Consider the following 144,179-nt stretch of genomic DNA (forward strand, 5'->3'; position numbering starts at 1 on the left):
GCCGTGCGCATTGTGTAACCTGCATATCGGTTTGAAATAAACATCAATTATTCTTCCGTGCCGACTCTGTTTTCTCCCCAACTTTCATCCCTTTCGAACCACTCCTCCTTGGTGTTGCATTTGCTCTGTCAGTCAGTGTATAACTGTATTTAGTGAGTGAGTGAGTGAGTGAGTGAGTGAGTGAGTGAGTGTCCGAGCGCATGTTCGCCTCATTTGGTGCAGATCCTATTTGACGCGTCTCAGTGTGATATGATGATACAAATCAGGTAGGAAGAGGATAAAATCCGGAGTCAGTACGTAGTCTACTGATGTCCAATAACACCAAACGTTCTGTAAAGGCTTAACGTCTCCATCCGACGGATTGACAGCGTAATATACCCTCGCTCCATCTAAAGACTGCACAGAAGTCTGGAATTGAAACCAGGATTCTGGCACGCAATCTAGTGGTTAGAAATTGTATAGCACCACCTCTCCTACCCTGCCATTCAACCTTCATATGGTGACATTTTTTACGGTAACTGTACTCGAACCGGTGAACCACGGTATCAGACCACAAAGACTCGACGCCTTAACGATCATGATCTCCAGATGGGCGTACAATGTTTTGTAAAATCATTTTACAAAAATAACTCGTTTTTCATCGTCACGGAGCCGTAATTCGCGTACGATAGTCATTCCATAAGAAGTTTAGCCTCTGTATGGACCGACAGTTCTGAAATACTGTATAATCTCCTGGGCAACACGTCGTAGATATTAATTTGGAGATCGCACAAACGATGTCCCGATTTCAACAAATTTCCCTCCATTCAATCGTGAAATTCTCCATTGGCATTGCAGTAGATTGATTATTCGCCGCACTGATTAACTGATAATTAACACACTCGCTGAATTTTAAGACACTCGTAAAATAACTCGCACTGTTCGATGAAATGTAACTGAATTTTAAGAACCTTACGCTGCACGATGAAGGGAATAACTGAAAGGGACACCTTTACAGGACTGCGTATTTCACGGGGAGTTTGAACATGCTTATTCGTCGCAGGCAACTCCAACAGCTCTCGCATCACATTATGTGTTGCTTCGACCCAAGGCAGAGTTAACCACTCTTGTGTACACGACGTTGAGAATTGGGCCATCCATGGGAACGTGAGCAAATTACTTTGGATACGAATTTTGTCATACTGAAATCTTGTATCAAATAGCTTTTACAAATAGACCGAGAACATCTATGGATTTTCATTCATGGAGAAAAGATTCGTATTTCATCAGAGTTCAGGAATAATCGTTTACTTTTAATAAATGGAATTTCGAGCCACTATGGCTGTTATAAATATTCGTATGATGGCGAAAGTCATGTTTCTCGAGTGTGTCAAGCTCGGTGATTATGGGATTTTAGATGGCTTGGAACAATTCTAGAACCATAAGCCGTGTCATAATATTGACACGTCAAATCTGCCAAACCATCTCCACGGTGTAGATTTTGCGGTCATTTCTGCTCTGATTATCTCGTTCGTTTCTACGCAATTTTTTATTGGATTCTTGCTTCCGTTGCTATTTTTCGAAATGATTTTAACTCTCGTGGAAAATTCGTAGTTATTTCACCTGATCGGAAGGTACAATCTACCCGTTGGCGATGATAATTAGGCATTTATTTTTATGAGACTTCAGAAAGCTCTTATGGAGTCTCCGTGGCTCAGGCGGTAACGCGTCGGCCTCTCACCGCTGGGTTCCGTGGTTCAAATCCCGGTCACTCCATGTGAGGTTTGTGCTGGACAAAGAGGAGGCGGGATAGGGTTTTCTCCGGGCACTCCGGCTTTGCCTGTCATCTTTCATTATTGCAACACTCTCCACTATCATTTCATTTCATCTGTCAGTCATTAATCATTGCTCCAGAAGAGTCCGACAGGCCTCGTCAGCCGACATAATTCCTGTCCTCGCTTCAAGATGGGGGCTTCATTCATTCCATCCCTGACCTGGTCAATGACTGGAAAACCGGTTGTAGTTTTTCATTCATTAAATCCCTTTTATCTCTTTTGTAATCCTTCCAGATTGTGCTGCCCATCCTTCAGTTCAGAGTATCACATTGCAAGGCGTGTGTTATCTATGCGGCTGACGAGACTGGCCCTACGAAGGTATAGTCTCAATGGTAGTGGTGTTGGTCTCGTCGAAGATACCTATGTTAGCTGGAGTCAGGCTGTATTTGTGAGACACTATAATGGAGAAATGAAGTTCGCACATAACAAAATTTTAAGTGCATAAGCCATGTGCAATATTCACAATTTCGAACGAGCGATGCAGAATACCGAATGACGTCTCCTCTCCCATGGCACGTTCGTCTAGGAACCTGTCTAACTTACTAATACCCGGACTGGATGGATGTTGGCAATTATTTTCGGTGATTCCCTCCCATTTCTGCTTGATTATCCCTCAGAATTTGTGACCAGTCTTTCGGTCACCGTGTGTTCCTTGCGTAGGAAAACTACTTTGAAGAACATAGTAAAACATCGTAGTTGAGGAGATAAATTGGCCACATTCATTTCAAAGTCCGTCGCATTTGCAGTACATGCTATAAATGAAGTAATGAAATTTTAGTCCAGAACACTAGATAAAGAGATTTTAAATTACCATGCGAGATATTTATGGTTCCCACAAGTAAATCCTCTCAAGATTTTACGATAATCTTAACAAAGAATGGGATAAGCTCGCTTAATCCTATCATAAAGTATACTAAGAAGACATGTCAAGCATATTTAGTTCTGAATTAATGCGTGAGTATAAAAAAGACAAAAATAAAAGGCGAGAGTTAAGATTAAACGCAACAAAACACTCTGTTTATTACATAAAAACCTTACATATTATACTCACCATGTCCTTATATTTTACGCGTATAAATATTTGCTGTGGTTGTAAGTATATTTATATTACTGACCTTATTTGTACACTGAATATACTTTCTATTACCCACTAAGTAAGTCAGCTTTGTCTGTCATCTTAGCATGACTCAAGTTTCACCTTTCATTCTTTTTTTCCTTATATCTTTTACAATTTGCTTAATCATCTGTCACCGGGCAGGTTGGCCGTGCGCGTAGAGGCGCGCGGCTGTGAGCTTGCATCCGGGAGATAGGGGGTTCGAATCCCACTGTCGGCAGCCCTGAAGATGGTTTTCCGTGGTTTCCCATTTTCACACCAGGCAAATGCTGGGGCTGTACATTAATTAAGGCCACGGCCGCTTCCTTCCAACTCCTAGGCCATTCCCATCCCATCGTCGCCATAAGACCTATCTGTGTCGGTGCGACGTAAAGCCCCTAGCAAAAAAGAAATAATCATCTGTCGGCCACAAGAGGTGATTTGACCAAGCTCGATAGTTGCAGTCGCTTAAGTGCAACCAGTAATTAGTAATCGGGAGATAGTGAGTTCGAACCCCACTGTCGGCAGCCCTGAAGATGGTTTTCCGTGGTTTCCCATTTTCACACCAGGCAAATGCTGGGGCTGTACCTTAATTAAGGCCACGGCCGCTTCCTTCCCATTCCTAGGCCGTTCCTATCCCATCGTCGCCATAAGACCTATCTGTGTCGGTGCGACGTAAAGCAAAAAGGAAAAAAAAGGTCAGTTGTGCTGTGTTTTGGTTGGTAATACCTTCACTTTACCGTCTATTAGACAAAAAAATGAATGAGGAAAGTAATATTCTGATGTGTACGTATTTCTTATCTAAAGAAAGTAATGGACTATGTGAATTAATGTAGTAATGGACTCAACATACAACTCAATTGCCGTGAAAGAATTGATTGATTGATTGGTTGGTTGGTTGGTTGGTTGGTTGGTTGGTTGATTGATTGATAACTCATATATTTTGCAACGAATAAGACCCGATATCCCTTTATACTTCTAACCACAATCAATCCAATACAATCAATCAATCGATCAATCATCAATCATCTGCATTGGACATTCATCGAATTCATCGTATTTGATAATTTACTCCAATCCCTTTCTTTTCGCCCTATAAATGAGCATTTGCCCCAATCTGACCTCTTCAATTCCAACTTTATCTTCATATTATGACCTTTCTTACTTTGAAAAGCTCAACTCAAGCTTATTCTTCTACTTATGCCACTCCACGGCAACTCACCACTGACTGCTCGAAACATACCACATGGTCAAGTATCTCCGTCTGCTTACTCCCGTCTTCCCAGTCCAAAGTGTGCAACATTTTTGTAACACTACTCCTTTGTCAAGCCAACGGCCGTAGCCGTGTTGAAACACCGGATCCAGTGAGATCTCCGAAGTTAAGCAACATTGGGCGTGGTCAGGAGTCTGATGGGTTGCCTCGCAACCCATGGAGGAGCGGAAAGGAACTGGCCACCCTACCGCACGTAAACTCCGGCTCAGGAACACCTCTGTGGAGGTTCGGACCTGCCTTCGGGCAGAATACACCCTTACCTTACTCCTTTGTCAAAAATCGTTCTGCTTTCCTTTGAAATGTTTTCCAGTTCTCGTATCAAATAGTCCTGGCGTCATACTCTAACTGCGGTCTTACCAGATACTTATAAGCCCTCTCCTTTACATCCTTACTACAACCCCTAAATACTTTCATAACCATGTGAAGAGAGAGTTGTAACCTTTCTTAAATACCTCGTTAATATGATTAACCCAAAAAGGTACTTACATTATTCCCCGTGAGGTATTAATAATCATAGACATTTACGCGCTGTTGGGTATAACGCTTTTCCTTAGAGTGCATCCGTGTTCCTGATTATGGGTTCTTACATGACTTAAGACGCCAGTTAAGTTTTTTGGATGAATGGTCAGCGTAGTTGATTGCAGTTTTGAGAACTCGAGTTCGACTCCCAACCGGGTCGGGAATTTTAACTTTGGCTAGTTAATTTATCGTGCTTGACGGCTGGGTGTTGGTGTTCGTCTTAATTTAGGCTCCTACCTGTTCATTTATATAAAATGCATTACACTACAAACCACCAAATGATATTTGTTATATGTCGCACCGGTTCAGGCGGGTCATGGACGACAAAGGGATAGGGCAGGGCTAGGACCGGAAAAAAAGCAGCCGTGGTCTCAATGTAGCTGCAGCCCCAGCATTTGTCTGGTGTGAAAATAGGAAACCACGGAAAACCATCTTTAGGGCTGTCGTCAATGGATTTGGAACGAACTATCTGCCAAATGCAAGCTTACAGCTACGTGGCTCCAGTCGTGTATCCAATTCACTTGGTCAAACTCCGAAAAAATCACGCAATATGGAACATATCCTTCTTCATAAGATTGGCGTCAGGAAAGAAATCCGGTCGTAATATTGGACTAAATCCATACAAAGTACCGACCCCATGTAACTGTGAAAAGCCAAAAAAGAGAAAAAGAATAATATTAATAAGAAGAAGAAGCCAAATCTAGAACTGGGAACTCTGCACATTATATCTTCCAAATTTCGTTGTTGTATAGCCTGGCATTTACTCCTCTGATGTTCTCGTTCATTTAATAGTTGCTGTTCAAACGTTTGGGAGACTTCACGTAAAACACATCGCCACATTGGCCAATCAAACTCTACATCCTCTCGGTTTTCGATGACTACTTGACATTTTCTTCATCCTTGTATCGTTCTTGTTGTCCTGACTAATTACATTATCAATTCTTCAATTACGAATTAATCACACCTTGAAAAGTGTATGTTTTTGCAGGGGTTGTTGAGGCCTGTCTAATGGAGTTGATTTGATAATAATTGCCTCAATGATAGTAGTCCTGACGTTTTTTCCAGAAACAAATGTTCATTCTACTGTCTTGCTATTTTACACTAAATATTCTTGTAAGTGGTGAAAATGAAACTGAAATGGGCTTTTAGTGCCGGGAATGCCCAAGGACAAGTTTGGCTCGCCAGGTGCAGGTCTTTTTGATTTGACACCCGTTGGCGACCCGCGCGTTGTGATAAGGATGAAATGGTGATGAAAACGACACATACACCAAGCCCCAGTGCCAGCAGAATTAACAAATTATGGTTAAAGTTCCCGACCCTGCCGGGAATCGCACCCAGGACCCCTATGGCCACAGGCCAGCACGCTAACGATTTAGCCATGGAGCCGGAGTTCTAAGTGGTATTTTTCAGGAAAACTTTTAGGTCTGTGGTGTAAGTATCCCAAGTCTCGCATTCGTTGATGCCTGTATGTCTATGGTGGTGTAATCGTACATCTCGGTCAGGCTACCAAAGTTTCGCCGACAATATGGAAATGACGCTGGAATACTAACGAAACGGAGTCAGTGCTGAATTGTACTCTAATATGAGTCCTCATGTACCATTTCTTAACTTATCACTCGTTAAGTGCTGACATCCGCAGATCACTTTCAAACCCAGTCAAGTTAGTGTGGAGAAAGTCCCTGTGGCACTTCATGCCATACAATATCAAGTAAGAGATCTCGTTCAGTGTTCATCTTAAAATACTAAGTATAACTCCGAGATATGACACCCAAGGGAGTTCAAGCTCACTTCCATGTTCGTTGAGTAAAAAAGAACATTGAAATTGTCACATAAGCAGAATAATTTCGAATTTTAAAGTACCAACACATGGTTTTTGAGACACTATAATAGATTACACAGTTAACAACTGTTTGTTACAGCCACTATATTCAACTCACGTTGCTATTGTTAATATCCTCTTGTATTATCCTAAGTATAATTTTCTGATTGAAAGGTGTCAGTTGATAGAGTGCTGTCAAAAGAACTACTCTGGTTTCTCGAAGTCTATGCCAGGCTCGCTTTTCTCTGATGAAAATTTTATAAGCAGAGTCAGTTCCATAGAGACCAAGAACGGCATTGGAGAAGTGAAAGGTGAAGGCTGGTTAGATCTATGCCTGTCCAGCTTTGACCCCGGGAATATAAATTATTATTATTATTATTATTATTATTATTATTATTATTATTATTATTATTATTATTATTATTGTACCGGGAGGTACACACCAACGCCGCGCATTTAAATCTAGCGCCTAAATGAACTCCTCTATTGGTGAAGTTGTGAAATTGAAACTACACCAACTTATAAATTTACTCAGAAGATGTCACCACTAAAATATGATGAAATTTGGTTATGGTGAAGTTTCCTGAACTGACTGTATTTCTACTAGTTTTGTTTGCTATCCATCAAGAAGTATGGACATCCTTCCACAGATGTCACTACTAAAAACTATGATCATCCACCCTGGTGTGAGTTATATGAACTAATTATTCAAAGAAGTTTTGTATTCATAAGTTTTTTTACTGATTGATGTTCATTTATTTTTGGGTTGACAATATTCCGTTTTAATTCCGCCAGTTTTGAATCTAGCCAATCCCTAATTTCTGTAATTTTCTTCCAATCACAGTCTTCTTCTTCTTTTTCTATTTTGAGTGTAACTTTTATACTGACCAATAAACATGAGAGGGTGTGGCTAGTTTAATCTTGAATGATCTCGAACTTTTCCCGAGGGTTTATAACTGCGGATTTTCTCGTTTCTTGGCCAATTGATCGCCATCTTACTAAGTGTGTGTGTGTGTGTGTGTGTGTCAAAGCAGGAGGTGGGCGGCCTCTTTCATCAAGCAGCAGTACATTGACAAGGTAATGGCCACATAACATCTTTATTTCTTGCTAGCTATGCAGCTGAACCTGATGGAAAGGTCCGAATCATTAACTATGTAACCTAGTTTTCCTAAAAATGTAACTTACTGCCGGCTAATGTAAAAATTTCATAAAATCTTTTACTCTAAATCGGGGATAGGAAGCGTTGTACCCTCTCTAGCTCCCCTTCATATTGGTTTGAGGTGACTACGCTTTGTAACCGCTTTTCTTCCTTTCCGTAATGTTCTAATCTATTCTTATACGAGTGATCTCCATAGTATGGGAATATCCCCTGTTTCATCGGCCTAGTTCCCTTTAGGTTTTAAGTGTTCATATGCAGGAGTGCAAGTCTTCGCCTCCATTCATTTTGTGTTCCATGAAGGGCCAGTAGTTTGGGTGTTAAATACCCCTGTATAATCCAGAAATTGTAAGTTGATGTCTCCTTGAATAGGCTTGGAAAACTGAGAGCCTGTTAGCTTTTTTTCAAAGTTTTTGTAAGATTAATGAATGCCTCTTGAAGGCTAGATGTTGTAATTTAGGGAGCAAGTGCTCTTTGAATTAGGGGATTTCTGCCCTTGTAAAAATTTGTGCTCTTTTGTAAATTTGAGCTAGTAGCTTAGTATATGTAAAGCTAGGGGCTTAAAGCTCAAAGTGTTAAGATTCTGAACGTTGGATTTTTCACCATCTGTTTAATGATTGCAACTTGTACCTGTAAAATTGTTAAATTTTGTGTTTTGAAAATATAACTTTCACTTTACGTTTTAAATAAAATTCTTGACATTGTAGTTAGACCCATTCACCCCGGCATCTTCCATAACCTTCTTCTGCTCCACGGGTAACCCTGTAACAATTATTTTTATTATTATTATTTAACCAGTTTAACCTTCTGACCCCAACTTGGCTGGTTCGATCCTGGCTCAGTCCGGTGGTATCTGAAGGCGCTCAAATACGTCAGCCTTGCGTCGGTAGATTTACTGGCACGTAAAAGAACTCCTGCGGGACTAAATTCCAGCACCTCGGCGTCTCCGAAAACCGCAAAGGTAGTTAGTGGGACGTAAAAAAATAACTATCATTACCTTCCAGGGTTGGCTTATCCCTCGGACACAACGAGGGATCACACATCTACCGCCTCAAGGGCAATTTCCTGGAACATGAGACATTTGATCGGGGATACAACTTAGGTGGAGGATCAGTACCTCGCCCAGGTTGCCTCACCGTTTATGCTGAACAGGGGCCTTGTGGGGCATGGTAATATTGGAAGGGATAGGCAAGGAAGAGGGAAGGAAGTGGCCATGCCCTTAAGTTACGTTACATCCCGGCATTTGCCTGAGATGTCGAAAACCACGGAAATCCACTTCAAGGATGGCTGAGGAGGGAAACGAACTCCTCTCTACTCAGTTGACCACCCGAGGCTGAGTGGATCCCGTTCCAGTCCTCGTACCACTATTCAACAATTTCGTGGCAGAGCCGGGAATCGAACCCTGGCCACCTCAGAGGCGGACGGAAGATATTGCTATTATTTTGATTTTCTTCATTAACTACTTTTACGGTTTACGGAGACACCACCCCTGCAATTAGCTTGGAATTAACTTTTGGCTCAGGCTGAGATAATGTCTGTCTCTCCAGAAGCGGATATCTCGTTTCCTGAATTTTTTTCGACTTCTTGACGGGGAATCTAACCCAGCACTTCCGAGTGAACCCTGCATGATTTTACCGCCTCTGCCAGACAGCCCCTTTCAATACTTATCAAAATTACGAAGAATGCTGTGATGAATTAGATATTTTTAAAACTCTTTCCTATGGGCTTCATTTCCATCTAACGGAACATTCGACACTCGGCAGGCAAACTTATACAGGCTGTATCCGTGGTGGTGTTACACACTTTCAGGTATGATGGAGGGTGGCTAATGGATCAATTTAAGATAAGGAATCGTAGCCCGGAAACGTCCGAGTCAAATATTGTTAATAATCCAAGTTTTTTAACGTCCGTCCGTTCGTAATAGACGCCGGGGTGTCAGAATATCGCAGTGTACACAGTGATGTTCAAAGAAGTACGACTCACGTTCATGGAACACATCTCACTTGCCCTTCGTCAACGGATGTGGTTCCAACATGAACTTTGGATTGAGGGTTCGTGAACACTTGGAGCGGACATTGCCTGAAAAGTGGATAGGAAGAGGAGGTCCTATTTCTTGGCCCACTCGTTCGCCTGATCTCCCCCCCACTTGATTTCTTCTTGTGGGGCCATGTGAAAATCCTTGTCTATGAGACATCCGTCGAGTCTGAATAGGATTACGTGGCAAACATTCTCGCTGCCTGCGACGCTGTTCAAACTACACCGGGGATATTCGAACGTTTACGACAGAACTCTGTGCGACCATGCCATGCCTGCATCGACGCAGGGGGGGGCGTCATTTCGAACATTTGTTGTAAATGAAGCAGCTTGTGAAACTTGTGCAGGTAAACGGATTTAAATGAGTAGAAATTTTCGTAACTTTTGACTCGATCATTTCCGTAATATGGTTCCTCATCTCAAATGGATCCAATTGCTGTCCTTCATTATCTCTGATATTCTGTAACATAATCATGGATACACAGCGTATTTTGATTACTTCGTGGTAGATTTGAAGTAGCCCTATGCTATGCAGAAAGTGTTAATCCGTACATCTTTTCTCATTCCTTTCGTTCAAGATTTTCTGTGAATACGATAAGTGTATTTGATGTCATCAAGCTACGACTAGATCGTTTGCCATTAAAATAACTGGTCATCAATGTTGACAATCACATACTGCTTGTCATTACTGGAATATCAGCAGTAAAAGCTCTTCATTTCCTGGAATCTCACTTACGTGCTCCTATCTATAAATAAGTTAGAGACTGGACTAATTCATTTATATAATTATCTGAATCGCCTGTTCTTCGCATATGGGTTTTTGGATAATAATAATAATAATAATAATAATAATAATAATAATCGAAATGACAAAACTGCTTGTTCAGACATTTTCATTTGACAATAGTATCGTTGCCTCCGTGTCAATTTTGATTTTCGATGTTTTTCTACCAGATGACAGAGGAACTGACAGACTCCTTATCTGAATGGTCAGCGTTAGACCTTTGGTTCAGAGGGCTCCGGGATTGATTCCCGGCCGAGTCGGGGATTTTAATCAAGTGTGATTAATTTTTCTGGCTGGGGGACTGGGGTTTGTATTTGTTCCAACACTCCGCTCTTCATATTCAGACAAAATAACACACTACCCCTCTCCACAGAAACACGCAATAGTGATTACATCCATCCAGATATGGTTGGCGTTAGGAAGGACATCCGGCCATAAAACATTTCCTACTAACAAAATTATTTAGTAACAAAATTATTCAGTAGGAAAAGTCGACTAGCTCGCTCTAACGTAATGTAGTGGGAGTAACATAAATTCTAGGGGTTATAATGGCCCGAACGGCTAATGTTTATGCAAACCTCACTAGCGTCGTGCGGGTAGACTCTACTTGTTACTCGCTTCAGTTAGTTTGCATTCTAACCTAATACTGCATAAACATCCGAGCCCTACATATGAGGAACAACATGAGTCCGTTGTCTGTGGGTTGTACTATAATGTGTGATACGCCGTGGGTTTGCATTGCCTATTATTAGTACCACTATGTGTGCCGCACCTTGAGTATACAGTACGTGGCCTGTGATTAGTTTCACTATGTGAGGAACACCAAGGGAATACCGGCGCCCATGATTAATCCCAGTAAGTGAGGAACACAATGGGTGTGTGTTGCTTGCGAGTAGTGCGTTTATATGTGACATGCCATGGGCCTGCATTACCTGTGATTAGTACCACTATGTGAGGAACACCGTGAGTCTACCTTACCTGTGGTTAGGACCACTATAGGAGGACCGTGGTTGTGCTTTATCAGTGATTAGTACAATTATGAGTGGCCGGTTACCTGGATTTGTTGTTGTTGCTATTTGCTTTACATAGCACCGACTTAGATAGGTCTTGTGGCGACGATGGGACATGAAAGGCCTAGGAGTGGGAGGGAAGCGGCCGTGGCCGTAATTAAGGTACAGCCTTTGCCTGGTGTGAAATTGGGAAACTACGGAAAACCATTTTCAGGGCTGCCGACAGTGGGGTTCGAACCCGCTGTCTCCCGGATGCAAGCTCACAGCTGCGCGCCCCTAATCGCACGGCCAACTCCCCTGGTACCTGGATTTTAGACCATTTTTTATAGCAAGCATCATCTCAGAAAAAAAGGCATTGTGAACTGGGTCCAGTGATTGTTTTAGATTCGTGATCATTTCTTCATCATCATTCGTTTTGGATTTAAATCAGTGGATACATTTAGAAGTTTTAATTATAGTTTCGTTGTACCTCGTACCGTTAGGGGCCGATGACGGAGCTATTAGGCACCTTTAAACAACAATGATCATCACCAGAATCAGATCTGGGTTGTAATCTCGATCACATCTACCTGAATGAAAGGACCCTTTCTCTTTAGCCTCGTAAATTGTGAACTCGTCCTAAGTCTGAGAGCATTCTAACAAATTATCGCCATTTGTATTGTTTCTTTAAAACCCCATGCGGTGCTTGTGTTGTTGAAATTTCCTAGGATGACTGTTAGGTTCATAATCAAGGGCTGTAGTTGGGGATTTTGTAGCCCTTTATAGGGAAAAAGAATGAGAGTACTTATTAAAAAATATATTTTATAGTTAATTTGTACATTAAGTATACGTATGACTAGGGATGTACAACTAGTTTATGTATTTACGCCTTATTACATAAAATATGTGGTGGGAAATTATTATCCCACTGACCGTTTCAGATAGGTAATGTTCGTGTGTGCGCAGTGGGATAATAATTTCCCACTTGAAAATATTTATGATAATGCGCTCATTACGTATTAATTACTTTATTAACATCAATACTATACAAAAATATAACATATTACATGGCCTATGGAATAAAAAATGATAATGAAATCTCTCAACCCTTATATATTTTGGTTGCAGAAAAATTTGAAAATACTGTCTGTGATTTGTGAAATGGTTCAAATCATGATTTACATAACGCAACATTATATTTCATGTTACTGCGTTTCTCCTTCTGCTCGATACTACACTATGCACAGCGACGAGACGTTTTATTAGCTCAGGTAGACGGCTGCCGGCATTTGATAATCTCACTGTATTTTTGATCGTTGCTTGTCCATAATACCTGTGTCACTTCCTTCCACGCCTGTTCGCTGGGGAAAGCCAGGGCGTTTCTTGCTCGAAATTGAATGTATCAGTTCATTTACAAGTTGGGACTAAACCTCAGGTGTGACGTACCTTTTGTCTTCTTCTCTTTCAATTCTGCTTTGTACACTATGTATGAATTGATAATCGTACTGTCCAGGAAGTAATAAAAAATGTTGAACCACCATCTTCTTGACTTTTTGACCTGCCAATGAAAGATAACATGAACCTATAAGACACTATGTATAGGATTTCCAGACATAATAGGTTGTGGGGTTGAACATTGCTTTTGCTTACCAGCATAATGAACATGGTCTACAGCATCAGAGTCTCCACCTTCCTCCGAGTCCACAGCTTGTTATTCCGATATTTTATCCAGCCAGACTTCATTCTTTGCTTCCATATTCACAGCAGTAGTAATCAGGCTACAATTAGTTCCAAAATAATACTGTATTATTATTATTATTATTATTATTATTATTTGTTGCAGATTATGACCATGTACAAATTAGAGAATTTTACTTTTGTATGTTGACAGTTGATATAGATAATGACGAAACAGTTGACAAGTCAGTTGTAAGCTCGAGATGAATGGCTCTTGTCGTTGCGCAGGTAAACAACACGATGTAGCATCTCTTCTCTGCAGCTCCAGCCTTCACGAACAACGGGCCTGCAAAATCTACACCACAAACGGTGAATGGCCGTTGAAACTTAACACGGTCCATTGGCAAAGGAGCTTCTATCTGTTCACCTCTTGGCGTGTGTTGTTTTGCAGGGAAGGCATGAGTAAATGACCTTCTTGATTACTTGCCTAGCTTTCAAAATCCAGAATTCACGACGCAATTCTGATAACACAACACGAACTCCCATGTGATGAAGTCTTATGTGCGTTTCTTTTATCAATAATTTAGTGAAATGATGAGAGCCATCAAGAAGTAGGGGGTTTCGCTCATTCTCGGAAGCTGTTATCATTATATTAGTTTTCGACCACACGTGACTGATGTTAAACTGGACAACCCTACGTGTTGTAACCGTGTGTCGATCACACTCAAATGCCGTAACAGACAGTTTCCTTTTTTCGACAACAGTAAGCTTGAGCTGATCCACGAGGCTTGTTTCGATAAAACTGGACTGACTTCCAGCATCTAAAATACACCGTGTAAGTTTGGTCAGTCCAGTCGGGCCAGTTATCCAAACCCGAGCAGTTTGAAGAAGATACGTGAAGTTGGAGGGCGTGTTTACATCTATCTTGCCCACCGCTACAGCTTCTCTCTCATCTCCTCCACAAATTGACACGTGGTGTGTCTTCTTGCATATGCAGCATGATACCTTATCCTTCTTCGCACAGTCTTTAGAGTGATGGCCCCGTCTAAGACAAACGAAGCATCTGTTCGCTTTCTTCAGTTTTTCAGTTCTCTCCTGGTTGTTCGTTATTGTTTGACAATCTTGACCCCAGTGACCTCGATTCTCACAAAAAACGCAATACGGTTCTGTGACTTGTTTGATATTCTTTCTCTTCGGCTTGTTAGGTCTGGTGTTAACATGGAGAGCCGCTGCCGTCGGAGTATAAGTAGTCGAAAATGGCCGGTCGCAACGTATCTTCTGCGTAGTCAAGGCACACTCCACCTGTTCGTTCAAAAACTGCATTAGACGCGAGATACTGCTTTCTGGTATTTCCAACCTCTTGGCGTTAAGTAGCCATCGGCGACAAAGATCGTCAGGAAATGCGCGAAGAATTTTAGGGGCTAACAGTTTTCCATAGACGTCTACATCTTCACCTAGTGCTGTCAGCGCTTGAATACGTCGGTGGCGCTCAATATACGTGGCATTGAGAATCTCAGGACTGTCGGAATGTGCAGATTGCAGATGCTCCAAAAAATCCAGGTGGGATTGAATAATTCTGTTTTTATCCCCGTAACGGGACTCCAGAATATTCTTCACCTGTTCGTAAGTATCGGTCGTCACTGATATTCCCTCCACCAGATGTTTGGGTTCACCGTCGAGATATCCTCGAAGGAATACAGTATGTTTGTTTATCGCCGATACCGCTGAGTTCTTGTCCACCGAAGCCTGAAATTGCTCCCAGAACCGTGGCCATGATTCTATGTCTCCTGAAAAGGTATCTATTCTAATAGTAGGAAGCTTAACTTCGGAAGTAGCTATGGGTGACGTAGTAGTAGCTGAGCAAGCATGTGCGTCTTGTGAATTCTTTGCCTTTATAAGTTTATTGGCCTTCCGCATTGCACGTTTAGCACTGTCTATGTAATTTTCACAGACATGTATATCCTCGTCATAGTCGTCGTTCTCAATCAGATAGTGTATAGCATCATCTAGAACGATTAAGCTCTCAAAAGTGTCTTTAAGGCGTTCCAAGCAGTGTTCTACATCGTCCAGCGCCGCAGTATCGCTGAAATCATTTATCTGTTTAGTAAAACGTGTAACGTTGGAACGCTGAGTAGTGCGTTTCCTTTTTAGCTTGTCAAGCGAGGACTGAGACATTCTTTCTTGTTAGTCGGTTAGTGTAATAATGTTCCGTGAATTTTCTCGTGACGTGTCTGACAATATGTTTCCTTTTGTAGTTACAGAAATGCTCAGGAGATAGCGCTAGTTGTCACCCTGTCGTTGTTAGTCTCCTAGAGATTATGACCTTTTTGCAGGTTATACGACAACAACATGGCGGCTAAAATATATTGCAATCAAATATAGTATTTTGAGATGACTGAAAATCAAGGAGCACTCAACCGTGTATAAAAGTAAGTTTTTAGTGCTCTAACAACATTCAAAATAGTATTAATGCCGTGTAAGTACTTACCTGTTCCCTTGTCGTGGTGAAACGTAGCTTGACGAAGGGGCCGATAGGTACAGTTTCCCAAGTTTTTCAATCAACACCTTATTACGTATTACACAAGATTAAAGATTGTTGTATGTTATTTTCTCCTGTATTCCGTGTTTCCCGGGTTTCGGCACCATGATATATTTTACGGGTGTTAATTGAAAGCGTGTTTATTACAAAACTAGCTGATCGTGATTTTTTTATTACGTCTTGTGAACATACAATATAATAATCTACTGTCAACTGTTTCGTCATTATCTATATCAACTGTCAACATACAAAAGTAAAATTCTCTAATTTGTACATGGTCATAATCTTCAACACATGGTCTACAGCATCAGAGTCTCCACCTTCCTCCGAGTCCACAGCTTGTTATTCCGATATTTCATCCAGCCAGACTTCATTCTTTGCTTCCATATTCACAGCAGTAGTAATCAGGCTACAATTAGTTCCAAAATAATACTGTACTACAATTATTATTATTATTATTATTATTATTATTATTATTATTATTATTATTATTATTATTATTATTATTATTATTATTATTATTATTATTATTATTATTATTATTACCCAGTTACTATTAGAGGAAACATGCTTTACCTATGTTAATGATTTGAAACGTCTTATTAGTGGAACTAAATAGCACAAATACAGTCCAACCAAAATTTGGCCTAGATCTTACATAAAATCCAAGTAGGCCTACTGACTAAGTGCTCTAACATCTTTGTCTGTCGTCATAAGGGGAAAGTTAAAACAGTTTTAGAATAATGAATTGTAATAAGTTTGAAAAATATGTAAATAAATTTGAAATAGTATCGTTCTTATTTACAGATAAGCTATGAAATTATCATAGATTCTGTTCTTAGTATTGTGAATTACACAACGGATGGATCATTATTATATTCGAGACACAAATTAATGTGCTCTTTGAATAAAATATGATAAACTCCATCTCTGAACTATATACTAACCTTTAGAAATCTTCTGTCTTCAGTATTCCACACCTTCTTCCTACAAACACCGTTTCACTGCAGCTGAACACATTGGCACAGCCACTGCACGCGCGCTAGGAACCACTGGGATATATACTTCCCACCTAGTGATCTAGGTGGCATTAGAGATCAGGTTATTAAGTTCGAAATGAAACTGTGCAGACCTCTTGCACTAGCACGTGGAACTGCATGCTCTGAAACGGCTGGGAAGATAATCTCCCTAAAACCTTTACGTATATACGAGGTGGGAAGATAATATCCCAAAGTCCGACTCGTTGGCTGAATGGTCAGCGTACTGGTCTTCGGTTCAGAGGGTCCCGGGTTCGATTCCCGGCCGGGTCGGGGATTTTAATCGCTTCTGATTAATTCTTCTGGCTCGGGGACTGGGTGTATATGTCCGTCCCAACACTCTCCTCATCATACTCAGACAACATACTACACTACCAACCACAACAGAAACTCGCAATAGTGCTTACATCCCTCCATAGAGGGTTGGCGTCAGGAAGGGCATCCGGCCGTAAAACAGGGCCAAATCCACATGTGCGACGCAGTTCGCACCCGCGACCCCACAGGTGTGGGAAAAGCGGCAGGAAAAGAAGAAAAAGAAGAAGATAATATCCCAAAGCCCTATAAAGAGGTAGACGGTCATTATTCACAAGTCTGGAGTTTTAAATCTAGTCTATCTTCGTTGTTGCCGAGTCTCTACTTGTTCGATGTAATTTCTGACCAGCGTTGCGGTGTCATGGCTTTTATGGCAAGTAGCCGTAGGTATGCTGAGCTCTGGAAAGTTATCTACATCTGGAGAGGAGCTGATTCAGGTCCTTGTAGTGTATTCCGTCAAGGCGAATATCTATTTGATTGTCGGTACGTGCTCTTATAGGGTAGTTCCTTTAAGGCGTGCCTGTGCCCTCTTTATTAAGCTGTACAATTCTCAGACATTGTCTTAAGTCCTTTATTGGTTAGCTTTAGAAGGTACCATGTGATATAACTTTCGAAGTTCTACTTAAAGTGTATCGTGGGTCCTTGAATTCCTGAGATATACTCAAACTGAGCGTTTGGTCCGGCAGCTTGACGCGTAGAAAATCTAGCCGCGTCAATATCCGTTGCTCACGGTGCAACACCAGTAGACAACACGTTTGAGTTGCAAACTTGCAGGTATGTGGCTGAGGAGATGATGATGATGATGATGAGGTAGAAGTGGTAGCTAATGTAACAGAACCAAATGTAGCGAAGGATGGAGTAAGAAAGATGTGTGTACCTGCGATAATAATTTTTTTCGCTATTTACTTTACGTCGCACCGACACTAACAGGTTTTATTGCGCCAATGGGACAGGAAAGGTCTAGGAGTGGGAAGAAGGGGCCGTGGCCTTAATTAAGGTATAGCTCCAGCATTTGCCTGGTGTGAAAGTGTGAAACCACGGAAAACAATATTCAGGGCCGCCGACAGTGGGATTCGAACCCACTATCTCCCGGATGCAAGCCCACAGCTGCGTGATCCTAACGGCCAACTCGACCGGTGGTAATAAATAAATCTCTCATTGAATATTCTTGAAGTGTGTAAGAGAATCAGACGTGTGACGTCGTTGTAATGAAAGCTTCAGCCATCGAATAGAAGAGATACTCGACAATGAAGGAATTACCGCACACTGGAAATATTGGTCAATCACGTCATCAGTGGTGATGGAAAAAGCGTGTATCGAAAGCACGTACGTTGTACCATTGTAGAATAAATTTGATGTATCATGGAAGTTACTGTCCCATTTTAATTAGCTGGAGGACATCATTTACATTCATATTGCCATGTATAATACGAAAAGGATAACGCGAAACATCTGTACGAGTCCATTTCCTATGAAATGAATATGATCACATGAGGGAAACGTAGTTATATAACAAATTTAATATATTTATATGATTTATGACAGTAGAGTATAGAACGGGTATTCTATGTTCTCGTTCAGAGAGGAAGATGGTTTTGAGTCATTGGTGTGTAATTAGTAAATATATGACCGAGCTCGATAGCTCCAGTCGCTTAAGTGCGGCCATTATCCAGTATTCGGGAGATAGTAGGTTTGGACCCCGCTGTCGGCAGCCCTGAAGATGGTTTTCCGTGGTTTCCCATTTTCACACCAAGCAAATGCTGGGACTGTATCTAAATTAAGGCCACGGCCGCTTCCTTCCCACTCCTAGCCCTTCCCTGTCCCATCGTCGCCATAAGACCTATCTGTGTCGGTGCGACGTGAAACAACTAGAAAAAAAAAGAGATATATCAAGAAAAATGTCTCTAGAGGAAAATTTTAGTCAGCTTTTTGACCGCTATTATGAATAGCTTTGGAACCGTATTTCGAACGGTGGGCGTTACAAATGTATGAAAGTTTTAGAATGGAAATAATTTCCAGATGAGTGAGATGGCAATATTGAAAAATTTCAAGAGGAAGGACCACAGAACCTAGCAACACTGTCAGTATGACGTCAATGGGTGACGTAGCAGTGTCTCAATCTTAAGGTGCTATAATAGCCATGCTGCTATTAAGGTACCATTTCGGGTGAGATGTATATTTGATATTACATGAAATGAATTTCATCTTAAAGCCCGTATTGTAGAAATTATGAACTCTTGAAATCCTCTATAAAAGATTACCTTTACAAAACAAATACTCTGTATTTTCATGACACCTTTTTTATTTATCGAGACATATTTCGTCCTCTGTTGTGGACATCTTCAGTCGATGATACACAAGACATTAAAATATAACAAGGGCATTAAACACACTGGAAATTGAATTGAACCTTTTTAATGTCCTTGTCATATTTTAACGTGTCTTGTGTACCACGGACTGAAGATGTCCACAAGAGAGGACGAAGTACATTATGTCTCCATAAATAAAAATGTTTCCTTGAAAATAAACACAGATTTTTGTTACTGTAAAGGTGGAGTTTTGTGATAGAGGATTTCAGAAGTTTATGTGAAAAGTTAACGTCAAAACATTATAGGATATTCATGAACATTATGAAAATTCGTGCAAACAAGTTCGATGTCGCGACATATGAACGATTTAATACATCAATACAACAAATAATTGGAAGATTTAATAATTCAGTGATGGGTAATCGTTGAAATGAATAAGTTAACGGGTAATAATATGAGTAAAAAATGAGTGTAAACAGATCAAGATCTTTATTAGAGCTGTAAGCCTCACATTACATAACAAATGTTCATGCACCTCCGGTCACTCAGCTTAATCATACACCCAATGCCAATATACGACGGCAGATGGGTAATGTATCCATTACAGAGAAGTGCAGATGGGAAGACTACAATAGTTCAGACATGTAGTGAAATCTTCACAGAACACTGTCATCAGTCTAGCCCTCACTTCTAAGTTCATGGTCGACGTTCCCGGGGCAGATCAAAACCGCTGTCCTTCGACCTGAAGACTCACAGGAACGTACAAGCTTGAAGAAGACGACGACCAACTTTAATTATGTAGAACATTAATTGAGAAACAGGAACATATTAGTTGTTATCACCAGAAGTTTCTCTACATATTATCCTAATTCCATTCATAAGAATGGAGGTATACCATATTCCATCGCATATCATTTCAATGAAGCTGGGTACCGCGTCATAAATTATTACATCAGTATTAAATTCGATATTTTCTTTAACTTGATGTATGACTTTATTGGCAACTTTCTCTAAAAATTCGTTGAGACTTGGACTGATCTCAACGAGATTATCCACGGTTATTAACACGGTGGCGTAATCTCTTTGCTTACGTTGTTCCGCGGCGTGCCCGTTGGCGTACACTGACCATAACTGGCCAAGATGTTTGCGGCGTTGCTCGGTGAAATTGGAATATGGCTGATGTTATTCATTTGTGCCCCACCACCCCTAGTGTCAATAATCGCTAGAGAGAGCGTGGGCTACGACTGATTACTTGCCTGCTTTCAGAGAGTTGTTATCACTCGTCTGAGCGATGCTTACGTGATTCCCCCACTGTAATTTGATGAACTTGCACAAATTACTTACGAATGACGACACTAACTTCTAATTTTCGTAGCAGTACTCACGCAATAGTTACAAGCCTTTGAATACACACTTGACATTGATTTAACACCGTCTCGTAATACCTTCACAAAGAGAAATAATGGTGATATACTGTACCACCAGGAGAGGGAGAGAGAGAGTTATTAAGCACTAGACTAGATATCTCTCAATTGTTAAATGTAGTTATAATAAATCCACTGTTCGCCTTTCACCTTCAAAAAATCGGATTTAGCTTCGAGCAATGTGATATTTCGCAATCTGGGTAGAAAAATTATTTATCATATTTTCGAAATTTAGTTAAGAGGGTGGCGTGGCAGTCATATTTGTAACTTCATAGATCACATATCTGTCTCCTCTTGAAGGAAAGACATCTTCTTTTGATGTAGCACGAAAATTATTATTCTGATTACAAGCTTTATAAGAGCAGTGTGCAGCATGTATATAGTACTGCATACTACATTTTAACTTATGCTTTTATCTACCTATGTCCAAAACACTATACTGCCCCCATTATTCCCGAGCTAAGCCCAGCCAGCGAGGGAGAGATCCCGAGGTGGACCGTTCGATCGTTGGCTATCACTTTCTAGAGGCATTTAAGGGAAGTTAAGGGTTGATGACCAAGCAGGATAAAAATAAATGTTAAAACAACACTCTGACACTTATTCACATAAGCAAATAATAAATGAAAATATTCTTAATGATATTCTTTTTTTTTACATAGAACTTCCATAATATTGTATTTCTTCCTCGATTTTGAGTGACACGTGTTCTTAATCTCTAGCCTTACTGTGCTGTAATGAAAACCAAAGAAAAATTAGGCCTCTTGCCTTTCCAAATCAAAATATTTGATTGAAAGAATTTAAAAAATTAACATAGGGGTTCATAAAATAATTAAACAACTGTCTTGTTAACGAGGGTTTTACAATAAATGTGTTCAAAGCTTTACCAATTCAGAGTAGTCTCAACACGTGGTTTTAAGATGAACTCAACTAAATTTATTATTTGCAGTATTTAATATTAGTCAATGACACCAACATGAACTTAAGTAGAAAATGAAAATTGATTTCAAAATTCTCAAAATAAATAAATTATTATTCTGATTATTATTATTATTAATCTCTCATCATTTAATTAACCTATGCTTCACTGTCACACGATCATGTTCTCATTAATTTTCCACTGCATCATTTACCTAACAATCGTCATTAGCATTCCAGAATAATTATTTTCCAATTAATTATTAATGACTTGGTATCACCATAACTCAAAGTAATCATGCGGCTAACGAACTTCTACTTCTGATCTTTGTATTGCATTTACATTCAAATTAATCTTAAAATATTTCAAAGTTCAACTATAAATGTGTCAGAAATTTACGTTATCCACGTGTGAGCTAGTTAAATGAATTTTATTTACAAATCGAGTGCCTTCGTAAGATAACGAGATGATCTTTCCTTTTAAATCTCGCTAATGAAGAAAATAAATCCTTTTCTAGTCTTCCTCGACTTAAGTTGATTAAATTTTCCCTTAAGGGCATGAATATTACTTCTTAAGGCAGCACACAACGATGAACGTAGTCTGCGTCGCAGCAAGTGCACGGCCAGATCAAATTAAATGGGACCAACATGATACAAGAGAAATTACGTATTTACATATACACACACATTCACACTAGGAAACACGCATTTTATGTACATTATTTATATCGAATCCTGTTTTGGCAAGTTTATTCGTGATTTTTACGAGTGGTCAGGTCACGTAATATCTAGCAGAAATAATCTGTGTACTGAAATTATTCTTCATTAATGGTGACTAGTGATCGAAGTCATGGGTATCACTTGGTAGAAACACATTTCACATATCGATGTGAGTTCATCTAACTCTTGAAATTATAATGGAAGATTCTAGTAAAATCCATAAGCACTACCAACGCTTGGGTTACAGGTTGAAACTATCGCGAGCGTGAGCCTTAATCGTTTTATTTTTATTCCCTACCTGTGAAATACACTCGCAACACGTACTCCAATATTTATAATCTGTCTTGCGCTCCCAATACACAAGAATAAGTCAAATATCATCATTAAATCATCAATCGCTCAATTATACAACAAATATCCCTCAGGATTGGTCATATTCCAGACCCTTCATGAACAGAGCACATTCAATCTCACATATAAGGACTCTACTGTAAATTTATGGCTCACGAGCGTTTAATTCTGTTTTACCCGATCTTTAGTCAATATTATTATTATTTAAGTGATTATTGCATCCACTGATCCTCGTGGAATATCATAAAATTAGATGACTTCATCATAAATACAGCAAGTAATCTTGAAAGACACTAGGTTCGACCCTATTCACTCACAATGTACACGCAAATTTCAGTCCAATAACTTTCAACATTACAAGGGAAGTAGATTTATCTTGTGGTCAGTGATTTTTAAATATTAAGCTCCTAAGCATGGGAAATCATTCAAAGACAACCTACATGTCTACTCTAACAGATTCAAAATTTCATTCACACGTACCTAGTCTACCACGACATCTTAAGAAGTGGAAAAATGAAATGTTTCTAACTACAACAAACTAATAGATCTACGACTTAAAGAAGAAAGACCTCTAGTTGTACAAAAGGTGAGACAGATAAATTAAATTAAAAGGTACTCAAGTTTCAGATGGAGTTCGATCCCCGTCGACAGTCAATTATTCCAGCATTTTCCTCCGGTCAGTCTCCTTCCAATTACCAGATACGCCTCACATTTTACAGCTCCATGGAGGCTTTGTAGCAGGTGTACCTCGATGAAGTTGTGTTATAGGTGGTTGTGGAATTGTCCATCTTGAGGTGTTCAGCTTCTAAGACGACTTCTGTAGAATTCCGGTCACAAGCTGTAACTGAGATGACAAGATTAAGTATTTGCACAAGCACACGTCGAACGTTAATAACTCGTCTACACAGTCACACTTTACTTGGTTCTTAAGGCGTGTTTTACTCCATAGGAATTCGCTAATTAACTCGCTAAATTATGGCAGAACGGGCGTCGACTTGAACTGGAAATCATTTCTGCACGTGGTCGGATAACGTAGCGTCGCACATCCAAGTCTAGAGTTCAGAATAGCAGCACAGCGAAGAATATTCAGAGAGAGAGCAATACAGCGAAGGATATTCAGAGAGAGCAATTTACTCATAACAAGGCCTTTTTATCTTATTGGCCTGGGAGGTGTGATCTTCAACGAGAACGATAATTGGCTGATGGTCTCATTTAATTGGCTCAGACTATTCCAGATTCAGAATGTGAGTTGCGCGCGTGAGGCGATAGTCACGTGATTTGCTTCGACCTTGGCACGGTCCGGGCCATGTATCACCCCTCTGAATGACGAAAAAAAACTCGTTCTTAGCTCGCCACTACTTCCCCAATGACACATTGCAGTTCCAAGCAGACAATAAAACTTTTGATTTCCACTTGTTGTAAATATACACGATATCGCCAATTTTAACGGGGACAATACAGTTATAAAAAATTAACGATTAATACATTTTTTCACTATGGGTGTCAAGTGATCATCCTGTCATTTGCAATGAATAAATCTTTCTCACAGCATGGTTGATTCAAGGAGGTCACAGGTCAGCAGATATTTTACATCTTGCCTCTTGCTACATTCATTCTATGTCACCAGTACGTTATATCGCCATCGTGTTACTCTATTTCTCAGTAATGACTGCAAAAGCGGTGAAGAAATGACTGAGTTTTAGGGTGGTTTTTATCTTAAGACGCCGACAGACTGGAAGCGAATTTCATTTGAGATACACTCAAATACTTAATAGATTCCCCCTTCAGACATGGTACCTGCTTTTTATCTGCCATGAATGTTTTTTTTTTCTGATGGGTGATCATGTTTGATACATAATCCTTTACATTCTTTATTATTGACGTTAAGTCCAATTTCTTGTAACTGATATATGGCGCCATGAGGATGTAATACAGTTGATACAGAATATTCTTAATATTATTCTTCCGCTTTTCCCGAAACTGTGGCGTCGTGTGTGCGACTACGTCGCATGGTTGGATTTGGCCATGTTGTCGGCCGGATGCCCTTCCTGACGCCAACCCTATGTAGAGGAATGTAATAACAATTTCGTGTTTCTAAGATGGTTAGTAGTATGATGTGTTGTCTGAATGTGCTGAAGAGAGTGTTGGGTGAACACAAACACCCAGTCTCCGACCCGGCTGGAAATCGAACCCGGGACCATCTGAACCGAAGGCCTCAACCCTGATCATTCAATCAAAGAGTAAGACAAAATTGATTCAGAATATTTTTCAAAAATAACTACATCATCGGCAAAACTTAAAACTATTTGTAGAAACTATGTAATATGGAAGATGTTTAAAATACGTTGTAAATTAATGTAAATATACGTGAGTGCTCCTCAGATATGTAAAAATATATACTATTACCGGAAATATGAACAAATACGGAGTATAAAATTTTTCAATTATTCCGGATATCCTTATTCATAATCATTTCAACGACCATACTTCGAATCTGACAATACTGTTCCTATCCACACCTGTTCATGTCTCCGGCCACGTATGAATATGCAGTCCACCAGAACAATTATCATTGTGTTCCTTTTCCTATGCTTATGCGTAAAGGAAAAGGAACTTACATTATGTAGGAGTGCGTAAATATGTCATAGAGACAACATTCCTGCAGTACGGCAAGGTTAATTTTCTTTTCTTTTTTTTTCCTTGCTAGTGGCTTTACGTCGCACTGACACAGATAGCTCTTACGGCGACGATGGGAGAGGAAAGGCCAAGGAGTTGAAAGGAAGCGGTCATGGCCTCAATCAAGGTCCAGCACCAGCATTTGCCTGGTGTGAAAATGGGGAAACCACGGAAAATCATCTTGAGGGCTGCCGTCAGTGGGATTCGAACCCACTATCTCCCGGATGCAAGCTCACAGCCGCACGCCTCTAACCGCACAGCCAACTCGCTCCTATCATTTTCTTTTACACATTGCCATACGAAAATGAACACAACGAAAATTGTTGTGATCGTCTACACATCCATACGTGGCTGGGGTTGTAATCAGTCTTAAGGGGAAATAATGGACAGGAACAGCATTGTCAGTCAGATATTAGAACTTGGTCGCAGATATAATAACATTTTCAATTTAGCTAACAAGAAGGTAAATATGTATTTAAATAGAAATCCGAGCCCTGGTGATCACTATAGTCTTCTCTCACACGTTACTAATCTTGCAAAAATGCGGCACCTCTTGAAACTTATCCTACTCGAAAGGGCGTAGCAAATACAGAATTAGCTCTAAAATATCTTACGTGTAGAAGTCTCTCGCTAGAATGCATTATACTCTAACCATTGTTACTGGAAACGTATGTATGCTTGGAATGTTTAATTCATTAGGTAACCTGTACTTTGAAGACGGTGATTGTCAATTACTGTTGAAAATACATTTTTAAACGATCATTCCGGAACTGTGTCGGAGTGAGGTAAAGGGGAACTGGATCATTAGGTTTATATATTTTTCTCCGGTACGTTTACAAAGTAGCAGTTGAATTCTCTCTTACACGTCCTTACGGAAGGCATGGGAGGCCTTTAGGGGAGTGTAGTCAATAAAGCGGAATAATAGAATTGGTACGGCAGATGTCACTATCAGCCAGAAGGGAGACAGGAAATGAAGAGGGTTCCCATGAAATGGATACCTGCATAGATCAAAGGAGCAAAGCGAGTGAGATTCCGTCAGTTGCTTGCCGTCAAGTCAATTTCACGCGCAGGGATATACAAAGGTGGTGCTTGGACACCGGTGATGGGATTTATAGTATCTGGTGCAGTCAGTTGTTAAGGGTAGGAAACATGTCTCCAAAACGCAGTATTTAAGTACGACAATATCACGATTGGAGCCTCCGTGGCTCAGGCGGTAGCGCGTTAGCCTCTCACCGCTGGATACCGTGGTTCAAATCCCGGTCCCTCCAAGTGAGATTTGTGCTGGACAAAGCGGAGGCGGGACAGGTTTTATCAGCGTACTCCGGTTTTCCCTGTCATCTTTCATTCCAGCAACACTCTCCATTATCATTTCATCGCATTTATCAGTCAATAATAATCACCTTGGGAGTGGTGACCCCATTGTAATAACGGCCTATATATGGTTCATTCATTACATACCTGCCGTCCTCGGGGACCCGGGTTAGATTCCCGGTACTGCAAGAAATTTAAGAATGGCAGGAGGGCTGGTGTGTGGTTAAAATGGTACATGCAGCTCACCTCCAATGGGGGTGTGCCTCAAAAGAGCTGCACCACCTTGGGATGAGGACACGAGTTTACTTTACTTTATTACATACCTGACCTGGTCATAGACTGGACAACCAGGTTGTAGGTTTTCAATATCACGATTATTATTTCGATTATAAAAGTTTACCTATAACACACCGAATACCTTAATTCATCTGTATAAATAAAGTTACAGGGGGTCGAAAGTCTGTAATTTCGTTTGTTTTGCCAATTTTTCAGAGTTTATACGTTTTACGTCAACTCAACACCGTATCGGTGGCTCTTAGCTTTTGTGTATATTTGTTTGTCAGTTCCACCATCACGGCGAAACGGCTGCATAGATCTCGGCCACGCTGCATATTTAGAATATACTCATCCAGGCGAAGGTTTAGGCAGGCATATACGAAAACCAGAACAGTTTTCTTCAATTTTCTCTTATACAATTGATTTTCTGTAAAATGCGTGGACTATACTTGAAATATCCCTTCACTTTAAACAACTTCTTTTATATACATAATTTACCTTACACTTCAAATGACGCATAATTTTTTATTTTTTTGTTGTTGCGGTTTTCATGCTTTACGTTGAGTGACGGACAGACCGACAAGAACCTACCGGGTACCATGGCAGCGTCCCTGGGTGCTTGCCAGTAGGGAAGTAACTTAATACCAATTTCGTCATCATTCCTGTAAAATCGTTGTTGTTCCTTGGGTAGAAGGCGAGAGTGACGTCAATCTGCCTTTCTGCGCGATATTTGCGGAATACCGTTGGAGGTTACACTCGTCTTCGAATGGTACTAGGGGTGGCTGTTAATATATATTTGAATAGTGCCGCAGGGTTTAGCCCATTGTTTCACACCGTAAGGTGTTTAATGGAATTTGCTATAACTTTCACTGTCTTTCACTTCTACTTCTGTTTTCCGCTTTAATTTCTCTCTTGCCTCTTTAGGCTTAAGTAGTAACGCCTGAAGCCATCTCCTTATCTTTTTAATTAAGAATTGCTGTGCCTAAATTTCTCGCCTGTTACTGCTTTCTAAAATCAGTAACTCATATTATGACAATTTAGTGAGGGACATTTAATTTTCAAATACATCCACTTGGTATTTACATATTTGTCCTATCCTGCTGTCCTCAGTTATTATCCTATTTTCAATTAATGTCGACTTCCTTAACAGTAATGTTTTCTTCCTAATTTTCTGCTTATATATGAGAGTGCCAATCCCGAAACCGGGTTACTCTTTCCTTTCAGGAAGAATTCCAAGCTGTTCAAATATTTAAGTTATTGACACCGAAAAAATTCGAAGTATGGAGGTAATTTTCATGACTGTGCAGACCTATGTTTCGGGGTAATTGGCGGCTAAACAAAACAGATAGCGCGATTGGCGCTCAATTTAGATATCTACAACTTTGGTCCTAGGACATTTTTTCGTATCTCGATCCCTTATACGTTAGATATATAATGAATTGTAATCAAATCTCTCCAACTCGGTTGTGACTGGCATTAAGGAAAGGGGTCTGTATTTCACGGTCGAACTTTATGCGGAAACTCGTATTCGTTTTCAAAACCAGTCTTTTGCCAAAGGCTGCTTTTCGTAACTCTTTCACGAGCGTGACCATTTAGCTCATCTCTGTATCAAGACATGAAATCTCTACAGAGAATGTCAGTTGGCAAGTGAACCTGCCGTTATGATGGAAACTCCCGAACTTGATTGTGAGTGGCGGTAGGAAATGTGGCCTGCCCAACTCCCCAACGGCGCACCTTACATCAGCGCTCTCCGAGAAACAAAGCATTGATTAAGGTACAGCCCTGCTTTGTTTCTCGGATAGCGCTAAGAGACATGCAATTTAATATCTTACTCACTGCGTGTACAGTTATTTACGTAGAATTAAAATCGGTATAGAGGGTAAAATGCCGTAGCGAAGCACGGGTACATTTGTTAGTTGGAATTAATTCCGTTAAAAATTAACATAAGCCGCATAAATATTCCACGTGCTAAGTACTGTTCGATTGTTATAAAATAAAGTTGCAAAGGAAGTATAAAAATGTTCCTATGTAGGTAGTAAGTTTTCACTGAGCGAGTTGACCGTGCGTTTAAGGGCGCACTGATGTTAGCTTGCTTCCGGAAGATAGTGGGTTCGAATTCCACTGTCGGCAGCCTTTAAGGTGGTTTTCGGTGGTTTCTCAATTTCACAGGGAAATGCTGGAGCTGTACTTTAAGGCCACGACCTCATCCTTCCCACGCATAGGCCTGTCCTATCCCATCGTCGCCGTAAGACCTACCTGTGACGGGGCGACATAAAGCAGATTTTTTAAAAATTCTAGGTGAGACTTTGTATTTCCCTCCTTATTTTCTTTGAAGATGTTGTTTAAATTTGAAGCTGAACTGAATCATGTTCCATCCGAGCAATATTCTGCTAAAGTATGTAGTTGAAACCAGTCTCCATGAGTTGTTTAGGCTATAGAGAATACATATTTTTAAAGTTCATGTCTTGATACAAGAGATGAGCTAAATGATCACGCTCGTGAAAGAGTTACGAAAAGCAGCCTATGGTAAAAGACTGGTTTTGAAAACGAATACGAGTTTCCACATAAAGTTCGACCGTGAAACTTATCCTGTTTGGAACCGTTTTAGTTTCAATATAAAGAGACATATATTCGTCAAAAGGAGTAAGTGTTGCTCTAGGTAGGAGGGGCGGTTTTTTTTTTTAGTTACGGAACGTGTAACAATTGCCTCGATTATAATAAAATTATGCTGTAATTCTTTAACTACAAGACATGTCCCTTCAGACTCCTTTAGATGGTAGTACGTTTCTCAGCAACATGGTTACGGCACCTTTGTTCATTCTCAGTTTGTGTGGAGGCATTCCGGTTTTGGACTGGTTATAAATTATTCAAGTTAAGGAAGTTGATCTCCTCCATGGTATCTCACAATACAATCTACACCATACATGATCACGCTGGCCATTCCGTCCCGCGGGCGCACATCACTGCAAGCGAGCGGGCAGGCGATGGGCGTAAGCTATTCAGGCACGTCACAGGCCGTGAAGGTTTGGACTAAATTCCTACAGTCCGGTGGTATTTGAAGGTGCTCAAATAAGTCAGCCTCGTGTCAGTAGGTTTACTGGAACGTAAAAGAACTCCTGAGGGACAAAATGCCGGCACCTCGGCGTCTCCGAAAACCGTAAAAGAGCAGTTAGTGGGACGTAAAACAAATATTATTATTATTATTATTATTATTATTATTATTATTATTATTATTATTATTATTATTATTATTTAAATTCTCACTGTCACTCTCGATCACTGTCGCGATACCAGAGTTGAAATGGTGACAGAAAATAATGAAAGACAGAGGGCAGAAATCTACGTCATTTTCAATTTACGTTGTGTCCGACTCGTAGGCTGAATGGTCAGCGTACTGGCCTTCGGTTCAGAGGGTCCCGGGTTCGATTCCCGGCCGGGTTGGGGATTTTAACCTCCATTGGTTAATTCCAATGGCCCGGGGGCTGGGTGTTTGTGCTGTCCCCAACATTCCTGCAACTCACACACAACACACAACACTATCCTTCACTACAATTACACGCAGATACCTACACATGGCAGATGCCGCCCACCCTCATCGGAGGGTCTGCCTTACAAGGGCTGCACTCGGCTAGAAATAGCCACACGAAATTATTATAATTTACGTTGTAAGAAATAAGTTATTTATTTTCATTCCAGTTTGTGTACTTTGACCGGATACAATAAGGAGTTCGGCCTACAACCTCAAACATTTTTGTGCTGTATGTAATGAATTACAATTTTTCACTGGCGTATTTTTAGAGGTGCTTTAGAAACATTTCTAATATAACACGTAGTTAAGGTGGGTAAGCCGTGGCTTGTGGTTGCTTGGGTTTAAATTATCTGATAAACTCACCAACAATCCAATCATGCTTACTGGGAATAACATGTTAGGTTATTTATTTGAAGGCATACTGTATATCTATTTGGTAGATACATCTATGTTGTTGTTCTTGTGCTGTGACCAACATTTCCGCAACGTACGCACTACACACAACATGAATTACCCACCACATTTACACGCAGCTTCCCATAACAAGGCATATGCCATCCACCTTCATAGGAGGATCTGCTCAGAAGGAATGCATGTGGCTGTAATAGTCGCCGGGAATATTATTATTATTATTATTATTATTATTATTATTATTATTATTATTATTATTATTATTATTATTATTATTATTGTTCCGAGGTATCTATGGAACAGCAGAGGTGAAAGAAGGTGCAGGCTGGAATAGGTCTCAACTACCAAATTAAAGTTAATTTAAAACTTTAACAAAGGTTATATTTTCTTTTCAAAATCAACAAATGACAACAAATAACAAAGGTGTAACAGGTACCAAGTAGCAAATCAACAAATTAAGAAATTATGGATTACAGTCGTTACAAGTTTTGGGCTTCGAGCCCCGTTTTACATTCCTTGAGCCCTCAGGTCACAACCACAAATTTCCAAAGGGCAGAAAACCCCTTCATACCAAGGAGCACTTGCCCCTACTTACAATGTTAAGCCTCCTAGAGGCACGCAGAGATCAAATTAGGAAAGAGCAGTCCCGCTCTCAATTTTACAAGCCTATCAAAGGCCACAACAAACTTCACTCCTAACTGCCCTCAAGGCACACATACAGTGAAACAGGGGTATCTTGTACCCAACCTACAGGGCCTTCGCATGAAGAAAACAAAACACTGGGTTAATTAAATGGCCCAAAATACCAAATTGAAAGGAGGCGAAAACATGCACTCCTACACAAAGTTATTAAAACCTAAGAGGCACTAGGCCGATCATACAGGGGCTAATCCCAAGCTAGGGAGGTGACACGTATGAGAAAGCTTTAGTATTTTAAGGAAGAGAAAAAAACGGTTATGAGAACGTAGTCACCTCAATTTCCAAATGAAGGGGAGTTTGAGAGGCTAAAGCACTCTCTATCCCTGCTTTACAGCAAAAGAAATTTATATGTTTTACATAGACAGAAGAGAATTTACATTTTAAAAGGTAGGTTACATACTAAAGGTTTCAAACCTTCCCCGAGAGTTAAACTGCTGAGCTAGCAAGAACTGAAGATGTTAACAGGCCATTACCTTGTAGATGAACTGCTGCTTGAAGAAAGAGGCGCTTCCCACCCCCTGCTACATATTCACACGCTAAGATAGATGTTACTGAAGTGGCACCAAGACAAGAAAATCAGCAGTTTATATATCCTCGTGGAACATTCGAGACCTTTCAAGAATGAGTAGACACACCCCCTCACCTTTATTGGATAGCTTAGAGCAACATATCTATGTCGGAGAAGACATACATGATTGGTTGGAAATAAATTAAAGAAATTTGGGATTGGAAAATTCAAAACAGGCGGAAAGAAAGGATTTATATTGCCAACCCACAAACCACAGAACAAAATATAGTAAAAACAAAACTTATGAATTCGAAATTTCTTCAAGAAAGTTCATTCCTTCGCACCAGAGTGCGTAATCATAGATTTTAGTAGAGACATCTGGTAGAGAACATCCACACTTCTTGATCAGTTACCCACCAAACACATCAAAATTCACACAGAGCCATCTTCGGAGAAACTGGTGAGTGAATACAGTTTGTTAAAGTTCCGGCTTTCTCCTTAGAGGAGTTTAAACTGGCGCAATATTTGAATTAGCGGCGTGGAGGTTTACCGCCCGGTACAATTATTATTATTATTATTATTATTATTATTATTATTATTATTATTATTATTATTATTATTCCGAGGTATCTGTGGAACAGCAGATGTGAAAGAAGGTGCGGGCTAGAATGGGTCTAACTACAAGTCCGAATTATGAATTAAAAATTTAAATAAAGGTTATATTTTCAATAGACAACAAAATTTAACAAATTTTTTCATACTGTAGAATTTGAAAACTTAACGAGTACAACAAGTACACAGCTATCCAATAATCAGGTACAAGACCAGAAAAGCAAGGATTTAGAGACAAATGAATGATCTGGGCTTCAAGCCCCACCTTTTACAATCTCTGAGCTCTCAGCTCACAACCACAAATTACCAAAGGGCAGAAAACCCCTCATTACATGGAGCACTTGCTCCCACATAGTAATGTCAAGCCTCCTAGAGGCACCTTTCCAAAATACCATAAAGAGCTGACCGCTCTCAATCTTTCAAGCCTATTAAAGGCCACAACAACTTTCGCATTGCCTGCCTCTCAAGGCACACTTACAAATGAACAGGGGAACCTTGTACCCATTCTACTGGACCTTCAATTTAAAAAAGGGTTAATTTAAACGGCCCTAAATACAAAAGGAATGGAGACGAGAACTTACACTCCTACATGAAACTAGTTAAAACCTAAGTGGCGCTAGGCCAATTCAACAGGGACTATTCCCACACTAGGGAGGTGACTCGTATAAGAAAATTTTAATACATTAGGAACGAGAAGAAAATCGGTTATGAAAACGTAGTCACCTCAGATCAAAATGAAGGGGAGCTCAAGAGGGTAACGCACTCTCTATCCCCGATTTACAGTTAAAGTAACATGAAAATTTTACATCGAAATGGTACAGGTTACATCAAAACGGTTTCGAACCTTCCCCGAAGATTAAACTGCTGAGCTAGCAAGAAATTAAAGATGTTAAACGGCCATTACCTTTTTGAAGGGCTGCAGACTGATGAAAGAGGCGCTTCCCGCCTCCTGCTATTCTTCCATACACTAGGCTAGATGTTGTACTAGTGGCCGAGAGACCAGAAAATCAGCAGTTTTTATACCCTCGCGGAAGATTCGAGACCTTTCATGAATAATTAAGACACACCCACATGCGTTTATTGGTCGGCTAAAAGTTACAAGTCAAAAATGAAGAAGAAACCTGTGATTGGAGGGAAATTAATTACAGAAATTACTGATTGTGTAAATTCAAAACAAGCGGAAAGAAAGGATTAACGAAAGAACGAAATTTAGTAAAGGCAACAACTTATGAATACAAAATATCTTCAAGATAAGTTCCTTCACTTCGCACCAGGGTGCAGGATCATAGTTTTTGGTAGAGACATCTGAGAGAATGTCCACACTTCTTGATAATTAGTAAACAAAAACAATTCGAAATTAACACAGTGACATCTTCAGATAAACGGTTGAATTAATTCAGTTTCAAAGTTCAGAGTTTCAACTGTAGAGTAGAACTTTAAGTCGTAAAATTCAAATGTGCGGCGTATAGGTGTACCAACCGGTACAATTATTATTATTATTATTATTATTATTATTATTATTATTATTATTATTATTATTATTACTATTATTATTACTATTTTATGGTAAATGAAATGAAATGTTGTATGGCTTTTAGTGTCGGGATATCCTAGAACGGGTTCGGCTCGCCAGGTGCAGGTCTTTCTATTTGACTCCCGTAGGCGACCTGCGCGTCGTGATGAGGATGAAATGAGGATGAAGGCAACACATACACCCAGCCCCCGTGCCGTAGGAATCAACCAATTAAGGTTAAAATCCCCGACCCGGACGGGAATCGAACCCGAGACCTCCTGAACCGAAGGCCAGTACGCTGACCGTTCAGCCAACGAGTCGGACATTATTTTATGGTGTAATTTGTATTTACGGTTTAGATGGTAGATGAAAGGCAAAACCAGGCTCTGAATGCAAGATTAAAAGGGAACAACATATGAAGGAAGGAACACTCCATCGCACTTCAGTTTTTCGTTCCTTTACTACCGTTTTTCTTCATTTTCTTTTTTCTTTACATTGTTCTCCGAGACTATATTGGTTGTTCCCTGCGGTTCATTTTCTTCTTTCCGTATTTGCAAATTATGAATATTTATATAATCCCTTCCATTAAGCGAGGTTCCTCTGTATATTTTTAGATCATTACAAACACTCGGTAATTGGCCACCGCCTGAGGGTGAATTACTTTCTTGCTGCTTTCAGTAAGCCTGAAGTACCTCTATCAAGACCAAGTCTTTATGAAGGTCTATAGTGTATTAATGAGGAGCTGGGTTTGAAATAAACTGTTATGTTGGTGACATGGAGTAAAAATATTTGTGATTATATGTCAACCCGGCGACAGCTCGTGTACAGACTGCGCAATTGATTATGTTGTAATCATAAGACCAAGGAAGTAACTTCGATGATGTGAGAAACTTATGGGGTGTAAAGACTACAAGGAAGTGAAGAACAGAGCAGGATTGAGAAAAGAATGGTTGCAGGGACAAGTCCTAGCCTTTAGTGTATGATGATCATGGTGGTGTATTTATTATAATCTATAAATTTCATTTTTGTTCCGTAATGAAGTGCAATTATAAGAAATAAATTGACAGGATTGTCCTCCATTTAAATACAATATATCAAGTAAATACTATTACATCAGTCTTCAAACTAGTTTCAGCCACTTAGTGGCATGAAAATACATATAAATCAAAAATTAAGGTTGTGATCTTTTTTAAATATGTATTTTAATGTTATAATTATTACTACAACAATATTTTGTATACATATGTTTTAGTTATCACATAATCTGCTTGGTTCTATTTTGGCTGAAGATGACCACTAAGTGGCTGAAACTAGTCCCAAGACTGATGTAATAGTATTTACTTGATATATTGTACTGAAAAGCTGGACCCTCTTGTCAATTTATTTCTTGTAGATGGTGGTGTAGTCATGTCCACATAAACTAAAGCAGTCTCGCACTGTCAACTGCCATTGCGTGCTGTCACCTTAGAGCAAGCTCCCTCTGTAGATCAGTGGTAGTGTGTCGGCCTCCAGATCCAAATATCACTGGTTTAAACTCTGCGAGGGTGGTCGGACATTCGAAGAGGGGGGGAAAATACTATTCGATACTCGACGCCTTACGACATTGGTATGTGATACATTTATTGTTTACTTAGCCATACATCACCCAAGAAACATCCGGTTTTATATGCCACGGAATATTGAAATTGACAAGCAGGTAGCCTAAATGTCGTCGAACCAAAAAATCCTTGCCGGGCTGAGTGGCTCAGACGGTTGAAGAGCTGGCCTTCTGACTCCAACTTGGCAGATTCGATCCTGGCACAGTTTGGTGGATTTGAAGATGCTCAAATACGTCAGCCTCGTGTCGATATATTTACTAGCACGTAAAAGAACTCCTGTGGGACTAAATTCCGGCACCTCGGCGTCTCCGAAAACCGTGAAAAGTAGTTAGTGGGACGTAAAGCAATTATTATTATTATTATTATTATTATTATTATTATTATTATTATTATTATTATTATTATTATTGTTACGGAGTTATCCATGGTAGTTAGAGGTGAAAGAAGGTACTGGGATGAATACGTCTCAATCTACGAAATTAATGTTAGTTAAAAATTTAACAAGGTTATATTTTCCTTTTAAGATCAAGAAATAACAAATATAACAGGGACTCAGTATAGCCTAGCAACAATTCGAGAATGTACAATTACAGTGTTACAGGATTTGGGCTCCGAGAGCCAGACACACAATTCTTGAGCAATTAGCCCAAAATTACTTATATACAAGATTCCACAAAGGAGCAGTAAACCCCAATCATGCCCAGGAGCTCTTGCTCCCAATTACACAGTAAAGCCTTCTCGAGGCACGCAGAAACAATTTTTTTGGGAAGAGCAACCCGCTCTCAAAGTTCCAGCCTATCAAAGGCCACACCAAACTCCACCTTCAAGTTGACCTCCAAGCACATGAAAACAGGGGTAAAAATACCCAACCTACTGAGGCCTACTCAATAAAGAAACAGGACAATAACATGGCCTCCAAAATACCAACTTGAGAGGAGGCGTCCTTGCACTCCTAATACACTTTATTTAAAACCTATTTGGCACTAGGCCGCATATGCAAGGGCTAATCCCATACTAAAGAGGTGACAGATAGGAAAACTTATTACATTACGAAACGAAGAGAAATGGTTTAGAAAACGTAGTCACCTCAAAAACAATATGAAAGGGAGCTCGAGAGGGTTAGGCACTCTCTATCCCAATTTGTGGTTTAAAGAGATAGAATTTATACCACGAGTCTTTTACATTTTAGAGGAAAGTTACATGGTAAGAGGTATCGAACCTGCCCCGAGAGTTAAACTGCTGAGCTAGCAAGAAAAGAAGTTATTAGAAGGCCATTACCTTATTGAAGAACTGCTGCCCGACGAAAGAGGCGCTTCCCGCCCCCTGCTACATAATTTACACAATGATAGACGTTACTGAAGTGGCGCAGAGACCCGAAAATCAGCAGTTTATATATCCTCGCGGAACATTCGAGACCTTTCATGAATGATAACACCCGCCCACAAGCATTTTATTGGACGGCCAAAAGATTACAAGTCAAAACTGAAGAAGACATCTAGGATTGGTGGAAAATTAATTACAAAAATTACTCATTGGTCGAATTCAAAACTGGCGGAAAGAGAAGGGTTATACAGCCAACCTAAACAATGACTGAAAGAAATTTAACAAAGAACAAACTTATGCATACTAAAATTCTTCAAAAAAAAGTTCTTTCACTTCGCACTAGGGTGCACCGTTGTATTTCTTCAGTAGTGCCATCTAGAAGAGAATGTTCACACTTCTCACTACAGAGAAAACAAAAATAAATCGAAAAAGACACAGTTCAGAACTCTTCAAAATTTACTAGTAGGGACATCTTCTGACAACCTTTAGAATTAACATTGTTGTTAGAGTTCAGGCTTCCTCCAGTAGAGGAGTTCCAAGTGGCGCAAAGTTTGAATTAGCGGCGCGGAGGTGTACCGCCTGGTACAATAATTATTATTATTATTATTATTATTATTATTAATTCATTAGAGCAGCGTTTTACAACCGGAGTTATGAGTACCCCTGGAGATACGCACTGGGTCGCTCTGGGGTACGCGAAAAATAATGTCATCAAAAGAACGACGTCTACAAATGAAATCCGTGGGTATTAGAGGAGCTTTTGTTCAACATGAAAAGAAATGCGTGTTAAAATTTGTTCAGGGACGTTGTGGGGGATGGGAAGATTGGAAAGGACGGGCAAGGAAAAGGGAAGGAAGCTTTTATAAAAAATTTGCTTAACGTCGCACCGACACAGATACTGTAGGTGTTATGACGACAATGGGATAGGAAAGGGCTAGCAGCGGGAGGGAAGCGCCCGTGGCCTGAAGTAAGGTACATCCCCAGTATTTTTCTGATGTGAAAATGGGAAACCGCAAAAAAACATCTTCAGCACTGCCGACAGTGGAGTTAGAGGTCCGTACCCATTATTTCCCGGATGCAAGCTCACAGCTGCGCGCCCCTAACAGCACAGCCAACTCGCTCGGTAGGGAAGAAAGTGGCCGTGGCTTTAAGTTAGGTACCACCCCGGCATTTGACTGGAAGAGAACTGGGAGACCACGGGAAACCACTTCGAGGACAAATGAGGTGGGAATCTAACACCTTTCTACTCACTTGACCTCGTGGGGCTGAATGGACCCCGTTGCAGTCCTAGTACCACTTTTCAAATTTCTTAGCAGAGCCGGGAATCGAACCCGGACCTCTGGGGGCTGGCAGCTAATGCACTAACCACTACACCACAGAGTCGGATATTTTTATTAAGTACGATTATATAACACTTCACCAATGTTTAATATATAGCTTCATTTATTTTTGCGTTGCGAGTATTGGAAAACTGAATACATGGTTTGAATGTTTAATGTTGTAGTTAACGTTTTCCAATTCATTACATCATTTCAACCATTTTGCGTTAAGATGAGCACTGAAGAAAATCATCGGTATTTAAAAAGCAACTGTTTAAAAAGAAAAGGCATAACTTACGTAAATCAGATAAGAAGGGGTGCACAATTGCAAATAGGTCCTGTTCGCTACAAAAAACTAGTTGCCATGACTTATGACTCGACCCTCGTATTATAGTATTTAGTTACAAACCACAATGAGTGCAATTGTAGCACGGAGTTGTACTTTGGCGTCTAAGGATTTGCGCACTCTTGGGAAAGTTGCATACAACTGTCCAAAACAAATCACCATCAACAGCGTCATATGCCCTCACTCCATATGAGCAATGGGGAGAGACTTGAAATTTAATCCACACTTTTAACATGTATTCTAGTGATGAGAAATTGTATATCACCACCTCCCCTATCGTGCCGGCCTACATTCTGATGGTAAAAATATTTTCAACAAACGAGATTCGAAATGGCTAACCACAGTGTCAGGCCATTTAAACTTGACACGTTGTCGACCATGGCCACAAGATGGACTGCTGTATTTCGTGCTTACGGAAAGACGTAATTGAAAAAATGATTCATTCATTCACAGAGCTTTTGTCTTTATTACATTATTCTAGTAGCCCATATCATGGTACCAGTTTAACTTTCAAATGTCCCCGTTTTCTCCATTCACAGTAGCTATGGAAGGCAACGCGAGTTACAAGTTTTACGTCGCACCACACAGATAGCATAACAGAAGTTACGATGTTCGTAGTTCGACCTCATGCCGATAGATATGCCTGTGTGCCTAAGGTATCATGGCGAATGAGACAATAGCTTCGCCGATAGAAACGTAATATTAGTTTTAAAAATACAAAAGTCCTGGTCGTGAGAGGTTCACTGTATTTTTATTGTAAAGAAGGCATAGCAATCTATAACTGATACAAATTTCAGCTGTTAAAACCTTCCCGTTTTCTCAATTCTGCTGTGAATGACAGACAGAATTATGGATTATTATATATACATATACTTTCACGGGTTTTACAAGATGCCGTTGTTCCAGAATTTTGTCCCACATGATTTCCTTTGAGTGTTGATAAATTAGCCGACGCGAGGCTAGTGTATTTGAACTTTCAAATACCACCGTACTGAGGCAGGATCGAACCCACTACCTGGGGTTCAGAAGGCTAACGCTTCTACCAACTGAGCCACTCTGCTTGGCTCAGTGAGGTGATTTTTTTTATTAAATCCAACTTGTACTGTCTTGCGAGTTAAACCGCTTTGTTGACAAGCCAGTGATGATCATAAACAAAGTGCTCTTATTTTACACGGGTAAAATCGATAATCCGACAAAATAATACCCATTTTGACCATAAACGAAACAGCTCATTAATTGAATGGTTACCGTAGCTGTCTTTGGTTCAGAGGGTCCCGGGTTCGATTCTCGGCTAGGCCGAAATTTTAGCCTGATTTCTGCTCCTCTTAATATATACCTCTTCCTTTGCACACAAGACATCACACTGCCAATTAAATCGAACACATATCACTGCGAATATATTAATCCACATAATGATGGCATCGGAAAGGTAATCCAGCCGTAGAACAGGGCTTAATCTATATGTAGTACCTCCTGAAAAATGACAGGGAGAAGGGTCCAGTAAATAAATGTTAGACAAAGTATTGGTTCCTGAAGTAAGAGAACTTTCATTTCCTTACCTTACGTTACAGAAATCGATTCCCATAGCGAACCTGAAGTTTTTGTCGCGAATGAGTAAATTTACAGTACCGTCATCAGTGTCCAATAACGGACTAATTACATTGATATTCATTACCTTATAGGGGCTAGTCGTGATTTTTGTTATTGTTCCAGAAATTTCCAAGCTTTCCATTATGAGAACTATTTTTTTTTTTGCTAGTTGCTTTACATCGCACTGACACAGATAGGTCTTATGGCGACGATGGGACAGGAAAGGGATAGGAGTGGGAAGGAAGCGGCCGTGGCCTTAATTAAGGTACAGCCCAGCATTTGCCTGGTGTGAAAATGGGAAACCACGGAAAACCATTTTCAGGGCTGCCTTGATATTTGATATTTCTTTAACAATGTACACCTTGAGGCATAAAAATTACACGGATTCGACAAGTTGCCTCTGTGCTTCAATGAGTAACTAATTTAGAAGTCACTCAGCGAGTTGGCCTCTGGTCATAGAACCGAAGAATTCTCTCCGAACTTCTGCTCCAGAAGAGGGCGTGGAAGAAGAAAACTCCTATTCTGAAGAAACAGAAGAAGAAGAAGAACTGTCGACGATATCTCAGGAACTAGGTGACTGCGAGACTCAAGCGGCACCTCTACAGACTACTGAGGACATGTGCATACAGACCTCATTTCCATCCACTCGCTCAGCCTTCACCCAAACCAAGCAAATTCCAAAAGAAAACTTCAAGAAAATGAAACACAAAGAAACTCAAACAACAACCAAAGAAGGCCATCTCTATGTCTCTCAAAATACCCAAACTGACTCTACATTGTCAGTACCCATGCTACAAACTTCAACAACCATCCAGACACTCAGTTACCATCAATACCAACAAACCCACTTGTCACTAATGCACCAAACGTCTCCTCTTCTGGCAATAAAAGTGCAAGTACCGAAAATTAAACTGGTACTCCCACACCCAAGGCTTGCCCGCAACCTTCCCCGGTATTTATGTGCTATAAATGCCTCCAATTAAATCACACAGCAGCATATTGTACCAACGAGACCCGCTGTAATAGATGCGGGGATTCACACCACCATTCCGTATGCTCAGTACCACGTGACCAACCAAAATGTGCAAATTGCTTCGGAAAACATGCAGCTTCCTACCCTGGCTGCAGTCAGGGCCCATTATACCAGGAACAAACACCTTACTTCTCAACCTATAGGAACAATTAACCCGTCTCTCCACAATCTTAACCTACATAGTAATTCCAGTCACCCAGCACCTAAACAAACTTCACTCACTACAGAATTAATCAAATGTCTTCTAACTCTCCTCTCTAACCAATGTTAATCAAGTATCCAAAAGCCAAGTAGCACTTCAGACCAACCCAGTAACTCAGAATAATACTGCATGCGAAACTGCAAAAAGTGCACCCACGGTCTCCTCCTGTAGACCTAATTGCATGCATGACAAATGACAGGTGTCTCATGTGTGTCATATAGCTGGCAAATCCCAACATCCTAAAATCCCTTATCCCCAAGTCTCCCAACTAGGTCAACATCCTATAGTTCACCAAATATGGTCAACCTATTACCGAACACCACATTTCAAAATCGCCACCACCATATTTCAATATCTCACGAAATGCTGGAATATTGCAACAAAATGCCGAATACAATAAGTAGTAACATGCAAAATTACCACCCCTAGGTAAAAGACATAGGACCATATAGGTCGGTGGTCCCATCTTACAAGTCTACTGGCGCCGCCCTTCGGGCGGCGATGGGGGGTAGCAAGCGAGTTCGGATTCGGATCAGCGAGTTGGCCGTGAGGTTAGAGGCGCACAGCTGTGAGCTTGTATTCGCGATATAATGGGCACGAACCCACTGTCGGCAGCACTGAAGATGGTTTTCTATGGTTTCCCATTTTTACACCAGGAAAATGCTGGAGCACTACCTTAATTAAAGCGACGGCCACATCCTTCGCACTCCTAGCCGTTTCCTCTCCCATCGTCACCATCAGACCTATCTTTGTAGGTGCGCCGTACAGCCAACTGAAAACATTTAGGCGTCACAATTCGAATATACTAAACATTTCTGGGATGTAATTAAATCAGCATACGTTTCCGTGGATATGAATCCACTTGTGGTGTTCATAAATGCTATGTCATCTCGTATACCCTTCCAGAAACTTTACCACGACTAGGATATAAATATAATATGTCACGCTCACCGTGTGATATCTATCCTATCATACGTTTTATGTGATCCACTAGAATGTCCAAAGAATGAAAACACAAGTGTAACAGAGTTTTGGCTACTGGGAGCGACATACATTATTCATAACGCGGTGATCAAACTGCGCTGCACACTCAGAGTCGCTTGGGGACTTTAGTCTGCAGGCCGCTAATCACCAGACGCAAATTAGTCCATCCCGTCCTTTCGTAGCTTGTTAGCGTCCCAGACAGATCTAGGAACTAAATTAGTCACGTAGTCATATTAGTGGAGCCACGAGTAACGCGTACTTCATTCGTATTTCGTGCTACTAATTATATTGCTAATATTACAATTTATTTACGTTAACGGTGGATTAAGAAGTAATATAACCTATTTATTTATTTATTTATTTTGAGGATAACAAATTCTCCATTTAATGAAGTAATAGTGTTGATATCGAACAGTACCCAATGTCTACTTCAATGTTTTGATATTTAAAGTTCCTGTGAAGTGTTTGCTTTTCTGTTTGAGGGATTTGGGATGCTCCGACCCATTCCCGCGTGATGGAATTTGGATGAAAAAGAAATCGCATGTAATCTGCAACGTTACAGGAAAAGATCACAGATAAAAATCAGGAAACGGCGATTACAATGTTATGGTCACTTATATACAGGGTGTATCCGTGTTGATGTTACAAACTTTCAGGGGTGATGGAGGACTGCCAATGGATTAATTTGAGATAAGGAACCGTATTCCGGAAACGATCGAGTCAAAAGTTAAGCAAAATTCTACTCATTTAAGTCGGTTTACCTGCACAAGTTTCACAATCTGTTCCATTTACAACAAATGGTCGAAATGGCATACCCCCTGCATCATTGCAGGCATAGAATCGTCGTAGGAAGTTCTGTCGTACCCGTTCGAATATCCCCGGTGTCGTCTGAACAGCGTAGCAGGCAGCGATGATTCTTGCCAAGAGCTCCTCTTCAGTCTCGACAGTGATCTCATAAACAAGGCCTATCACATGGTCCCACGAGAAGAAATAAAGTGGGGTGAGATCAGGTGAACGAGCGGGTAAGGAGCACCCCGGCATCTGTTAAGAACGGACGGAAGTTAAACAACTTGGATTATTAATAACTTTTGTACTCTAACGTTTCCGGGCGACAGTTCTTTATCTCAAATTGATCCATTTACCATCCTCCATCATCGCTGAAAGTTTGTAACATCATGAATACACTCTGTAGAATGGATGATAATACGTTTTACGAATACATTTTAGCCTTACCAATGAAAAATCACGCATCCGGGAGATAGTGGGTTCGAGCCCCACTGTCGGCAGCCCTGAAGATGGTTTTCCGTGGTTTCCCATTTTCACACCAGGCAAATGCTGGGGCTGTACCTTAATTAAGGCCACGGCCGCTTCCTTCCATTCCTAGGCCTTTCCTCTCCCATCGTCGCCATAAGACCTATCTGTGTCGGCGTGCAGTAAGCAACTAGAAAAAAAAATGAAAAATCACAAAAATTATCTAATCAAAATCAGTGAAGACCTTTAAAGCCTACTAGACTAAATACTGCATGGACTGAACCACGTAAGAAGGAGAAATGATGAAGGGATAATGGGAAGAGAATAAGAAAAACCAAAAAAGTGCGAGTAAGTTCAAACGCGCTGCTTAGTTGGGCAAAACGAATCAAGAAAGGATGTCTACCTCAATGTTCTGATTTTAAGGACTTGCAGTCCGCCTGGTGGCCATGATCGTTTAGGCGTAGTTAGCCCGTTCGAGTCCCAATTTGTGGAAAAATATTCACAACACAGTTCAAAACCGGAAGAACTATGATAATGAGAATATGTACGTACAATAGATAGAAATATTATTATCGGAGATATCTGGAAGTCTATGAGAAATGAAATGATCAGATTTTCAGTATGCGCCAGGTAATTGAAAAATGTTACGAGAGGAATAAGCAGTTGTGTTTATGTTTCGTAGATTTAGAGAAAGCACATGACAGGGTATCGAGGAATTGATGTTCACCATACTGGGGGAGCATGGGATCAAGGGTAGATTATTAAAATCAATCAAAGGCATTTATGTGTCCGGACCCACAGTGTAAAGGGCAACTCGTCCGCCTGTCACCCGGCGGCTCCGGGTTCGAATCCCGGCAGGGTGTATAATTGTAAATGATTAATACCCCTGGCCTGGAGACTGGGTGTTTGTGTCGTCTTTAATATTCCTTTCCTCACATTCAACACTTTATACACTTCCGCCATTTCCAAAATACACGCAGGTTCACAACATATGGTGCAAAATAGGGGCAAACGATCATCTTAGGTCGACGCCCCGAATAAATAGCATTTAAAAAATTCACGAATGTTTCTGTTATTGGTTCTCACATGAAAAAACTGCACCGAACATAAAATATAGTACATAAAAATTTCCACAACTTTCATTAAGTGCAGTTTTAACGTAGACTTACGTTTCTCGACAACGGGTACATGGAAAGAACATTTTTTCTTTTTTTGCTATTTGTTTTACGTCGCGCCGACACAGATAAGTCTTATGGCGACGATGGGATAGGAGAAGTCTAGGACTGGGAAGGAAGCGGCCGTGGCCTTAATTAAGGTTTGCCTGGTGTGAAAATGGGAAACCAAGGAAAGCCATCTTCAGGGCTGCCGACATTGGGATTCGAACCCACTATCTCCCGATTGCTGGATACTGGCCGCACTTAAGCGACTGCAGCTATCGAGCTCGGTGAACAAAAATTAAGTCGCTTTTAGTGTTTGAGTAGGACGCGTATTTCGCCGAGATTATTTAATTTACGAATATGTTTAATGTCTCAATCGACAGATAAAAGAGAGGAAGCTGCCTGTTCTAAGATATGTAAAAAAGTTGATAATTTGGAACGTGGTTTTCATGAAGTAGCGTTTCAAAGTAAGACAGAATTTGTGCTAAATATGTGACGTCACAGGCATGCTCTGTTAGAAGATGGCGCTGTGTTGAGGTTGGAGGCTAGATGAAACTGCTCAAAGAATTTAATATGTACTGTACGAAACGCTCAAAACCCCTGCGACCGCTACAGTAGTGAGTGACTGCCTACCGCCATTGTTTTCGTTACAGTTGCTTCATCACTATGTGCTAATCAAATATCAATCCAACCCCTGTGGGTGGGGGACGCAGACGAAGAGTACACCCATGGTATCCCCTGCCTGTCGTAAGAGGCGACTAAAAACGGCGACCAAGGAATGATCAATATAGAACCATGGTACTAATTGTGATCAGTCCCAAGCACGCAAGGAACACAATGGGTCGCTTTTACTTGCGCGTAGTACCACTATGTTAGGTACAAATAGGTTTGTGATTAGTAGCGACAGTGGGTCTCAGGATGCATTTTACAGTATCTGTGAATCGTACCATTATATGAGCGACACCATGGTTCTGCCTTGCCTATGATTAGTACCCACCTTGTGAGGAACAACCCCGGGATAGTGCGAGTCTTAGGTGAAGAACACCATAGGTTTGCGTTGCTTGTAAATAGCGACACAATGTGAGACCCACCATAGGCCTGTGTTACATGTGCCCATTACATTACCTGTGAGTAGTACCATAATGTGTGGAATACCGCGACTCTACGCTAGTTTTCATTGGTACCGCAACATGACAAATACCATGGTTCTACTTTCTTAGCGATAAGTACCATTATGAGTGGCCGATGGTCTGGATTTTGGACCCGTATAGACTACAAGTATAATCGCTTCAGTATTGTGCTTTAGAAGCAGTTCCTTGGTCAGTAATACTATTGTTTAACGTTAGTTTCTGGGAATCTGGGGCATTGTGAGTCGGATCCCCTGATTGTTTTAAATTCATATCCATCCATTCATTCTTCGTCCTCACGTTTTGAATTCTGGTCAGTGGAGTATTTTGTACATTTCAATTGTCATATTTCGTCTCATTTCGTACCATTAGCGGCCGATAACCTCGATATTAGGCCCCTTTAAACAAACATCATCATCACCATCAAATATCAATCCGGCTATCCCTTATCTTAAATTCTGAGTTTCGAAGAATCGTTTTTTGTTATAGCAATTTTCCCCTTCATGTTGTGACACGCCATGACCAAATAGATAACGACATTCGAACAAAACTTTTTTTAAATTTTCAATACCAAATCCGATATAAACATGAAATACGACGCAAAAATTTGATGTGTAATAAAATTATAATTGTATGCATCGATGAATCTTTAGATATTTTGGCTGAATCATCAGCTTCGAGGCCTTTGATTCATAGGGTCCCGTGTTCGATTCCCGGCTGGGTTAGGGATTTTATTCGCATTTAGTTTATTCCTCTGGTTTGGGAAATGGATGTTCGTGTTTGTTCGGAAACACACTACACTACCAAGCAATATTAGAAACACGTAGTAGTGAATACTTCCCTTCACGTAGGGTTGTCGTTAGGAAGGGCATCCGGCCGTAAATCAGAGCTAAGTCAGTATGTGAGAAACAGTTCTCACCTGCGATCACGCCAGATTGTTAAAAGGAGCAGAAGCAGAGAAAGGAGGAGGTGCATCCTGAGATAAACTTTTCATATATTCGTGTCGTGTTGGTGATTTCATTGCTAAATTTTTGGTGAAAGCAAATCTTCCATTCAACGATTAGTACAGACTTCCCATATGAGCTGAGCTACGTCAAGCGTGTGAGGTTAGACGCCTTGGTGGCGTAATGGTTAACACTATTGACGTCCAACCTCCCTGCCTGGGTTCGACTCCTGGTCCTGTCAGAGATTAAGCATTGAGAGGGTTATATGGTTACCCTCAAAGGAGCTAAAGCGAATGAGAATACCAGGAATTAAATTACTTACTTAACAAATTGGTTACGTTTATTTCATTGATTCATTTAATTAACTTATTGAGATTACACCCGTAGACTGACTGCATTTGCTGGGTTAATTAACTCCTTTATTTCTACTCTCTATCTTCTTTAACATCATTCTTCCTTTCGCGCTGAAGTGCAGTACTTAGTACTAATGAAATCTCAAACAGCTTCAGTACAACTTTACTTGTAGGGTATTCATGCTTTAGAAACACGAACGCCTATAGAAGTGCGAAACAAAATTGAAACTTACAGGTACATCACTATTTGTACCCACTACATTCTTGACTTACCAGGCAGAGGTGAGCTTTCTCGACCTGTCCCATGAGCTTTGAAGCTTAGAATGTTGAAACTCGACCAAACGTATAATCTTTGATCCTTGTTCTAGCCTTGCCTTCAATGACCCACGTTTTCTTAACAGGTGTAAGCACTCACGGAAAATATTTATATCGTTCATGTTACCTATTACAGAATTTACAGTACACATTAATTGCGAAATAAGACTCTGCAGTTACTTTTACGTCACACCGACACAGATAGGTAGTATGGCGACAATGGGTTAGGGAAGGGGTTCGAACCCACTGTCTCCCGAATGCAAGCCCACAGCTGCGTGGCCCTAACCGTACGGCGAACTCGGACTCTACCTCTTTGGATGAATAGGCAGGGTGGTGGTCTTCGTATGTGTGTCCTAGTTTCGATTCCTATTCGAACTTGGAATAGCAGACGTGATTACTTAAGTTCCCAGGCTCTGGGACTGCGTACTTATGTTCGTCTTAGTACACTTTTTATTCCATTAACACATCACACTAGGAACCGTTGCAGACACACGTAATAGTGAGTACATCCTTCCACTTGGGGTTGACGTCAGAAGGTGTAGAACCTGAAAGCTGGGGCAAATTCATGCCTAGTGCCGACCGTAAATAATTGGGCAAAAGACCAAGAAGAAGAAGAAGAACATCAAATTAAATCCTTCGTTAGGTTTACTGTGGATAGGAATATTCTTCACTACTCTCTACAGATATTCCACCAGTTCAGGTATTTGTCCCGAAGATATTATCAATTTACCAAACATCTCTACATACTTAGGCAATACTTTCCTCTGTTGACCTGGATGTCAGAATCACTTTGGAACCGATTGTGGTTAGAAGCGCGCAGCTGTGAGCCTGCATTCGGGAGATAGTGGGTTCGAATCTCATTGTCGGCAGCTCTGCAGATGGTTTTCCGTGGTTTCCCAATTTCACTCCAGGCAAATGATGGGGCTATACCTTAAGACCACGGCCGCTTTCTTTCCACTCCTAGGCCTTTCCCATCGTCGCCATAATACCTATCTGTGTTAATAATAATGTTATTGTTCCTACGTTCCACTGACTACTTTTACGGTGTTTGGAGACGTCGATGTGCCGGAATTTAGTCCCGAAGGAGTTGTTCTACGTGCCAATAAATCTACCGACACGAGACTGACGTATTTTAGCACCTTCAAATACCACCGAACTGAGCCAGAATCGAAACTGTCAAGTTGAGGTCAGAAGGTCAGCACTTTAACCGCCTGAGCCACTCATCCCGGCAAGTCTGAACTTAAGCTGTGGTCACTTTGTATGCGGTCGGTATAGCCACTGCTAGAATCCTCTGAGCCACTGGTGTATTCATCCAGTATCGCCAACACATCTTTAAAAGAAGCACTGCCAATACATAACTCTGATGGTCCAAGTTTAGCTATAGTTTGTGACTTCAAGATGATTTTCGGACAACAATAAAGAAAGTTGCACCAGAACAGAAAATTTACGTAACCGGCGTTGTGGGGTCCAGCGGACCGCTCGAGTTTTGTAGTTAGTACAACAGAGGATATTCTTGTATTCTCGCAACAGTTCCCTGGAGCTGAGTAACTTGAACTGGAACTGCCAAGGTAGGCTTAATTGCGCGAAAGAAGTGGCATAGAGGAAACAAAGAAAACGCTTGCTGAGGGTTAGTTAAACTTAGGCTACATTACGTACTGCAACAGTTTAATGATTGATAACAAATTTATGAGACAGGCAAGTATAATATAATATCACATCCAACCTTCATTTCCTTCTACAACACTACAGATTTCTCATTCAGCTACGTAGAGAAAATATAAACAAAAGTAAACATATAAAAAGGTTACACGTGTCGAGTCTATGACAATTGAACTTGAGCTAAGTCAGCGCGATATTCCCTCTCTTGGATCGCAATAATATTGCGTAGTATAGTATTGTATAGTAAAGTGTATCTTTAATATAAATGTACTAGTGGCAAAAATCATTCGTTGGGATTACATATGTTTGGTCATATTTTCCACATTTTTTTTTGGGGGGGGGGGGTCATATTCAGCTGTTTTTAAGAGCATACTTGGCTGCATAAACCGGTGAATTTCAGGTCCTAAATATCCAAACCCTAGTCGTGAAACATTGTAGTCGACGTCGGTGGTAACGAGCCGCCTTCTGAACAGGGCAACTCCAACCTGCGCTCGACTATGAGCGTCCAGCCGTGAACAATCGTAGGTGTCACGCTCAGCACCAACACTACGCTAGCTGCTATCAGGCTGTTGCATTTTCACTACTGTTCCTATTACATTTGTTGTGTAAATTATTGAATACAGAAAACAAAACTTTCAGGGAGGAAATATACCACTGTTTAAATTTTGCACTTAAACTCTTTTGGCCGAATGCTAAAAATATGTTGGCTGTCGGCTTCACGAGAATAACGCGGTTTCACAAATGTAACACTGACTAAAACTGAAGAATGATATTACGGTAAAGAAGCTGTACAGATGTTTGAGTGCGCTATTCTAATGCATTTATATAAAAACAATTCAACTGTTGATTGGTTGATGTTCCTGATTTTATGATACCGGATACTGGAGCCGTGAGTTAAATGACTACTTTTATTCTAAATTATTTGTACAAAATGTCGAAAAAGCTGTCACGAAAAACTGGGTGATGTATGCACAGCGCCTCAGTAATAACAGACCTGAAACCACAAGAACTGTTGACTAACCGAGCGAGGTGGCCCTGTACCCCCACTGCCTATTGTAAGAGGGGGTTAAAAGGGGCGACCAAAGGATGAACCTTGAGATTACCTGTAATTAGTACCATCACGCGAGGAACATCATGAGTCGACTTTTCTTGCGATCGATACCACTATGTGAGGAATACCATGGGTCTGTGAGCGGTTCACAGTGCACGTGTGTACCAACCGTCAGTATGGCGGAGTCTCCCCTCTGTCCAGGTGCGGTTGGAACCCCCCAAGGAGGTAATAAGAGGCTACCCTCACTTGGGTGTTTCAACACCTGGTTGTAGGAACACCACGGGTCTGGGCGTTCCCTGTGATTAGTAACACTATATGAGCAACGTCAGTGTCAGCGTTGCCTGTGATTAGTACCCACTATGTGAAGGACACCACGGGATAATACTGGTCTCTGTGATTAGTACCACTATGTGAAGAACACCACGGGATAGTACTGGTCTCTGTGATTAGTACCACTATGTGAAGAACACCACGGGATAGTACTGGTCTCTGTGATTAGTACCCACTATGTGAAGAACACCACGGGATAGTACTGGTCTCTGTGATTAGTACCACTATGTGAAGAACACCACGGGATAGTACTGGTCTCTGTGATTAGTACCCACTATGTGAAGAACACCACGGGATAGTACTGGTCTCTGTGATTAGTACCACTATGTGAAGAACACCACGGGATAGTACTGGTCTCTGTGATTAGTACCACTATGTGAAGAACACCACGGGATAGTACTGGTTTCTGTGATTAGTAACACTATATGAAGAACACCACGGGATAGTACTGGTCTCTGTGATTAGTACCACTATGTGAAGAACACCACGGGATAGTACTGGTCTCTGTGATTAGTACCCACTATGTGAAGAACACCACGGGATAGTACTGGTCTCTGTGATCAGTACCACTATGTGAAGAACACCACCACCACGGGATAGTACTGGTCTCTGTGATTAGTACCCACTATGTGAAGAACACCACGGGATAGTACTGGTCGCTGTGATTAGTACCACTATGTGAGGAACACCACGGGATAGTACTGGTCTCTGTGATTAGTACCACTATGTGAAGAACACCACGGGATAGTACTGGTCTCTGTGATTAGTACCCACTATGTGAAGAACACAACGGGATAGTACTGGTCTCTGTGATTAGTACCACTATGTGAGGAACACCACGGGATAGTACTGGTCTCTGTGATTAGTACCACTATGTGAAGAACACCACGGGATAGTACTGGTCTCTGTGATTAGTACCCACTATGTGAAGAACACCACGGGATAGTACTGGTCTCTGTGATTAGTACCACTATGTGAAGAACACCACGGGATAGTACTGGTCTCTGTGATTAGTACCCACTATGTGAAGAACACCACGGGATAGTACTGGTCTCTGTGATTAGTACCACTATGTGAAGAACACCACGGGATAGTACTGGTCTCTGTGATTAGTACCACTATGTGAAGAACACCACGGGATAGTACTGGTCTCTGTGATTAGTACCACTATGTGAGGTACACCACGGGATAGTACTGGTCTCTGTGATTAGTACCACTATGTGAAGAACACCACGGGATAGTACTGGTCTCTGTGATTAGTACCACTATGTGAAGAACACCACCACCACGGGATAGTACTGGTCTCTGTGATTAGTACCACTATGTGAAGAACACCACCACCACGGGATAGTACTGGTCTCTGTAATTAGTACCACTATGTGAGGAACACCACGGGATAGTACTGGTCTCTGTGATTAGTGCCATTATGTGAAGAACACCACGGGATAGTACTGGTCTCTGTGATTAGTACCACTATGTGAAGAACACCACGGGATAATACTGGTCTCTGTGATTAGTACCACTATGTGAGGAACACCACGGGATAGTACTGGTCTCTGTGATTAGTACCACTATGTGAGGAACACCATGGGTTTACGTTGCTTATGAGTGGCGTCATTATGTGAGAAACACCACAGGTCTGCCTTACCTGTGCGTAGTACATTGCCTGTGATTAGTACCGCAATGTGAGGAACACCGTGAGTCTATGTTACTTGTAATTAGTACCGATCCATGGGAATTACTACGGTTCTGCTTTACTAGCGATAAGTACCATTATGAGCGGCCGTTGACGTGGATTTCAGACCCCTTTAGACAACAGGGATAATCGATTCAGGATTGTGCTTTGGAAGCAGCCTGTGGACTTATTTTGAACCCAAAAAAGTCCCATACTATAGTAATTGCCCACCCAAGACTTATTTTCGACAATTTTCGCATGTCCATCTCCGACGTACAACTTAATAATCAAGTTTTGCCCTTTTGCAAGAGCGTAAAAAATCTCGGAGTAACCATTGACCAGCACCTCTCGTGAACGGATCAGATAATATCTGTGAGCAGACGAGTTTTTGCTACGTTGCACAAAAACAATTTCAAATTTACTTTTCCGTTCAGTTTAAAGAAGAAACTAGTTGAAACCCTCGTTCTTCCAATATTCGATTATTTTGACGTAGTTTACAAAGATGTGAAAACCGAGCTTCGAGATAAACTACAACGTGCACAGAATGCCTGTGTAAGATTTATATGTAATCAGAAATTTTCAGATCATGTTACCCAGTCTTACGTCGACCTCGGATGGCTACGCCTTGAAGACAGACGCAAGCTGCATACCCTGACTTCATTGCATCGAATCCTTACCTTACAATCCCCATCTTACCTGTATGAACGATTTCATAGCCTTTCTGAATACCATGGTAAAAACACCAGAGCGTTGAGCTCGACATTGCTAGCTATTCCTAAACATAAATCCTCAACCTACAACAATTCCTTCACTGTTGTGGCCAGCCGTGAATGGAACTTCCTTCCGCAGGAGGTCAGAGGGATATCAAACCACGGAAGATTTAAAAGTATGTGTTCAAAATATCTCTATGAAACGAGGTCGTAGTGGGACAGTCTTCTTCTTCTTCTCCTCCACATGGTCTTCTTCTTCTTCTTATTATTCAATAGTGTTAGAAAGTACTCAGTTGTGGTTTCCTGCATAGTTATCATTATCCCTATCCCCATTTTGCTATGTTTTTCATCCACAGTAAACACATGAAGACTGTAACATTCGTCAATGTGATATATTTCTGGAATTGGACAAATTAATTTTTAATATTAGTAGGTTTATCTATATTTTTATTATTATTATTATTATTATTATTATTATTATTATTATTATTATTATTATTGAAATTGTAATTCGTTCTTTGTTGTATGTTAATTTCTTCGTAGGAAACAGAATGTTAATTTATATTGTGTATTACAATAGTTATTTTTATGTACAGCAGGATAGCATAGTACCGTAGTAATTTGTTTCAGTCTCTTTTTTCATTTATTCAGTATGTTATATATTTTTATGATAATTGCCTATTTCACTGGTTAAGTGTAAGACAGGGACACGTGTCCCTAACTTTGCCAGTTAAAATAAATCATATCTATCTATCTATCTACCTATCTATCTTGGTCAGTATACAATTGTTTTAAGTTAGTTTCTGGGAAGGTGGGGCATTACGGGTCGGAACCACTGATTTAAGTTCATAATCATTGTTCACCGTCCTGTTTTTTTGAAATTATTTTTATCTTTTAATATTGTGAGTTGGATCCGCTGATTATTTTACATTCATTCACCATTCTCAATTTCTGTTACATTCTTTATCCTGGCTATTTCTATTAACTACTAATACCCCGTCCTCAAGTTGACTGTGAACTGGCTTCTTGTCCCCTATGCTCGCGTTAAGATTGCCCATAATAATAATGCCTGCCTGATCATACGTACTTCTCATTCCTCTAATTTCTGTTGCAAAATTATTTTACAGCGCCGGCCCCGTGGTGTAGAGGTAGCGTGCCTGCCTCCTACCCGGAGGCCCCGGGTTCGATTCCCGGCCAAGTCAGGGATTTTACCTGGACCTGAGGGCTGGTTCGAGGTCCACTCAGCCTACGTGATTAGAATTGAGGAGCTACCTGACTGTGAGATAGAGGCCCCGGTCTAGAAAGCCAAGAATAACGGCTGAGAGGATTCACACCTCGTAATCTGCAGGCCTTCGGGCTAAACAGCAGTCGCTTGGTAGTCCAAGGCCCTTCAAGGACTGTAGTGCCATGGGGTTTGTTTGGTGTTTCTAAATTATTTTACATTCATATTCACCCATTCATTCTTCATCGTCAAGTTTTGTATTCTGGTCAGTGGATGACTTTTGGAATTTTAAATTGTCATTACATTTCGTCTCATTGTACCATTAGGGGCCGATGACAAAGATGTTAGGCCCCTTTAGGTAACAATCGTCATCATCATCATCATCATCATCATCATCATCATCATCATCATCATCATCATGAGTTGGCCGTATCATTAGGATCGCGTAGCTGTGAGTTTGCATTCAGGAGATGGTCGGTTTGAATCTCAACGCTGGCAGCCCCGAAGATTTTATTTGTTCCCCATTTTCACACCGGGTAATTGGTGGGGCCGTACCTTAATTAAGGCCATGGCTGCTTCCTTCCAATTCCAAGCCCTTTCCCAACCTTGCGTCGGCGAAATCTTTCAATGTGTTCCTGCAAAAGTAACTGTAGATTACGAAGTCGTCAGTGCATCGAATATCTGGAATCTCTTGTCACTAATATCAGTGGCTGAGGGCCATAGATGTGTAGAAGTTTTGTGATGATAAGGAATTCAACAACATTTCCTCGCATTTGGAATAATCCATATTTTGATTCTGATCTTCCTTATTACGACCTACGAAGTGGTAATTTGGACGGTGAATATGGATGACAACAGGTGAATTGACCCACTTAGTCCGGCTCGATGGCTAAATGTTTAGCGTGCTGGTGTTTGGTTGAAGAGGCCCCAGGTTCGATTCCTGGGCCGGTCGGGGATTTTAACCTGAATTGGTTATTTCCACTGGCTCGGAGACTGGGCGTGTGTGTTTGTCATCCTTAAATAGAGAATAAAATAAAACATGGGAAAAATAAGAAAATATGAGGAAAAAGTCTAAAAAGTAACTTTAAAAACCTAGAAATGTAGCACTACAGGTGATTACTACGGGTGCCTTGGATGGCACACCGAGAAAATGAGATCATCAGGAAATATATGTAGGAAAAAGACCTTCGACCCTTATCAGCGAAATACAACTCGAGCACTTTGGCTACGTTGCCAGTAGATAAGAATGAAAAGTTTCATTAATGAGGATAAAAATTGACGGCTCAAGACCCCAAGGACGTACAGTCTCGCGATGGGTGGATAAGATCAAGAGAATGACCAGGATGAGCCTGAAGAAAGCAAGTCTCCATGCCCAAAACAGAGACTTCTGGAGTAAGAAGATCAACAGGATTACAGCGTAATGTCACTACGCCCTTACGTAGGACTGGTCTGAGAGGGGGAGAGAGAGAGAGAGAGAGAGAGAGAGAGAGAGGATATAAAAGTAATGCAGCTATAGAAAGATATACTAACAAGGAACACTTCCATCTGTTAGTCTCCGATCTGATTGAGATTTGGTACAACGGCTTCAGTAGAAACGCTTTATTCAGTCATATCAAAATTATATATAGAGTCGTATATTCAGCACCTGTTGTGGGTGGCAAAATTTTCTAATTTAAGGATCGCATAGACAGGAATGAGCGGCGGGACGCAGGTAGAAACGGAGTGACCTGCCAGTTCATGTGTTGCAGTCTCACTTATTCTCTCTCGCACATTATTTCGCCACGTCTACCTGCTTTCCGCCGCTACTCCTGTATATGCGGTGGTTAAATAACTTAGCCACCCCAGAACAGGTGCTAAATATACGACTGGGCATCTAATTTTGATATCGCTAAATGAAGCATTCTTCGTCGTACCAAATCTCAATCAGATCGGAGATTTTCAGTTGGAAGGGTTTCCTTGTAAGTATAGGATAAAGTGATAACAAAAGCTGCATAAAAGCTATCTATGAACTTACAACTCTAAAATCAACGTACCGAGATCGATAGCTGCAGTCGTTTAACTGCGGCCAGTATCCAGTATTCGGGAGATAGTAGGTTCGAACCCCACTGTCGGCAGCCCTGAATATGGTTTTCCGTGGTTTCCCATTTTCACACCAGGCAAATATTGGGGCTGTACCTTAATTAAGGCCAAGGCCGCTTCCTTCCCACCCCTAGCCGTTTCCTATCCCATCGTCGCCATAAGACCTATCTGTGTCGGTGCGACGTAAAGCAACTAGCAAAAAAAAAAAAAAAAAATCAACGTACATTCGTACATTAATACATTCGCATTACGAGGGGTGTTGAAATGAAAAGGTACGAAACGACACTGTGGGTATAATCGGCGTCTTTATTCAAAAATAATCACTATAGGCCTGAGCACAACTATCCCACTGTTTCACGAGCAGAAGGACGCCCTCTTCCAGACAGGAGCCAGTCCTTCACGGTGTTCTTCAGTTCGTCGTCTGAGTGGAAGCGCTTCCCTTTGAGATCCTTTAGGCCCGGTTGTATAAAGACATCTGACTGGAGATCAATTAAGAACTTAGTTCTGAAAATGAACTGAGATTACGACTTCATCGCGTTGTATAAAACTGAACTCGGTTTACACATGTGTAGTTCAAATGTAATCGGAGTTCAAAAAATTGGACGTGGCAACACCGCAAAACAAATGAAATACGAAATAGCTCGGCCCGTTGGATAATACTTAAATAGTGGGATTGACCTGGCCGTGACTGTCAACAAATGAAATACGAAATTGCCGTGACTGTAGAAGAAGGAGAAGAAGATAATATTGTAATCTCGCGAAGTAAACATGGAAGGAACTTCACACAGAAAGAAAAGGGCGATCTGGTGGATATTGTACTATCAAGGTACAAACATATAATATAAAATAAAAGAACCTATATGGTGACATAAAAGTTGAAAGAGAAAGCCGTTGACTTGTCAATGTTAAAGAGCTCTCCAACAACCATTTGAAAACTTACTGTAGCATAAAACCTAAGAGTTGTTAGGAACATACACATGGGTGACAGGGGATAATTTATTTGACTAGGTTTTTGTAGTGTGTCCCTTAACTTTAGTTCCAGTCGTTCCACAACATCTTTCGATAAACGAAATCTTATTTTGAACATTTCACACAATTCAATAATCGGATTCCGTCTGTGCCGAAAGACGCGAGGAGCTCGTTGTAAAATCAACTCTTCATCAGACGAAAAGTCGGAATAATCTGACATCCCTGCTAAAGAAAATATATATGCTTTGTTTTGTAAACTTGAAACATAATAGAAAACTAAGTAAGAACATGTTGGTATAGCAGTAGGCTATTGTTTATATGATATTCACATAACCTCACTTCTGAAAAAATCGAGCGATCTTTAGCATTATTTAACTACTAGCATTCAATATATTTATAACGCACCTCGATATTATTAAGGTACGGTATTCTTACGCATATACGATACAAGGAAACACTTCTCAAGTCTTCAGGTCTAGTTCAATGTTTAATATGAATGATAATGATCTAAGTTCAAGGAGATTAACCGACGAATATTCGGCAGTCAAATCTGAACTTAGATCAAGACGAGATGATCTTAGGTTAGCGTTTATACAACGGAAAATCGAAGTTCAACTTGACTGGCAGCCATTTTTCCTCTTTAAACTCAGATCAAAAGTTTTATACAACCGGGCCTTAGTGGACCAAACAGATGGCGGTATATCCGGCCCGTAGGGCGATTGTTCAGGCTGCTACCACTTGAACTTGGCCAGTACACTTTGGATGACCTTAACGACGTGTGGACGAGCGTTATCGTGGACCAGAATCACTCCCTCCGAAAGCAGCCCAGACCGTTTGCTCTTGATGAACTTGCGTAGGCTAAGGAATATCTCACAGTACATGTCACTGTTTATGGTTTATCCGTGCTCGAGGAATTCGATCAGTTTCGGAACTCGGACGTTGAAAAACACCTCATGTGAGAGCCCTCGCGTAATGCGCACTGCCACGCCGGTCACTACATTCGCTTCCCTAGATGTCGTACTACCTTATCCCAAAGCGGCGTATTCAAATTTCAACAAGTTTGGTTCTTACGATATTTCGCACCTATGCTGTTGCTTTCCAGCATTGTCTCCAAGCGCAACTTTCTTCATCACTGTGTTTGCAACTATCTCTGCGGTCTCATCTAGTTTTACACCATCGAACGAGTTGGCCGTGAGGATAGGGTCACGTTGCTTTGAGCTTGCATCCGGGAGATAATGGGTTCGAATCCCACTGTCGGCAGCCCTGAAGATAGCTTTCCGTGGTTTCCCATTTTCACACCAGGCAAATGCTGGAGCTGTACCTTAATTAAGGCCACGGCAGCTTCCTTCCAACTCCTAGGCCTTTCCTATCCCATTGTCGCCATAAGACCTATCTGTTTCGGTGCGACGTAAAGCCACTAGTAAAAAAGAAGCAGTTCCTATACGCAGATTATAGATTCATCGACTACATTCCTAATTTAGTCTTCCTCTCCTCATTATGAGCCCCTCCTACAATTTTTCCTATCTCATTGCACCAGCGACCATTATCGTTACTCCAGTGTCAATTATATTTCAGTTAATGAAACATAGTATACCGAATCCGTTCTGCTTTCACTTCCGGATCAGTCAAATCAATCACCCATCAATGATCTGAATTTAAGGTTTCGAACACGAAATTCGGCCCAGAAATAGACCAAGCAGAGCTATGTCAAGGTATTTTCTTCCCGGAAATCAGACGTTGCCTGCTGTTGGAAATTACAAGCTCACTGTATTAGGCTTTTAAAATCTTAATTAGATTTAATTTGCTTTACTACCATCCTAAGATTTGAAATAATCCACATACTGTGGTTTTATAATATTAAATAAAACTGTGTGAAATATAGAGTTCATATTTGAAGAGTTGAGAAATTAATTTCGCCAGTCAGGATTTCATTCTAAATGACGTCATTAAGTTCAGAAATTAGATATACATTTCTGAAATCTAATAACCCCTTCAGAACGCACCCTCTGCTGGTTGTAAATTTCTAAGCCTTCTTTAATACCAGTGCAACTTCCATGACTTATTATAGGGAGATAATTAAAACGTGTGCCCTATCTAATAGCATTAGGATAACAAGTTCTGCTTCAAAATCACATTGTTAGAGTTCTTCAGCGCTTCGATAGAAGAGCTTTTTCTCTCCATTCTCTAGTATCTGAACAAAGCTGTCCCAACTAATCTGACTTGCCTCGCTCAGATAAAGGAAAGAAAGGGGAACTTTGTGTCAGATGTTCGGGTGATGACGATCAGGTCGATCATTGACGAGCAAGAAAGGAAGAAACAGAAGGAAGAAAATGAGAAAGGAAGAGAAGGGTTTTGTTTCTTAGATATAAATTCTGCGCAACCCTCATTTCTCCTGTGACCAGGTCTATCTAGTTCGAAGTCAACATAGTGACATCTTGTGATTCCAGTATGAATATCTAAAACAGCTCACTAGATATTACTGAAGCACAAAATCTTAAACGTATTATTTAAGTTTATTTAAAACATATAACATCTATTGTGTGCATATAAGGGGCGATCAAAAAGTTTCTGTTTTACGACCGTACAGTCCTGAATCGTGGTGCCAATTAGGCAAAATCGCCATGAGCATTAAGGTAGTCATCCCACCAACGCACCAGGTTCAAGATACCCGTGCGATAAAACACCGCGTCCTGCTGCATGAAGAAGCCCGTAACCGTCGACCCTTCAAAGACTTTTTGATGGGACCGAAGGTGTGATAATCGCGTGGGGGAGAGATCAGGAGTAATCACCTTAATCGCCACATCCACCGCCCGCTGGTCCGTAATGGAAGAGGCTGGCCTCCCAGACCGACCGGCGCCTTGTGTTGAAACGCGACCCGCATGGAACTTTGTGCACCATTCCACAACGGTGGTTGTCGACAAACATGCTGCTCCACCGGTGTTTGTCCTTCGGCAGCCAAAAACAGAACAACAGCACGTTGGTCCTGTTCGGACGCATTTGGAAATAACGTCGTCACAGTTCAAGTGGCCGCATTTAACGGACGCACCTCGGCACGCCACGACTACCACACTAATCCCTTTGCCTACCTGTCCGTGCTTATATACCCGCATCGGAGTCGTGCTACGTTGCGTGTCTACTGCAGCAATGCACTCCAACGGAAACTTTTTTGATCACGGCTAACACATTTTTTATCAAGCTGGCGTTATCATTTGTCACCGACTTACGCGTTGGAGGTTAGCTCCCAAAAATTAGTACAGAAAACAATACTCATCTTCCCTAGCTACGGATCGCTGGAAAGTAAGGGGAGACTATTAGTTTAATCTAATTTGTTCTGATACGTCTATACTAGATAACCCACATTACAGTTAATATACTCATGACTGCATTAAAAATGATAATGAGATATTTGCTGGGCTGAGTGGCTCAGACGGTCGAGGCGATTGCCTTGTGATTCCAACTTGCCAGGTTCGATCCTGACTTAGTCCGGTATTATTTGAAAGTGCACAAATACGTCAGCCTCGTGTCGGTGTATTTACCGGCACGTAAAACAACTCGTGCGGGACAAAATTCCGGCACATCGTTGTCTCTGAAATACATCAAATATAGTTAGTAGGGCGTAACAAGTAACATTACTTTACTATAATGGTAATTAAATGCAAGAGTTGTTTTATACAATTCTTAAAACCGTGTTTAATACGGTGTTTTATTCTGTATGTATGTTGGGTAGTCAGCCCGAAGGCTGGTTTGATCCTCTGCAGCTCCGCCAACAGCTGTTATAAATAGCCTAGGCGTCAATGAAGAGGCGTACTAGGGAAATGAGGAGTGAGGTAGTTTCCCGTTGCTTTCCTTGTTTTTATTCTAAGTCAGGTATATATCCCCGGTCCTCCTCATTATCAATTACATTCGTGCTTACTCTTCATGCTCTTTTATTTTCTTTTGCCAGAAAATTTTATACCGCAGTTAGGCTTCACTACTGTACCATTTGTTGGGCATCTCTATCTTTATCTGGTTCGCTGCTCTGACGAATTTCTTGCCGTTACATATGTGTACTCACTGACATGGCTATTATGGCCGACTTTGACTACAAATTGTACACGCAAACTTAGCCCAAGGAGGTCACAGATGTCGCCTTTGTCGTCCTGTGATTACACGACGTTATATTTCCGATCTTTTCTATCTGGATTTTCCATAGCTCTTCTAAGTTTTCATCTTCGTGAAGCGTTATGGCGAGTGACACAATGTTTCACAATGCATGTTTTTACAAGCGTTATTTCAAACGTTTTAAGACGTGAATGATATTGGTCTCGGAGGTTTCCTGAGTGCTTTGATGTACATATATGAATGACCTGTTCAATGCAATTTAACTACTATATTTTTCAATCTCTTCTCGCTGTTATGTTGGATCACTACGTGGCGTTTGGTGACCACTATTTATTTATTCTCCGTATGTATTTATTAGCGATGGGTAAGAGTCAAGGTTGTTAAACACGGTAAGAATAGTTCACCAGGAGGACTAGTGTCAGAACTGCTCAGTCCCTCAAGTGAACAGTTCTTTGGGAGCAGTTCTTTTAGTTCCTACTCTTCCCCCTCAGTAACTTCGCTCGCTAGAGTCCCAGGCGGCTGGGCTGCCAACAATGGTCCGTGACCAGCACATGGGTATGTTATATACTTATATATATCTGCTCGCCCTTCGCTTCACAGTCGCCGAATGTACTTTTAAAAATTAACGATCATGATTGTTTTAAACGGCATAGCAATTAGGTTACTGAGGATAAAATTATTAATGGTTGATTTTCAATGCATTTTCTTTAAATATATCTAGGAACAATGTTACAATATCTCTGAAATGTGGCCATCAGTCACAAAATACGATCACGAACCATGGGATTAATTTCACTTGCAAGTGGGGGTTTGGAAAAGGATTTGGAAGGAATCAGCTATGGCTTTTGAATAAGGTACTGTTCTAGCATGTTCCTGGAGGGAAAATGGAAAAATATGCAAAACCTTTAGAGAACACCGGATGGAGAGATTCAAAGCCACAGCGCCTCCCGAGTACGGGTTACAAGCAAGCGGTGCTTACCGTCACGCTACATCGGTCGGTGATAAACTATGAGTTCGTTGATTCCACATTATTAATATTTTGATTATGAAACTTGGTCTATATTTCAAACCCTCTAAATATCGTTTGGATTTTAGGCCTACTTTAGCTTTGAGTATTATACATCACGAACAAAAAATGTAAAAAATTGTGTCGATACTTACATAAATTTAGGCCAAGTTTTATAGTTTTCCTACTAGTATTTCGTATTGCAATCAATCTACACAAGTAAATTTACATTTCAGTAGAATGTTTCCTCTGCGCACTCCTGTAGAAGAGTCTCGGGCCAACCTTTTAGTTAGTCTTATTCCAGCTCCTACTTCTAGTCCCATCGTGTCCCGCTCAATTCGCATACAAGCCTCTCATTGGTCGGTTGGGACTAAAAGAACTACAGCTACATAGCTAGTCTCCCGACACGAAAATGTAAAATATTATGTTGCTATTTAGGCCCTACATAAATGTACGCCAAGTTTTGTGGTTTCGCAGCGGGCAACGAACAATACAATCAATCAGCACAAGTAAAGTTACCTTTCACTGATCACTGGCGAACCTTCTGTTCAGATTAGTCTCATTGGTCGGTTGGGACTTAACCTTTTAAGTGCTGAGTTACCAGTTGACTGTTTGGTACGTCAGTGCTGAATTTTTTCATTCGTATGTAAAAAAAATTGTAGAAGCCTCAATTTTTAGCTTATCAGTGTTGTGATTGGCTTAAAATGTTTATAAATGTTGTTTATAAATCTAAATGCAAATGGGAAATCCTACACTTATGTTCAATATTATTTTGAGAGAAAACAAAATTGCACTTATGTGCCCATGCGTGCGTTATCTTTATACAAAGTAAAGAGTCCAAAATAATATTTTTTCCTAAAATGTGTAGGCTACTAATACATGTAACTTCATAGAAGTATATAAGTTGAAATTTTTTAAAATACTTTCCAAACCTGGAATGTGATGATAGTTAAATGTTTTCTACTGGTTGTTTGTGATGCCGATGTGTTCAACTATCTGCACCAACTCCACTGGCACACAAAATTTTAAAAAATCTATGATTTTCTGGTTGTCATCAAACACTACTTGGCCCACAGAGCCTGACCTAAATCTCTGGTGACGAAAAATAATCCGTCCGCCACGAAATTAGTGATAAAATAGCTTTTGTACTCGCCGTGTTTTTCTTCTTTCGTTGAGAAGGAGGCTCCGTTTCTTTCTCGCATACAATATTTTCGGCACTCTCTCTGTCACACTCACTTTCAAAATCGCTTAACAATTCCTTAAAATGATCATCTCCATCATCATTTTCCGCTGTGGTTAGTAACTGAAAGATTCTGTGGTCCGAAATATATCGCTGCAAGAGCAACTAAATTGTAGTTCCGCCATGTTTGTTTACATCACAGATTAACTCCACAGGCGTTTACAAAAACCTGTGCAAGTTACTTCCCGAAGCTATAATCTCTGGTCAGTTAGTTCTACATAATGCCCAACAGATGGCAGAACATGTCAGAGGTCAAATTCACACTCGAAAGTGAACCGGGAAACTCAAATTAAAATTATAGGGAAACTGTCTATAGATGGGCGTAGCACTGGTGGACCGGCCGCGTCAGCCCGTCTATAGGCGGGCGTTGCACTCATCGGGTTAAAGAACTACAACTCCGTAGCTAATCCTTCCTTGAAGAATTACTCATCCCGAGGACCAGTTCTTTAGGAGCAGTTCAGTCAGGAACGACACATCTCTAGTATTTATGTATTTTTGTGGTCCGTCTTTGTTCGTTCTGTTGTTATCCATGTAACTTTATTTATATTAGCTATGTTTTTCTTGCCGGTCTAGAAAGCCAAGAATAACGGCCGAGAGGATTCGTCGTGGTAACCACACGACACTTCATAATCTGCAGGCCTTCGGGCTGAGCAGCGGTCGCTTGGTAGGGCAAGGCCCTTCAAGGGCTGTAGTGCCATGGGATTTGGTTTGGCTTTTTATGTTTTCCTTGGCGTCACAACTCGGTACATTTATCTGTGTCTTACAATCATTGAGTGTTTGTATTGCGCGAATGCGCTCTGTTGCACCCTGGATGTGTGTTACGTCGACTTTATTCTACGGTTCCTGTTGTGGAGGTCTCTATCTTAATACTCATGTACCAATTTGCTTTCTGATGTCCCCGCTATGCGGTTGTGTATCGGAAGGGCCAGTGCACGAGAGGTTTTTGCTGCTTAGGCATATTTGAGTTGCATATGAGATGCGTACTGATGATGTGAATTGGGCCTCCGATCTTGTGTGGGTTTGGCTTCGCATATGTGCGTGAAACGCTGTTCATGAACCGTACTTCTACATTTTCCCCGTTTTTTTTGACGTTGTTCTCTTTTGTAAGTTCCCTTTTATCCTATTGCGTGAGAGTTCGAATGCGAGATATGTAAGACGCATATCATATTGCCCAGTTATATCGTTTGTTCTTATCTTTGCCAATTGCAATTTTGTGTGTGTGTGTGTGTGTGTGTGTGTGTGTGTGTGTGTGTGTGTGTGTGTGTGTGTGTGTTCCCTTAGAAACGCCTTCTTTAATCCTTATCCCGGGCGCCATACTTGCGCACGAGCCTCCCTTTCTTTTGATCTTTGTTCCAGCCATATTTTATCTTTTCGTCTTTTGTTGAATTTCGTTGGAAATCATTATTGTTGAGTTGAATTTTATTTTTTATGACCGTGTGTCGCGATCTGTAAATACTCATCCTGTTGATATGGACATCAAATGATTTATTGCTTTGGACCGAAGTCTGCATTAGGCTACAAGCCTATTTGTTCCTAAGGTAACAATTTCTTTCTCTATTTTTGTATACTTTTATTTATGAAGGTTGAACCTGTTCACTGGATCTTATTATGGGTAGGCGCAACGCTATTATGATAGTGTAGTGAATATGTTATTAGGCCTATGTATTGATCACATCAGGGCCGGTTTTCTTTCATTATTTTATTTGTTTTTGATTTCCGTGTGGCCATCAATTATTGTGATCTTATATTTATTTAGTAAACTGTTTGTTTCCTTCTCTGCGTCATTATTTTAGGAGTAGGAGGGCTAGCCTTTTAAATTTTAACCTTTTGATTTAATAGGCTTGAGTTCAGTTCATGACTATCTCTGGTAATTTTCTATCCGGTCCGTGCAAACTATGATAGGCAAGTATTTAGTTATCGCCCCGTTACCGCTGGTTGATTGGAGCTTCCATTGATTATTTTGTTGGTAAATTTCGATGCCTTACTGCCTGTGTATCTGTTATGTTCTCCGGTTATTTATTCCTCGGTTCTCATCGTGCCCAACCCTGCCGTGGGCATGCGAGAAGAATAATGTGGGCTGGTCTAACACAACCACATACCGTATTCATCGTAGAAATAGCAGGGGCACACTACCAGTATGTTTGATACTAAACTATTCGCTGCAGATTTCTAACACAGGTGCCTCTCCCACTTCCCACTTCTGTCCCAGTACGGATGACAACTAACTGGAGAGAGCGTATTCGTTTATCGAAATCTAAATCAATACATGGAGTTATACTTGAACGTTCTGCAACAAATCCAAATATATTCCAATTCCTTAAATGCTACAATAATGGCAGTATAAGTTGTATACCCAGTACATATTATACAACCTGTGACAATATCGTTCGGTGAATGAAGTAAGAACGATGGATTCGGCAACACTGGCGACACACAACGCTGCACCTGCGTAGCAGCAGGTTTTGACCACCTGCTCCCAACGTTGTTCAGTTGAGCATCGTGTGTGTGCCGTGTAAGACCTGTTTGACACAGTGCGTGTTAAGTGCGTTGGTTCTGAACTGCGAACAAGAACATGAACGACCAAAAGATCAATGTACAGTTTTGTTTTAACCTTGGTAAGACACCGAGAGAAACGCATGCGATCCTGGTACGTGTTTATGAATATCAAGCACTGTTCTTGAAGTGCGTGTACGAGTGGTTCGCCCGTTTTCGAGGAGGCCGGGAAAGTGTTTCTGACAACCCCCATAGCGGAAGACCGGTGATCGCCGTCAGTGACGAAAACATTGAGAAGGTGAGGACATTAATCACGAACGTTCGGCGATTAACTGTGCGCATGATAGCGAAAGAACTGCAGATTAACCGTCAATCCGTGCGACAAATCGTTACCCACAAGTTAGGGAAGAGGAAAACTTGTTCTCGTCTTGTGCCACATCACTTGACTGACGATCAGAAGCAGGCACGTTTAGAGGCTCACAGGATTTTGTCAAAACGGCGGATGCGACACTAAATTTCTTGAACTGTGTTGTCATTGAGAATGAAATCTGGTTTCTCAGGCACAACCCTGAAACGAAATAGGAAAGCATGGTATGGCGTTCTGCGGGATCCTCTCGTCGGAAAAAAGCCAGAGCCGAAAAGTCACGCATCAAACTTGCTTTGTAAGAAAAGAGATTTGACGCTATTCCTGACATCGAACGAAACGTGACGAGGCTTTTGAACACCATCCTAAAAGATGTCTTCATGCAAAGTTTCCAAGACATGTATCGCCAATATCATCAGTGCATAGTTATGGGAGGGGACTATTTAGAATGACAGTAAAATCACTGTGGTGCATTGTTCATCTATGTTGATAGTACAGGACTATTTATCGAAATTTATTGTCACAGGTTGTAGAACCTTATTTATACTACATATGAATGGACGAAGACAATGAACAGAATACTCCCCATCCCACACTCATGGATGACCACCAACCGTGGGAGGGAGCACCCGTCCACTGTAATCGTCACGATCACATACCACTAATGTTGTTCGTTTGAGGAAATCAAACATCCAAGTACACATTCAATGCACGAAGATAATGAACAGGACTCCCCCCCTTCCAGTCACGGATGAGCACCAACCGGGGGAGAGAACATCCATCCCATCCCATCCCATCCCATCCCATCCCATCCCATCCCATCCCATCCAAATCACATGGACCAGTATTGTTATTTTTCGAACATACCAAATTTAATTTTACCACATATGGGCGAACAAAAACCACGAACGGAATTCTCTTCAGTCAATGATAACCATTATCCGGGAGGGAGAACATTCGCTCACTGCAACAATTGCACTGACACGCAACCAATCTTTTTGGGGAAATATCAAACATATGTTACTACATCCGACCGATGAAAATAACGAACAGACATCCCCCCTCCAGTCACGGATAACCAACATGGGAGAAAGACCATCCAACCATCGTAATCATCGCTATCACATCGAACAATGATATGTAGACTGATGCTTTCACGGCTCTGAATGCTTTACTGTGGTCTGTTGTAAGTGGTACTCTCGTCACCATATGGCTCACTGTACACTAGCCTTCAGAGTGTGAGGTGATCTAATCTTAGTCCAGTGAAGCTTTTTCTTGTTCTATCATATATGCGTTGCGAAGTAAACATAAAATTCATCAGACGAATCACGGACGATTGTGGTAGAAGAAATAAAGATAATTAAGAATAAAATAAAATTAAACGCATCGAAAGACTGACAGGGTAGAAGAATAGAATAGAGCTGAAGATGGAAAAGAAATGTGTGTAGAACAGAAAAACGAGAAAATTGAGTGTGAGCCAGGAAAGGATGCGGGGAAGAAGGACTTATTACAACGAGGCTGAAGACATGGGAGTGAAAAGTAAGACAAATACAGTAACATGTGTGTACAGGTTATGGAAGTATGACCCATAGTACATAGTATTCTTAAATTCAGACCTTCATTATTGGAGAAGTCTTGCTCGTAAACAGACGAGATTTTCTTCTGAAGACGCGGAATGAAGTTCTCTGCGAAATGTTAAGAAAATCGCCTTGTTTTTTCACACGACAAAAGCCCGAAATATTATAATGTGAACAAACAATTAATCTTCATATCTTTCTTTCTTTATTTCTTTCTTTCTTTCTTTGACTTTCATTCCTGTACATACCCTTCAAACACCAAACATTACCAAATAAGTCTCTATTTGTAATTTCCCTTTCTTTATTGTCATCCTGTTGCTAATATTGCACAATTCCAGTAATGTTTTGTTCTTATATTCTTACATGCTCATAGTTTTCTGAATACCTCTTACTCTTGCTGTTACCTTCTTATTCAGCATCTTTTCTTCATTTTGAATCTCGCATGTTTATTCTACCTATCATAATTTAGCTTTACTTATCCGGTAATCATTGTTTAGATGTTTCATCTGATGTTGGTATGATAAATACAGTATTTCCCTCTCGTTTCCACTCTTTAATATTCGTCAGTATTCCATTACATCTTACCTGCTGTGTATCTGTTTGTATACTTATATCTTCCAACTTCGCTATTAGGTCTGCATTCTAGCAGCCCCATTAATTTTCAGAACTTGTTAACTATGACATGTAGCTCTTTACTGCCTTCTTTAGTGCCACATAATTTTGCTCCATTCTTAAATTCTTAAATTTTATTAGAGAATTTAGAATATATTTATGAACCTAGTAGTCAATATTCGAAATCTTCCTCTCCAAATCTCTCTTGCTAGATGGAGCAGTCAATAGCTTTATCTTTTCTCCATCATTTTTTAACTTACTGTTAGATGCTAATATAATTCCTAGCTGCTCTATTTTACTGACTACTAATTCTGCACCTTCTAACCATCACCTTTATTTTTCTTTACTTTATTTCATGTTTTACACACCGTCACATTCATTTTTTTTTTCATTTCAAAATTCCAATTTCTACAATATTTAGCAGTTCCTTGTGATGCTGCTTGCATTCTGACATGTTAGAGAGAGCAGAAGGATATGTTCTGTGAAACTCCGGCCGGGAATTTCTTTATTATTAATACATTTTCATTTTCCAACATGTTGATAATAAAACATATGAACAATATAGCTCATAGTACGCACCCCCGCTTTAGTTCAATATTTTAATATCTATCTTCCACTGTTATTCCTTTATTTGCATTAATCTTACGTTTAACCTCTGAAGCACTTGTTCTATAGCGTTAATCATATTATTTACATTCCTGTTCCACCCAGTTTCACGACGACTGCCCGTCCACTCACAGAATCAAAATAATTCTGGATATCTATAACTTTAACATATAGCTTCCCATCGTTCATCTTTAAGTAATTATTAATTAATTTTTAAATGATGGATATATTATCTGAAGTTTTCATTCCTTTTCTGAATTCGGACTAGTTTACTAACAGTACCTAGTAATCCTCTACACAATTTGAGACTTTTTGCTAATATCCCTGTAAATCTTTTTAAGTGTGCCTAAAAGAATGATGGCTCTGTAACTGGTTTATTACTCTAGTTTACTTACGTCTGCACATGGCAAAATATTCATTCTTCCAAAAATATGAGCTTTTCCTACTATCAGGAATTCTGTTAAATATCTTGATTATTTCCAGCATATGATGAAGTTACCGCTTTCCAAACTTCGTGATTCCACTCATAGCATTTTATTTCCCCTGTTTCTTATTTTCATGTTCAGTTATTTTATTACCTAGGAATGGCAGAGTGCTTTCCATATGTCTAACTATATTAGTATTTCTACTTTTAACTTTCCATTTATCTCATTATTATTTCTGTTTGATTTACGATTATAGTTCATTCTGTTTATTCTGTTCCATACTTACTTAATTTAGTTTTCTTTGCAATATCTGCTCAACAAATGTACCTACTGAGCCTGCTAATACTATACCTTCACCTTTATCCTAGGATTCAGTAAATCAATCAGTGGTCTAAATTAAGGTGTCATATTCCCTATCAATTGCTTACCTGTCCTTTTCTTAAAAGTTTTCAAATAACCTGGAAATTTATCGAATATTTGCTCAAATTTGTCCCCTTCCATTTGAACTCTCCCTTCACATTATGATCTTTCCTAATTTTAAAAGCACCACTCAAGCTTATTCGTCAACTAATGTCTATTCATCCCATCTCTCCTCTGACAGTATTGTTCAGTTGACACTGCCATTCTTTTTTAACACGTGGAAGCTCATAGTCAGCTTTTCACATCCCGTCACCTCACTGGTTGAATTAAAATTCCAGAAATAAGTATAATATTCTATATATTAACCGACTTCGAATTCAGGAAATCTGTCAGGAATGTACGAGTTTTCCGGGGATTTTTCGATGATACAGACCACTATCTGATCTGTAGTGAAATAAGTATCTCTAGGCCTAGGATAGAGAAAGTGAAATCTGTCTGCAAACGGATAAGGGTAGAAAATCTCAAGGACGAGGAAATTAGACAGAAGTACATGGGTATGATTAGTGAGAAGTTTCGAACAGTAGACAGTAAGCAGGTTCAAGATATAGACAGAGAATGGGTGGCATACAGGGATGCTGTAGTAGAAACAGAAAGGCAATGCCTAGGAACAACTGTGTGTAAAGATGGGAAATGATGAAGTGACAGCAGCTTGTAAACGTAAAAAGAAGGCCTATCAGAAATGGCTCCAAACAAGGGCTGAGGCAGACAGGGAATTGTACGTAGCTGAAAGAAACAGGGCGAAACAAATAGTTATTGAATCCAAAAAGAAGTCTTGGAAAGATTTTCGTAATAACCTGGAAAGGCTAGGTCAAGCAGCAGGGAAACCTTTCTGGACAGTAATAAAGAATCTTAGAAACGGAGGGAAAAAGGAAATGAACAGTGTTTAGAGTAATTCAGGTGAACTCATAATAGATCCCAGGGAATCACTGGAGAGGTGGAGGGAATATTTTGAATATCTTCTCAACGTAAAAGGAAATCTTCCTGGTGGTGTTGCAAACAGCCAAGCTCATGGGAGGAGGAAAGTGATGTTGGTGAAATAACGCTTGAGGAAGTGGAAAGGATGGTAAATAAACTCCATTGTCATAAAGCAGCAGGAATAGATGAAATTAGACCTGAAATTGTGAAATATAATGGGAAGGCAGGGATGAAATGGCTTCATAGAACAATAAGATTAACATGGAGTGTTGGTAAGGTACCTTTAGACTGGACAAAAGCAGTAATTGCACCTATCTATAAGCAAGGGAACGGGAAGGATTGCAACAACTATCGAGGTATCTCATTGATTAGTGTACCAGGCAAAGTATTTGATCACTGAGCCAGGATCGAACCTGCCAAGCTGAGGTCAGAAATTTTTTATATACCGTATCCTGAAGGACTACGACGGGCCTCTTAGAATGTGACTTCTTCTCTCCGACCAAGGATATTTGAATTGGTAAAGAAATCTATGGTGAAGGTAAACGGGTTGGCGGTCGAGGTCTATACTAGGAAGTATCTCGTCATTGGCCTTAGTTCAGGAGAATGGAACATCACGGAAAATTATTCTCAGGACGACCGACTGTGGGGACCACCCGAACGCAGAGATATACCCACTAAGAACCGCTTTTTTTTTTAGGACAATGCAGTAACTAAACGATGCGCGAGGTATGTTTCTCTTGTATCAAGAATTAAGTTCCTCGAAGGAAAGTATAATAAAATTTAGACTCCGATTCGTACTTGGAGGTGCATACCACCCCTAGTACTCCGTCACTGGTTTGTCCTACAGGGAAGGCTTGTAGTGGTGCCTCTACGGCGCACTAGCTGTCAGTGTCTTGATTAGGTGTGGCAATCCAACTGATGAGCCCGCTGCCACACTGGAGCGAAACGCTGGTAATTTTACGATTGAAGAAGCTAGGCGTAGTCTAGAGAAATAAGTCCCCCAAACAAAACCGTACCTTGAAGTAGGAGGGGAATTTAGTTCTTCATGTTGTTGTTTATTAAACACTTGAACGGGCAAAATGAATTCGGTGATAAGGAAATAAGGAAAATGCTACAAAATGCAGAACAAGTACATGGTCTACGTAAATTTTTTAAAAAGGAAATATAAATAGAATTTGCCCGCTACTTAATTTGTGTATGTGCTGTGTAAGGGTTCATGTCCTTAGATTAACAAAGTCGAAGTACTGTACTTATACTTCATAATACTCTCACTGTATTCTGAAAAAATGGACTTAGCTTTAATGTAATTTCAGACGTCTAAGGCGCACGGTCTTAAGAGCACTTGCTCTTGTTTATTTTATTAGACCTGAAATTAGTGAAATATTTTGGGCTGATAACTTGCTTTACTACTCCAGTATTTCCAGCTATCTATCAACACCCCAACGTCCAGATGTATCATAATGCCAGATGGCATCACTGGTCTATAAAGGTTACGATGATTTGGTCATATACGGATAACCGAGAACAAGCAAGGAGTAGATGGAGAAACCACGTGTAAGCAAAAGAGACAAAGGTGTACTCCAGGGAACGGAAGTGTCCACCAAACAAAACTGTACTTTGGAGTACGAAGGTATGAGTGGCAACAGATGCAAAAGGAAGAAGTCAGCGTGGAGAGAGAGAGAGAGAGAAAGAGAGAGAAATATGTGCCATGCGCTTATTTACTAGTCCCAGGCAACTGAAGAGTACTTCATGATGATGAGGTATGATTATTAATTTCTGTCACATAAACTTGCGTCCACTCTTGCAGGTTCACATGACTGAGATTTAGGAACTAAGTGACTTGTTTACGTGAAGTGGACTGAATGAAGTTAACAGGTTTGAGATTCTGGGTTTAATTGGAATAGCACCCCATGACGTGAAAATATCTGTAAATAGGTTGCCTGCTTGTGAGAAGGGTAATTTTTTGAATAATAGGAGTGGTGTAAATAAAGTAATGGTAATATTGACAGCATGTAATATTTAATGAACTAACAACAAGTACAGTTGCATTGCATTACATTTCATTTCATTACATTACATTTCATTACATTACATTACATTACATTACATTCCGAAAAGACTATTTCTTTTGTCAAATGTCGGGAAGCCGTTGGGGACCGTTAGCAAGGCGTTTCGTGTTGATGACAGCGACGGATTGCCCTATTGCGCGGAGTACAGATGCCACGTCAGGAAATCGGCAGCCTGGGAGGGGTTCGTTCAACTTGGGAAACAGGTCGAGGTCACAAGGGCTCATACCTGGTGATTACAAGGTGTGTTCCAAGACCTCCCAAAACCAACGTTGCAATAAGGGCTTGACGTTGTTTGCGACATGAAAACGTGCTACGTGGTAATGCATTCTCGCCACAGGCTTCACGTAATCCTCTATAACATTCTGATGCATTTTTGCCACGGAAAACCTTGATTTTAATTCATGAACGCTGATCACCTTTTGAACACCATATTCCTTAGAGCAGTGAAATCGACACTCTTCACTTCAACGCCACACAGCAACAACACTTCCAACTTGATGCCAGTCAGAAACACACTACACATCGCCTTAGAGCGCTCCTACATCCCTCTTGCACATGGCCGATCTACTGCCAGTGCCTGGACTACGTTGCCACTTCTTTATTTACAACGCTCGTAGAATATAATAAAGAAATTCAGGTTTAGGGCTTGATGATTAGGAGCTGAAGTTGAGGTTGTAATGCACGTAGGGCGAACGAGTATTGTAATATAGCGATTTTCAATTTTATGAATTTTTATTTGAATAATCAGCAAGTAGTAGTAGTAGTAGTAGTAGTAGTAGCAGTATGAAACGAATGCATCTTAATAGTCTGATAAGAGTTTATCTTTTGTTGTAATATGTATTTATTTTCAACGACGAAACCATCAGTATACTAGCTTGTGTATGTTCCGTCTTCAGCCCTAAGGCTGGTTGGATCCTCAACAGCTGTCATAGATGGCCTAGGCATCACTGAAGAGGCGTACTAGGGAAATGAGGAGTGAGGTAGTTTCCCGTTGCTTTCCTCACCGAGCCAGAAGTTGCTATTACATATCAGTCTACCAAGCCCACTGAAATGCATGCACCAACCGACCCTATGAGCAACATTTTCACACCATTCATAGCAGGGACTGGCTGCAGAAGGAATGGCATTACTAGCATCACTCATGCCTCAGTCACTTTCATATTGTCAAAGCCAACTATATGACAGAGACAGATCAATGAAAGTAACAAAATTACTCTAGCCCATACCAGAAGACATAGTGTACTGTAAACACTAGGTCCTGCCAGCAAAGGCAATTATACTAGCTTAAGAAAGTAATTATATGAATTTGTTGCTACGGGACGTTCATAGTATGTCAATGATTTTCTGCTGTGCCCAGTCCTGTGGGGGCGGAACGCGTTTTGCAAGGGGCGAAGACCGGAAGATACTCTACCACAGCACCTACTGATTTGTACAAAAAGCTCTTTCCATTTGAACAACTCCTAATGAGATTCCAGTACTCTCTCTCTACAAAGAGTAATTCATTTTCTCCCTAACCATCAATTGTGGAAGTCCCCGTGAGAAATTGCCTTCCTGCTTTCATGGAGAACTAGGAACAGAGTTAGTTATCGCTGCAGGTTAATTTGCAGTACCGAAGTTCGTAGCAGAGGGAGAGTTTCCCGTATTCGCATTTAGGGGTAAATATTCTTCATACAAGTTACAGGTGCATCTGAAATACAAGACAGCCTTCCGTTAGACATAAATATTGAGAGTTTGTCATTTTCGAGCAAGTAAACTAAGCAACCTTCCAGTTTTATGTGTTCGTTTGTTTCTAGATAGTGGACATGGGACCTACATTTTTACATTGAATATGAAGTACATACATCTTCATTATGGAAGAATGCTAGCCTCAGTGACTTAATCAAGCTCCTCTATAATCCTGTGCACGCTTTGTGGGTGGGGGACTAAACGAAGACTACACTCACGGTATTCCCTGCTTGTCGTAAGAGGCGACTAAGAGGGGTAACTAGGAATGATGACATTAGAACTATGAAACACACTTGCGATTGAAGGCAGTACGTGCGGAGTACCATGTGTCGATGTTACTTGCGACTAGTACCACCTTGCGAGGGAAACCGTGGGTCTACGTGACATAGGAGCAGTACCATTATGCGAGGAATACTTCGGGTCTGGGTGTTGCTTACGATAAGTGTCATCGTGTGTATTCCAGCGGTCGGATCCACTGTGTTCAGAATAGGTCGGCGTTACCTATGAGTAGTACCACTTTATGAGAAACACCACGGGTTTGACTGGCGCCCTTGATTAGTACCACTATGTAAGGAAACCCATGGGTTTGCGTTGCCCGTGATTAGTGGGTAAATTATTGCAGTCCTTCATTTCCTTTCCCATACAAAAAATTTGCCTCACTTTGTCCTCCTGAATTCCTTTTTTATGTTCACAATCGATTTTTTCCTATTTCAAAAACTCCTTTCGTATACTAATGTAATTCCACGCTATCTCTCCACCGACACACATACCGCTTAGTTTGGGTTTGTGTTGTCTGTGTTCGTGTTTTTGGTGCCATTGTGTGTGCATACTGCGGGTCTAAATGTCCCGTCATTAGTACCACCATGCGAGAAACGCCATGAGTCTCCGTTACCTGTCATTGGCACCACTATAGGAGGAACACCATGGTTCTACCTTACCAGTGATTACTATTATGAGGGACCGGTGACCCCTTTGGACAACAAGAATCATCTCTGAAAACGAGGAATTGCGAATCGGATCCACTGTCTGTTTTGTATTGATCATATCATTTTTCATCATCATTCGTTCCAGATTCTAGTCAGTGGATGACCTAGCTGTTAGGCCGCTTTAAACAACAACAATCATTATCATCCACAATCCTCTTTTGCTAACTAGATCGTTGTTCTCCTTAATTCCTTATCTCTTAAAAATAAAAACAGAATCTAACTTTCTGCGCTTCGGTCTCCATTATTCCCGTGCCCTACATGCCAAAGTCAATTATTCTCCTACTTTAACCTATCATCTTCCATTAGCCTTAGATTACGCTTCCACCGATGCCGGATTATGCGTACGTACAGCTTCATCCACTGAGCTTATTTCTAACTCAGCTTTTTCACCCTCATTGCCAGTACCATGTTGCCGTTGTTCCTTCATTATTCTACGACCGGTCATTCTCGCTACATTTATGTCTGTATCTTCCAACTTATTAATAAGGCATCCTGCTTCAACCCAGCGTTCATTCCAGTACAAATTTTCATTCAAAATGTTTCACATTCATTGGTCGGATTTCGAACCGAAGCCATCTTTCTGAAAAGCTACCGACAATGCCATTTTTCTGTGATGTTCGTAGTTACTATCAGTTTTCATAACCGATTTATTCTGGTTGACTGGAACTGCAGTTCAGTTCAGTTATGTCATGTTATGTGTTTCGAATGTAATAGTCTAAAGTCGTTTAAGGAGCATGGAATTATTGGCAAATTAATCAATCAATCAATCAATCAATCAATCAATCAATCAATCAATCAATCAATCAATCAATCAATCAATCAATCAATCAATCAATCAATCAATCAATCACCACTGATCTGCATTTATGGCTATTGCTCAGGTGGAAGTTTCCCTATCAAAAATTACCTAGCTGTTTCTATCAATAATTTCCATTTGGATCCAATACCTTAACATTCGTATGTGATGTAGTTTGGCATAAACGGTGCTTGGTACGCTTGGATGTTAACGGGGTGGAAGGAGTACCTTTGTTTTCAGGGCTGTTTTGTCGTCTGTTATGTAAACAAAAAGCAAGGCATCACTGGTATATGTATCTGATTGACTGTGTGGAGAATATTCACAGAAAATATTATGCAAGGAAGTTGCTAGGAAACGGCAGAGAGTGAACGTGTTTAATTATGTTAAAGATGTGAGAAATTTATCGAACATATTCTTGGGTAACTTCTTGCAGTCTTTCATTTCTCTTCCTATAAATAAATTTCCCTCAATTTGTAATCCTGAATTCCTGTTTTATGTTCACATTCGATTTTTCCTATTCCGAAAACTCCATTCGTATACTAATGCAGTTCCACACCATCTCTCCACTGACAGACATTCCAGTTAGTCGAGCAGCTCGTCTCCTTACATCAAAGTCTTCCCAGCTTAAAGTTCGCAACATTTTCGTAACACTACTCTTTTGTTCCGGAAATCACAACTAAAATCGTGCTGCTTTCCTTTGAATTCTTTCCCGTTCTTGAGGGACACTGGGACTGAAATTTCTAATCCTGTAAAAATTAAGATAATCACCTTTATATTTGGTTGGCTCAAGGTATGTACTATTATGAATATCTGTGCTAAATTTGATCAGGTAGCTTTACTAGCTTCATAGATATTAATTATTTTCCAATATTTATATGCAAAATATTCAAATATTCTAAATGTTAAGCGTATCAAAGCGATCCAGATAGCACATTTTTTAAGTAATGATCTAGTGCTTTATTCTTATATAAATGAAACCGTGCATCATTTTTGAGATTGTGTTATTTACTATGGAGATAGGAATTTGTCTCCTGTTGAAGTTTATTTTTTGTAAAATTATTGAAATTTTAAGGTTTAAAATTTTTTTTGAGGCAATCCAGAATTTCAATCATAAAAGTAATGCACACGTTTATGGATGATGTACTAAGGAACATTTATGTGAATTTTCAAGGTAATAGCATCATATCTGTAATGGGTAGGACATTTTATAAATCTGAAAATATGAAACTGAGAAAATAGCATTTTTTTAACATCATGCATATTTTTTAATATTGTCACTTAACTTACTCATTAGAACTGTCCTGAAGCACCCTCGGTCTTCCGTTTTCCAGCCTATTTCTTTATGTTTGTGACCTTCGCCTTCCGTCGAGTTGATTTTTTCTTCTCATAGGACGATCGGTGTATTTCATACTTCCTGCGAGCATCAGCCTAAGGACTGAATTTTCTGTCACATGAGGGACTGAAGTTCTTTTCATATCCGACTTCAAGTCTATTGTTGCACTGCACCCCATATTGAACTCTGCCACAGCACTGCATACACCAATTTCAAGTCTCTTTCTTGATTCAAAAGTTTCCTTTGGACACTTTCTCCAGATGCTAGAATGTAGACTTTCGTTCTGATTCTGCGTTGCACCACGGACACATCGGGATAGTACTTCATCAGAGGCCATCCTCTAAAATAATAATAATCGTATGGCCTCAGCTACCGTGTGCAGACATTTCAATTTGACGCCATCTGGCTGTCTGCATGTCAATTTCGACGTTCCGTTTTACTCTAGGTCCCCACTAGATGGCAGACCGAGTAAACCGAAACTCTCTTGGGCGTCTATGGCTGAGATTTAATGAATTTTGTCGGGTAAACACCAAATGTGTCACCAGAGATCTTTTACATGCCGACATCGTACGACATGGAGTGTCGAATGGACTTTTTTCCGCCCTTCAAAAATCCGAATACCTCTGCCGGGTTTGAACCCGCTATCTTGGGATCCGGAGGCCGACACTCTACCGCTGATCCACAGAGGCAGCGGCCATCCTCTGATACATAGGCATAATCTTACACACTAATGGTTCAGAAACTTGACCGACATTTTATCATGACTCTGAGGTACCACACCATCCGCTATGCTTTTGTTATAGAAGCACCAATCATCTAAGCCTTGGGGGCATTTCTTATGTTGGGGCTTACTGTTGGTGGATATGTAATAGTAGAGTGTGGCAGACATAGCATTTTCCATGTTTGCAACATTAAGTGTGTTTTGTACAATATCATTCCTATAATAGCTGGTAAGCATGGTAATTGTAGCATTAGTAAGACCACCTGAACAGACACCTAACTGCACACCCTTCACTTTCCAAGTTTGTAGCATCTGTCTCAAACCTGTTCCCATTCTCTTAGCAATGCGGTTTACACACTCCTCCTTCAGTACTGTGTAGATGCCATACACCACATTTCAAAATTATGTGATGAAAAAGGCATAAATGCGTGTGCAGGATAATGTTCTGCGAGAAGCGAAGAGGAAGGGGCATTTAAATGTCTCGCTGTGCCTTTAAAAATGGCGGAACGTGGAAAATGATATCGCTAATTTATCCGTAATGGTCAGGGGTGTAGCATTATGTGAAAATCGAAATAGTTGATAAAATATGCCTAAAAGTCAGTCCCAGTGTCCCTTGAATGAAATAGTTATGGTGAGGATACCATACACTGGAACCGTACTGTGAATGGGGCCTTACTAATGACATATAAGCCCTCTCATTTACCTCCTTATTAAACACCTAATTAACCAATTAAGAATATAAAAGGATTTCTAACCTTTATTCACAGCGTCATTAATATGAAGTCCCTAAGGCAGCCATTCCAAACTGTGGTCCGTGCACCCCAAGGGATCTGCGACGGTAATTCCAGTGGCCCACAATAATAATGTAATTTGTAAGAATCTGAAGAGTGAAATTTTATTGTACATGTAAAATTCATTGACCATTATACTAAATTTATGAACTACTAGAGGACCCGTGCTACTTCGCAACATTCGTTATAAGTAGATCAGATAACTCGTCTTGAAATACCTGTCGTAGTCACATTGCCTTATCTGCCCTTTTCAGTGGTTTTATGAACATTTATTTAATAAGTGCGTTGTGGTTTGTCGCAGTTCGTAGTTGGAATTCATACATTCTGACGTCATCATGCTGCCCGTTTGGTAAAATCTGTCATTATGTTCGCTCTTTTATCCTGCAGTTTTTGATGTGAAGCTTGGTATTGTGTCGTACAGGGTGATTCATTTGAAAGTGCAGAGCGGAGTGCCGAGGATTAGGCGGGTTGGGAAGCGGAGGCAGCGAGCGCAGTGTCGGCCATGACAAGCATAGTCGGCTCAAAGGAGCGGCATGATTACGCCTGTAGAAACTAAACGAAACTGAACTCACCGGCTACATAGATGCTATGGACAAATAAGTAAATGAATAAACAAATAAATAAATCAACTAGAAAATTAAACTGAACTCGCCAGTAATAAATAAATAAATAAATAAATAAATAAATAAATAAATAAATAAATAAATAAATAAATAAATAAATAAATAAATAAATAAATAAATAAATAAATAAAGTAGGAAATTAAACTGAGCTCACCAGTATTTACAGACGATGCTGAAAGTGTTCTCCTTCAGCTGCAATGCAAGCTTCACATCTTGTAATGAGATTTCGAAACACAGTTTGTAGTTCATGGACACCGATAGAACGCACAATGTTCCTAATTTCAGTTTTTAATTGTTCTGCAGTTCGAGGATTATTCCTGTACACTTTTCCTTTAAGATTTCCCCATTGATAAAAGTCACATGTGCTTAAATCAGGTGAACGACGGGGCCATAAGCCTTTCTGGATGATCTGATCATCATCGAACATTTCCCGTAACCGTCGCATAGAGCTACACGCCGTATGGGCCATTGCACTATCCTGCTGGAAATAGCCGTAAATTTTCTCTTCTTCAGTCAGTTCAGCAAAAAATTGTTCCAGAATGTTGTGTATATAACGGTCAGAAGTAATCGTATCCTGAAAAATATCGGACCGATAATTCGTCGGGTAATGTCAGCGCACCACACACCCACTTTCACATCGTGCAGAGGTCACGGCTGTAAAATGTGCGAGTTGTCTGTATCCCAGGCTTCGTCGTTCATAAAAAGAAAGTTCGGATCCACAATACCGTCGTGGACAGAATTTACTAGCCAATTGCAAAATCGTGTTCTTGCATTGAAATCTGTAGAGAGTATGTTATGGACTGAATGAGTCCGATAAGATCGTAAACGTAACAATTTTGTTGCATTACGTGCTGAAGAAGGTGAAATACCAGTTTCCTTGAGCTACTCTCCGAAGCGACTTATGTGGACTGACCTGTATATCTTCCAACCTCTCCCGTGTGAGAGTTGTTCTCATTCGCTTCTTTTTCTTATTGCTTACGGAACCAGTACTACTCCACTTGTAAACGAGCTGATGCACGTAAAGGTTTGATGGTACTGTCGCACCGGGAAATTGTCTACGGAATTTTCGAAGGCACCTTTTAACTGGTTTCTTCTTCTTGTGCACTTAACACTCGACCAAAAATATTCTTTGCTCTATAGTGTATTTAGTCATCATGGTAATAACCTCACAACACACCTTAAAAGTCCAATATGGGCCGATACCTTAGATATTTAAACAACAAGCAAAAGTCCAATATTTTCTAACTGGGGGACAGAGTGCTAAATAGCTGCGCGCTGGCTGTGTACACTTCTTACCTCGCCGTGTTGACAGAAGCCATATGGCGCTCGCTCGGGACTTCTCACGGCATGCGAGAAGTCTGAATACTTAAATTATTCTCCCTGTACAAGGCAATGCTATTTTTAATCGCAGTTCTTTATAGAACGGTTGTCTTGTGAGCTCTTGAAGGAGCTTTTTTTGGCAGGCAGAGAACTTTTTTTGAAGTTACATTTCCTTCATTCTATACTGCTAATAATAAGAGTTGGTGTCTGACATTTCTTAGAGGGAGGTCCGTTTACTGCCTGCCGAGGCGGGATAAAGGGAGTGGCTGTGTGGTTGCCATGGAAACGAGGGTGGGGCGACTGCGGTTGCCATGGAGATAACACTTCAGGGCAGCTCGTCTTGCTGGGAGTTGCCAAACCTCTCACTGTCACTGATAAGAACCTGTTTGTTTGTATAACAGTGATCGCAAATGGGACGACACCGCCTGGCCAGGTAGTCCACAACAGATCACAGCGGCCAGAATGAAGGAAGGAACAAGTGAGCCGGAAGCGAGGGGTAAGAGTATGTAGAAAGGAATGCTGGAATGTGGCAACATCGTGAAATGGCATGTGCAGTGCTCCTCCCTCCAACCTTACCTGTCAGACGCCAACTCTTATTATTAGCAGTATAGTGTAGCTAGGTTATCCTTCTATAGGTGTTCCCAGATAATGTCTAAGGCGTATGCCATGATGGGGTCTGTATGTACGTAGACTTTTTCTCTCAGCAGCATGTTCCCGTGTGGCTGAGGGTCGGTAGAATAACACCCACAGTATCACATGCCTGCCGTAAGAGGTGACTAAGAGGGGCCGCAGGAGATCTCAACTTTGGAGCGTGGACACATGTTGAGTTATATATATATGTAGAGATAATCTATTGGGGGTCATGCTAACTTGTATCAACAGAATGAGCAGATTTTACTGTGATGAGGTGGTGCTATTTTCCATCGCGTGTATCAGTGGTGAGCGAAGGAGCGATTAGACTAGCCTTTAACCATTCACTGTACCCCAGTGAATGACACGATGGGTGCTCAAAGCGTTAGCCGTGTACTCCTCCTCACCGTAGGTAACGACATCAGTCTACTCACCAGATCGATGTGACAGGCTGCTGGCCCATGTTTTCGCTCAAAGTCCCTCCTAATTACAGGCAAGTTAAATTGCCTTGGCCGGGTAAGAGCAAGGTTTCAACACATTATGGACCTTAATTGGTCCTTCCAGCCACAAGCAGAAAGTGATGTGTGTCAGCGACTAAGCTTTGCAGGTTGTCTTCAGTGTTTGAAAGCTGCATTACAGGTCGCTTATTAACGTAGTCGGTTTTTCTTCTAATTATCTTCGTTCTTGGAGCCAACAAAGAAGAAACCTTTGTCCTCTGTTCCTGCCGTGTTTTCAGTAATACAAGATATATCTACATCTATATCTATCTATCTATCTATCTATCTATCTATCTATCTATCTATCTATATAAAAGAACATGTCCTGACTGACTGACTGACTGACTGATACATCATCGCCGAGCCAAAACTACTGGACATAAAGACATGAAAATTTGAGGATACATATATATTACAATGTAGGTGCTCGCCAAGGGGGGATTTTTGGATATTCCTTCGCTAAGGGAGTGAAAAGGTGCGTGAATTTTTAAAAAGTGTATCTATATCTCAAAACTGTAAAAGTTTACACTTGTAAAATATGATATTTAGAATCTCCTTTAAAAATAAAGGAACACGTATTTTTGTTTCCGGAAAATCCCAATAGGAGGGGTGAGAAAGGGTGAAAAAGTGGTTGAATGCCTTTAATGAGGATACTTACATCTCAGAAACTGAAGATATTACAGACCTGAGAATTGGTATTTGGGATCTCTTTTAAAAATATACGCGTAATTTTTGTTTTCGGAAAATCCAGTTAATGAGGGTTAAACAGGAGTGACAAATCGAGGTGAATTTTTAGAAAGATTATATCTACAGTATATCTCAAACGTAAAATGTTACAGACGTAAAAAAACTGGTATTTGGAATCTCCTGTAGGAGTAAAGAAACATAGGTGATTTATTTTGGAAAACTCCACTTAAGGGGAACTAAAAATGGAATGAAATTTTAAAATGAGCGTTTTGGGGGGAATCAAATTAACGGCGTTGAGGTGAAAAACGAGTTGAGAACAATTGATTTTACTGTTCATAATGTACTACTTGATTCTGATCAAAAACCGATTATTTTTAATCTTTCCTGGGTTCGTTTTCAAGAGCCATCTTTTTCATTGGATAACTTAGTTATATTACAGTAGATTTTCCTGGCATATACATAAAAATTTTAAACCAATTGAAATAAACGGTAGGAATGATATTGTCCGTATAATTGTTCACCTCTATAATAAGGTCAATAATAATAATAATAATAATAATAATAATAATAATAATAATAATAATAATAATAATGCACGGAAATATATCATTCGTATCGCCAGAAATCCCGCGCACTTGCCAACGCGCGACAATGGTGCTGGTCACAATGGCAATGACAGCAGATGTAACGTACCGCCAAGTAGCGGTCTTGCATCTTGCTGCGCGGTCCAGAATATCAATAATAATACTACTAATAATAATAATACTAATACTACTACTACTACTACTACTACTACTACTACTACTACTACTACTACTACTACTACTACTACTACTACTACTACTACTACTACTACTACTACTACTACTACTACTACTACTACTACTACTACTACTACTACTACTAATAATAATAATAATAATAATAATAATAATAATAATAATAATAATAATAATAATTGTACCAGCTGGTACACCTCTACGCCGCACATTTGAATTTTCCGCCTTAAAGTCCTCCTCTACAGGAGAAACTCTGAACTTTAAAAACTGGATCAACTCCTAAGTTTCTCAGAAGGTGTGACTACCGTAAATTTTGTGATTACGAAGTTGTCAATACTATGTGGATTTCAACTTGTTTTGTTTTCCATTGATCAAGAAGAGTGGACATTCTCTTATAGTTGTCTCTCAAAAAAAAAAAAAAAAAACTATGATCATGCACGCTGGTGCGAAGTGAAGGAACTTTTTCGAAGAAATTTTGTATTCATAAGTTTTCTCTTTACTAAATTTCGTTCTTTCATTTGCGGGTTGGCAATATTAAGCTTTTCTTTCCGCCAGTTTTGAATTTAGCCAATCAATTATTTCTGTAATTAATTTTCAGCCAATCCCGTATGTCTTCTTCGATTTTGTGTGCAACTGTGTACTATAACCAATAAACACCTGTGGGTGTCTCTTAATTATTCATGAAAGGTCTCGAATCTTCCCCAAGGGTATAAAAACTGCTGATTTTCTTGTCTCTCGGCCACTTCATCAACATCTGACTTAGTGTATGAACGTGTAGCAGGAGGCGGAAAGCGCCTCTTTCTTCAGGCAGCAGTTTTTCAGTAAGGTAATGGCCACTTAACATATTTATTTCTTGCTAGCTCAGCAGTTGAACCGCGGGGAAGGTCCGAAACTTTTACCATGTAACCTATTTCTTAAAAATGTAAATTTCTTCTTGTTTATGTAAAAGCTTCATATATCTTTGACTGTAAATCGGGGATAGAGAGTGCTTTACCCTCTCGAGCTCCCCTTCACTTTGATTTGAGGTGACTACGTTTTATAACCGATTTTCTACTTTTCCTTAATGTGTTAAATTTATTCAGTATACGAGTCACCTCCATAGTTTGGGAATAGCCCCTGTTTCATCAGCCTAGTGCCTCTTAGGTTTTAAGAAGTTTCATGTAGGAGCGCAAATTCACGCCTCCAATCATTTTGCATTTTGGGCCATTAACTTAACCTATGATTTTTCTACCAAGGCCCAGTAGGCTGGGTACAAGATGCCCCCGTTTCATGTTATGTAAGTTGTGCCTTAGGGGCAATTTAGGATTGAGCCTGGTATTGACTTTCATAGGCTTGGAAAACTGAGAGCGAGTCAGCTCTTTTAAGTATTGGAAATGTGCCTCTAGGAGGCGTGACATTGCTAGGTGGGAGCTAGTGCTCCATGTTATTAGGGATTTTCTGCCCTTTTGGTAAATATGTGGTTGTCAGCTAAGAGCTCAGAAATTGTAAAAATTGGGGCTTGAAGCCCAGATTGTTAATTTTCGCTTTTCCTGGTCTTGTACCTGATGGTCCGTTATTTGTTGACTTGTTGTTATTTGTTAAACTTTGAAATTATGTGTGAAAATTGTTAAGTATTGCTATTTTCGAAAATATGACCTTTAATGCAATTTTAATTCATATCTCGGCCTTGTAGTTAGACCTATTCACCCCGGCACTTTCTTTCACCTCTGCCGATCCACCAAACCCCGGTAATAATAATAATAATAATAATAATAATAATAATAATAATAATAATAATAATAATAATAATAATAATAATAATAACGTTCTGGACCGTCGTCAAAATGTGCGGACCGCGCTGGAAACCGGTCATGGCCGGGTAATGACTACGAATGCAGTCCGGACGCGGGTCCAGTACCTACCGCCAAGGCATCCAAGACGGCGCCATGCCGGATCTCCTCAAGGATTTACTCCCTATTAAAAATGCTTATAGGAAAATATGGCAAAGGTCTAGGGACCCAACTGACCGGACGGAACACCTGGAGCTACCCCGGGAAGTACCAAATCGATTGCTAGAAAGAAAGACTGGAAAATGGGAGGAATTTTGCCATCAGATCGCGAGTTTTGGTGGATTATATACAAAATGTTAAATATTCACTTATAAATTTCAGTATAATACCGTAGCGAAGCACGGGTATCTTGCTAGTATTTTAATATAATAATAATAATAATAATAATAATAATAATAATAATAATAATATCAGTACTACTCAGCTGGTGACGGATTATTCCCTTGCAGTTAATTCTAAGTTTGGTACATTCGTGTTTATCATTAGTATTGGTTGGTTGGTTGGTTGGTTGGTGAAGTACTTTGCCCTGGCGAAGTTGCTCCTCGTGAGCCCCTCGTACACGAATTGCAATTAATTAAATAGATACAGAAGATGAGTCACTTGATAGAAGTAGCAGTCGGAGTCATACGTAAAATATCAAATAATGTTTTATTTTGTCCTAAATTGCTACGTGGTTGATCTCTTTGATTTTGAATGCATGTGTGCGATCACTGAATTGTATCACCACCAGCTCCTATCCATGCGGTAGGGGTTAGTTCGATGTACAGAAAGTTCGAATGTCACATGAGGTTCAGATCACCGCTAGTGACAATTCGATGTCACATTTCTACGATACTTGATACCAAGATATGATATTAGTCTCGATATTTGATTCTTATTTGAAGAATATTATTATGAAACAAATATACCTGTATTTACTTACTCAGCGAGTGCGATATTTTATTCTCAAAAATTCCACACCATAACTAACATTATTGAGTCCGTTGATAATACAACGTAATATATGAAATAGTTGACTTATTAAACATTTCAGGACCTGTAGAAATTTAGATTACCTGAAATGCGCATGTTAAATGTTTTTGAAACGATTTAGAAATTTAATGTTTCTTTAAAAAATTATACGCTTTCTTACGTTGTCATGATCAAGTCTACTACATTTTCTCTCAGATATGACACCTGCTGTGCTGAACAGTTTCTAAGAGACGACGTTTGCTTGTGGTGTGCCTATATATTCGAAAATATTTTACAGCTTTTTTCTTGGGTTTGAAAACTTTGTATCTGATTTCCAATAATAGAGAATAGTTTACCATGTCTGAGATGCGCAGTGATATCTTCTTCGGAAGAGTTAACTGCCAATTAATTTTATGTGTCGTTATTTTCTTGCACAATGTTGCCGTAGAACCACAACATACTGGGCAAATTTTCTGGCTCGGAAGAAAGGATTATCTAATCTATATAAATAAAACGTCTGCCTGTCACTTTGATTATTTTGCGAAAATTGGTTTTGACAATTTTAGACCATTTTAAATCGAATGGCTAAAATCTGTTTCCTCTCTGTGACGGACTGACGGACATAACAGAAAAACCGCTGAAGATAATTTGTTGAAACTTGGTATTTAGACTAAGGTAATGAAATGAAATGTCGTATGGCTTTTAGTGCCGGGATATCCCAGGACGGGTTCTGCTCGCCAGGTCCAGGTCTTTCTATTTGACACACGTGGGTGACCTGCGCGTCGTGATGAGGATGAAATGATGATGAAGACAACACATACATACAGCCCCCGTGCTACTGGAATTAACCAATTAAGGTTAAAATCCCCGACCCGGCCGGGAATCGAACCCGGGTCCCTCTGATCCGAAGGCCAGTACGCTGACCGTTCAGAAAACGAATCGGACTTAGACTAAGGTAGGCATCGGTTAAAGTTTATGGTAACATTTGGTTTGAAATTATAATTCGTACACTACCTTATAAAGAAGCGTGTAAATCGATTAAATATCGGCATTAATGTTAGATTTAAGAAGAAAAGTTGAAGGGTAAAAATCCTTTAGGTGGAGGCGGCACCACTAAATTCATAGAAGGGTTTCAGCACAGTACGGGGATAACGTTTTGCCACAGTGAAGTGTTTACCAGTGGTTTGAACAGTTCAAAAGAGGTCGCACGAACGTGAAGGATGAAGAAAAATCCGAGCGTCCATCTGCAGCCGTATCTGATGCCAAAATTGAACAAATGCGTAAAATTGTCCTGAATAACAGACGAGTGACTGTTCTATTAATTTCTGCTCCTGGTACACCCTCAGACCACAAAAAAATTGGACTACGGGACGCTGTTCGTCCTTAGTGCAAACAGAGAGTGGCGCGGCCATTTTTACATTCCAACAGCGCAAGTTGTACTGATCTGATAATGCTGAAGCCTACCGCAGACGTAGACAACGTTGCCGTCTAGCGGCTGCTGTACACACAACGCCATAGTGCTAACCTAAAGACAATTAGAGCAAAATTGCAAATACTTATTGACTTACCCTCGTATATGTTCTTACTCTCCCAGATTCACTCTTCAGTTTTCTGGAATACGAGGCCTCAAGAGATTATCTTTTTTGTGTGAGATTACCATATTGTGTAACAACACAAGGAAGAGGGCTTTTTTATTCAACCCCTTTTTGTAGGGTAAGATGCTACAGCTGATACACGCAGCAGTAATGAACAAAAAATAAATCTTAATGAAGGTCCACATAATCTCAATTCAACTGTATAGATTCTTCTTACAAATTGAAAGCGCTGGTTATCTGTGCGTATACATATACTTGTAAACAGCATGAATCATATACCCTATTTTAAAAATTATTACGAAATGTTCAGGTAAGTTATAAATTAGAAATTTAACACTGACTGACACTTGGTAATTCAGGAATTACAATATTTAAAAATTAAGAGGGTTCCTCCTATTCAATACAAAGATATTTATTAATGTGAAAGAATCACATATCGTTCAAATGAGGTAAGAGTTTCGGCACCAGATATGTGCCATCATCAGCCACAAAGTCAAATCGGGCAAACACAATAAGACCCTAAAACAACTTTATACACACTATAACATCTGCATGGATGAATATGAATTATGACTTTAAAACAACTTTAAAAACACACTATAACATTTAACCAGATGAATATAATATAAAATATTGTAGATGAAGTTGCATTACATTTTAAAATCCGTTAAAATGATGACTCCGTTGTTGTATACCCATGGCGGTTTGTCCAGCTTATATATAACTTCAGTTTTCTAAAACTATTAAATTATACTGTGAGGTTATTGTCATATGAAGTTGACACTATGTGTGTTCTGTAGTTTGGTTCCGGAAAATAAACGTAAACATGAACTTGGTAAGATCCAAAGAATTAATTCCCACTTCAATATAGGGTGAGGAACCTGGCGAAGAAATTATAAGTCGAATTAGGCAAAAGATCGAAAGGAAAGATCAAAAAGAAAAGTCTAGAAAAACTCAGAGAATACTAGAAATGAACTCACCTAGAGCAGCCTGAGTGATCGGCGGACAGAGCTGGACTGATGGATGCAATTATAAGGTTAAGGGGCGAGGCGTAAGGGAGGAGAGGGGAGGTGTAGACGCGGAGCAACAGTCACGGAGCTAAAGTGGAGTGAAAGGATGTGGTAGTGGGGGTAAATGATGTGGATATGTACTGCGTATGGTTTGAAAGATCGAATTGTTTTTAGGTGGTCTAATATTTCTTAGCCATTTAATTTTTTTGCTAGTTGTTTTACGTCACACCAACACAGATAGGTCTTACGGCGACGATGGGACAGGAAAGGGCTAAGAGTGGGAGGGAAGCGGCCGTGGCCTTAATTAGGCACAGCCCCAGCATTTTCCTGGTGTGAAAATGGGAAACCACGGAAAACTATTTTCAGGGCTGCCGACAGTGGGGTTCGAACCTACTATCTCCCAAATACTGGATACTGGCCGCAATTAAGCGACTGCAGCTATCGAGCTCGGTAGCCATTTAATTAAGAGATCATAAAGAATATTAGTTTTCTCGGAAATTTCATTTAAATTATAGTTAGGGTTGAAATATTGTTCGCAATGAATGAAACAATTTTCGACGTTGTTCATAATTGGCCCTTTGTTTGCTATTTGAAGTATTTCAAAATCATGTGCTATATCAGTAAACTTATGATTAGAGTCGTGAATGTGTTGGCCTATAGCAGAAAACTTGTTATATCTTACCGCGCTGACGTGCTCTGAATATCTGGTTATGAAGTTGCCTCCTGTTTGTCCCACGTAGGAGGCGTTGCAGTCGATACACTTGAATCTATACATTCCAGATTTGGAAAATATGTTACAGGTGTTGACTGATGTTGAATTATGTATAATTTCTGAGGTCCTATTATTAGTTCTGAAAAAGATGTTTACGTTATGTTTTCGAAAAACTTTGATGATTTGATGGATACCGTTGTTGAATGTAAAAGTAGATGAAACGTTAGTTATAGGTTTTTCTTTAGTGAGAGTGGTCTTGGGCCGGTGTCTAAATATATTATCTGTTCTATAAATGATCTGCTGTAACCGTCGAATTTAGCGATTGCTCTTATAGTGTTGAGTTCGATATTGGGGTCTTTTTTAGACATAGGTATCCTGAATGCACGATGAACCATGCTATTATACGCTGCACGTTTGTGTGTTTGAGGGTGTATGGAATCTTGACGAATAGTATTGGCAGTTTGGGTCTGTTTTCTGAAAATTCTATATGAAAGAGCAAATGGATTTCTGAGAATTGTAAAATCCAGAAAATTTATTCCTTTATTATTATATTCGGACTCAAGTGTATATTTTATGTGGGGGTCAATATTGTTTAGTTCTTGCAGGGTAGAGGTCGCATTCTTGATTTCTTCATCCATTATAACAAATGTGTCGTCAACATATCTGGCCCACATGAGGATGTTCGGAAAAGTATTGCTATTTATTTTTGTATATTCCGGAAAATCTAAATAAATATCCGCTTGAATTCCCGATGCGGGTGATCCCATAGCCACTCCATTTTATTGATAGATGGTTTCATCGAATTTAAGGAAATTATTTTTGATGACCAGTTTCAGAAGAGAAATAAAATCTTGTATTTCTAATTTGCTGAGAGAGTTATGTTTATTAAAGTTATCTTAAATAATAGAGAAACGTTTGGTTGGGGGTATGCTTGGATACATATTTACTATGTCGAAAGAATGAAGGGTATGGTTGGGTTGTACATTAAATGACTTCATTTTTTCAACTAGTTCAGTAGTGTTCTTGATGGATTTTTTAGAGAGAAATTGATAGTTCTTAGTTAAAAATCGTTGAACAAATTGCGCAATTTTATATAGGGGGCTGGGTTTATAGTTAATAATAGGCCGGATAGGCACGTCAACTTCATGTATTTTAGGGAGGGTTTAACTGTGGGTAGACCTGGATTCATATTTAATAGTTTTGATTTTTCTTGATCGTTAAAAAGAAAAGATATATTCTTTAATGTTTGTTTTAACTGTCGCTGTGTTTTCTGTGTATGATCTTTATTGATTATTGTAAACGTTCTGTTGTTAAAAAATTCTTTGGTTTTAGATATGTAATTAGTTTTGTCCATGATAACTGTAGTATTTCCTTTATCCGCTTTTGTGACAATCAGATAGTTTTTTTTTAATTTTCTTTTTGAGTTTCGCGATTTGTTTATGTTCGGAAGTAAAATTATTGGCATTAGAATTGATAGGGGTATTTCATTTATTTACTCTATTAGAACTGAACATCTTATCTAATTTTCTTTTTACATCAAATCTAATTTCGTCTTGATCTTCTAGCGGCATTTTATTGATTGTAGCTTCCGACTCAATCATTAAGTTAGTGACTGCGTTTATTTCCTTCATATTAGGCCAATTAAGCCTCGGACCCTTCGCTAAAATGGCAGTTTCTTCCGTGGTTAAAATTACGTTCGAAAGATTGACAACAGGAGGATGGAAATTCTCGATTGAGTTTCTTTGCAAACTAGTATCTTTGGGCTGAGTTTTTGATGTTTTTCTGTTCATTTTTAATGCAGCTAATTTCTTCTCTAACGTAAACTGCTTTTGTGAGAGTATGTCAAACATTTTATTATTAACCTGATTTAGAAATAAATTCCATTGAATGCCAGGAAGCAGATTGGCTGCTTCAAGGTGAGTTTCGTAAAGTTTACTGTTTAAACACGATTTTTCCTTTATAAAAAACAAAGTTTGTGTTTCAACTAAATTTTGTTCGTTTTTTTTGTTGGGCTTGGACGGAATGTGGTGCGGTACGATGTTTTTGAGCGTTCCTTTCAGAAAGTTCGGTGTTAAATTGTGCATAATACATTGCTTCAAGACGCTAATATCTTTGCCCAATTTGGCGACTTTAATTTTTAAACCCATATATTGATAGGCTTTTCTTTTTGCCTGGTACACATTTTCATTAATATTTAGAAATGTCATGATCCGTATTGAAGTGGGATTACAATATTTAAAAATTAAGAGGGTTCCTCCTCTTCAATACAAAGATATTTATTAATGTGAAAGAATCTCATATCGTTCAAATGGGGTACTAGTTTCGGCACCAGATATGTGCCATCATCAGTCACAAAGTCAAATCGGGCAAACACAATAAAACCCTAAAACAACTTTATACACACTATAACATCTGCATGGATGAATATGAAATATGACTTTAAAACAACTTTAAAAACACACTATAAAATTTGCACAGATGAATATAAAATAAAATATGGTAGATGAAGTTGCATTACATTTTAAAATCCGTTAAAATGATGACTCCGTTGTTGTATACCCATGGCGGTTTGTCCAGCTTATATATAACTTTAGTTTTCTAAAACTGTTAAATTATGCTGTGAGGTTATTTTCATATGAAGTTGACACTATGTGTGTTCTGTAGTTTGGTTCCGGAAAATAAACGTAAACATGAACTTGGTAAGATCCAAAGAATTAATTCCCACTTCAATATGGGTTGATGAACCTGGGAAAGAATTTAGAAGTCGAATTAGGCAAAAGATCGAAAGGAAAGATCAAAAAGAAAAGTCTAGAAAAACCCAGAGAATACTAGAAACGAACTCACCTTGAGCAGCCTGAGTGATCGGCGGACAGAGCTGGACTGATGGATGCAATTATAAGGTTAAGGGGCGAGGCGTAAGGGAGGAGAGGGGAGGGGTAGAGGCGGAGCAACTGTCACGGAGCTAAGGTGGAGCGAAAGGATGTGGTAGTGGGGGTAAATGATGTGGATATGTACTGCGTATGGTTTGAAAGATCGAATTGTTTTTAGGTGGTCTAATATAGTGGTGGGGACGGAGCGGAGCGGAGCGGAGCAGTTGTTGTGACGTCATTACCCGGTAGTACCGAGTAAACTACCGAGTGAATGTAATGTGGCGGCACGTTTAAATACGTTATTGGTATGGCAACGTAAATTCAATGCCCTTTTCTCACAACATAACCATTTTGCTGAATACAGCAATGTTGCTTTCTGCTGGAGAAGCCGCCCTGCGCATTTCATCCTTGTGATGCCTCTTGATATAATCCCACAAATTTGATACGCCACCACCCGTCAAGTAAATGCGGCCGCAAAATTTGCATTTTGCTTATTTTTATCACCAGTAATTTCAAAGAAATGCCATGCATCAGACGGTTTTCGTGGCATTTGTGGTACAAATTTCTGTAAACATTTATGCAATTCCTTAAATTTTCTAAAACATGAATACCATCTCAAAATGGGATTAAATATCAAACTAATGCCACAATTATTATCTACTATGCTTTGTATTATCTACAAACCATAACAAGCGGAGGAAATATAGACGCAAATTAAGAAACACAGACTGAATACAGGCATAATACTCTTACAAGGGGTGGCCACGACGTTCGGATCACGGAGTATCTTCAAACTTTGTACACATTTAGTAGTCCATTAGGACAAGATAATGTGCAAGTAGTAAGGTGTACTACTAAGGCGTTCTCGAGAAAATCTGAAGATAAGTTTTCGCGTCGAATATGTACCGGTGCGTTGCGAACATTGCGTGAAACGGTGGTGGTCGAGTGGTTAGCGTTCAAGCTCCGTAAGCGCTGGCTCGCTGGATCGAGTCCCGCGTGTTGTTTTGTTTTTCAACACTGGTCAAATTCTTTCATATACATTACAATTCAAAGGTAATATACTGAAAAAAAGGTATATTTGCATCAACGTTATTGGATTTCCAATGTTATTTGGCTCTTTACTAATGTTTATCATTACAAAAAATATTTTTCTTTCTTTCTTTCTTTCTTTATCTGTTTACCCTCCAGGGTCGGTTTTTCCCTCGGACTCAGCGAGGAATCCCACCTCTACCGCCTCAAGGGCGGTGTCCTGGAGCGCGAGAGTTTGGGTCGAGTATACAACTGGGTAGGATGACCAGTACCTCGCCCAGGTGACCTCACCTGCTATGCTGAACAGGAGCCTTGTGGAGAGATGGGAAGATTGGAAGGGATAGGCAAGGAAGAGGGAAGGAAGTGGCCGTGGCCTTACATTAGGTAGGGGCCTACATCCCGGCATTTACCCGGAGGAGAAATAAATGGGAATCTACGGAAAACCACTTCGAGGATGGCTGAGGAGGGAATCGAACCCCCATCTACTCAGGTGACCTCCCGAGGCTGAGTGGACCCCGTTCCTGCCCTTGTACCACTTTTCAAATTTCGTGGCAGAGCCGGGAATCAAACTCGGGCATCTGGGGGTGGCAGCCAATCACACGAACCACTCCACGACAGAGGTGGACTACAAAACAAATATATCATTTATAATTATCAACAAGTAAACGGCCCAATGCATAAAGTATTCCTGAAAAGGTATGCCTGTCGCGATTTGTGAAATCCCTCATACCTGACAGTGAAATCGAGTAAGGTACCCGGAACTGCTTTGCACCTGGACGCTCTGACCTGCAATATATATGAAAGAATATGACCAGTGTTGAAAAACAAAAAGTGAAAAGCGAGACTCGATCCAGTGATCCAGCGATTACGGAGCTTGAACGCTAACCACTCGACCACCGCCACCTCGTGCTCCTGACTGCAACGCACCGGTACACATTCGACGCGAAAATTCTCTTGCTATTTTCTTGAAAACGCTTTAATAGTACGCCTTACTATTTGCACATTATCTTGTCCTAATAGACTACTAAAAGTTTACAAAATTTGAAGATGATCCGTGATCTCAACGTCGTGGTCTGCCCTTGTTAAACACTTGTCGTGCGCTACACTGTGCTCTGGTCCTCCGCGAGTACTTACAGTTGTAAGCGGAGGGGATCGGTGCTGCGCTCTACCGCTACAACCGGATTACTCATCGGTATTACTCGCTCCGTCCCCACCTCTAGTCTAATATTTCTTAGCCATTTACTTAAGAGATCATAAAGAATATTAGTTTTCTCGGAAATTTCATTTAAATTATAGTTAGGGTTGAAATATTGATCGCAATGAATGAAACAATTTTCGACGATGTTCATAATTGGCCCTTTGTTTGCTATTTGAAGTATTTCAAAATCATGTTCTATATCAGTAAACTTATGATTAGAGTCGTGAAGGTGTTGGCCTATAGCAGAAAACTTGTTATACCTTACCGCGTTGACGTGCTCTGAATATCTGGTTATGAAGTTCCGCCCTGTTTGTCCCACGTAGGAAACGCTGCAGTCGATACACTTGAATCTATACATTCCAGATTTGGAAAATATGTTACAGGTGTTGACTGATGTTGAATTATGTATAATTTCTGAGGTCCTATTATTAGTTCTGAAAAAGATGTTTACGTTATGTTTTCGAAAAACATTGGTGATTTGGTGGATACCGTTGTTGAATGTAAAAGTAGATGAAACGTTAGTTATAGGTTTTTCTTTAGTGAGAGTAGTCTTGGGCCGGTGTCTAAATTTATTGATTATCTGTTCTATAAATGATCTGCTGTAACCGCTGAATTTGGCGATTGCTCTTATAGTGTTGAGTTCGCTATTGAGGTCTTTTTTAGACATAGGTATCCTGAATGCACGATGAACCATGCTATTATACGCTGCACGTTTGTGTGTTTGAGGGTGTATGGAATCTTGACGAATAGTATTGGCAGTTTGGGTCTGTTTTCTCAAAATTCTATATGAAAGAGCAAATGGATTTCTGAGAATTGTTAAATCCAGAAAATTTATTACTTTATTATTTTCGGACTCAAGTGTATATTTTATGTGGGGGTCAATATTGTTTAGTTCTTGCAGGGTAGATGTCACATTCTTGATTTCTTCATCCATTATAACAAATGTGTCGTCAATATATCTGGCCCACATGAGGATGTTTGGAAAAGTATTGCTAATTATTTTTGTATATTCCAGAAAATCTAAATCAAATAGCAATACTTTTCCAAACATCCTCATGTGGGCCAGATATATTGACGACACATTTGTTATAATGGATGAAGAAATCAAGAATACGACCTCTACCCTGCAAGAACTAAACAATATTGACCCCCACATCAAATATACACTTGTGTCCGAAAATAATAAAGTAATTAATTTTCTGGATTTGCTCTTTCATATAGAATTTTGAGAAAACAGACCCAAACTGCCAATACTATTCGTCAAGATTCCATACACCCTCAAACACACAAACGTGCAGCGTATAATAGCATGGTTCATCGTGCATTCGCGATACGTATGTCTAAAAAGACCTGAATAGCGAACTCAACACTATAAGAGCAATCGCCAAATTCAACGGTTACAGCAGATCATTTATAGAACAGATAATAAATTTGGACACCGGCCCAAGACGACTCTCACTAAAGGAAAACCTATAACTAACGTTTCATCTACTCTTACATTCAACAACGGTATCCATCAAATCACCAATGTTTTTCGAAAACATAACGTAAAAATCTTTTTCAGAACTAATAATATGACCTCAGAAATTATACATAATTCATTATCAGTCAACACCTCTAACAGATTTTCCAAATCTGGAATCTATAGATTCAAGTGTATCGACTGCAGCGCCTCCTACGTGGGACAAACAGGGCGCAACTTCATAACCAGATATTCAGAGCACGTCAACGCGGTAAGATATAACAAGTTTTCTGCTATAGGCCAACACATTCACGACTCTAATCATAAGTTTACTGATATAGCACATGATTTTGAAATACTTCAAATAGCAAACAAAGGGCCAGTTATGAAGATCGTCGAAAATTGTTTCATTCATTGCGATCAATATTTCAACCCTAACTATAATTTAAATGAAATTTCCGAGAAAACTAATATTCTTTATGATCTCTTAAGTAAATGGCTAAGAAATATTAGACCACCTAAAAACAATTCGATCTTTCAAACCATACGCAGTACATATCCACATCATTTACCCCCACTACCACATCCTTTCGCTCCACCTTAGCTCCGTGACAGTTGCTCCGCCTCTACCCCTCCCCTCTCCTCCCTTACGCCTCGACCCTTAACCTTATAATTGCATCCATCAGTCCAGCTCTGTCCCCCGATCACTCAGGCTGCTCAAGGTGAGTTTTTTCTAGTATTCTCTGGGTTTTTCTAGACTTTTCTTTTTGATCTTTCCTTTCGATCTTTTGCCTAATTCGACTTCTAATTTCTTCCCCAGGTTCCTCAATCCATATTGAAGTGGGAATTAATTCTTTGGACCTTGCCAAGTTCATGTTTACGTTTATTTTCCGGAACCAAACTACAGAACACACATAGTGTCAACTTCATATGACAATAACCTCACAGCATAATTTATGAGTTTTAGAAAACTACAGTTATATATAAGCTGGACAAACCGCCATGGGTATACAACAACGGAGTCATCATTTTAACGGATTTTAAAATGGAATGCAACTTCATCTACCATATTTTATTTTATATTCATCTGTGCAAATGTTATAGTGTGTTTTTAAAGTTGTTTTAAAGTCATATTTCATATTCATCCATGCAGATGTTATAGTGTGTATAAAGTTGTTTTAGGGTTTTATTGTGTTTGCCCGATTTGAATTTGTGGTTGATGATGGCACATATCTGTGCCGAAACTAGTACCTCATTTGAACGATATGTGATTCTTTCACATTAATAAATATCTTTGTATTGAATAGGAGGAACCCTCTTAATTTTTAAATATTGTAATCCCACTTCAATACGGATCATGAAATTTCTAAATATTAATTGAGGAATTACCAAACCGATGAGAGCGAAATCTAGTGAATAGTTTCTTCTCGGGTCATAAGTAACAACTAAAAATGTGGCGATTTTTATTGTGATAAATTTTGATCAGAGCACATAGACAGGACCAGATATCAAGAATATACAGTGTCTCTCAGAATTTAAATATATGTCCTTATCTTATTGTTTTTTGAACTTTGATGGCTGAATATGTCCTCTAGTGAGTATGAAACAACCATGATAGAATGTTATTCTGAATGGAATAAATTTAATTTGTATTGTAAAGGTTGAATCTCCTAAAAGTACCGTAACACTTGTTAAGGTTGAAAATACGGGCTAAAAATTATAATCCTTTCGCTACTAAGAAACCTTTTAGACAAATTGTACTCCTAAGGCTTGCACGGATTTTCATGGAACCACGTGATAAATTCATTATTACATGAATACGGATTACGGTTTATATGTATTCTGGTGCAGACTACAGCCCAAAAGTAAGAAATTGGAAGAATTTACTCGGAACCTCTTGACACATGATTATTTCGCTTGTGAAGATGACAGGGAATGTGATTAAATATTTACATGTTGAGTTATTAACTTCATAACAAAAAGATACGCACATTGAATTTATAAATTTTAACTGAAATTTTTCAGTATCGTGAAAGGCTTTTGTCCACTGACGATCTTAGGAGAGCAGAATTCGTGCTTGAGTCCCTAAGGGATTTCATTTTTTAATCTTCTGTCTTGTACAGGGTGGTTCAGAATGAATGCAACAACGCTTAAACAATTGTGTGGGAAGGAAAATTGATCAATTTTCATGCGAGTACTTGTGTAAGAACCTCCACCATCGCAACCAGAGCATTAAATTACAGAAGAGGTTCCAATAGTCTACTTTCAGCTTGATTACAGAGGCGTCATCGTCGGTACAGTGATTACCGCACATTGTCAATTATCTTATTATTTGGTGTACGATCAAGGGTATGGAGTACGTGACATCTGCATCACCAAATGAGGAATTTATCCACGCAAAATTGAATTAGTGATCACACAACCCGTTTTGTAATTTAATAAATGACGCGATGCTCTAGTCAGATTGGAGAGGTTGCTTGACGAAAGTGACTCCGAAGCGTTCTAAAAACAATGTATGTCCCACAGCGCCCAAGCGATGCATTTTCGCGTATGGGTCATCACTTGATAAAAAAAGTGTTCAGTTTACCTTCCCTCACAATACACAAAGTATTCTCACACTCATTCGTAATTTCTCCTTATAGATAAAGAAATATTTAAAATTCTCAACGCGTTATCAAATGTCCTGGAAGCATAAACAATGGAAATGCTACTTGTTGAAGGAGGATGGGCTACTAAGTGGGTAATGCTGAATAAGCTCTGAAAGCAAAACGGGTTCAACAGATCATGTGCAAGATGTTAAGAATGACTAGAGTTTGATATGAGTAAACAATACATTCTAACAATATCGTTACAAACTAGTCAAAGAAAAAATGTCAAAAATTTTTATTTACTATGAGATGCCATTTTTCTCCCAACTTGCATAACCTGCACGTTTAGTTCAGCTCACCGTTACGGAGATGTTTAACAATCCTACTCTTTCTTTAAAAGAATTACAGGGAGACGAAATTAGACGGGGATATGCAGTTCAAGTATATTATAAATGTTCATGAAAAAATATTGTTCTGTGGTAAATATAACTCACAGCTTTAAGTGAGAGAATTTTAAAAAGGTTACTTTAATTTTCTACAATATTACGAGTTCAGTTACATGACTCGAGGAACCAGTGAAATAATTTTACAAATATATTTCGAAGGACCATAAATATCAAACCCCGAATGAAGTTAGTTTTACTAAATAGTATTAAGTGAGGAGCCTCCGTGGCTCAGACGGCAGCGCGTCGGCCTCTCACCACTGGATACCGTGGTTCAAATCGCGGTCGTTCCATGTGAGATTTGTGCTGGACAAAGCGAAGGCGGGACAGGTTTCTCTCCGGGTACTCCGGTTTTTCCTGTCATCTTTCATTCCAGCAATACTCTCCATTCTCATTTCATAGCATCTATCAGTCATTAATAAATCACTTTGGGAGTGGTGACCCCATCGTACTAACAGCCTATATCCGCTTCATTCATTCCATCCCTGACCCGGTCAATGACTAGAAAACAGGTTGTAGGTTTTCATTTTCATTCTCAGTATCAAGTGAATTGCTACCACCCAGTCGCTGTATAATTATATCTTCAGATGTCAAATACTGTAGACTAAGGCTTAATTTCGATGTTAATATTTATGAGGACCTTTCTGCCTTTGAAACGTATGATGGGGCTCTACCTTATTCTTTTTTTTATTTGCTAATTGCTTTACGTCGCACCGACACGGATAGGTCTTATGGCGACGATGGAACAGGAAAGGCCTAGGAATGGGAAGGAAGCCGCCGTGGCCTTAATTAAGGTACAGCCCGAGCATTTGCCTGGTGTGAAAATGGGAAACCACAGAAAATCATTTTCAGGGCTGCCGACAGTGGAGTTCGAACCCACTATCTCCCGGATGCGAGCTCACAGCTGCGCGCTCCTAACCGCACGGCTCTACCTTAATTAATGTCACGGTAGCTCCCTTCCCACTCCTAGCCCTTTCGCGTCCCATCGTCGCCATAAGACATACGTGTATCGGTGCGATGTTAAGAATTTTTTTCTTTCTCGAAAAAGAAAGGGTATGTAATCCTCAAAATTATTTTTTAATGAAACATAATGGTTCATGTTTGTGGGTTACTGTAGTCACGTCCTAGTTCGTGAACCATGGGCAACGGCTGAGTGGCCTAGTATGTGGTCCTGAGAGTCGGGATACCAGTTGCTATGGAATGGGAGTGGGCATCTCGGACATATTCTGAGTCGTGGCCCTCCTGTGCTCAGGCGGCTAGGACTATACAATTCACCGGTGGTCCATAACCCGTTAGAGGAGAGATCCTCGCTTGGACTATTTGCAAGTAGGGCAGCATACTGCTTCATGAATTTACCGAGCTCAGAACACTTTAAGCAAGCCTCGGACCTATGGGAGTAATGGAGTCCCACTCCCATTTGACAGGCGAGGGACTCCTTGGAAAGAACTTGGCGAACGAAATGGAATTCGATGGGGAGCTATCAATATTAATGGGGCTTATGGAAGAAAGAAGGTAGAACTGGCTGAGTCAGCAAAGAGGATGCATCTGGATGTGCTAGGAGTAAGTGATATTCGGGTAAGGGGAGATAAGGAGGAAGAGATAGGAGATTATAAAGTGTACTTGACGGGTGTTAGAAAGGGAAGGGCAGAGTCTGGGGTAGGGCTCTTTATCAGGAATACCATTGCACGCAACATAGTTTCTGTTAGGCACGTAAATGAGCGAATGATGTGGGTAGATTTGTCAGTGGGAGGAATTAGGACAAGGATTGTGTCTGTGTATTCACCATGTGAGGGTGCAGATGAGGATGAAGTTGACAAGTTTTATGAAGCATTGAGTGACATTGTGGTCAGGGTCAACAGCAAGGATAGAATAGTGCTAATGGGCGATTTCAATGCGAGAGATGGGAATAGAACTGAAGGACACGAAAGGGTGATTGGTAAATGTGGGGAAGATATGGAAGCTAATGGGAATGGGAAGCATTTGCTGGACTTCTGTGCTAGTATGGGTTTAGCTGTTATGAATACATTCTTCAAGCATAAGGCTATTCACCGCTACACATGGGAGGCTAGGGGTACCAGATCCATAATAGACTATATCTTAACAGACTTTGAATTCAGGAAATCTTTTAGGAATGTACGAGTTTCTCGGGGATTTTTCGATGATACAGACCACTATCTGATCTGTAGTGAACTAAGTATCTCTAGGCCTAGGGTAGAGAAAGTGAAATCTGTCTGCAAACGAATAAGGGTAGAAAATTTCCAGGACGAGGAAATTAGACAGAAGTACATGGATATGATTAGTGAGAAGTTTCGAACAGTAGACAGTAAGCATGTTCAGGATATAGAAAGTGAATGGGTGGCATACAGGGATGCTGTAGTAGAAACAGCAAGGGAATGCCTAGGATCAACTGTGTGTAAAGATGGGAAAAGGCGAACATCTTGGTGGAATGATGAAGTGAGAGCAGCCTGTAAACGTAAAAAGGAGGCCTATCAGAAATGGCTCCAAACAAGGGCCGAGGCAGACAGGGATTTGTACGTGGATGAAAGAAACAGAGCGAAACAAATAGTCGTTGAATCCAAAAAGAAGTCATGGGAAGATTTTGGTAACAACCTGGAAAGGCTAGGTCAAGCAGCAGGGAAACCTTTCTGGACAGTAATAAAGAATCTTAGGAAGGGAGGGAAAAAGGAAATGAACAGTGTTTTGAGTAATTCAGGTGAACTCATAATAGATCCCAGGGAATCACTGGAGAGGTGGAGGGAATATTTTGAACATCTTCTTAATGTAAAAGGAAATCATCATGGTGGTGTTGCAAACAGACAAGCTCATGGGGAGGAGGAAAATGATGTTGGTGAAATTATACTTGAGGAAGTGGAAAAGATAGTAAATAAACTCCATTGTCATAAGGCAGCAGGAATAGATGAAATTAGACCTGAAATGGTGAAGTATAGTGGGAAGGCAGGGATGAAATGGCTTCATAGAGTAGTAAAATTAGCGTGGAGTGTTGGTAAGGTACCTTCATATTGGACAAAAGCAGTAATTTATTTATTTTATTTATTTATTTATTTATTTATTTATTTATGAACAAACAGGCTTTCCGCCCCATTACATGTTCACAAAGCAATAAGACAAAATATTAATAATTATAATAAAAAATAATAATAATAAAATAATAATAAAATAATGATAATAATAATATAATAATAATAATAATAATAATAATAATAATAATAACTAAATACATAATAATATAATAATGATAATAGAGATAATAGGAATAAATAATAACAAAAATGATAACAATTCTGTAGCAGTCCTCGGCTCGAGGATCCAGCAAACTCATCACTTGTCCTTATGCCTACAGTATCTTTCGTCACATTCATATTCCCTGACATACTCCCGATCAATACCAAAACATCGACAGTCAGCACTTACATTCTAACCAGCCATAACCCAAACAAAAGTCCTCCACGTTCACAACAATAAATAACACAATCCTAACCCAGCAGAAAATCATAATAACTTACAATCAAATTTCAACACTGGTCTCCCTCCACACTTACCTTAAATACCACTCTTATTTCAATGCATTACTACCTCTCATGTTGCAACTTGCCCATTATTTAGTCATGCTTGATCTCATTTTAAAACCCAAGCCATGCTCAGCATTACATTTGCTATCGCAACCACCACTCATTACGTGTCCTTGTGGATTCAGCACATACGTCATCTTCATTGTCCTCTAACTTACTCTCTGTCCAAACCATAACAACCAACATTCCGCACTCGCCCTTCAATCCATCATACACTACATTTACCAACCCGCACTTAATACAATCATCTCTCCAACTCCAAAAGTTTCAGCAATAAATTAAACCATCTCATTACCAAACCATCTTCGCCTATACCAACACTTCTCCCACACCACATTTTGTTTCAATCGATAAATCTAATATAATTCAGCAATAAATAAACCATCTACATACAAACTCCCGGATTCAGGTACCACCTCTTACCCACAATTTCCATTCCCGATCCACCTCATATACCTTCCACAATACACCACTAAATCTAAATTTACAACATCTCAGATTTACAAAGATAACACCGCTTAACACCGCTTCTCACCATATTTCAACCATAGTCCTCAATAACTGCGACCATTTTATACCACCACTTCTCCAACACCTCATTTCAGCAATATGACACATCTTAACTTAATCGTATCTAGATACCAGGCCATCTTCACCTTAAAATACCAAACACTCATATACCATCTCTTCACCAACACCACATTCCAATCTCTACCATCCAAAACTCTTGTCCCTCTTAACACTCACTTAGTTAGCATTAAAAAAACCTCCTACCTAACCAAAAGCTAATACAGCTCCCTTCAATACCAACACATCGCTTCATATACCACCTCTCAATCTCATACCACACTATCATGCTATCCTCTCTCTTATATACATCAGCAATAAATATACCACTTCACCATTGCCACATTTCAGTCTTCACAAATAATTACCATCATAACCTAATAAATTTACAGTGAATAACAATTACTGACATATCATAAAACTTACCAATCAGCGTCAACTACAAATATCACAATAAATATATCACTTCACCCTTACCACGTCTCAGCCTTCACAAATTATTTACCATATTTCAGCCTTCACAAATAGTTACCATCATAACCTAATAAAATTACAATGAATAACAATTACTGACATATCATAAAACAAACAGACCATGCCCTCCTGTCCTCTTACCTAACTCCCCTAACTAAATACTCAGTCCCTATATACACTAAACCATTAAAATTTTAACCTACTCTCTCCTTCCCTTATAGAGATAGCTATTCTACCCCCCTATTCCCCTGCCCACCCTCTAACTCACTCTCCTTCATTTTACTCTCGCAGGCCTTTTTTGTCGCACAAAAATACCTGTTCAATTCACCCCCTTTTTCCCATTGTTTAAGAATCCATCTCAGTATTGCGTTCTCATCCCCTCTCCCCAGTATTTCCCGATGCTCGGCACTCAATAATCCATGTCTTAACCCCCTCGTTCCCTCACAGTCTCTTAGCAAGTGAAACTCATCATTCACATCTCCACAAAGTACACACCTTGTCTTATCCCTGCCCTGTAACCAGCCCTTATTCCTTGGCAGACCTAAAAGCCACCACATCATCCCATATCTATTTGACCTATCGACGTATCTAATATTCAACCCTGCTATCTCCTCTATTTTCGTCAAAACGCTCAGCGAATTTCTTAGTCTGCTTTCCCCTAATAATTTCTGCCTATGGATATCCCTAATTCTCCTTTCCAGTATTTTCATCCCTCTCACTTCTGTCTTTGACCAAACCTCCCCCCACAGGTGCCCTAATCCTATCCTCTCTAAATACCCTTTTATTTTTTCTAACCAACCACCCTTATACATGCTCTTAAATTGCTGTACATATGCAGCCTGTAAAACTCTCCCACCTTCCTGTCTTTTTAAATTCATCCAATATCTAACTATTCTTTTCACACCCTCTGATTCCAAATCCTCCCCACACATTAATTCCGCCCCTACATTTGCTGTACACCTCGGTAAGCCCATCACTAACTTAGCAAAACTACTAACAATCTTTCTTAGTTCCTCTCTTTTTTCATCCAGCCCCCAAACTTCTGCTCCGTATAATACCCTCCCCACTATTACCGACCTGAACACGAGTCTCAGTGTTTTGTAACTGATCCCCGGGAACTTGAGTAGCAAATTTCTGACTGAGGCTAAGGCTGCCAAGCCTCTATATTTCATTCTTTTGATCTGGTCACTCCAAGTTCCTTTATCATTAAAAATAACTCCTAGATATTCCAGCTTCCTTACCTGTTCCAATCTTTCTCCCTGTATTACCCAATTCCCTTCAATCTTTCTTCTTTTGTTCACCTGTACTATCAATATTTTAGACTTATTTCCATTAATTTTCAATCCCCATTTCCTCGCAAATAGCATCACTGACTCTAAGGCCCTATTCATCGCCCCTGAAGTTAACGTCATCAATAACACATCATCCGCAAATATCAGTCCTGGCACTTCCACACCATTAATTACCGGTACAGCCCAATTTCCTGCCCCAAACCCCTCTAAAATATCGTTTATAAATAAAATAAACAGTATGGGCGATAACTTGCAACCTTGTTTTAAACCCACCTTGGACTCCAATGGTCCACTCATTCTCCCTTCTCCCAATTTTACACAAAACCTGACATCCCTGTATATTCCTTCCACTGCCCTCAACATCTTCTCCGAAATCCCTAGCCTACCTAATTTCTCTCGTAGGGCCTCTCTATTTACCTTATCAAAAGCTTTCTCAAAATCTATTGCTGCTACATAAACCGTACTTCTATTCATATTCTTATACTTTTCTAAAATAGTCTTTACTATCATTATATTATCCACTGTTCTTTTCTTTTTCCTAAATCCCCCTTGGTAATCTGTCAAAATTCCATTTTCTTCCGCCCACCCACTTATTCTGTTCGCTAGCACCCCAGTATATATTTTACTCAGAGAATCCAGCAGAGATATACCCCTATAACTGTTCACATCGTTCCTACTACCCTTTCCCTTGTATATAGGGCATATAATTCCTGTTTCCCATTCCCTAGGGTAATTTCCTCCCTCGAATATCCTATTGAATAGTTTCACCATGCCCTCTATCATTATCTCATTTTTACTAATTTCCTTCCAAAACTTATTATTTATACCATTACACCCCCCGGCCGACTTCGCTCTGGCTCTGCTTATCACTCCCCGGATTTCCTCTCTTGTGATTTCTTTATCCAAGTCATAAATTGCCACTCCCCTATTACTCCAAATTACTTCTTCTCCCGAACCTCTCAATCTATCACCCCCCTTTTTTCCTAGTAATTCCTCGAAGTGCCTGACCCATTGCACTTCCTCAATACTCGTTCTCTCCATATTCCTTCCACCCTTAATAATTCTATTAATCTTATCCCAGACTCTCTCAAAATTGTTAGTCTTGCAGTCATTATTTATGGCTTCCATTTGTTCCTCTAACCACGTCTTTTTTGTCTCAGAAATTTTCTTTTTATACTCCTTCCTCAATCTACAGAAAAACTCCCTTTCTTGGCTTCCACCTTTCCTTCTATATTCTCCTAAAGCGTCCATCACCCTCCTCCGCAATCCTTCACACTCCCTATTAAACCATTCTTCTCCCTCTTTCTTATTTCCTTTTCTAGCTTTCACCTTCTGCGCTATCATCTTTATTGGATGTAGCAACAATTCCAAGGCTTTATCAGTATCATTCTCTTCTAACGCCCCTTCCCACCCAAATTTCAGAAGATGTAACTCCTCCTTTACTACCCTATTCCAATCCCGGCCCACCTTCTCTGTCCATTTGTACTTATTATAACCCCTCCCTCGTTTATCCTTTGTCTCATTTTCCTTCATTGTACGCCTCTCTACCTCTCTTTTCAGCATAACCCTCACCGGGAAATGGTGTGACTCAATCCAATCTCCTATTTCCATACTTACAACTTCCCCAATCATCCCTTCCGAGCTCAGAACCATATCTATCACACTACCCCCTTTCTCCGTAACATATGTCAATTTCCCCGTCCTGTCACCCTCTATCCACCCATTCAGAATATACAAGTTTCCCACAGCACACATCTCTAGGAGCTTCTCTCCATAACTATTTGTAATTTTGTCCTCACTCCTTCTGCTTTCTAACAAACACATTCCATCCTCCTTACTATAAATTGGGCTCTGTTCTCCTATTCTCGCGTTCCAATCCCCAAATAACAACATATCCTCCTCCCCTGGATACATTCCCCTTATCCTACCAATATCCACCAATAACTCTTCAAAAAAATATTTATTTGCATATTCTGAATTACTAGGATGGCAGTAAACAAAAGCTAGATTTATTTTCTTCCTCCGTCCCTCTCTCTCTCCCAAATTCAATCTCAGCCATATGGTTTCCATCATATCGGTCTCTATATCCTCTACTCTTTCACTAATTTCTTCCCTAATTAGAACTATCATCCCTCCTGGTGCTCGTCCCTTATTCCTCTCTTTTCTTCTATATTTATATTTTATCTCAAACCCCTTCCATGCAATCTCCCTCCCTGTTTCCAACCACGTCTCTAAGAGTGCCACAACATCGAAACTTTCAATTACTTCCCTAACTTTCTTGTTTCCTAATTTGCTCCTTACTCCTTCAATATTCACACATCCTATCTTCCAAAATTGTTATAACTTTCCCTCCCTCCCTTCTAGGTCTCCCACTCTATTCTTACTTCTAGTATTTATCGACCTCTCTCCCTCTGTATCCTCCATCCCTTTACGTACTTTTCCCCATATGTCTTTTAAGCTCTTACTCCTGACTTTACTCATAAGTTTTTTACCTTCTTGTCTATCTGTCTCCTCTTGACCTTTCTTTTTCGCTACACCACTGCACCCTGCACTCACCTCTTCTTGCTGCTCACCCCCACTCTCCCCCTCACTATTTTGGACTTCTGAATCCATCTCCCTTTGTCCTTTCTTACTCACTGCACCACTACACTCTCCTCTCCCAGTTTCTTGCGGTCCACTCTCACCGTCCACTTCACTATCTTGGACTTCTGTCTCCCGACTGCACTGCCCATTCTCTTCCGAGATGCCCTGCTCACCTGCCACGTCCCTCCTCCTCTTCTTTTCTTCTTTCTTCTTCCCATCTTGTCTTGACCTCTCACCACTCTCAGCCCTCTCGTTTTCGTCCATTTCCTTTAGCTTAGAAACTGAATGAACTCTGACCCATCGCCCGTTCGTCACCTCCAACCTCAGACCTCTTATTCGGGCCTTTAGCCCCTGGTTCCTCGCTCTCCAAAGGTGCCTATTCAAGATCTTCGCGTTTTCACTTCCTTCTCTTCCCATGTCTCCTTTCACCCCTATTTTCCGCCCTTGTAAATTCTTGCTGTTTCTTAACACAGAATCTGCCATTAGGGTTGAGAACAATGTAACCCTAATTGGCCTCCGACCTTTGATTCTACCAACTCTCTCTACATCATCAATGTCTACCTCACTAAAGTTTACCTTCATAACATCCCGTATAGCTTCCACCACCTTAAATATCAGCTCAATCTTGCTCTCTCTCGCCCCTTCCTCAATTCCATATAAAAATATGGCTTTTTTCAATCTCTCCTGCCTGTACCCCTCCGCTTCTTTCTTCATCTTCATCACCTCGTCTTTCAGATGCTTCACTTCCCCTCTCAATAACTCAATTTCTTTCTCGTTATTGACCACTCTCCTGCTCGATTCCTCTGTCTTCGTTTCAAGCCATTTCTTCATGTTCCCTATCTCCCTTCTCTGCTCCTCCATCATGTCCTTTATTTCCTGCACCTTATCCCATTGACACTTTTCCTGCATCACTTCACTTACAACCACCCTGAGTGCGGCCAAATCCTCTGTGCTATATTTTCCACTGGTATTTGGGCCTGGGTTTACTTCCACCCCCCCAATAACCAGTAACACTGCTATCACTGTCACCACCAGCACCGCTTCACTCATTTTCAATCCGTCCGTCACCAATCCATTCCTGACCTCCTTCTTCTGCCTTGCCTGCCATTTCCCAATAGCGGCCCGGTACTGTTCAATGCCAACCATGTTTACTGCACGCACTTCGCTACGCAACCTCTCTCCTCGACTGCTCGAGCTAGACTGAAAAAAGCAGTAATTGCACCTATGTATAAGCAAGAGAACACGAAGGATTGCAATAACTATCGAGGTATCTCATTGATTTGTATACCAGGCAAAGTATTCACTGGCATCTTGGAAGGGAGTGTGCGATCAGTCGTTGAGAGGAAGTTGGATGAAAGCCAGTGTGGTTTCAGACCACAGAGGGGCTGTCAGGATCAGATTTTCAGTATGCGCCAGGTAATTGAAAAATGCTACGAGAGGAATAAGCAGTTGTGTTTATGTTTCGGAGATCTAGAGAAAGCCTATGAGAGGGTACCGAGGGAAAAGATGTTCGCTATACTGGGCGACTATGGAATTAAAGGTAGATTATTAAAATCAATCAAAGGCATTTATGTTGACAATTGGGCTTCAGTGAGAATTGATGGTAGAATGAGTTCTTGGTTCAGGGTACTTACAGGAGTTAGACAAGGCTGTAATCTTTCACCTTTGCTGTTTGTAGTTTACATGGATCATATGCTGAAAGGTATAAAATGGCAGGGAGGGATTCAGTTAGGTGGAAATGTAGTAAATAGTTTGGCCTATGCTGACGACTTGGTCTTTATGGCAGACTGTGCCGAAAGCCTGCAGTCTAACATCTTAGAACTTGAAAATAGGTGCAATGAGTATGGTATGAAAATTAGCCTCTCGATGACTAAATTGATGTCAGTAGGTAAGAAATTCAACAGAATTGAATGTCAGATTGGTGATACAAAGCTAGAACAGGTCGATAATTTCAAGTATTTAGGTTGTGCTTTTCCCAGGATGGTAATATAGTAAGCGAGATTGAATCAAGGTGTAGTAAAGCTAATGCAGTGAGCTCGCAGTTGCGATCAGCAGTATTCTGTAAGAAGGAAGTCGGCTCCCAGACGAAACTATCTTTACATCGGGCTGTTTTCAGACCAACTTTGCTTTACGGGAGCGAGAGCTGGGTGGACTCAGGATATCTTATTCATAAGTTAGAAGTAACAGACATGAAAGTAGCAAGAATGATTGCTGGTACAAACAGGTGGGAACAATGGCAGGAGGGTACTCGGAATGAGGAGATAAAGGCTAATTTAGGAATGAACTCGATGGATGAAGCTGTACGCATAAACCGGCTTCGGTGGTGGGGTCATGTGAGGCGAATGGAGGAGCATAGGTTGCCTAGGAGAATAATGGTCTCTGTTATGCAGGGTAAGAGAAGTAGAGGGAGACCAAGACGACGATGGTTAGACTCGGTTTCTAACGATTTAAAGATAAGAGGTATAGAACTAAATGAGGCCACAGCACTAGTTGCAAATCGAGGATTGTGGCGACGTTTAGTAAATTCTCAGAGGCTTGCAGACTGAACGCTGAAAGGCATAACAGTCTATAATGATAATGAATGAATGAATGAATGAAACATAATATCTAAACACATAACGGGGAGAAGTAAAACGGGATATGTAGTCTAGGCATATTCTGACTATTCGTGTATAAACAATATGGCGCTGTGGAAAATAAAATTAACTCACATTTATGAATGAGAATATTCTGTCTGAGGGAATTCATTGGTGAAAAAAATTAAATAGCCATTACTGGATAAAGCAGACTTCTGAGGTAAGAAATTTATATAAGCTGTTCTGTTTGGTTTATATCATTTTAATTTATATTGTAATGAAAAATGAACCACGATCATTATAGAAATGCTGCATATTATCATAATTGAAGTCAGACTCGTTGGCTGAACGGTCAGCGTACTGGCCTTCGGTTCAGAGGGTCCCGGGTTAGATTCCCGGCCGGGTCGGGTTTTTTAATCTTAATTGGTTAATTCCAATGGCACGGGGGCTGGGTGTATATGTAGTGTTCATCATTTCATCCTTATCACGACGCGCAGGTCACCTACAGGTGTCAAATAGAAAGACCTGCACCTGGCGAGCCGAACCCGTCCTGGGATATCCCGGCACTAAAAGCCATACGACATTTCATTTCATTTCATTTCATTTCATTTCATTTCATAATTTTACGCAGTAGGAAATTATAATGTAATTATGTTTATCATAAACGTAAACTTAAAATACAGTGAAATATCGTCAGAGAGTTACACAAAATACAAATATATACCTTTCAGGGAACTTTGAAACAAATGGAAAATTTTCACTGAAATTCAAAAATTCAGATATAACAAACAATACTTCAGGAGCATTTCCATTTTCCAGGAAATTTTACCTATGCCATAAGAAAGATCTCCATCTATAAGATACGTGAGAGGTCAAATCTTGTTGGATAACGTGCGATTCATTTCGATTAATTCCCTCAGTTTCACCTTACTTGTTTAGATCTTCCACTGCTCACTTCCAGGACAATAGATTCATTAAATATTTACCCGGTTTTGTGATTTTGGTACACGAAACCCTCTTCCTGCAAATAATAGTGGAAGAATCGGCACCCAGTACATCACAATAACAATTAGCTAAAGCGAATAGGAGAGTAAGTAATCCCATTTGTTTTACTTGATTTATCCTGAGACTTGTGTCCCTCAGTTTCCTATCCATGCATCATTAATTTAATTTCTCCGTGTCTTTTTCAGAGGAAAATTGTCTGCATTTTTGCTTCAATAATTATGGCAGTTCAGTGCTGGAAGGTCAACAGAAATTAGGTCATTATAGTGGTTTGAAATTTTATTCTCTTCCTAGAGAGATGGTTATCGTGGTACGTTATCCTGAGTACAGGAGATGGAGGGTTTTGAACCTCACTGTCGGTAGTCCTGTATACATCAAGCAAATACTAGGGCCTGTACCTTCATCAAAGGCGAAGTCGCCGAGCTCGATAGCTGCATTCGCTTAAGTGCGGCCAGTATCCAGTATTTGGGAGATAGTAGGTTCGAACCCCACTGTTGGCAGTCCTGAAAATGGTTTTCCGTGTTTTCCCATTTTTACACCAGGCAAATGCTGGAGCTGTACCTTAATTAAGGCCACGGCCGCTTCCTTCCCTGTCCCATCGTCGCCATAAGACCTATCTGAGTCGGTGCTACGTAAAGCAACTAGCAAAAAAAAAAAGTCGAAGACACAACTGCAAGTTTTCAGTCCTATCCCAGTGTAGTCCAAATGTATTTTCGTGCGATGATCAAGCAAAAGAGAATAATATGATCATTTCTTGTGGCTAGATTGGTTCTTAGATTAGGAAGACAATATAATATACAATTTAATGCTTTGGGTGCACTTTTTCACTATTTATTTGCTTCAGAAATAAGAATTGCTTTCCTTATCCATAACTACATCGCAATATTTCAGGAGTAAGCGGATATATACAATTCACCGAGACCGAGAAGGATTTCTTTAGTTGACTAGTTTTTTATATCTTACAAATCGCAAGCAATTTCCTACACCGCCGCTCTGAACTGCATCCGAAAGAGATAATAAAAGGCTCGAAGAAATGTTTAAATAAACGGGAAGCTGTGGAAATAAGTAAATATCCCAACAATTTCAACCGGGACACCGGCTATCAATTAAGCATGTGTTATGTGTCACACTTTCACAAAGTGTGTACACAGGTTGTGTCCCACACCCACCCTATCCCCATCCCACCAACATACAGTCTCGCATCATTATCATCCTTTGGTTTTCTTCACACACTTTCATTCTGTTCTTCAGCTCTGCTATATTCTATCCTGGTGTCTTCCATTGCATTTTATTAGTCTTTAATAATAATAATAATAATAATAATGTCCCGGGTATGACGTTAAACTGCGTCCACAAACCGAGTGACCACCGGTATAAGTGGTCCTCCTCTACCAATTGCCAACGGCCTCTTCGAAGGGCGGATGAGCGGGTAGAGGTCCAGGGCACTCTCTTTCCCTTGGGGTTGAAAATTGCCCCCTAAAGGCCGAAGAGCCACTAGATGGCCAACGGCATAGGATAATAATAAATTCAGTAGCGTCTGTTCACCTATTTGGTGCGGCAACTGGTCAGCGTCTGTACTCCGAGTTGGAGCGGCTGCCTCAGAAAACCTTCAGGAACTCACACACCTGATTGTACTCCGATCCCTCGGGATCAACCCAATCGCTTGAGAACAAGCACACCATTATTCGTGCAAGTAAGAACAACATTACTCCAGGTGGTAACTAATCCACCCGCCAACTGAAAACGAAGGCGGCAACCGGCCACTCGGATTCTGGAGGAGCCGGGCTGACACAAAAGAGAGAATCGGAGCTCTCTGGCAAACTTCCCACTAAAACGCCCTTCTACATCGACACGCTAAACGTAAACACACTCCTACAAGTAGGAAAACTTCTCAGATTAACATCAGAATTAGATCAGCAAAATATCCAGCTACTCGCCGTACAAGAGACCAGACTCACTGAGTCGGAGACGTCAGAATATGGTAACTACCGCATTTTCAAGAGCAAAACTACACGAACAGTAGGAAAAGCCACACCAACGTTAGGCATGGCCTTTTTCGTACACAAAAAGATCGTGAACTCCGTAGAAGAGATCATACCCATAAACAATAGACTAATGACCTTACGACTTCGCTGTGCAAATCGCCACTACACCTTTGTAAATGCCCACGCACCCACCAACGACTGCAAAGATCAGAAATAAACAGAAAACTTCTGGAACAAACTTGAAACCACACTCATCAAAATACCTGAAAAAGACACCATCATTCTCCCCGGCGATTTCAACGGTAAAATTGGTAAAGAAAAGTGCTACAGTAAAACCGCAGGAAGATTCTCAGCACACGAAAAGACCAACAAAAATGGCAAATGCGCCATCGAGCTCTGTCAACAATACGACCTGAAAATCATGTCAGCATCCCTACGGAAAAACCCCAATAAGCTCTTCACATGGGAATCACCCAACACCTGCTGCGGCAAACATCAGATCGATCATGTCGCCATCTCCTTCCCAGCACAAAAAGAAGTACACAACGTTCAAGTCCGCAGAGGAGCCAACATTGACTCGGACCATCATCTAACATGAATCAAAGTGAAATTTACCACAAAACGCTTCTACCAGAAATCCAAGGCAAACAAAAAATTGGACACAGCACAAATAAAAACATCAAATCTCAGGGAAACATGGGAAAGAATCCCAGCCAAAATTTTTGAACGAATTTCACGAAAAAATCATGAAGAGTGCATCAGAGCAAATCCCACTACAGAAAAAGAGCAGACACCCGTTTTGGAACACCGAATGTGACCAAGCCATATTGAATAGAAAAAACGCATACCAGAAGTTCATCAGCAACCGTTCACCTGAAGACGAAGAAAAATTCCGCGAAGTCCGCAGACAGACCTCTAAACTCATCAGACAAACCAAGAGGAAATACCTGGAGGACCAACTGAAGTCGGCCGAACAGGACTTCCACAAGTACAACACCAGAGATTTTTACAGCGTCTTCCGCAACAGATTAAATGGGTACACGCCCAAGAACCTCTGCTTCAGAAAACAAAACGGAAAATTGGCACTCACAGATGATGAAAACACCAAGGAACTCGCGAGATACTTCGAGTCACTACTCAACTGCCCAGAACCAACGGAGAGGTTTCCACTTAAACCCCACCCGATCCCAAACCCAGACTCATCCCCACCTACACAAGAGGAAATACACCGACACATACAACGACTGAAAAGCAACAAGGCATCCGGAGACGACGGCATCATAGCAGAGCTTCTTGAACATCTAGGAAAGAATTCTCTCCAAGAACTCAAACAAATCATACAAGAAATTTGGACAACGGAAAAACTACCAGAAAATTGGACAAACGCCCTCTTCGTTCCACTTCACAAAAAAGGTGACCGAACAGATTTGAACAATTACAGGGGAATTTCCCTGGTGCAAGTCACATACAAAATCCTCTCTGCAGTCCTCCTCCAAAGAACACAGGAACAACTAGAACCACTCATAGGCGAATACCAAGCGGGCTTCAGGCCCCACAGATCCTGTGCAGAACAGATACTCAACCTGAAAACCATCTTGAAACTACGACACACAAGAAAACAACCCACAATCTGCACCTTCGTGGACTTCCAGAAAGCATACGACTCCATTGACCCGCAATCTCTCTTCCAAACACTGAATGAGTACGGACTGGACAACAAGACTCAAAAAATCATCAGACTAACTCTCACCAACACAACCTCCAAAGTAAAATTCATGGGAAATATATCTGAAAAAATTTCAGATAAAAACCGGTGTCCGTCAAGATGGACTTTCCCCACTACTCTTTAACATAGCCCTGGACAAAATCATGAGAGAATGGGAACAAGCTCTAAAAGCTCAAGGAAATTGGCAACCATTAAGTATGACAAGAAGACATGTAAAAATCTCCTGTCTCGCTTTCGCAGATGATCTCGCGGTCCTTGCAACAAACGAACAACAGGCAATCAGCCAAATCGAAACTCTCAAGAAATGCTCAGAAAAATTCGGCCTACAAATCTCCTTCTCAAAAACCAAGGTCATGTGCAACCACTGCAGCCTCCAGAATTTGAACACGAAATTTGGCACAATCGAAAAAGTAACTGAGTTCCGATATCTCGGAGAAATTATAGTACCTACAGGAAAAGAACAGAAGGCCCTCGAGGTCCGCATCCAGGAAATGAAGAGAGCCCTCGGCCGAACGCAAAACATTTACAACAAAAAATGCCTTTCAATCTTCACCAAAATTCGACATTACAACACTGTGATCAAACCTGAAATACTATACGCGAGTGAAACACTGGATCTCCACAGGAAAACAGTACTCGAAGACATCCTGAAAGAGGAACGTAAAATCATCAGAAAAATTCTCGGCCCAAAACTGACTGACGAAGGATATAGACTGCAATCTCGTACAAAAACCGAGGAGCTCTCAAACCTTGCGGCCGACATCAGAAAAAGACGCCTGAAATTTTACGGACACATCAAACGCCTTCCAGAAAACAGACTGACAAGAATCTTACTTGAGGCAACAGAAAACATCAAAACAAATAGGTGGACAACGGAAATCCGCCAAGACCTGGAAAAATCAGGAATCAAAGTGGCCGACATCGCTAACCGAACCTGCTACAGAACGAAAATCAACAAGTGGGAAGTAGAGTCAGAGAGAAACCACAAGAAGAAGACAGGAGCTAAGTGGACAGAAGAACGAAGAGCCACGATGAGAGAAAAACTGAAGGCTGCCTGGCAAAGAAGGAAATGAACAACTTCTAAGTGAGCTTTGCGTGATCAGTTTTCTGGTCTTTTTCGCATCTAATAATAATAATAATAATAATAATAATAACAATAATAATAATAATAATAATAATAATAATAATAATAATAAATGGGTTATCCAAATTAAGTTTCTTACAAAAGTTACCAAGTATGTGAGTAATGGTGCCTATTGCTCTTACCATCAATCTTAAAGCCTCTATGGAGTCCAGGTGATATTTTTCAGCTTAATGCGGCATCGTAGATTCATATAATGTTCATATAATGTTGGCACATTTCTGCTTTTGAACATTATAGGGTTGATTAGATGATGCCTCCATTCTAATTGTGGGTTTTCAGAAACATGAGTAAGGAGGTAAACTGGTGGCATACAATTACCTCAGCCTAAAAATGTAATCAATAACAACATTAAATTATGCACTGTATGCAATAAAGGGTGGAAAATTCTCGACTTCAATTAGATAGCGTAAATGCGGATATGCAATAATGAAGTTTATCGGGTGTCACGACAGTGACAGTATTTAATGTAGGCGTGTTCTGTCACTTTTACTACCACTCATCTCTGCAGGATGACACTAGTGCTTCAATTGTATAAAGAATAATCCGTCAACGATGGATAATCCAGCTAGTGTTAAATATATTCGTTAAATTAAAACATCATTTGTGTTAATGGTCAGTAGTTGCTCAGTGAGACTAACACGCGAGGAGACTTTCGGATGTATCTCTCGCTCACCCAAGTGTAGCTGACGGTCACAGAGTCATGAATTGGATGTGGCATTGCTGAATTACCGAGCTAATTATAGCTATATATGGCTCTCAGAAGTCACGTTGGATTTACATTTCGTATATTGAGAGACCAACTGTTCAACAAGTGTGTTAGCGAGCCTGTCTGGCGCAGTGTCAGTTTGAAGTGAATGTAGGGGGAAATGTACTAGAAAGGTGTATGCAAATTTCACTGGTTTTAAGGTTATGTATATACAATTAGATTATATAGATAGACTGATAAACTGATAGGCCTACATAAATGCATTATTCATTCATTCAACTTCGCTAATCGGCCAACTAGGGACCACGATAAGCCTCACTTTACATTCTGGCATTTGTTCGTCTTTCGCTTGATCCACATCGTCTTCTTTAGCTCACTGTGTTTAGCACGACGATCTTCTGTCCATTTAGCACCAGTTGCCCGTTTTTCGTCCCGGAAAGTCCCAAAAGTCTTGATGGCTGCTCTGAAAAGATTTCGGTCTTGTGCATCTTCTGCTTGTAGGCCCAGTTCTTTAAGATCTTTCTTGACATTAACGTACCATGGCATTGCCGTTATTGGTTTTGCGTCAAATATACTGAAGATACGTTTCGTCCATCGAGAGTCGATCATCCGTCGTATATGACCGTAGAAGCGAACTCTGCCTTTACGCATTGTGTCCGTGATCTTCTCTATCTTAGAGTATATTTCTTGCCTGGATTTTCTAATGCAGATGCCATTTTTGCAGTTTGGACCAAGTATGGTGTGTAAGATCTTTCTTTCTTTCTTTCCTCTCTAAATCCGCAACCAAACATTTCTCGGACAGGATAAGGCATTCAGATGCATACAGTGATACTGGTTTGATGACCGTGTTGTAGTGACGAATTTTTGTGTTCAGGGAAAAGCACTTTTTGTTGTAAATGTTGCGGGTGGTTTGGAAAGTGACTTCCATTTTCTTGATTCTTGCTGCTATGGCCTCTTTGTCAAGTCCATTTTGCTGAATCCATTCCCCAAGGTATTTAAATTTACTAACACGGTTTATCATTCCATATTTGGTGTTTAGTTGTGCCGTATCGTCTTTGATATTTGACATTACTTCTGTCTTTTGAAAGGAAATTTGTAAACCTGTTTGTTCTGCTACTTCCTTCAACACATTGATCTGTTCTGTTGCACTTTCGAAATTTTCTGCCATAAGGGCTATATCATCAGCGAACGCTAAGCAATCTATTTCCACTCCATTTTTCTTTGTCCCAATCCTTACGGGTTTGTAAAGGTTTCTTTCTTTTAACGTCTTTCGCCACTCCTGTATTACCTTCTTAAGTACGCAGTTGAACAAAAGAGGTGACAGCCCATCTCCCTGTCGAACGCCTGTCTTGATCTCAAAGGGTTCAGAGAGACATCCTTGGAATTTTACTTTGGATTTGGTATTAGTTAGTGTTGCCCTTATTATCGCCAGCAGTTTCTCATAGACTCCCATTTCTGCAAGGATATTAAGCAACACATCACGGTGGATGGAGTCGTATGCTTTCCTGAAGTCTACAAATGTAGATACATAGGTTCGACATCTCAGCATATGGTATCTTATTATGGTTTTTAGGTTAAGTATTTGTTCTGCACTTGATCGGCCTTTCCGAAAACCTGCTTGGTATTCCCCGAGTTTGTGCTCAATTTGCTGTTCTAGTCTTTCAAGGATGGATAGTGACAGGATTTTGTAGGCTACTGGCAGAAGAGAAATTCCACGGTAATTGTTCACATCTCTTATATTTCCTTCCTTGTGTAAAGGATGGATCAAGGCTAGCTTCCAGTCCTCTGGTAGTTGTTCTTTTTCCCATATATCTACAATGGTTTGGTGTAGGATGTCAATTGCTTCTTCCGGGGCATGTTTCCACAGTTCTGCAATCATGGAGTCTTCACCAGGAGCCTTGTTATTTTTCAGTCTCTTTATGTGGCGTTTGATTTCATCGCGATTTGGTGGAGAAGATGGCAGGTTTTGGCTCACTGGTTTGTTTGTTTTGATGGGGTTGGCTGGTTTTTCACAGTTTAGAAGGTCGTTAAAATACTTAGCTAAGATTTTGCAGTTTTCTTCATTTGATGTTGCAAGAGTTCTATATTTCCTTAGAAAGCAAAGGGAAGGTGCCTTGTATCCTTGTACCTTCTTATTAAAATTTCTGAAGTATTCACGGGTCTCACCTCTATGAAAGTCTTGCTCAATCTTGTCCAGTAGTTCCTTTTCATACTTGCGTTTCTCACTGCGTATTATTTTTGCTGTTTGTGCTTGTTGTGTTTTGTACATCTTCCAATCTTCTTCTTTTTTCGAGGTGTAATACTTTTTCCAGGCATTCAGACGATCCCCTAAGGTCTTCTCGCAGTTATCGTTCCACCACGTGTGCTTCTTCCTCTTCTTGATTTCCGCCACTCCTTTTGCAGCTTGTATCATCTGCTTTCTTGTGCTGTTGAAGTCTTTTTCCACTGGTTGGGCAAGTTCTTTGAATTCATTCTCTCTTTCTCCTGAGCTTTTTTGTGTCAAAGCGAATTATGGTAGGTTCGTTCTTATTTTTGTTGAGAGGGATTGGCCGAAACTTGATTACTGATACATAGTGGTCTGAGTCTATGTTTATTCCCTTTTTTACGGTAACGTTCATGATTTCCGGACTGTATCTTCGAGATATAGCAACATGGTCTATTTGGAATTCTCCTATTGTTTTGTTTGGGCATCTCCATGTCATCTGTTTTCTTGGTAAGTGACGAAAGTGTGTTGACATCAGTTGGAGGTTGTGGTTATCACATAGTTCAACGAGACGTTCTCCATTCTTGTTGGTTCTTTCGTGTGCTGGGTAGAGCCCAACAACTTTCCTGTGTTTCCGTTCACGTCCTACCTGTGCATTAAAATCACCCAATATGATCTTGACGTGGTGCTTTGGGATTTTCGCTAATCTGGCATCCAGAATGTTCCAGAATCCATCTGTGCCTTCCAGGTCTGTTTTGTTTTGTTCATTAGTTGGAGCATGTGCATTGACTAGCGTATATGTTTTATTTGCACAACGCAGGGATAGTAGGCATAACCTATCATTAACAGCTTCAAAATTTGAGACTGACTTAAGAATTCTGGTGTTGACAGCAAAAGCTGTACCGAAGATAGGGGTGTTTTTCATTACTCTCTTATGGGATCTGCTCTTGAAGAACCGATACCCTTCAGACTCAAACGTATCTTCGTCAGTGAAGCGAGTTTCTTGCAGAGCCATTACTGCGATTTTATTTTCGTGGAGGGCATTGGTCAGCTGTTTCATCTTACCAGTTTGTATTAAACTGTTTATGTTGAACGTTGCCAAAAAAGTCTTAGATATGGGTTTCAGCTTTCGTGACTGTTCAGGATTTCCAAGACGCTCCGACTCGTCTTTAGCATGATGTTGCATCCCCCCCAGAATCCGAACGGGATGCATGCGTCGCTTGTCGGCGACGATGGATTTCTTTGAAAAGTTGCCACCTGGGGTATTAACTTCATGTCTTTGTTTTACCATCATGCTTGAGAAGCTTTAGCTTAGCTTGGAGCAAATTGCTCATTCTACATACAACCAAGGTTGTTAGCCTTGGAGGGCCTCAAGATGTTCTCCGGCTGCGGGCAGGCATTTCCTCCTTACCCGAATAGTTATGGTTTTCCCGCCAATACTCGGGTGGCTGATTGCAGTGGTTTACCACTGGGCGATGGGTTCGCCACATCCCTACGCCCAAAATGCATTATTATTATTATTATTATTATTATTATTATTATTATTATTATTATTATTATTATTATTATTATTATTATTATTTTTATTATTATTATTAATATTTTAGAAGTTGGTTTACGTCGCACCGTCACAGATAGGTCTCATGGTGACGATGGGGCAGGAAAAGGCTAAGAGTGGGAAGGAAGCGGACGTGACTTTTAGGGCTGGTTTACACGGGTAGAGTAGCGAGGCGAGTAGAGTGGATAGTAGAGCTACTAGCATCGTGTAAACGACCGGGATAGTAGCAAGTAGAGTAGAGTAGATAGTAGGCGGTAGAGTAGAGTGGGTTTCCGCTGCGGTAAAGTAACTCTACCACTATCCTTCCCCCTCCACCGGAACCGAGCTCCGAGAGCTGGCGGAGAAGTCCGAGGACGCTCGATTTTTCAGCTGCCGCGTCATTCGACTGCTGTATTTGCATGTGTGTGCAGACGGTGGTATTACGTTGAGCGTTTATTTGGCGGCAAAATGAAGTGGACAGAAGAAGAAACTTGCAAATTTGTGGAGCTCTACAGCGAAAAAGAATGTTTATGGAACATAAACAGCGTTACTTATAGAAATAAGAATATGAGACGGGCGGCGGAAGAGGACTTGATTGCGAAAATGGGTAAAGAGGGTTTTGGGTTAACGGAACTGAAACAGAAAAAAAAAAAAAATACGATGTACATACAATCAAGAACTCATGAAAATACGAAGATCCAAGAAGTCTGGAGGTGGTGCCGCAGACATCTACACTCGAAAATGCAACATAAAATATAAACAAGTGTCAGCTGGATTTTCACTTAATATGAAGATTTCTCAAGTTTCAATGTTACACAGCGTGTTCATCATGTGTCTCGACATGTTTAAGTTAGGCAATACAATGGTGCAGAACTGTGTACATTAATCATATTAATAACATACATAGGGATCTTTTACATATCACTTGCCACTGCCGTTAATTTTCAGCAATAACAGTAATTTCCACAACAAAATGAATAGTTTCCATATGTTGTTTGGAATATCCAAAATAATTATTGTTTACAGTACAGTGTCAGATCTAGAAGCTTAAGCTCTACACCTGGGCCGTACAAGCAACGAACAAAAAAAAATTAAATAGATCAATAATTGGGATATTTATGGCGAAGAAGCTACTGCAAATTAGGCCTACGCCAGCGTAATTTACAGTGTACTTATGGCCGGTTACGTCTCAAAACTCACGTGCGAAAATTAGTAGCAAATGGTATCAAAACTCACGACTACAAACTAATAGCTAAATTAATATTCCAATGAGTCTCAAAATTCACGACTCCGGATAGCAGGTGCCTGCGATGACGGCAGGAGGGGTGAGGTGCGCGGTGACTCACTCACCAGGCCTCTCCTGAGGCCTCGATACCATTAACATTAAATTTATATCAAAAGGAAAAATCCGTTATATTACCTTTAAGACCACAGAAAAATGTTTTGATAATAATAATAATAATAATAATAATAATAATAATAATAATAATAATAATAATGTTGCATCCGGGAGATAGTAGGTTCGAATCCCACTGTCGGCAGCCCTGAAGATGGTTTTCCGTAGTTTCGCATTTTCACACCAGGCAAATGCTGGGGCTGTACCTTAATTAAGGCCACGGACGCTTCCTTCCAACTCACAGACCTTTCCTATTCCATGGTCGCCATAAGACTTGTGTCGGTGCGACGTAAAGCCCCTAGCGAATAATAATAATACACCTCTGTGTCATTCACCGACCATTATTTACCCCTGTGTGTTGGGGTGGCAGAGTAACATCCACAGTATCCTCTGCCTATCGTAAGAGGTGACTAAAAGGGGCCCCAGGGGTACTTGCATTTTTTAGAAAAGGCCCTTGTCTTTCTTTGCCCGAAACCTTCATTTTCTCGAAGTATGGGCCACCTTCCATTTTTTTTCCTCTGATTAGTATTAATAAAGGATGGCTGCCCAGTTGCACTCCCTCTTAAAACAGTAATCACCACCACCACCTTTTCCTTCATTGTTTTCAACACTTATTGATTTTTAATGAACCTTTCCACATTTTCTTGGCTGGGGAAAGAACCACCATCATAAAATATCATCAACATCAGCGCTGTGGAGTCTTTTTTAAGTCATATAGCAACAGAACGTCAAAGATTGGCTACTTCGCTATATTTTAGATAGAATTCTGACACATTTTAATTTATGATTTTATAAATTTGGTGACTCAAGTAGTCAATACTACGAGTATATAACATTGCGTTTCGTGTAATCGCGTGGGGGCGTGATGTAATATATTAATCTATGCTAAGTAAGGCATCTGGGAGTACATGACTCAGTCATACGTGTAGAGCATGAGTTCATATTATTTTCGGAAAGCGTATCAGAGACCGTTCATCATACTCGCCCACTTTCTGAAGGGAATGGAGATAAGTAATTTAATTTCCCTGTGATGAGACTCATGACCAAATTCATCTCTAATGAAACTAAATGAGTGAATTAACAGTCGTAATATTTAATATCGGTAAAATAAAGTTTCTTATATAAGTAAATGCCATCTTCTGGCCTCATAATAGAACTAAGCTCCGGTAATTACTACCAACTGAAAATTTATTTTAACTAGCAGCAGGCAATATACCTACTTTAATTTTATGTCGTCCGGCTGCATGGATACATGGTTAGCATGCTGGCCTGTGGTCCAATGGGTCCAGGGAGTCCCAGGTTCAACTCCTGGCCGGGATTTTCACTTTCATTTGTTAATTCCTATGACTCGGGAACTGAGTGTTTGTGCCGTCTTCAGCATTGGACTTCATGGATTGCAAAAAAAGAGGCATATTTCTATTTTTCATCTATTCACATAATTCAATTGATTATCCATCCGACACACTTACACCGAAAAATTTATTCATGATGCAACCGATTATTCTACTCGTGAGTTTTGAGACTCGTGGGTTCTGAGACGACACACTGATGGCCAATGGGTATTCTTTCTATAAATTTTGAAATGAATTCTGTAAAATTTCATTCGGATAAGATTAGGTTGGCTGAAATACAAAAAAATGGAAATAGAAACATCACTACAGTCTAACTGGGGAAAGGAGTACCTCACCCCTTCACCGTGGAACAAAAACCTTCGCCAGAATTATGATCTATAATTAGACTGGAGCTCGTTCATATAGTTTTATCTTAGAAATCACCACTACAGTATTCACAGACGAAGACTAGTAAAATCCTGAGGGGATGATTACACTGTCGTTACTTTTTGTACAATAATTAATAAAGTCATAAAAATTCAATCGTTTGTGTTCCTGGATTAAAATACATGCTTGTACTGCCAGGGAACTGCTCCTTCATTAACAAAATGATTCCTGAGACGATCCCTCATGTTCTTGGCCAACTGTGTCGAGTTTGTCCCCCCATATTTCTCCAAATTGCCAAGTTCTCTCAGAATTAATGCCGATGCCCCGAGTGTATCTCTCCTACTAAGCCAGCCTCTTACCCATTATCTTTTTTCCTCATTTACTTCTTCTTCTAACGCTTCACTAACCTCTTGCAGTAATATGTTTGTAAATGTCTTTAAACACTTCCTTACGATGTGCTTACGTCTTGACATGGTGCTACTACTGTACTCTACTCTACTCTACTGTATGACTCTACCCCGTATGAACGATACGAGTGTCAACTCTACCAGACAGCGGTAGAGTAGAGTAACGTGGCTACTCTACTAACTACTCTACTCGCCTCGCTACTCTACCCGTGTAAACCAGCCCTTAAGGTTCAGCCTCAGCATTTGCCTGGTGTATTTATTTATTTATTTATCGTGTCAGAAGTACAAAGTAAGAGAGACAAAAATTAAACAAGGAAATTTTAAACATTGGTTGACCAAAAATTGGCCACGACAAGCGCATTTGGGGTTGCCCTCATTAGATCTTTAATGGTACAAGTGGCTGGAGAAGATGGACACAGTACAAGATGCTCGTTAGTCTGCTTAGTACCACACTTGCAGTAAACTGTCTCCACAGGAAGGCCCCATTTCTGTAGGTTGGTCTTGCATCTCGTGGTACTGGAGCGTAATCGATTGAGAGCCTTCCATGTTGTCCACTGTTCAGAATGTCCAGGAGGAAGTTCTTTCTTTGGAACCATCCATTCTCTCAAATGTTGACATTTTTCCCGCCACATTAAGATTCTTGCTTGTTGTGGTGTTCCTTTAAGAGCTTCAGTGGTTGTCAAGAAGCTCTTTCTTGATTTCAACCTAGGATGTGCTGGTTGACAGGCATACAAAGGATGGGCTTCCATAGTCATAGCCTTGCTTTTCTCATGCCTAGCAGCAATCTCACGTCGGATTTCGGGTGGTGCTATACCAGCGAGACAGTGGAGTTTATCTATGGGAGTAGGTCTTAAACAACCTGTGATAATACGACAGGTGTCATTTAGTGCTACATCTATGTTTTTGGCATGGCTGGACTTATGCCACACGGAGCATGCATACTCAGCAGTGGAGTAGCACAGTGCTAACGCGCTTGCTCTCACAGTGCAAGGGTGAGCTCCCCAGGTGGTGCCTCGAAGTTTCCGCACTATGTTGTTTCTGGCAGACACTTTTTGTTTCACGTTTAGGCAATGTTTCTTATACGTAAGCGTACGGTCCAGAATCACTCCCAGATATTTTGGAGTCGAACAGTGTTGAAGAGGGATTCCTTCCCAGGTGATTTGTAAGGTTTTAGCTGCTTTTTTGTTATTGAGATGAAATACACAGCTATGAGTTTTGGCAGGATTTGGCTTCAAGTCATTTTCATTGTAGTAGTTCGTAAATTCTTTCAGAGCTTTGGATAAAGTCTGTTCTACCTTTTCAAAACAGTTGGCCTGAGCAGTGACTGCACAATCATCAGCATGGATAAAACTCTGGGTACCTTCAGGTAGAGGCTGATCGTTAGTATAGATGTTGAATAACAGTGGTGCGAGCACACTGCCTTGCGGTAACCCATTCTTCTGTGTTCTACATCTGCTTCTTTTTCCCTGAAATTCCACAAAGAATCTTCGGTTTTGGAGAATATTTTTAATATTGCACATTAGATGGAAGTCTTTGGTGATGTCATACAATTTTGTTAGAAGAAGCCGATGGTTGACTGTGTCATAAGCTGCAGAAAGATCAATGAAGACAGCGCCTGTAATGAGCCGATTCTCAAAGCCATCCTCAATATGCTGTGTCAAGTTTAATACCTGTGATGTGCAACTTTTTCCTTCTCGGAATCCAGCTTGCTGTGGAATAAGAGACGACTCCACCTTTCCTATCAGTCGCTCAAGAATGAGCCTCTCCAGGACCTTGTACAGGTGACAGAGCAAGGAAATAGGCCTATAGCTTTTGGGATCCAGCCGATCTTTGCCTGGTTTAGGGATAGCAATGACTCGAGCCTTCCGCCAGATTTTGGGAATCTTGCATTCTTGGACACAGATATTCATTAATTCCAGTAGCCATCGCCTCGTAACAGGACCAAAATTTTTGATCTGCTCTACTCGAATGTCGTCTAGTCCAGCTGCTTTACCCAATTTGCACTTCCTCAGTGCTGATTCCAGTTCAGCTTCAGTAAATGGTGGAGATAGTATGTTGCTCTCTTGGTTTGGCTTCCGTGTTATTGGTTTCTTATCTAGCTTTCTAGATCGGGTTGATTTTCCATTTACTAGCAACTGATGGGCAATTTGATCTGCCTTTATATTAGCATATGTGCTGGCTTGGGTATTGTCATTATTGAGACGACGTAAAAGTCTCCAGGCCTTCTGACTGCTCCTGCTCATGTCACAATCTGTCATTAATTTTATCCACTCATCCCTTTTAGCCAGTGATACTGAGGAAAGAACGCTTTGTGCAAGGATTGATGTTTCTTCGCTAAAAGGATCAAGTTCATATTTCTTGTAATATTCTTCTAGCAAAGTGGCCGTTTCAGGTTTAATGCCTTTGATAAAACTGGTTCTGCAACCTCTTGGAATTGATGCCCTTGAAGAAAATTGGACGATGTCAACAAACTTGTACTTTTCAGGAACAGGAGCGATGCTCAGAATCTTCTCATCCAATATGCTGGAAAATCTTGCCCAGTCAGCCTTCTTAAAGTTGTATCTTCGCCTAAAACGGACTTCTTGAGGTCTTATTGGTGGCAAAATTTGGCACATGATGGGCCTATGTTGTGTGTTTGGAATTGGTGGACATACTGCTTTGGTGCATGTATGCATAATGCTTTCACTAACAAAAAGGAGGTCTGGATTATAGCCTCGTCCCCATCTTCCACTGTTAAAAGAAGGAGAGAGTTTGCTATCATGGATGAGGGCGAGTTGAAAATGTTCAGCCCACGACAGAACTGTCTCACCATTCTTGTCCTCATGTGCGTAACCCCATACATGACTGTGACTGTTGAAATCACTTATAACAATGGAGGCTTTACTTTTATCAAAATTGTGGGGTGGAATGAAGGAAAATTCTGCTGCAGGTGGTTTATAAACTGAGGTGATTACACAGTTACTTAGTTCAACGGTGATAATTTCAATATTGTTTTCATCTGACTGGCAAGCACTTCTGACTTCTAAGTTCGGCTTCACAAAAACGGCACTTCCATACAGAGCGTGTGGTCTTTCAGCGATCAGTTTCATGCCAGGAACAAATGGGCGTTTCTGCTTCATATCTCTGTGTGTTTCCTGAACACATAGAACATCACACTGCTTGTCGCGACAAAGTTCATACAAAAGTTGTTCTTTACAAGATGTTATGCCTTCAATGTTAACAGAAATGACTGTTAAGGTTGGTTCTGAAAAGAACCGTTTGTTGGATCTCATATTAAATAACTCTGTTACTTCTGGTGTGAGAGAATCAGCCGTCTAGGAAGAGTCCTAGTCCGTTGCCCAGGAGACACCCGGATGTATAACAATATCGCATGCAAATACACCCTACTGGGAGGTTTCTCTCGTGTGAAAATGGAAAACCACGGAAAACCATGTTCAGGCCTGACGACGGTAGGGTTCGACCCAACTATCTCCCAAATACTGCATACTGGTCGCACTTCGACTGCAGTTATCGAGCTCACAATTTTTTTTTGTAGGATCCATGTATGAATATCACGGTATTGGCCTTCGATTCAGGGGACACCGGGCTCAAGTCCCGACTTGGCCAGGAATATTAACTGTTTGGGCTCTGGAACTGGTAAAACACATCACACTACTCCAGAATCACGAAATAGTGAATACAACCGACGGGGTTGACGTGAGGAGGCGCAGTCGTCCGTAAAAATTGACCAAATCGGTATGGTGCCGACCCCAATAAATTGGTGGTCACGAGGACGTACGCTTTTCTGTATTGTGCCAGGAAAGAAAGCTGTTACATTGTGTAGTTTTGTTCAATCCTGTACGTCATTTAGCCACAACTTCCTGCTGTGTTCTTATATTATTATTTTTTTTATTAAAATGTAATAGTCGTATCAGCATACAAATATTCACTTCATAACCAGTTTTCGGATACCAAGGCCCATCATCGGCTTATTTAAAACATGTTGATCCACACAGATGTGTCGTCACGGTAAAATAGAGCCCAATAAAGTAAGTTGTAAAAATGTAGAAGAAATAAATGACATGACGCTTGTGATAGTACATATATCACACCCCCGAATTATATGTAGAAGGTAGAGATATTATTGTCAGTATTCGATTTATTATTATTATTATTATTATTATTATTATCATCGGTATTTCATTTGTATGTTTTGTCATTTATATTTATAAGCTGGAAGATATCCACATATGTAGGTATGAGTAATTTTTTTTGCATGAGTGGGAAATCATTGCTTTAATAACTCTGGTAATTTGAATGAGTCATATGGCTACCCCAGTGTTTGTTGTGATGTACTTGTGTCGGGAAATTCATGAGTCATGTATATATCCCAGCCTGATTAGATGAGCTTGTTGTTGCATTAGGAAAGTTTGGTGATTCATGGAATATACCCCAGAGTTTGTTATTGTCTTGGGAGGAAGAAGTAGTTCAGGGCTTGGTCTTGACTTGAGATCACTCATGATTGGTGGGCAAGCACCAATCCAGACGTATCATCTGAGAGGAGGGGGATGTTGATGTCCATAAAGGTTGATCATACGGCGGCAACAAAAAAACATTGTAAGGGTGATTGTAGAGGTGATTGTAAAGGAACGAGAAGGAAGATAACTACAACCAGTGACATGGTATAAGAGAACTACAACTGACGCACTGTACGGGAAGGAAGTGGTGCTGATAAACGGTACTGGAGTGACACGGCTGCAATGGACTGGACTTCAAACGTTCGTGGAGCGTAGTCTTGTTATGTTCGTGGAAAGTGGCTGATTGTGGAGAGTGCTTGCGCATTAAGTATTGTAGCACTTGTGGCGGCCTAGCATTATATGTTGGTGAAAGCTATCTCAGACTTTCCATAAATTTATGTTGAGGATCGACAGACGTGTGTATATATCTTTACAACAAGTGATAAAATATGTGAACACAGTAGTACAAGGTACAGTATCTGTGTGATGTGATAATTGCCGATTATGAGAATCGGTAAGTCGAATTGATATAGAGACAGTGAAGGGTATTTATCTTCATACATGTACATTGTTCATCGGACTATCTACAAATGGTAGCTTAGTTCTCGCTTTCGTTTTCCCACGATTTTCATTATTTTTGTTGTTGTTGTAAATATTGAGTCTTCCAGCAATATTTTATGTGTGTATTATATGTATAATGTTGTATGTTGATGAGGTGCTCATGCACGGAATTTGTTAAGAATATAGTTAGCTATTTTAGAATCAGTGTTATTGATGAACCTAGGTGCAGTTCCTACCTAATTAGTCGTTTTCAGGAGGTTAGGTAAGGCCTGCAGCAGATGTACCAGTACGCAGCATTATGTACACGCCCTGGGATATACAGTTTATCATGCTCTTATCTAAATTCGAGGGATCCATTCTGGTGAACTCTGGCGCCCATACTACGGACATTTCGGTTAATTATGCTTAGTCTATTAATTTTATTAAGTTTTTGAGTAATTTTATTTATATATTTTTATTTATGATTTTATTTATTATTATCATCAAAAAGTTACACGCTAGACCTTAAAATGATATTTTGAAGTATAACATACCAATAGAAGGTCTGGCTGGACATGTCGTTAAGGTTTTTACGCTAGTACTGGCCAGATTTCCAGCTTCAAAGGCAGTGTGTGCTTAGTGGCATGTGACATTACATCAGTTAAAGGTTGCCAACTGTATGTTGTTCGTAGCGGTTTCATTTAAAATATTGTTTGGTTAATTTTTTTTTGTGCCATATATATTTATATATTTTCACGGGTATATAACTTTACGCCATAATTACCTTTAAAAATTAAATCCATATATTCCCTTCTGTGTCCACCTCCACGATGAACTTCGATTTTTCCTTGTGATAAACACAGGAACATTCCACTTTTCAAAATTGTATTGATTTGAATTACTTTCTTCAAGTTCGTACTCTTCGTGTTACTTCAGTATTTGAATTTTTTGGGGGGTCAACGAGATAATGGGCATTCCTTTTATAGTAGAGTAGATCGCGATCTACTGGTAGATCGTGAAAACAGATTGAGTAGAGTGAGGTTTGAGGGGAGGAAATAATCCACAAATGATTCAAAACAACCGCGCTAATTCCCCACTCGAATGCCTGGAGATAAGACTTTTACTTGTTCTCAAACGGCTGAAAGTAATATAAGGAAGTGAGGCAGCACTGAATCTCAGTTTACATATTTAGTTATCCAATCTAGTCACAGGAACAAAGAGCGAAGCGTAATACAGTAATGAGCAATCCCGTGATTTTTCACAGGTTGAAGTTATGCTGTGAAATAGGAGATTTCTTAATCCGTGAATTTTCTCAGGTTGAAGTTATACCGTGATATAGGTGATTTTTCAATCCGTGACATGATCACGATTTCTCTCTTGATGCTATAAAAACCTGCATTATAATTAATAATAATGTTAATATTAACTTATACCGCTTTCACCACACCCTGGTTTGGTCATGGATGCGAAATGCTGAATGTCGAATATATAGACTTAACCCAGATTTACCTCCGGATGCCCTTCCTGACACCAATCCTATGCGGAGGAATGTAATCTAGGGTGACCAGATTGCAAGCATGAAAATACGGGACGCTTCCACTCCCGTTGATTAGTAGGCCCTATTTAAGATTAGAACTTTTAGCACGAGTCACAGACCTCACAAAGGGTACTTACTGTTTATTTATAGAGAAAAGTACTAATTAGACCATATTATTATTTTAGACGTTTACGGCTATTAATGACGACAATAAGCAACATTTACACACTTTTAGAAGTTTTCTTTGCAGCCCGGTATTGTTTCATTCTCCCTGGCACCCTGTCTCCTCTGTGCTGTTAATCTGATGTTCTGCTGTTCTTCTTCACGAAAACCATTGAAGTTATTGCTCTGGTGTCGGTATTTGGTTCTACTAACAACGTCTTCACGATTTAGTCCAATTTTCTCCATATCCTTCCTCACCTCCCTGAACCAATTATCACATGTGTTTGGTCTACTATTGAGTATGGTAAAAAAAATCTTAGTCAACCACTTGTCTTCCATTCTAAATAGGTGGCCATAGAACTTTAGTCGTCGCTTCTTGACTACTACTACTACTACTACTACTACTACTATTATTATTATTATTACTATTACTACTACTACTACTACTACCGGGCGAGTTGGCCGTGCGCGTAGAGGCGCGCGGCTGTGAGCTTGCATCCGGGAGATAGTAGGTTCGAATCCCACTATCGGCAGCCCTGAAGATGGTTTTCCATGGTTTCCCATTTTCACACCAGGCAAATGCTGGGGCTGTACCTTAATTAAGGCCACGGCCGCTTCCTTCCAACTCCTAGGCCTTTCCTATCCCATCGTCGCCATAAGACCTATCTGTGTCGGTGCGACGTAAAGCCCCTAGCAAAAAAAAAAAAACCTACTACTACTACTCGGAAGAAGAGAAAGGGGAAGAGGAGGAGGAAGAATGGAAGAGCGCAATTCCAGTTCGTAAAGTGTTGAAAAATATAAATCAATTTGCGAAAAGATAATGATCATGAACGCGTCTTTCAATAAATGAAACACAAATACTGATTATGAACGATTTATTTGCATTGTCGCACAGAGCAACTTTGGCGTCCAGCGCCTACGGTAACAGGTAATGTAACGTCACTTTCCTTTTCGCGTTAGACAAATTTTCGGATGACCCCCAACCGTTAGACATATTCATGTGAAAACAGTGTTTACTATGCAGGATTATTAGTTTACATTTCATATACGTCTACCTCACTGGCTTGTTACATTTAGTGCTAACCAAACAGAAATTACTTCACACAGTGAGAAATATACAACAGAGCTTTGTGACAAATAAAGTTTAAAAACGGCATTTTAAAGTATACGGGATGATTCACGAAAAACAGGATAATATGCGTCCCGTACACTTTTTTTGCTGGGACAACGGGACACTTTAGAAAAATAAGGGGCAATCCCGTAAAATACGGGAAGTCTCGTCACCCTAATTTAGTCACTATTACGTATTTCTGTGCTGGTTGTTACTGTGGTGTGTTTTGTATATTTAGAAAGGAACGAGTGGGACGAACAAAAACACCCGGTCTCCGTGTCACAGGAATTAACCAGATGTGAATAAAATTCTCGACCCATCATGGAATCGAATCCGGCAAACTATGGAACAAAGGCCTCAATGCTGTACATTATTCCAAGGATTCGGGTAATAATAATAATAATAATAATAATAATAATACAATCATTTATACGGCAGTTGGTTGAATGTTAACCAAATGTTAAAATCTCTTTCTTTTCCCCCGCTTACTACCATTAGAGACCAAGTCAGGTAACTAGAAAGCATTTCTGGATGCTTTTCTTTGCAGCCCAAATTGCGTCGCATTTTTTTCTATGGCCGCCTATCTTCTCTCCTCTGTCCAACCACTGTTCTGCATTTGCTCATGGTGCAAGTCTTTAAAGTAGTTGATAACTGACCTGTATTTTGATCGGTTAGACACGTCTTCCTGACTCAGTCCCATGCTCTTGAGGTCCTTTCTTACTTCCTTGAACAATTTATTCGCCACGTTAGATCTGTTGTCCAATTCAATAAAAAAATAGGCTTCGTTAGTCGGATTGCATCCATCCTGAACATATGTCCGTAGAACTTCGGTCGTCATTTCCTTATTGACTGTTATTGTAATTAATTTTTTTAAATACTATTATCATTGTTACTGCCTCAACAATTCTGGTATATGTATGGAAGAATAATTGCACAGATAAATACTTATCTAGCACAAATAATTTAAATATAATTTTAAGCTATGTCCTTATTCGTCACTGCACTTTCATAAAAGTAGCTTTCGCTTAATTTTGCAGGTGCTGAAAGTTGGCGATTTTTGGATGTCCGTAATAAAAGATTGGCAGCTGACGTTTTCTACGGCAGAGAGCGCCGATGTTTAGCCCATTCGAACAATGATATTACTAAGTAAAGCTTTTCGAAAGATAATTTTCATATTGTATTCTCACCCATCCCTTCTGTTACCCCAAATACAACCACTGCGGCAGTTACTTGATCCACTCGCCAAAATCCTCTACTGAACCCAAACCTTATATACGGATGTATTCACTGCAGCATGTTCCTGTGGTGGATGGTATTGTGGAGTGGTCCGTCGTGTGAAATGGACACGTGTGTATTAATGGAATTGCAAACACGCAGCCTCAGAACCAGACAAATAAAATCACCGCCCGGTAGAAAATCAAATCAGAGACCATCTATTTTTATTTTATTTTACAATTGGCTTTGTCGCACCGACACAGAGAGGTCTTATGACGACGATGTGAGAGGAATGGCCTAGGAGTTGGAGCGAGGCGGCCGTGGCCATAGTTAAGGTACAGCCCCAGCGTTTGCCTGGTGTGAAAATTGGAAACCACGGAAAACCATCTTCAGGGCTGCCGACAGTGCGGTTCGAACGGATTGTCTCCCGTATGCAAGCTCACATGTGCGCGGCCCTAAACGCACGGCCAATCCTCTAAAATTAAGACCGCTGCGACAACCATTCAGTCAGGGAGTCACAGTCTGTTAATAATTCTCACCGATGTACAGGGTGGTCGGAAACAACGTGAAGCTGAACCTAGTATGAGCGTTAGAGCATTGGTCATACTGATAAGTAATTGGAAGAGATTACGCTGTGCAGATTTAGCAACACCGTCTCGTAAAGCCCATCTTAATTCGCCCGCGAAGCGATCTAAATGGCTAAATTCAGCAGCTGGTAAAATGAGAACGGTAAGAGATATATAATTATTTACCTGTATGGCCAACTTTCTAACGCTCATACCTCCGGTTCACGTTGTTTCCCCGAGCTCGATAGCTGCAGTCGCTTAAGTGCGGCAAGTATCCAGTATTCGGGAGACAGTGGGTTCGGACCCCACTGTCGCAGCCCTGAAGATGATTTTCCGTGGTTTCCCATTTTCACACCAGGCAAATGCTGGGGCTGTACCTTAAGGCCACGGCCGCTTCCTTCCCAGTCGTAGCCCTATCCTGTCCCATCGTCGCCGTAAGACCTATCTGTGTCCGTGTTACGTAAAGCCAATAGCAAACAAAAAAAAAAAAATAGCACGTTGTTTCCGACCAACCTGTGTACAGTTTTCTATTGTATTCAATCTATTCAATTTGTATCAATTATCACTTAATGAATTTTGGGGTAAAAGGTGGTTGGCACGTTTTGGTGCGCTATTCAGGTTTGCGAATTAAGAGTGAGAACCAGTCGGTTTGTCGTTAGCTTTTCTGTTCCTAAGGTATATTTTTCGATTTCAGCTCAGGTCGACGGCTTATGACTGACTGACTTTCGAAAGGTTGGAGAAATCTTGTGGAATTAATTTACTTCTTCTTTACGTCCATAACGACCATTAGGAGACAGAATATGCATTAAACATTAACATTCCAGGGTGTAATGTAGAGGTCCGTATTTCGTTCCCTTAGCAGATTTGGACTTCAGAAATTCAGAAATATTATGGGCAAGGGTAGGAATTGGTATATATATTACTAGATATAGTCTCCACTTAGGTGCAAGTTACAATAAATCTGTTATAACGTACGGTAGTCAATACTACAAAACACTGCAAAAACTATATACCAAAAATGTGTTCGTAATTTCGTCCCCCACCAAATTTATGAAAAGTGCAATTAATTTTATTAAAGTTTTCCTCGTTAACTTCACCAAACACCTTTCCTTGAAGGCCATTCATGAAAAAAAATATTGGTATTCTTTTTAACGTACGTAGTCTTTCAGTGTTGCTCATGGGATTTTAAACGCGTGACTTGCACATTTGTAACTCTTTATCATATCCCTCACTGCCTTTATAACCTTTTTTAATAGCCACATTATCCTCTTGAGTTTTCCCATCCGAAAATAATAAACATAAATAGCAAATAGTGAAAGGGGACGATATTACGAACATTCCGTGATTTATTATAATGACCGGTACAGTAACTCATGCCGACCACCACACTGTACCGATTACACGCCAGGAACTAAACCACACGACTGAAATGCAGTCCAGTATTTCATACACATATCAGTGCTCACTCTAGGAATAAGTCTCTTAATTTGAATGCTGCACTAACTCAGCTCAGCATGAAGAATGAATCCTCCTTGTACACTGAAACTAAACGTGGTGCTCACAACCAACTCTCGAAACTAAGACAACGGGACGAGGCTACGCGTGTGCGCGCTGCTGAACATTAGGTACCAACCGTGCAAAACTAGCGGAACGAAATTAGTTGATGATGATGATGATGATGATGATGATGATGATGATGATGATGATGATGATGATGATGCTTGTTGTTTTAAAGGGCCTAACATCGAAGGTCATCGGCCCCGAAATTAGTTACGGGGATGGAATTTGACCCCTGTATCTTATGGATAGCGAGGCTGTCTGTTCTCCGAAGACTCCGTGTTCTATTTTTGGACGCTTGAAGAATGTTGATTCTGTACCGATGACTTGAATGGGACCCGTTCAGCCACGTTACACCAACTGAGGAGCTTTTGATACGAGAGGCAACGTACCCGGTTAAGAGAGCCACGTAATATACTGATTATTTCGTGCTGCTCTCGTGTACTTCAAAATCTGCAGTTCAGATGGTTGGGCAGTAATTGTCATGATACATCAAGGCCCTAACGGACTGTTGAGCTACGCCTTTCCTTAACTCTTCTTCTTCTTATTATTAGCTTATTTGAGGTATGAGGTACTTAGAAACTATACTGGCATCACGCATGGATGAGTATGTTCCATTTTCTGCGAGGCGTGATTTTACTTCAACAATGGAAAAGCAGTAGACTTACTCGAATCGTCAGTCCTTGCATGAAGAACTATTTATCTTAACCTGAGATACTCGTATGTATTTGTATTTGTATTTGTATTTATTAGTGAACAAAACAGGCGTTCAGCCCCGAATACATGTTCACAATAATAATAATAAATAACAAATAAGATTAATAAGAATAGTCCAACCTGAGCCACCCCTCTCCACTATATACTAAATAACATAAAATGGAATAAACAATACCGTCCCGGTTTTATACCAGAACCAACTCCATCTACATCAATTCACAACAGCCTGGTCAATGTTTACATTCTACTGCTGGTGTTACAACTCCATGCTTGTTATCACTCTCACGTACGCAACCTTCTTACTTCAGCATTTTCATCACCTCTATTGTTCCCTGACCTACTCCAGCCTAAGCTGCAACAGCAGCATTACCAGGTTGCATTCCAAACCAGCCATTACATGATTGCATACCAACCCGGCCATCTTATTCCGTCATTGCGTTCCAATCAACCATACCGCAGCTTTTACCAATCTGCGTTAACATTGCTTCATTTCATTTCATTCCGTCATAACACTCCATAATAAAATTACCTCTCATCTCCAGAAATTTCGGCAATGAATAACAAATACCAATCACGCCTCCAAAAATTTTGGCCAGCAATACTCCAACACCACATTTTAGCAATACCACACCAACCCTACCTCATATACCACCTCTACTTCTTCTACAAATACACTCACCTTCTGCCATCCACCATCTTATACCACCACTTCTCCAACACCACATTTCAACCCTATAACATATCATAATTTAATACTTCCAACACCACACTTCAGCATACCAGCTCTACTCCTTCCACAAATACACTCACCTTCTGCCATCCACCATCTTATACCACCACTTCTCCCACACCACATTTCCACCCTATAACATATCATAACTTGCATTTACCATACACTCATACTCATCCTACCCGTCATAATTACCTACTGAAGACTCCATCTTCTACCTAACCAAAATTTACAAATAGCCGAGTTACATTACTACATCTCCATACCTTTCCAACACCACATTTCAACATATACCACCTCTACTTCCAACACCACATTTCAGCCCTAACACGCACTCGTCTGCCATCACTCAGCATTTATACCAGTCACCAATACAATACAAAATGATAATAAACTCACCTGTTTCCAGCTCCAAAAATTAAATAGCCATCAACACCACATTTCAACCCTATAACATATAACTTGAATACTAAGCCTTCAATACTTCCAACACCACACTACAGCATACCAGCTCTACTCCTTCCACAAATACACTTACCTTCTGCCATCCACCATCTTATACCACCACTTCTCCAACACCACATTTCAACCCTATAACATATCATAACTACATCTCCATACCTTTCCAACACCACATTTCAACATATACCACCTCTACTTCCAACACCACAATTCAGCCCTAACACACACTCATCTGCCATCACTCAGCATTTATACCAGACACCAATACAATCTCAGTACCACCACCTCTACTTCTACAAATACACTCACCTTCTGCCATCCACCATCTTATACCACCACTTCTCCAACACCACATTTCAACCCTATAACATATCATAATTTGCTCAATTTGCCATACACTCATACTCATCCTAATACCCATCATAATTACCTACCGAAAACTCTATCTTCCCCCAAACCAAAATTTACAAATAGCCAAATTACAACACTTATCCAACACCACATTTACCATCACTCCTCCAGCTCCAAATATCAACAAACTGCCATCCACCATCTTATACCATCACTTCTCCAACACCACATTTCAACCCTATAACATATCATAACTTATATACCACTTCTCCTTCACAACATTTCAGCCTCCACGCCCTTAATTACTTGCTTACTCGCTATATTATTGTTTTTTACTTCTTGTAACAAAACCCTCACTACTTTTCATTGCTCTCATCATGTCCGTAAATCTTCTCTCTCCCTGCGCTCCTACTCAAATTCTGTGCGAGGTACTCACGGGTTAACACTGGCCTTACTTTTATACCCTGATCTTGTCTAACTACACCACTACACTCAGCTCTCTCAGCTTCTTGTTGCTCACTCTCCTTTCCCCCATCACCCCTTTGATCTTCAGCCTCTCTCCTGCATTGCCCGTCCACTGCTCTTTCCTTACCGTTGTTCATACTTCCACTTAGCACCTCGCTCTGTCTCTCTTGACACTTTTCAGTACTACTTCCTATAATTACACTTCTACCCTCGTTATCTTTCACTTGCCTATTATCTTCCACTCGTTTGTCATCCCCGTTATTCACTACACTTCTCTTAGCCTCCTCATCTTGTTTCATCCTCCGTTCTAGGTCCATCAGTCTATTCACCGACCATACTCTCCTCCATCTGTTGCCTGTCACCACTAATTCCTGTCCTCTGATGACTGCATTCAACCCTTGCTGCCTAGCTCGTATCATGTGTTTTTTAAGAGTTTTTTCATTCCTCCACTCTTCAGCTCCTATGTCCCTCCTTATCCATATTTTTTCTCCTTGCACGTTACCTGCATTACGCACCACTGTATCAGCCATCAGTGTAGAAAATAATTGCACTTTGATAGGCCTATTACCTCTAAATCTTCCCACTCTTGTCACATCATCAATGTCCACTTCACTGAAATTTATTTTCATTTTACCCTGAATTATGTCCACTACTTTATAAACTATACCCGTCTTATCTTCCTTCTTACCCTCTTGCACTCCATATATAAATAAGCATTTATTTCTGCGACTTCGGGTGTTAACAACTACGTCGGCTTTCAGTTTCGATATCTCCTCTTCCAATCTCCCTATCTCCTCTCTTAATGCTGAAACTTCTTCACCATTTCTTCTCACCTGTGAAGCTGTGTCTTCTATCTTTTCCTGAAACCACCCCTTCATTTTTTCAAACTCCCTCGTTTGTTCCTTGATCATGTTCTTGATTTGTTCGAAGGGACATGTCTCTGCTACCACCTCTGTTACGATTTTTCTGATTGTTTCCATGTCCTCCCAGCTCATATTTCCTCTGGAAGTCGGACCTGGGTTCAGTTCTACTCCCCCAATCCAAAGCAATATCAAAATCACCGCTGCAGAAAGTATAAAGTATCCTATTTTATCCAGTTCTATTCTGCATCTTCTTGTCTTCACTTCTTCTTTCTTCTTCCTTCCCTCCCAACCACCTATGCTCGCCCTGTACTGCTCTGTACCAATCATTGCCTGTAAGCACCTCGCTGACTTCCAACACTCCGCACTTACACTACCTTCTCCCACTCCAGGGACCCTCTACTCCGTACGTCTGCACTCGCCGGTGGCTCTAGGTGAACTGAGATACTCGTATGTAAAAGGGGCGATCAAAAAGTTTCCGTTCGATAACCTTACATTCCTGAATCAGGATGCCAATCAGACAAAATCGCCGTGAGCATTGAGGCATTCAGCCCACCGACGCACCAGGTTGAAGATCCTCGTTTCGTAAAATACAGTGTCCTGCTGCGTGAAGGAGTCCGTAACCACCTGCTGTGCATCCTCGTCCGACAGGAAGCGTCGACACTTCTAGGCCTTTTTGAGGGGACCGAGGACGTGATAACTGCATGGGGAGAGATCAGGAGTATAGGGCGGGTGCTCGAGTGTCTCCCATTTGAGTTGGCGTACATTTGAAACGCGACTCGCACGGAACTTGGTGCACCATTCCACAATGGTGATTTTCGACAGACATGCTGCCCCATACACAGTCTTCATTCTCCGATGGATGTTAATCGATGTTTGACCTTCGTCAGCCAGGAACCGAATAACAACACGTTGGTACTGTTTGGGCGTATTTGGTAATAACGTCGCCATAGTTCACGTGGCCGTATTTAACGCACGCACCTCGTCATGACACGACTGCAACACTAATCTCTTTACCTACATGTCCGTCCTTATATACCCGCATCGGAGACGCAATACGTTGCAAGTCCGTTGCAGCAATGCCCTCAAACGGAAACGTTTTGATTACGCATTATATCTTCATGAGTAGAAAATTTTAATTTGTGTGATCCGTTATTTATTTGAAGAATATTGTTATTTCAACAGATATTAACTTTAAAAGGTATTTACAGGAAGTTGCTTGATTTAATATTTATTTTAATAGGAAAATATTAATTTTCGTGGTAATTTTTTCGTTAATAGTAAGTAGAGCAAGTTTCTAAACAGACTAACGAACCTGAACAGCCTGTTCATTATGGCCACTATGACGAATAGTCTACTGCCCAGTCAGATGGTCTACGGGTACTGCAGTGTCATGTAGTCAGCGTAAGGACGTCCGACTCGTTGGCTGAATGGTCAGCGTACTGGCCTTCGTTTCAGAGGGTCCCGGGTTCGATTCCCGGTCGGGTCGGGGATTTTAACCTTCATTGGTTAATTCCAGTGGCCCGGGGCTGGGTGTTTGTGCTGTCCCCAACATCCCTGCAACTCACACACCACACATAACACTATCCTCCACCACAATAACACGCAGTTACCTACAAATGACAGATGCCGCCCACCCTCATCGGAGGGTCTGCCTTACAAGGGCTGCACTCGGCTAGAAATTGCCACACGAAAAAAAAAAAGCGTAAGGACATCCCCGGCAGCACTTGTTGATTTTATTCACCAAGTCCGCTACCTCTCGTATTGAATTGCTCCTCAATTGGTCTCACGAACGTGAGCGAACCCATTCACAGCCGTAGCACGGAATTGAAATCCGGGACTGATCTGGAATTTAACCAACCAGTGGCGTGAGGTGAACACAATTGTTACCCCAGCTGCTTTTTTTTTTTTTTTTTTTTTTTTTTTAATGCAATCGCATTTCCACCACTCGTTCTAAAGCCAACATCACTATTTTATAAACTCGCCCAGTAGCTAAGTGAAAATATAACAAGCAAACAGATCAGGAAATAAATAAATACGTAAATAAATAAGACATTTTATGTATTTAAAAGCCTATGCCTCTCTACAGAACCAGAGAAACAAGGAAATGCCATTTGGTCCTTGTTTCAATGACGGTGAAATTCTGACATTTACCTCCCCGCGGTAGAGAGGGGGCAACGACTACATATAAAAATAATATTTTATATGCAGGCGGCTAACGAATGAAGGGACCGATTATCTCCCGGTATGAGGAGATCCCCTATACCAAGTGCCAACAGTCTCTTTGAGAGCACTCTAGTCCTGGGGACAAAAATTGTTCCCAAAGGCGGAGGAACCAGTTTGGTCAACGGCATTAGGTTTCAGAAGGCAGCGAGAAACCACTGCATTAAATATCTTGAGATATATTCCAATAAATCCACATGGCATGGCTGCAACGTCAAGATCAGAGCTCTCCGTGTGGATCGTCTACCTCCGTTTGGAGATGACGTCTTAAGAAGAAGAAGAAAAAAAACCTTATGAAATTATAACTCACTTGAATAAGAATATTTTCAACCACATACTCGCACGTATTTCGAAATTGGTATTCGCAGCAATGACGGCACTATCATAACTTAAGCTACAGCCGATTTTTAAACCATCCGCTGATGATTCGTAATAATTGTTTTCACAGAAATATATTGGGACTAACTTTTTGCTTTTCGAGTTAAAAAGCCTAATCTAAACAGAATGAAGACAATTTAGTAGGTATTTTTCATTCGCCGAAGTTTTACAGTTTCACTCGCTTACTGAGCTTAGGTATAGCAATGACAAACGAGCGAAAATATTCCTCATGATATATACCACTCTTATATTGGCGAAGAATGCCACAGAACTCCCAAAAACTTGACCTATAATCTAAGAGGAACGCTAAAAGAATTCTCAATATAGCACTCTCACAGGCAAACACACTCGCATACAGCAGTCAAGTACTAAATTCTTGTACTTCGCGCTTGGCTCTATGTTCATGCCGGGCAACCTTAATGTTTTTCCGCGAGCATCGAAAACTTACTCTAAACGTACTATCAATGAATCGCTCCCAAAAAACTGCATACATGCCGAAATCCATAAATAGAGTAATTACTTTTATTATAATAGATTTCATAAAATGGCTATTTTTACTAGCGAGACTATGTGCAAGTGGCTACGTTGATTTTCTTCTAGCCTCTGGTGTCTGGCACTGAACACTTCGAATGTTAACTAACATGTACCCAAGCTAGCTGCTTCGCCGCTGGGAATCTCGGCGAGGCAAACAGCTATCACCCCGCCTCCCCAAGGTAAGGAGACTTACAGCTCATGCGTCAACCAAGCGACTTGAATTTCGCTCGGGTAGCTCTCTTCCGTGCCGGCAAAGAAACCCAGTTCGCTGAAGAGCCCTGGTCTGCGGTAGAGCGAACGGGTTATGTAGACAGCTGTACTTACCTTGAGTTAGCTGTCTGCAGTTTGTTTAACTTGATAAAGAAACGTTATAAGGAATAATGAGAAAATATATATACAGAATTATTTGCCCCAGCAGCGCTGGGGTAGCTGAGGTTCAGTGAACGTCAGCGGTAAAAGGCAGGCATGCTACCAGCACACAATGGGGTTGGATTTGACAACGCTTGGCCATAATCTCTCCCGATAGATTGTACTGGGAAAGGGATTGCGATTAAAGAAACCATTAGTTAAATAATCTCATGCTCGATACGAATCGAAAATAATAATCCGCAGTTACCATTCATTAATTTACAGCTTGCCGAAAACAATCTTTAAGAAATATATTTATAAATTACCTGAAAAAGAAAACATTTGCTACCAGTAGTATATACGTACTTGAAAAGGAACAGTTAAAATGACGAGCTTCGTTCTTGAAAGAACATCATCAGATTCTATAAAATCACACGGAGAAACAGTTAAAAATGTATAAGAATTTATGTTTATTTATGTTTACAGCCTTAAAATCGTGAAATTCGAACTTACGTTAATGAAGTCCTCACTTATCTCCACTGCAACATAGAATGCAAGTTGTTGCAATACCGTTACTACGCCATTGACGTCACTCCAGCTGGTTAGTCGGCCCGTTAATATTCCCCACGCTTCCCGCCCTGACTAACCATAATTATTATTATTATTATTATTATTATTATTATTATATCTTAAAATTGTTTTGTAAACAATGCAGGGGTTCTTAATGAGTATATAATAGCCATGCCATTAAACTTTATTATTGGGCAGATTGATGAAATTAACAATTATCAATTAACTCATTCGAAACTGAACGGATATGGAATCAGTTATTACAAAAAATATTCATTCACAACTTACTGAGAATCATTAGTGTGTTTTCTTTATAAGCCTAGTTAGGCATGAGTTATAACGTACACAATACATAAGAGACAAAAATAGTTGCATAAGTTAAGGGGAATTTCTCACAATGAGAAAATATCAGATTACTAGTCTTTCTCTGAATGGTAATAATTTTGAACGTTATTGTTTATTTGAAAATTGAGTGCTCATTTACTTTAATATCTGTCTATAATAGTGTGTG

This window comes from Anabrus simplex, chromosome 8 (genome assembly GCF_040414725.1).
Source record: "Anabrus simplex isolate iqAnaSimp1 chromosome 8, ASM4041472v1, whole genome shotgun sequence".
NCBI classification, from domain to species: Eukaryota; Metazoa; Arthropoda; class Insecta; order Orthoptera; family Tettigoniidae; genus Anabrus; species Anabrus simplex.